This window comes from Stegostoma tigrinum, chromosome 20, assembly GCF_030684315.1.
Source record: "Stegostoma tigrinum isolate sSteTig4 chromosome 20, sSteTig4.hap1, whole genome shotgun sequence".
In the NCBI taxonomy this organism is placed as follows: domain Eukaryota; kingdom Metazoa; phylum Chordata; class Chondrichthyes; order Orectolobiformes; family Stegostomatidae; genus Stegostoma; species Stegostoma tigrinum.
The window spans coordinates 2,476,160-2,620,338 of record NC_081373.1 but is presented as its reverse complement, the minus strand read 5'-3'; the positions used below and the strand labels follow the sequence as shown (position 1 = coordinate 2,620,338).

The following is a 144,179-nucleotide window of genomic DNA, read 5'->3' as shown; positions in this document are numbered from 1 at the left end:
ATTAAGAGCCTATCTATCTAAATCTTAAACACACTGAATGACTTGTCCTCCACGGCCCAATGTGGCAATGAGTTCCACAGATTCACTTCCCTCTTACTGAGGAAATTCCTTCTTATTTCAGTTCTAAAGGGTTATCCCATCACTCCGAGGCTGTGGCCTCGGGTCCTAGCCTCTCTTACTCTTGGGAATATCTTGTCCACCTCCACTTTATCCAGGCTTCTCGGTATTCTGTAAGTTTCAATCAGATCCCCCCTCTCATCCTTCTAAATTTCATCATGTTCAGAGCCAGAGTCCTCAACTGATCCTCGTAATGACAAGCCCTTCGTCCCCAGGATCTTTCCTGTAAACCTCATCTGGACCCCCTCCAAGGCCAGCACATCTTTCCTTAGATATGAGGCCCAAACTGCACACAATATTCCAAATGCATCTGACCAGAGCCTTGTACAGCCTCAGCAGTACATTTCTGCTCTTACATTCTAGACTTATTGAAATGAATGCTAACATTGTATTAGCCTTTCAACTTCACCTGCATGTTAACTTTAAGTGAATCCTGAACTCAGACTCTCAAGTCCCTCTATGCTCCAGATTTTCAAAGCCTTTCCCCATTTAGAAAACAGTCTATGCCTCTATTCTTCCTGCCAAATCACATAACCTCACACTTTCCCACATTGTATTCCATCTACCAATTCTTTGCTCACTTTTCGAGCCAGTCCAAGTTCTTCTACAGCCTCCCAACTTCCACTACACTGCCTGTCCCTCCACCTATCTTTGTTTCATCTACAAATTTAACATTAATGCCCTCAGTTTCCTTGTCCAGATCATTAACACATGATGTGAATAGTTATAGTTCCAACACTGACCCCTTTGGAACACTATTGGACATGGGCTGCCATCCTGAAAAAGACCACTTTATCTGCAATCTCTGCCTTCTGCCAGTCAGCCAATCCTCTGTCAATGCCAGTACCTCACCCCTAACACCATGGGCTCTTACCTTATTTAACAGTCTCCTGTGTGGCACCTTGTTAAAGGCCTCCCTGAAATCCAGATGGATCACGTCCCCAGGTTCTCGTTTGTCTAACTTGCTCATTACTTCCTCAAAGGATTCTAGTAGGTTTGTCAGGTATAACCTCTCCTTGGTATAGCAGTGCTGACTCAGCTGTTACCATGCACTTCCAAGTACTCTGCAATCTTATTCTTAATAATAGACTCTAAAATCTTAGCATTGACTGAGGTCAGGCAAACCAAACTATAGTTTCCTGTATAATAAAATGTGAGGCTGGATGAACACAGCAGGCCAAGCAGCATCTCAGGAGCACAAAAGCTGACGTTTCGGGCCTAGACCTTTTCTCCCCTTTGGTCCAGGAACTCCCCACCTATGTAAAAAAGTAAAAAACAGCATCTGCAGTTCCCATTATCTCTGATATAGTTTCCTGTAGTTTGCCTCTCTCCTTTCTTAAACAGAGGTGTTACATTAGCCTTTCTCCTGTCCTCTAGGGCCTTCCCTGATTCCGAAGATTCCTCAACGATCACCACCAATGCCTCCACAATCTCCTTAGCCACTTGCCTTAGAATTCTGGGGTGTAGTCCGTCCGTCCTGGGCGACTTATCCACCTTCCCACCTTTCAGTTTCCCCAGGATCTCCTCCTTAGCAATGGCCACACCATTCACCTCTACCCTGACTATCTTCAAGTTCTGGGAATATTATTGGTATCTTCCACAATGAAAACTGATGGAAAGTTCCTTATTTGGTTCCTCCACCATTTCTTTGTTCCCCATTACTATTTCTCTAGCGATATTTTCCAGTGGTCCAAAGTCCACTCTTGCCTCTCTCTTAGATATCTAAATAAATTTTTGCTTTTTTTTTTACATTACTGGCCAATTTACCCTGAAATCTCACCTTCTCCCTCTTTATTGCTTTCCCAGTTATTCCCTGCTGGTTTTTAAAGGCTTCCTAATCCTTTGCTTCCCACTCATCTTCATCACATTGTGCACTTTTTATTTTCTGCTGTCCCAAACTTCCCTTGTCAGCCATGGTGGTCTCACCTTTCCCTTAGTATGTTTCTCCATTTGTGGGATGAATTTCTGTTGTGCCTCCCAAATTACACCTTGAAAACGCTGCAGTTGCTACTCCACTGTCTTCCCTGCCAGGCTCCCCTTCCAATCAACTCTGGCCAGCTCTTTCCTCAAGTCTTTGTAGTTACCTTTACTTAATTTTAATACTGTTACGTCTGATTTCAGCCCCGCAGAGTGAGTTCTATCATATTATGGTCACTGTCCCAGGGGTGGGGGATTGGGTGGGGGGGAGGTCCTTCTCCTTAAGCTCCCTAATCAAGTTTGCCTCATGACACATCACTAAATCCAGAATTGCCTGTTCCCTAGAAGGCTGTACCACAAACAGCTGCAAAAAAAATCTTGTAGACATTCCACAAATTCCTTTTCTTGGGATCTGATACATTCTGATTTTCCCAGTCCACCTACATATTGACGTTCCCCACGATTACTGTAATAGTGCCTTTCTTGTATGTCTTTTCTATCTCCTGATTTCTTTCCCACATCCTGACCACTGCTAGAAGCCCTGGTAAGTAACTTCCGTTAGGGTCTTTTTTCCTTTGCATTTCCTCAACTCTACCCACACAGATTCTACACCTTCTGACTCTATATCACTTTTTGCTATTGAATTAATAACAAGGTAATCGCACCCCCTCTGCCTATCACCCTGTCCTCTAGATAGGACATGTATCCTTGGATATTTAGTTCCCTGCCCTGATCCTCATGCAACCAAATTTTTTCATGACCCTCGTTATTTCAATCTGTGCTACGAGGTCATTAACCTTGTTTTGTACACTGTGTACACTTAAATACAACACCTTCACTCCTGCATTAATTGATCCCCTTCATATATTTGCCCCCTTATCTACTGTGCCTCAAGTTGGAGTCCTGTCTTTTCCACACTCTCTCTTCTATTATTTGTTCTGGAAACTTTAATAACCTCTGCTGAGCTCTCCCCTCCCTTCAAGTTTCTGCCGTAATTATCCATGCAACTGAACCCACTCCCTCATTATTTAGCCCAAAGCCCTACCACAGCCCTAATTATGTGATCACCAGAACTCTGGTGCCAGAATGTTTCAGGTGGACCCGGTCCCATTGGAACACCTCCCTCCTTCCCCAGTACTGGGGCCAATGTCCTATGAATTCAAACCCTTTCTCTCACTCCAACCTTTGAGCTATACATTTACCTCTTTACTCTCGGTATCCTGTGTCAATGTGCTCATGGCTCAAGTAGCAATTCAGAGATAATTACTTTTTTGGTTTGCTTTCTAATTTAGCGCTAACTGCTCATATTCCCTCAGAAGAACCTCTTTCCTCTTTGTCCCTATATCATTAGTATCCACATGGACCATGCCAACTGGATCTTTCCCCTCCCACTCCAAGTTCCTGTACAGCCCAGATGAGATATCCTGAACCGGGGCACCAGGCAGATAACACAACCTTCGGGACTCTCGATCCTGGCCAAGGGGAACAGTGTCTATTCTCCTGTCTATATTGTCCCAATTACAACCACATTTCTCTTTCTTCCCCCCAACTTGAATGTCTCCCTGTATCACAGTGCTATGGCCAGTTTGCTCATGCTCCCTATAGCCCCACTCTCATCCACATAGGGAGCAAGAATCTTAACCTTAGACAACGCCAAGCACTGAGGCTCCTTCGGCACTACCTCCCGGATCCCTCTATCTGCATCGCTCATAGTCACGCTCTTCTATCCCTGACCACTGACTGAATTTGAGGTAGTTAATCACAGGGGTGAGACTGCCTCCTGAAACACAGCGTCGAGGTAACTCTCCCGCTCCCCGATGTGTCACAGTGGTTGAAGCTCAGACTCCAGATCATCATCTCTGGCCTGGTGTTCCTCTAGCAACTAATGCTTGCTACAGATGTGGTCACTACGAATCACAACAGGAAACACAACCTCCCACATACTCCAGCTGCAACATATCACATGGGTAAGAATCTCTACTTTGAACTGAAATAGTAGGAACTGCAGAGAACAAGCTGTAGAGTTGGATGAACACAGCAGGCCAAGCAGTTCTTCAGAGCCTATGGTTTACCTGGGATGTAACCCTTTTAAGATGGGCCCTTGATTCAGGCCTTCAATTTATTCCATTAAAAAAACTTTACAAACTGAGCCAAAATAAAACAAGCAAGAAGCACCTCTTCCCCTCAGCACCAAAGGCAGTGACTATAGTCAGCCAGGTGGATCGCATAGAATGTGAGTTCCATGATTGGCCCAGATTAACAGTGCCAATCAGAGGGCTCTGGCTGACAGATAAAAATGGAAGTGTTAGAGTTTCTGGCACTCTGGTAGCTGACTCTGAAGAGGCAGTACTATAAGTTAAAAAGATAGCAAGAACTGCAGGTACTGGATTCAGAGATTACACAGTGTGGAGCTGGAGGAACACAGCAGGCTGGGCAGCATCAGAGGAGCAGGAGAGCTGATGTTTTGGGTTGGGACATTTCTTCAGTAATGGGGTGGGTTAGGGGCAAGGGAGCTCAGAAATAAAGAGCAAAAGGGTGAGGCTGGGGAAGGTAGGGGGGATGGTGATAGGTGTGTGTGGGTAGGGAGTGTTGGGGATTGGTCAGTGAGGTGGGAGGAGCAGATAGGTGGGAGAAAGATGGATAGCTTGTCAGGTCAAGGATGTGGGGATGAGAGGGAGGATTGGTCATGGGATGAGGCAGGGGTAGGGAGATTTTAAAACTGCTGAATTCCACATTTAGGCCATCGGGCTATAGGGTCCAAAGATGGAATATGAGGTGCTGCTCCTCCAGTTTACAGGTGGTGGCACTGTGGCCCTGGAGGAGGCCCAGGATGGACATGTCACTCAGGGAGTTGGTGGGGGGGGTGGATGAAAATGGTTGGTGACTAGAAGTTGTTGTCAGTTATTGCATACAGTGTGCAGATGCTGCACAAAATCTCCACAAGTCTATGCTTGGTCTCACTGATGTAGAGGAGGCCATATAGGGAGCAGTGGATACAGTAGACCAGGTTGGCAGATTTACAGGTGAACCCCTGTCAGATATGGAAGGTTAGTTTTGGGTCTTGAATGGAGGTGAGGGGGAAGGTGTAGGTGCAGGGGTAGCACTTCCTGTGGTTTCCGGCAAGGTGCCAAGGGTGGTGGCGTTAGTGGGGAGAGTGGAGTGGATGAAGGTGTCACAGAGAGAGTGATCCCTATGAAAGGCAGATTTGTTGGGGGCGGGGGAAGGGAAATATCTCTTTGCTTGTGGGGTTGGATTGTAGGTATGGTGGAAGTGACAGAGAATGATACGTTGGATGCAGAGGTTGGTGGGGTGATAAGTGAGGACAAGGGGATTCTATTTTTGTTTTTGTTGGGGGGGAGGGATTGTGAGGGCACAGGTGCAGGAGAGGCAAGCAATGTGTCTGATGGCATTTTTGATCAACGGAGAAATGGGAGGACATCTGGGATGTTCGGGAATGGAACGCTGCATCTAGAGGCCAGATGCAGCTGCGGAATTGGGAGTAGGGGATCATATTCTTGCAAGAAGGTGGGTGAGAGGAGGTGTGGGCCAGTAAAGGGCTGGGGGTTTGTATATAAATAAATGGTGACTTGGTGACGTGACACTGGCCTCTTTGGAGTTGTTGCAGATTGCTTTCCCCAAATGCTAAACCTTACACTTGTCGGGATTAAATTTCCTTTATCACTTTTCTGCCCAGTTTATTAAAAGTCAATCTTTGACATCAGCTCACAGTCCACACTTTTCTTCTCTCTCCCAACTGGATGAAAATGTTTATACAATCTGGATGTGAGTTTGCTCGCTGAGCTGGAAGGTTCGTTTTCAGGCGTTTCATCACCATTCTAGGTAACATCATCAGTGAGCCTCCGACGAAGCGCTGGTGTTATGTCCTGCTTTCTATTTATCTGTTCAGGTTTCCTTGGGTTGGTGATGTCATTTCCTGTGTTGGTGATGTCATTTCCTGTTCTTTTTCTCAGAGGGTGGTAGATGGGCTCCAAATCAATGTGTTTGTTGATGGAGGTAATAAAATGTGAGGCTGGATGAACACAGCAGGCCAAGCAGCATCTCAGGAGCACAAATGCTGACGTTTCGGGCCTAGACCCTTCATCAGAGACGGGGATGGGGTGAGGGTTCTGGAATAAATAGGGAGAGACGGGGAGGCGGACCGAAGATGGAGAGAAAAGAAGATAGGTGGAAAGAGTATAGGTGGGAAGGTAGGGAGGGGATAGGTCAGTCCAGGGAAGACGGACAGGTCAAGGAGGTGGGATGAGGTTAGTAGGTAGATGGGGGTGCGGCTTGGGGTGGGAGGAAGGGATGGGTGAGAGGAAGATCAGGTTAGGGAGGCAGAGACAGGTTGGACTGGTTTTGGGATGCAGTGGGTGGAGGGGAAGAGCTGGGCTGGTTGTGTGGTGCAGTGGGGGGAGGGGACGAACTGGGCTGGATTAGGGATGCGGTTGGGGAAGGGGAGATTTTGAAACTGGTGAAGTCCACATTGATGCCATTAGGCTGCAGGGCTCCCAGGCAGAATATGAGTTGCTGTTCCTGCAACCTTCGGGTGGCATCATTGTGGCACTGCAGGAGGCCCATGATGGACATGTCATCTAAAGAATGGGAGGGGGAGTGGAAATGGTTTGCGACTGGGAGGTGCAGTTGTTTGTTGCGAACTGAGCGGAGGTGTTCTGCAAAGCGATCCCCAAGCCTCCGATTGGTTTCCCCAATGTAGAGGAAGCCACACCGGGTACAGTGGATGCAGTATACCACATTGGCAGATGTGCAGGTGAACTTCTGCTTAATGTGGAATGTCATCTTGGGGCCTGGGATAGGGGTGAGGGAGGAGGTGTGGGGGCAAGTGTAGCATTTTCTGCGGTTGCAGGGGAAGGTGCCAGGTGTGGTGGGGTTGGAGGGCAGTATGGAGCGAACAAGGGAGTCACGGAGAGAGTGGTCTCTCCGGAAAGCAGACAGGGGTGGGGATGGAAAAATGTCTTGGGTGGTGGGGTCGGATTGTAGATGGCAGAAGTGTCGGAGGATGATGCGTTGTATCCGGAGGTTGGCGGGGTGGTGTGTGAGAACGAGGGGGATCCTCTTTGGGCGGTTGTGGCGGGGGCGGGGTGTGAGGGATGTGTTGCGGGAAATACGGGAGACGCGGTCAAGGGCGTTCTCGATCACTGTGGGGGGAAAATTGCGGTCCTTGAAGAACTGGGACGTCTCGGATGTGCGGGTTGGAATGTCTTGTCGTGGGAGCAGATGCGGCAGAGGCGGAGGAATTGGAAATAGGGGATGGAATTTTTGCAGGAGGGTGGGTGGGAGGAGGTGTATTCTAGGTAGCTGTGGGAGTCGGTGGGCTTGAAATGGACAGCAGTTACAAACTGGTTGCCTGAGATGGAGACTGAGAGGTCCAGGAAGGTGAGGGATGTGCTGGAGATGGCCCAGGTGAACTGAAGGTAGGGGTGGAAGGTGTTGGTGAAGTGGATGAACTGTTCGAGCTCCTCTGGGGAGCAAGAGGCGGCGCCGATACAGTCATCAAAGTAACGGAGGAAGAGGTGGGGTTTGGGGCCTGTGTAGGTGCGGAAGAGGGACTGTTCCACGTAACCTACAAAGAGGCAGGCATAGCTGGGGCCCATGCACGTGCCCATGGCCACCCCCTTAGTCTGTAGGAAGTGGGAGGAGTCAAAAGAGAAGTTGTTGAGGGTGAACCCAGTTCGTCCCCTCCCCCCACTGCACCACACAACCAGCCCAGCTCTTCCCCTCCACCCACTGCATCCCAAAACCAGTCCAACCTGTCTCTGCCTCCCTAACCTGTTCTTCCTCTCACCCATCCCTTCCACCCACCCCAAGCCGCACCCCCATCTACCTACTAACCTCATCCCACCTCCTTGACCTGTCCGTCTTCCCTGGACTGACCTATCCCCTCCCTACCACCCCATCTATACTCTCTCCACCTATCTTCTTTTCTCTCCATCTTCGGTCCGCCTCCCCCTCTCTCCCTATTTATTCCAGAACCCTCACCCCATCCCCCTCTCTGATGAAGGGTCTAGGCCCGAAACGTCAGCTTTTGTGCTCCTGAGATGCTGCTTGACCTGCTGTGTCCATCCAGCCTCACATTTTATTATCTTGGATTCTCCAGCATCTGCAGTTCCCATTATCTCTGTTTGTTGATGGAGTTCCGGTTGGAATGCCATGCTTCTAGGAATTCTCGTGCGTGTCTCTGTTTGGCTTGTCCTAGGATGGATGTGTTGTCCCAATCAAAGTGGTGTCCTTCCTTATCTGTATGTAAGGATACGAGTGATAGTGGGTCATGTCGTTTTGTGGCTAGTTGATGTTCATGTATTCTGGTGGCTAGCTTTCTGCCTGTTTATCCAATGTAGTGTTTGTCACAGTTCTTGCAACAGATAAATAGAAAGCAGGACATAACACCTGCGCTTCATCGGAGGCTCACTGATGACGTTACCTAGAATGGTGACAAATTGTCTGAAAATGAACCTTCCAGCTCAGTGAACCAGCTTACATCCGGAACAAAATAAAGACCCACTCTCTTGTGGACCGAGAGGAGGAGAGTGCAGTCTTGGAGGTGAAAGGAGGACGTCGGGTTGGCTGTGCACCCTTGCAACCAGTGGATCTTAATGCTGCCTTCGGCCTAACGCTGGTTCAGGGGAGCAGCCAACCTGCAATGATGGCTGCGGCAAGTGCTCATGCCCCAGGTCAGGGGGTCCGGAACACCATCCGTGTTTCCGTGAAGAAGGTGGATGAAGGTGCACCTGTGGACCGCGCCTTCTTCGTGAAGAGGGTCCTGTTGGACTGTTGTGGGTTCGCTGCTGCGGACATTTACTGCCTGCAGGATTTCCCTGGAGGAGGTTTTTATGATGTGACCTTCAGGAGTGCCAAGCTTTGCGAGCGCTTCCTGGAGGTTTTCAAGAAGAAAGGAGGTGAGGGCCCCCTCTCCGTACTGACCGCTGTCCTGCTGTTCATGATGCCGGTGCAGAGGAGCCGTATGGTGACTGTACACATGTACAACCCACATGTGCCAGCAGCTGATCTCCTGACCTTCCTCGGAAGGTACATGATGTTGAAAGGGGACCTAACCAACATCATGGACCCCTTCGGGATCTGGACCAGTAAGAGGCAGGTCAGGGTGACGCTGAGGGCGTCTGCGGACGGGAACATTGTACACCCACCATCCAGCTTCGTGATCGGCGGGAGCAAGGGCTACCTGACCTATGCTGGGCAACCTAAAGTATGCCATGCCTATGGTAGGTCAGGTCACGTGGCGGCCGACTGCAAAGCCACCATCTGCAGGAACTGCCGGGAGGAGGGACACCTTGCGAAGGATTGCCCACGAGAGAAAAGCTGCAACCTTTGTGGGGATGCGGGCCACCGCGAGAGGGCATGGCCGCAGCGGGGCACCACCTACGCCCAGGTCGCCGGCAGGGGCGATGCGGGGCAAACCCCGCCGGAGGAGAAGAAGGCACCAGGGCCCTGCAAGGACCCCCCTAATGTGCAGGAGGGCCAGGTGGTGCAGGAGGGCCCAGCCCAGCAGAATGGACCCAAGGCCAGCAAAGCGCCCCTGCAGGTTCCGCTCCCCCCGCCCCCCCGCCCCCGACAACCCGGAGTCGATGGAAGAGGCGACAGGTGACCCAGGGGAGTGGGCGACAGTCCGGAAGGTGAGGAGGAAGGCGTGCCGGCGGGCCCCGGCACCGCAACCATCAGGCGGGAAGAGGCAGCTACAGGGGGTCTATACGAGCTCTTCTGATGAGGGGGATTCGGAGGAGGCCCAAAGCAGAAGCTAAAAATCTCCAGGGAGAAGGAAAGCAAAATCCCGATTCCAGGTGACGGGAGTCGTCCTGAGGATCCCTCCGACACCCAGCCATGTGCCGCTGGGGCCCTGGAGGGCGTCCCGGAACCTTCAGGCAGGAAGCAGGAAACAGTGTGTCCCCAGCCTGACCCAGAGCCGGATTCTCCTGCCTCCTTACCCCTGCTGGGGGGATGCCACCCGGAAGGCAGCACGGATGGTTTCCTGAGCCCGGAGATCATCCAGCAGTTAGCCTGGGCAATGGGCATGAAGGGACAGATGGAGGGGCTGGATCTTGGACTTGGGGAGGGTACTGCGGTCACTGCCCACAATGGGGGTACGTGTTGCGAGCATTAATGTGCGCAGCGTCAACTCAACCGCGAGATGTGTGTCCACGTTGGCCTACCTGACCACCGTCAAGGCGGACCTCCTGTTTCTGCAGGAGTGCGGGATACCACACCTCAGCAGGTACGGGAAATGGTCCGGCGCCTGGACCTGTGGGCCTTCGATCTGGTCGGGGGGTAACGACTGTCGCTCCTCGGGCCTGGCTATTCTGCTGCGGGGGCGCAACTTCACCATCTCTCAAGTTCAGGAGGTGGTGGGGGGGGCCCCTCCTAGTGGCTGACATCACCTACAGGAATGCTCCCCTGAGGCTGATCAACGTGTACGCCCCAGCGGTACGGAGTGAGCGGTTGGCCGTCCTGCAGCGGCTTCCACCCCTGCTGGCTACGTCCAGGCCGGTCATCCTAGGCGGAGACTTCAACTGCATCATTGATGAAGATGGAAGATCCGGCGTGGGGACAGCGGGTGGGGGGAGTCAACTGGACGTCACGTCCAGATTCCTGATGGGCACGGTGAAGGACAACAAGCTGCTCGACATCTTCAGCACCCCTGCAGACGGAGTGCAGCGGAGATACACCTGGTCGCGGCCAGACGGGTCTATCCGCTCAAGGATAGACTTCCCGTTTGTGTCACGGGCGTTCTCGGTCAGGTTCACCGGCGTCGAGCCGGTGTTCTTCTCTGACCACTGCCTCCTGCTGGCCGACTGTCACTTACAGGACGACCGGCCGGCCGGCAAGGGGACGTGGAAGCTCAACACAACTCTGTTGACCCCAGAGAATGCAGAGGAGCTTAAGAGGGAGTACGCCGGTTGGAGAACCGTAAAGCCCCTCTTTGAGTCTCCGGGCGACTGTGGGGGACGGTGAAGGGGAAGAGGTTCTTTGTCCTCAAGGGTGTTCGGAAGGCGCGAGAGAGGCGGGGAAAGCTGTTGCGACTCCAGAAAATGGTGCAGAACCTGCTCCTTCTGCAGTTGATGGGGGTCGATGTCACGGAGGACCTCCGCGAGGTGAGGGGCCAGCAAGCCTCGCTCTTTGCCGCGCAGGCCTCCAGGATAATCTTCCGGTCCAGGGTCCGCTCCGTGGAGCAGGACGAGACGTGCTCGCGTTTCTTCTTTCAGAAGGTGCACAAAGAGAGCTCTGTGCTTAGCCGGCTGAAGGAGGACGACGGCTCGGTGACGTCGTCTCGGCCCGACATTTTGAGGATCAGCAGATCCTTCTATGCCGGACTGTATGACACGAAGCCCCCGGACAGCACGGCCTCCGAGTCGTTCCTGTCGTCTATCACGGAGGTCTTAGACAACGGCACGAGGGAGTGGCTGTACCGGCCGATATCCATGGACGAGCTGGCCAGAGCCCTCAAGTCCTTGCAGACGAATAGGACTACCGGAAGCGACGGCTTACCGGTCGAGCTGAATTACGCTCTGTGGGACCTGGTCGGCCAGGACCTGCTGGAGGTGTACGATAGTGCGCTTCAGGCCGGGGAAATGTGCAAGTCCATGAGGAAGGGCATCATCACCCTCGTTTACAAGAGGAAGGGGGAGAGGGAAGAAATGAAGAATTGGCGTCCCATTTCACTATTGAACGTGGACTACAAAATCCTGGCCAAGGTCATAGCCAACCGGGTCAGGTCTGTCCTGGAGTCAGTGATTCACCCTGACCAAACCTGTGCTGTGCCGGGCAGGAAGATTGCTGAGAGCCTCGCGCTCATCAGGGATACGATCGCCTACGTGCAGGACAGGCGGGGGGACACCTGCCTCGTCTGCCTGGACCAGGAGAAGGCCTTCGACAGGGTCTCTCATGCTTACATGAGGGACGTCCTCTCCAAATTGGTGTTCGGGGAGGGCATCCGCAATTAGATCCGGCTGCTCTACGCCAACATCGTTAGCGCAGTCTCGATCAATGGGTGGGAATCGGACAGTTTTCCCGTCAGATCTGGAGTCAGGCAGGGCTACCCGCTCTCTCCTGCCTTGTTCGTGTGCTGTGTGGAGCCCTTCGCCGCATCCATCAGGAAGGACGTGAGCCTGAAGGGCGTGACTATCCCAGGCAGCGGAGACCTTCAGGTCAAGACCTCCCTGTACATGGACGACGTCGCCGTCTTCTGCACTGATCGTCGGTCGGGGTGAGTAGGCTGTTGGACATCTGCGGCCAGTTTGAACTGGCCTCGGGTGCCAAAGTCAATAGGGGTAAGAGCGAGGTCATGTTCTTCGGGAACTGGGACGACCGCTCCTTCATCCCCTTCACCGTCAGGACAGACTACCTGAAGGTGCTGGGTGTTTGGTTCAGTGGAGCTGGGGCGTGCACTAAGACTTGGGAGGAGTGTATCACCAAACTGAAGCAGAAGCTGGGCAGGTGGATGCTCCGTCACCTCTCTATCGCGGATAAGAACCTGGTTGTCAGGTGCGAGGGGCTTTCAGTACTGTTGTATGTGGCGCAGGCCTGGCCTATTCTCTGGACCTGCGCCGCTGTGGTCACCCGAGCCATCTTCCACTTCATTTGGAGGTCGAAGATGGACCGGGTCTGCAGAGACACCATGTACAAAGATCTGGAAAATGGGGGAAAGGACGTACCGAACGCCACCCTCGCCCTGACGGCTACCTTTGTGTGCGGCTGCATCAAGCTGTGCGTAGATCCTCAGTACGCAAACACCAAGTGTCACTACTTACTGAGGTTCTACCTGTCCCCGGTGTTGCGAAGGATGGGCCTGGCCTCGTTGCCGCAGAACGCTCCGAGTAGTTGGACCGTCCCGTACCACCTGTCCTTCATGGAGAAATTTTTGAAGGGAAACACCTTTGACCACAAGGCCGTCAGCCAGTGGTCAGCACATAGTATCCTCGGGACCCTTCGGGAAAAGAAGAGGGTGGATCCCGTTGTGTGGTTCCCCACACAGACTGCCAAAGTCGTTTGGCAGAATGCCTCATCGCCAGAACTTTCAAACAAGCACAAGGACATTGCTTGGCTGGCGGTGAGAGGGGCTCTGCCAGTGAGATCCTTTATGCATGCCCGGAATCTCTGCACCACCACACGCTGCCCTCGAGGCGGCTGCGGGGGGACGAGACTGTCGATCACCTCCTTCTGGAGTGTGCCTATGCGCAGGAGGTCTGGAGGGGGATGCAGTGGTATTTGTCGAGGTTCGTCCCGAGCAGCTCCATGAAGCGGGACTCCGTGCTCTATGGGCTGTTTCCCAGGACGCACACCGAGACCAACATCAACTGCGCCTGGAGGACCATCAATGTGGTGAAAGACGCTCTTTGGTCTGCCCGCAACTTGCTGGTCTGCCAGCTGAAAGAACTGACCCCGACCGAATGTTGCAGACTGGCGCACTCCAAGGTCCAGGACTACGTGCTGAGGGATGCGCTAAAGCTTGGGGCAGCCGCCGCCAAGGCGCGGTGGGGAAAGACCACCGTATGAAACCCCTCGTCCAGAATGGAAAAAAGGGCCCTATCTGGTAACTGGGCCCAGCTGGTGCCTTCCCCAACTGGTCAGGGGGCCAACGGGGACTGTGCTGGGTGACGACTGCCGGGTATTTTCTTTGCTTTGTTTTTTTCTTCTTTGTTTTTTTTTCCTTCAGTTGGTGTACGTACCCAATGGGTAACCCGGAGCGGCTTGCATGACTGGGTAGGTGTATAAATATGTTTTATTTTTTGTACATCTTATGAATAAAGTATATTTTTTCAAATAAATAAAAAATAAATGATGAAACGTCTGAAAACTAACCTTCCAGTCAGCGAGCAAACTCACATCCAGAATCTCATCCTGAGCTACAAATCTTCTCAAAACTCGTTTGTACAATCTACAAATTTCTTAATTATTAGAGAGGCGGGGGGATGACCTTATAAAAGTTTATAAAATCATGAGGGGCATAGATAAGGTGAATGGCAAAGGTCTTGTCCCTAGGATGGGAAATTTTAAAACCAGAGGGCGTATTTTTAAGGTGAGAGGGGAAAGATTTAAAAGGGACCTGAGAGGCAACTTTTTCACACAGAGGGTGATTCATATGTGGAATGAACTGCCAGAGGAAGTTGTAGATGCAGGTAGAGTTATAACATTTAAAAGACATTTGGTTAGTTATATGAATAGGAAAGGTTTAGAGGGATATGGACCAAATACAGGCAGGTGAGGATAGCTTAGTTTGGAAACTTGATCAGCATGGGCGAGTTGGGCCAAAGGGTCTCTGTGCTGGATAACAAAGTGTGAAGCTGGGTGAGCACAGCAGTCCAAGCAGCATCTTTGGAGCACAAAAGCTGACGTTTCAGGCCTGGACCCTTCATCAGAGAGAGAGTTCCGTAGGCAGGTGCTGAGGAAGGTGATGCGGCTGTGGTACCTGCTTTGGTTCAGGATGTGGTCGAGCAGTTTCAAGGCAGGAGAGATTACAAGAGAGTTTCAGTGGGAGAGAGATTCCCTGAGGTTTGTCCGGAGTGAGGAGGATAACTACTTGAGGTTAGGCATCCCTGGAAGAGGCTTTGCAGTGAGGTTAAAATTGTGATCAGAGATCATGGGAACTGCAGATGCTGGAGAATCCAAGATAACAAAGGGTCCCTCTCTGATGAAGGGTCTAGGCCCGAATCGTCAGCTTTTGTGCTCCTAAGATGCTGCTTGGCCTGCTGCGTTCATCCAGCTTCACACTTTGTTATCTTGGAATCTCCAGCATCTGCAGTTCCCATTATCTCTATTTGTGCTGTATGACTTTATGACTCTGTGACACTACATATAAGTAGAAACCAACGAAATTTATCAAGAAACTCACGGAATCCTGTACTGCAGAGATCCAGAAACACTTTTTCAGTCACAATTGTAGGTATGAATATATTACCATTGCTGCACTTTCCCAATTTCCTTCCTAACATCACCCCTGCATTTTCTCTACTCCTCCAGGCGTGCTGCAGTATTGAACTCACAGTTTCATACCATACCTATATGCTGCTCTTTGACAGTCATGTAAATTCAACCTGGGTATCCCACTCTCTTTGGCATTGTTGGTTTGCTTCCTTGATATCAATTCCTTTTCTACTCAAACTCAAACCTTTGGACTATCACAAAGAGTCTGAAAACAACAAATGCTGAGATCACAGCAGGTCAGGAAGCACCCATGGACAGACAGAGAGCAAGGTAAGTATGGAGGGGGCAGCATTATGCAATATGGGGGGACGGTGGTTGAAGTGCTGGGGAGAATGAATGTTGACAGTTCAGATTAAGTGATCAGAATGTGAGAATGGCAGAACAATGGTGTGTCTAACTGCCAGGCTGGGAAGAAGAGACAGCCCACTAGGGTGGGGGTACGGGAGAGAGGGTGACAGAGAATGTTACAAGCAAAGCTAAAAGGGAAGGAGATCGTAAGGACTGCTGATGCTGGTGTCAGAGATAACAGTGTGGAGCTGGAGGAACACAGCAGGCCTGGCAGCATCAGAGGAGCAGGAAAGTTGACATTTCAGGTCGGGACCCTTCTTCAGGGTCTGATGCTGCCTGGCCTGCTGTGTTCCTCCAGCTCCACACTGTTACTTCTAAAAGGGAAGGAATTGGTTCACAACTTGATGGTGTTGAAATCAGTACTGAGTCAAGAAGTTTGCAAACTCTCTAGTTTGAAGAAGAGATGTTGCTCCTCCAGTTTGTGCTATGATTCGCTGGATCACTGCAGTATGCCGGGGACAGACGTGTGGGCATGCGATTAAGATGCTGTGTTAACATGACTGGCTACAGGAAGGTCAGGATCATGCTTGCACATGGGCCAGAGGTGTTCTGCAAAGCAGTCATTCAGTCTACGGTTAGTTTCTCTCTATCCTAACCCTAAACAAATCCTGAGCTTGAAGGGGAAGGAAGGTTAGAATTGATGACAATGTAGGACAAGTGCCTTCCATGTATACAGAGAAAACATGATATCTCTCTGAACTCTGTATAAATTGTCTTTAATACACTTATCATTTACTTGAGTTCAGTAAACTGCACGATAAAAACACTATTGTGAGCAAGGAGGAGGACAAAAACTGTCTTCGAGAGTTTGGATCTGATTTAGCGTCAAAACAAACAATATTTAACAAGGTTATTCCTTAATGAAATTTATGAAGGCTGATTAATATTGAAGGAAAGCAGATTGGTACAACTCCTGTTCAACTAAGTTATAGTTATCTTTAGCAAATGTTTTTTTTAGAAGGTAATTAAAATGGATTTTGCAAATATTTATTGTCTTCTCAATCAAATGTCACAAACTGAAAGTTGCCAGAAAAGCACATGCAAGATAGATTTTACTGATATTACAACACAACTAAATCTGTCACATTCTGCTGAGGAATCAGGCACTCTTCTCTAGACAAGGCTGTGTCATATAATTGTACAACAATAAATTGGAGCTTGCATGGTTCACTGTGACACATGTGAGCAGAAAATGTACCTGTCAAATTAATTCCATTTGAGCTACAAATTGGAGGGAAACAAAATAAATTTGAATTTTCAAGAAACATTCTACAAATGGCAGAGAAACGACTAATAATTAAAATTAAGAATCATAGGATTTGGGAGGATTATATTAACATAGTCAGATGACACACAACACCAGGTTGTAGTGCAAAAGGTTTATTTGAAATCACAAGCTTTTGGAGCACTGATTGTTCATCAGGCAGAGTCACTTCACCTGACAAAGGAGCAGTGCTACAAAAGCTTGTGATTTCAAATAAACCTGTTGGACCACAACCTAGTGTTAGTGATAATGGGAACTGCAGATACTGGAGAATCCAAGATAACAAAGTGTGGAGCTGGATGAACACAGCAGGCCAAGCAGCATCTCAGGAGCAAAAAAGCTGACGTTTTGGGCCTAGACCCTTCATCAGACAGGGGGATGGGGAGAGTGAACTGGAATAAATAGGGAGAGAGGGGGAGGCGGACCGAAGATGGAGAGAAAACAAGATAGGTAGAGAGGAGAGTATAGGTGGGGAGGTAGGGAATAGGTCAGTCCAGGGAAGATGGGCAGGTCACGGAGGTGGGATGAGGTGGTAGGTAGGAAATGGAGGTGCGACTTGAGGTGGGCGGAAGGGATGGGTGAGAGGAAGAACAGGTTAGCGAAGCAGAGACAGCCTGGGCTGGTTTTGGGATGCAGTTGGGGGAGGGGACGAACTGGGCTGGTTTAGGGATACAGTGGGGGAAGGGGAGATTTTGAAGCTTGTGAAGTCCACATTGATACCATTGAGCTGCAGAGTTCCCAAGCGGAATATGAGTTGCTGTTCCTGCAACCTTCGGGTGGCATCATTGTGGCACTGCAGGAGGCCTATGATGGACATGTCGTCTGAGGAATGGGAGGAGGTGTGGAAATGGTTTGCGACTGGGAGGTGCAGTTATTTGTTGCGAGCCGAGCAGAGGTGTTCTGCAAAGCGATCCCCAAGCCTCCGCTTGGTTTCCCCAATGTAGAGGAAGCCACACCGGGTGCAATGGATACAATATACCACATTGGCAGATGTGCAGGTGAACATCTGCTTGATGTGGAATGTCAACTTGGGGCCTGGGATAGGGGTGAGGGAGGAGGTGTGGGGACAGGTGTAGCACTTCCTGCGGTTGCAGGCGAAGGTGCTGGGTGTGGTGGGGTTGGAGGGGAGTGTGGAGCGGACACGGGAGTCACGGAGAGAGTGGTCTCTCCGGAAGGTAGACAAGGGTGGGGAGGGAAAAATGGCTTGTTTGTGACTTTTGATTTTGTCCACCCCAGTACCTCCACATTATATATATTAACATAGATGGAGAATTAGTTAATGGCCTGGAAACAGATAAATGGGACATTTTCAGCTTGGAATGTTGCAACTAGTTAGGAACTTAAAGGATCAGTGCTCATGTGGAAAAATGTGAGGTAAGGCATTTTGGCAAGAAGAATAGGGAATCTGAATATTATTCGAATGGAGAAAGACTGAAGAAAACTACAGCACAATGAGATTTGGGAGTCTTCATCCACAAATAATAAAAGGCTAGCATCCAGTGGGTAATAGAGAAGGCAAATGGCCTTTATTTCAGAAAGAATGGAATATAAAAGTAGGGAAGTTTTGCTAAAGATATACAAGATACTAATCAGACTCCAATTGGAATACTGTGGACAATCACAGGCACCTTATCTAAGCAAAGAAATATTGACATTGGAGATAGTCGGGAGAACATTTACTAGTTAGATCCCAGGTGTAGAGAGACTGTCTTATGAGGACAGATTCATTAGATTGGGTCTGAACTCATTGGAGTTTAGAAAAATGAGAGGTGATATTATTGAAACATATAAGATTTCTAGAAGGCTTGGCAGGATAGATGTGGAATGATTGTTTCCCTTGTAGGAGAGTCTAGGATCATTCTCAGAGTAGTGGTTTAATCATTTAAGACAGAAATGAGGAGGAATTCTTCTCTGAGAGGGGAGTGAATCTATGGAATTCCTTGCCACAGACGTTGTCGAGGCTGGGTTGTTAAATATATTCAAGACTGAGATGGACAGATTTGTAACCAGAAAGAGAATGAGGGTTATCAGATTTACCATGATCTCATCAAACAATGAGGTAGACTTGATGGGCCAAATGGCCAGTTCTGCTCATAAGGCTTATGGACTGACAATCTTGGGCCTCAGTTATTCATAATCTCTATCAATGATTTAGTTGATGGGATTGAGTGTAATGTATCCAAATTTGCTCTTGATAGACAATTAGGCAGAAAAAGAATCGATGAGGAGCAATCAGAAAAGCTGCAGAGGAATATAAATTAGGCAAGCACTTGGGCAAGAACAAGGCAATCTAATTCAATGTGACAAAGTATGAAATTATCCACTTTAAATATTAAAACAGTCTGGGAAATGTTTGCACATGAATCACAACAAGTTGACCCGCAGGCATTAGATTAACAAATGATCAGTTATCTTTACTTTAAAAATCAACTGGCGCATAGCAGTAAAAAAGATTTAATTATACACGCTATCAGTGAGGCGAAACCTGGACCATTCCATAAAGTTTTGGTCTCTTTCCCAATGGAAAGACATACTTTTCCAACGGAGTGCAACAAAGGTCCACTAAGTCAGTTCCTGTGGTGAGGGCATTGTCCAAGAAGTAGAGATTGAGTAGGCAAGGCCTATACTCCCTCTCAAAGGGTCGGGAATTTGTGGAATTCACTCCCCCCAAGAGCACGGTGGATTCTGAGACATTGAGTAAATTTAAGGAGGAGATAGACAGAGTTTTAGTTAGTAATGGGTTGTAGGGCTGTGGAGAGTGGACACAAAAGTGGAGTTGAAGCTGCAATGATCGTATTAAATGGCAGAGCAGACTTGAAGGGCTGACTGGCCGACTCCTGCTCCAAGTTCTTATGAGTTTAGAAGGAGAGATGAATTAATTGAAAGACTTTAAATGTTTAAGGGGCTTGATAATTGGTCATTAAGAAAACATTTCCCCGCAAGGGAATTTAGAATGCAGCATCAATGTTGAAACAATCGATTAGTAATTTAGGACTGAGATAAGGAGAGATTTCTTCTGTCACGGGTCTGGTGAAACTTCAAATTCTCTACCCTACAAAGATGTAGATGTTCAGCATTTGATAAATTGAAGTGTAATGTCAATAGATCTTTGGGGACTGAGGGATTTAAAAGATAATGTACGTGTAAGGTAGAATTGGCGTAGAATATCAGTCACAATAATGTTGAATAGCAGAGGAGGCCTGATTGACCAATTAGTCTATTCCAGGCTCCTCTTTCATACGTTTCATTAATGCAGGATGTGAAACACAGATTCCATGGCAAAGCTTACACGCTCAGAGTTAAAACCAGGCAAGGCTGAAAAGTCAAGGCTTGTATATCGGACGTATAGATCGAGTAGACAGCCAGAGACTTTAACCTAGTGTGGATGTGGCTATTACGAAGGGGCATAGTTTTAAAGTGAGTGGAGGTAGATATAGGGGAGTTGTCAGAGGTAGATTCTTTACTCAGAGAGTGGTGGGGACGTGGAATGCATTGCCGGAGAGGGTAGTGGATTCAGCCCCATTAGGGACATTTCAGTGGCTATTAGGTAGGCATATGGATGATAGTATAAGGTATGGGTGGAGGTTAGATAGACATTAGGTTTCGGGTAAAAGTTCGGCACAACATCGCCTGTACTGTGCTGTACTGTTCTATGTTGTATTCCTGTGACACAGAAAATGCGAGGGAAGCCTAATTGCCCACAATCACTGGATTTCCATTCCACTGACACCTGTATCTCTACTTTCTTTGTTCCACCGGGTTGCTCAGAAACTATGACTCCCCAAAATAGCTCTGTCTCAACCTTCAGCTCTTTCTCATTCTTTAAAGCTCCCCTTAAAACTCACTTCTTGATGAAGTTTTGACCTCTTTCCAACTGCTTAAGGTATTTAAATTTCACATTATATATCGCTGGGTAAGTGATTCTGTACTTAGGAAGTCTGGGTGTAAAGTTTGCTATCCAGCCACAGGAAGTGCTGAGATGAGCTTACACAATTTTCCAATAGGAAGGGAGGTACGGTTACAGAAAGTTAATTTTGTACATTTCCTTTGGATGTTTCCTATGAGAACATCTTGTCTGATAGATGATCCTCTTTGACGATATTCCCAATCTTTCTCCATGTCTCTCGTTGTCATCCTTCAAGAACAAGAGATACTTGCCCTACTTAAAATCCAAATACACTGCATGATCATGCTCCTCTCTGCATCTCACTATATTTACTAAGGTTCATCATATTATTGTTTGATTCTCCTTAACTTTCCTAGTTTTTCCTTCCTTCCCACAGTTTATAGACTTTTAAAACCTCAACCTTGATTGTATTTAATTATTAAAGGTTGATTTATCCAGTCTCCTGTTCTATTCTGCAGTTGTAGCTCTGTGGTAATCCTGTCACCTGAATCAGAATGTTTAGATTTCAAATTCCAATTCAGAGAATAGAGTGTAAAATTTATTCTGATGTTTCAGTGTGCATTGTTGGAGGTGTCTTCACTCAGAAATGTCAAACCACACCCCCATTTGCTCTCTCAGATGCACAAAGAATCCCATGACATTAATTTTAAGAACAGCATGAATACGTTCTCTGATATCCTCGTCAACCTTTATACGTTAATTGACTTTGTAAATTGTTTTAGTTCCTAATTTATAGCATCTGCAGTTCTTTCGGTTTTTATCTGTTAATTGTGCGTTCTTCAGCTATTCACTTTCCCTTATTCTTTATTTCATGCATTCAGCCCCTGGAGGTGAGATTCACAGGCTGGGTCAGCATTTGTTGCCCATCACTGACCACCCTGGAGAAAGTCACGGTGAGCCACTTTCCCGAATCTCTAATATACTGAAGGTGCTCCAATAGTGCTGCTAGATGGGGTTCAAAGATTTTTATCCAACAATGAAGAAGAAAGGGTGATACATTTCCAAATTAGGATGACCTGTGACTTAGAGGAAAATTTGGTTATGGTTGTGCTCTCATGTGGTCCCTGACCTTGTCTTTTATATGTCTTAGTGTTTGGAAGGTTCTGCTGAAGATAATTTGGTGAGTTGTTAGAATTGACGAAGTTTTCCAAATTTTGTTGAAGGACTATAGCAACCACTGAGCAGATGTAATTATGAGAGATAATTTGGACACATATTAAGGATATTTTAAAATTCTGAGCAATGCCTCCTGCCATTAGCAAAACAATCATTCACTAGATCAAGGTATTTACTACTAAAGGCTTTTAACTTAGTTTCATCTGAACATCTTGTGACTGCTGTTTTCTTTTGGCATTTATGCACGCTTGTAATCCACTCCTGAGCTCTGTGAGACATTATCCACACATTGATGCGAATTTCCACAAACTGTCAATGTCATATATTTCCAAATTTCCAATGCAGGAATGCCTCACTTTTCTTGGTATATGGGGGTCACAGAAACACAATTAGTCATCACTGAGTCCCAACCTGAAACGTCAAATCTGATGCTCCCTGGCCTACTGTGCTCCTCCAGCTCCGCACTGTTATCTCTAGCCATCACAGGTACTTGTTCTGTCAAATTCCAATCAGCTTATTACAGGACTTAAACATGCCATTGAGCATGCACAGCACAGGAGAACGTTTGTCCCTGATATTTGTATCAGCTGTAGCCACCATCTAACTATCACAGGATCTCAGTTGCACAGAATTGGAAAAAATCTGCTAGAAAGAGAGACATGCTGTCAAAGTCTTTTCCCTTGCAATCATCAGGACAGAATCTCAAAAATATTAAATTTTGCAGGGAATTTCTCAAGACGGTATACATTGTTATTTCTCTTGAAATTTCATAGTATCCTGACTGTATGGAAACAGGCCATTCAACCTGTCAAGTCTACACTGACCCCCTGAAGCGTATCCCACACAGACCTGCCCCCACTCTTTCCCTGTAACTCTGCATTTCCCATGGCTAATTCACCTAGCCTATGCCCCCAGAACACTATGGACAATTTAGCACGGCCAATCCGTCTGTTTTGAATCTTTTTCTTTCGTTCTGTTCTCTGGATAGCCAAAGTAACAGTTTGAACTGGGAGGCAAGGTAGAGGGGCCCACAATCACACTTAAAAGCAGTCCTCAGCAACTGGGAGGACAGAACGCTCATGTCTGGGGCTGGGTGTAGAAGGGCAGTGGGAATGGTTGGCAAATGTGCAAGGGGAGAGATAGCGGCAATAAGTATGGAGACAGACAGTTGGGTCAGTGAGTGGGAGGGGAAGGCAGCTGCTCCATTTGGGAACTGGTGGCTGTAGGTTTCATTAAGAGCCATGAATGTATGAATGCCATGAATGTTCTCCTCTTGATGCATGAGATGTATAGAATGAAGTATCACTGTAGAGCCACCTCCTTTTCACTGTTAGCTTTCCTGGCTACTGAGAAACTGGCATGGTTGCAGCAAATATTAAAGCAAGTGGTATAGTGGTAATGTCACCAGGTTGGTAATCCAGAACCCCAGCCTAATGCTTGGGAGATGTAGGCTCAAATCCCACCATGGTGTAATTTGAAATTGATAAATCTAGAACACAAAGGTGGCACAGTGATCATGACAACTATCATTCAAAACCTTTAGAGAAGAGAATGAAAATCTGCCAGCTTTCCCTGGCATGACCTACATGTCACTATAAATCTACAATAACGTGGTTGACTTGTAACTGCCCTTTAAATACACACCTCACTCAGTTCAAGGACGATTAAAAACAAGCATCAAAAGCTAGCCTTTTGGGCAGTGCTTACATCCCAAGGAGGAATAAGAAAAGCATAGTAGGAGGACAACTTAAATACATTAAATATGTAGGAATAGACTCAATGCCTTGATATACAGGTGTATGTGAAACACCCATTCCCCATGTTAAAGTCTTCAAAGCTCAACCTCGATGTACAGAGGTAAAAAAGTACATAATCTCTGCTCCCTGAGGATGCCAGGCTGCTTAAGGGTTCTTGTACCTGGGATGTTCAAAGTTACAAATTCAATTGTGTTGCCATAAAGGTGGAGGGATAGATAGTTGTCAGTGGCTGTTAATAAAACATATCATAATCTAGTCTTTGTTACTAAGGAAAGGAGTGAAAGATCCAGCAGAAATGGAAGAATTCTCCAGATTACTTGGAGAGAGTGGCAGATGAATGTCAAGATTTTGAAATACAGTCATAGAGTTATATAGCATGGAATTAGATCCTATGGTCCAACTTGGTCACCAGATATCCTGAATTAATCTAGTCCCATTTACCAGCATCTGGCAATAAGCTGAAAGACTCAGACAGCCAGGACAGACATGATGAGCCAAATCATTGCCTTCTGCACCATAACACTTCGATATTTCGACATTTCTAGTGTTGTTAAAAACCACAGAGAAAGATTTTCAATGTTTGTAGTCAGATTTGTGGAAAGAAATTTGCAAGTTCTTGAATCAACATAACTACCAAGTTATTTCATAGAATCCCTACAGTGTGACAGCAGGCTAATAGGCTAATTGAGTCCACACCAACCCTCCAAACAGCATTCCACCCAGACCTCCCCCATCCTTGTAACCTTGTATTTCCTTGGGACAATCTTTGATTTGATTTATTATCATTTGTACCTAAGTCCAGTGAAAAGCTTTGTTTATGAGCAGCACAGGCAGGTCACAGTAAGCACAGGACATACAGATCACAGGGTGAAAATAAAACTTGGACAGAGGTAAGACAAAAAAATGTGAGGCTGAATGAACACAGCAGGCCAAGCAGCATCTCAGGAGCACAAAAGCTGACGTTTCGGGCCTAGACCCTTCATCAGAGCTTTTTTTTTGAAGGGTCTAGGCCCGAAACGTCAGCTTTTGTGCTCCTGAGATGCTGCTTGGCCTGCTGTGTTCATCCAGCCTCACATTTCGTTGTCTTGGATTCTCCAGCATCTGCAGTTCCCATTATCTCTTGGACTGAGGTATGCAGGTTACATCACACAGGACAGGCACTAGGCGAGATCAACATTAGCAAGATCAGCATTATTTAGTATTAGAGAGTGCATTTATCAGTCTAGTAACAGTAGGGAAGCTGTTCTTGAATCTGCTGGTGCATGTGTTCAAGTTTCCGTATCTTCTGCCTGATAGAACATAGACATAGAACAATACAGTGCAGAAAAGGCCCTTCGGCCCTCAATGTTGTGCCGACCTGTGAACTAATCTAAGCCCCTCCCCCTACACTATCCCATCATCATCCATATGCTTATCCAAGGACTGTTTAAATGCCCCTAATGTGGCTGAGTTAACTACATTGGCAGGGAGGGCATTCCGTGCCCTTACCACTCTCTGAGTAAAGAACCTGCCTCTGACATCTGTCTTAAATATATCATCCCTCAATTTGTAGCTATGCCCCCTTGTACAAGCTGAAGTCATCATCCTCGGAAAAAGATTCTCACTGTCCACCCTATCTAATCCTCAGAAGAGGTTGCAGGGGAGAATTACCAGGGTAATGAGCTGCGTAAATGGAGTCCATGAATGGAATGTTGTCTTCCATGAGGGTCTGTGCATTCAACCTTCATTAGTTTCTTATAGTCTTGAGTAGAAGAGTTACCATACTAGGTCATTATGCTTTCAATGGTACAACTGCGTGTTATGGAGGGTCCTTGTGGGCTTGCCAAATTTCCTGAGCCGCTTGAGGAAGAAGAGGCATTGTTGTGCCTTCTTGACCATCCCAAATACGTGGGAAGTCCAGGAAAGGTCATTGGTTATCGTCACTCCTAGCCAATCCACTTAGCCTGCACTTTAGGGGCAATTTAGCATGGCCAATCCACCTAGCCTGCATGTCTTTGGACTGAGGGAGGAAAGCGGAGCACCCGGAGAAACCCACAGAGACATGGTGAGAATGTGTAAACTCCACACAGACACCCAAGGGTGGAATTGAACCCAGGTTCCTATCTTAGGGGCCTCTTGTAGCTTCTCTACCTCTGAGCCAGGAGGACCAGGTTTAAGTGGCAGGTACATGTATCATAATGTGAACAGGTTGATGATGGCAAATATCTGTACCAGTTAGAACGGGTCTTGCAGTGCAATGGTAATGACACCACCTCTGACCCAGAAGTTTGAGGTACGTGTGTAATAACATATCTGTACAGGTTGGCTGAAACAGATACGAAAGCTCATTGTGAAATAAAAGCCCGCCGGCAAAAAAGGCTGGGCTGTGTTTAAAGAGCCCGATCTGCATGCCCCTTTAAGTGGAAGCCCCGCTCCAGGCGCCAGAACGTTCCATTGGCGCCAAATGTTTGACCGCTCCTGGACCATACCAACATCAAATAGGGGGTACAGACTGTGTGCAGTGCGTTGAAACATTCTTCTGTTCCAGAATTCGAGGGAAATTTCAAAAACAAACATTAATATAAATTATCACTAAATGATAATGGATGGGTCGATCAGTTGAATGCTTCTATCCCATGCATTTCCCTTGTTGCCTTTCTTACTACCCCATGGTCACTGCTTTGGTACAGGGTGAGGGGAGCCGCCATTTTGTCGGAGTTTTGCCGCTTTCGGGTTATTTTTGTTTGTTTTTTTTATTGTCGTTGCCCCCGGTTCTCGGCGGCGGAGGAGGTTATTTTTATTAATTTAATAACGACGGTCGGAAGGCGGTGGGGAGGATAGCCTCCAGTGCCGCTGAGGGACGCGAGATATGTACATTAAACAGGTAAAGGCCCCGCTCGGCGAGGCTGGGAGCGAACGGCCGGGCCTCGCCGGCCCCGTTGGGGGGCGAACGGCCGGGTCCCGCGGCGGGGGGGAGGAATGGCCGGGATGGTTATTCTTCCTATTGGAAGAAAATACCGCATCAAGTGTCCGATAAGGAGCGTTTATTTGCTCACATCCACTTGATCGAACATTTTAGGATCTATATGATCATAAACTGACAACAGTTTACTAAATATGTGGATATTTTTAACGCATGACAGTGCAACTAAGAAGTAAAATTAGAATTCACCTGTAAAATTGTGAAGTGACAGGCCCCAACTTCAAAAGGCCGATATTCATCCCCCCGGCTTCTGACCGTCTTCCTTGTCATTTGCGTAGGCAGAGGGCCCATAAGCTCTATTTTATTATTTTATCAGAAGGGGATAATGCAGCCAGGTAGTTCGTTGGATTGACACAGGGCCGTCCGGAATAAATGTCTTTTAAAGTACAGGCGGGATTTATGGAACTGGATGCTGTCTGCCCAAGAGGCTCCAAGTTGTTGATTGTGATTTTCTTTTATGGGGAAAGAGAATGGATACCTAACGTGCATGGAGATAGCACTTTTAACATACACAGGAACCCTTCTCAACGTATTCCTTCATCTGTTCAACGAATTATGCCTGGGGAGATAGTGGTGATATCACTGGACCAGCAGTTCAGAACCCCAGGCCAGTGTGTTCTGGGGACGTGGGTTTAAACCATAAGAAATAAGAACAACAGTTGGCCATTAAGCTCCTCAAGCCTGCCCTGCTATTCAATAGAATCATGACTGGTCAGACATTCATCACATCCACTTTTCTGCCTTTTCCCATAATCCTTGATTCTCCTACTAATGAAGAACCTATTTGTCTCTGCCTAAAATAAACACAGGTATAGCGGTTATCACTGCTGTCTCGTAACACTGGGGATCCAGGTTTAATCTCAGCTTTGGTTACTATCTATGGATTTTGTATGTTCTCCCTTTGTTTGGCCAGTCAGGTGCTCAAATTTCCTCCGACAGTTCATATTAGGTGGATTGGCTGTGCTTAATTGCTCTGGTGATCAGGACTGTGCCGGCTAGGTGGGTTAGCCATGGTAAATGTGAGGTTATGGGGATTGGGTGAGATGCTGTTTGTTGGGTCAATGCAGACTTGTTAGGGAGAGTGGCCTCATTTTGTACTGTAGGGATGCTGTGATTCTACTCTGACTCCGTTCCTAAAGCGGTCTGGCAAGGAGATGCAAAGACTCAACCCTCAGAGAGAGAGAGAAAATAAAAACTCTTCCTCATCTCAGTCTTAAACAGGCACCTGTTTATTCTGAAACTATGCCCTCTTCTCTTAGACTCACTCTGCCATGAGGGAAAGCATCTTTCAACATTTATCCTGTCAAGTCCCTTAACAATCCTATATGTTTCAATGCAGTCATCTGTCATTCCTCTAAACTCCAGTGGGTACAGTCCCAACTGGTTTAACTTTTGCACATATGACAATCCCTCCATACCAGGGGTCATCCTAGTATATGTTTTCACAACTGCTTTCAATGGAATTATCTCTCCATAACTGTGGAGACTCAGACTGCTTACAGTACTCCAGACACTATCTCCCTTGCACAGTTGCAGTAAGATTTCCTACTCTTGTACTCTACTGTAGTGTTAGTATCCAATCACGAGTTCAATAAAAAATGGCAATCATGTAACCAACAGTCAGTTGTCAGAAAAACCTATCTGCTTCACTAATACCCTTAGCAAAGGAATGTGCCATCCATTCCCGGTGTGCCCTACACTGGATCCACTGCAATGTGCAGAAGAATTTTTCAGCTGCAGGTTTGTGTTTTAAAAAACAGTCTGTCACACCTTTGCCACAAGTGTATCTCGTTAAATATTTGTGTGGTGGTGTAAGCGATAATTCTCAGACTGCAGTTAGTAGCACCCTTTCACTTCTGAGTGAGAACATTGTGATTCAAGTGCCACTCCAAAGACTTGAGTGCAAAAATCTTAAATGAAATACCGGTGTAATACTGCAGGAGTACTGCCTTGTCAGAGGACCCATACTTTGGAAGAGTGGTTCAACTAAGGCCCCATCTGTCTCCTCAGGTGGTAGTGAAATATCATGGCACAATTTGGCAGAGCACAGTGGCTATCCTGTGCTCTGATGAAGGGCCTAGGCCCGAAACGTCAGCTTTTGTGCTGTTGGCCTGCTGTGCTCATTCAGCTCCACACTTTGTTATCTTGGATTCTCTGGCATCTGCGGTTCCCATTATCTCTGATACAGTGGCTATCCAGATTGGCCATCCTGGCCAGTTATTACTTAAAAACAAAATGTGGGGTCTTTGAATGGTTACAGTATGGATGAAGTCAATTAGCCTTTTGTGGCTGGTCAAAAGCTTGACTTATCTTCTCCCTGCAGTAGAAGAAGATTTTGTGGTTGTTATGATATTGCTGTTTGTGGGAACTTGTGTGTAAATTGGCTGTTGAGTTTCTTATTGGCTATACTTCAAAATTAAATCTACCTCTTCCCACCCACCTTCCTGCAAAAATCCATCCCCTATTCCCTGGATGAGGCATTCCACTCCCATACATCTCAGATGACCTTGTTTTTCAAGGATCCCCCCTCCCCCCTCCCCCCGCCCCACCCCACCCCACTGTGGTTGAGAACGCCCTCGACCGTGTCTCCCGCATTTCCTGCAACTCATCCCTCACCCCCTCCCTGCAATAACAACCAAAACAAAATCCCCTTCGTCTTCACATACCACCCCATCAACCTCCGGATCCAACACATCAACCTCCGACAGGTCTGCCATCTGCAATCCGACCCCATCAAGAAAGATATTTTTCCCTCCCCACCTTTATCTGCTTTCCGGAGGAACCGCTTGCTCTGTGATTCCCTTGTCCGCTCCATTCTCCCCTCCAGCCCCACCACATCCAGAACTTTTCCCTGCAACTACAGGAAGTGCTATACCTGTCCCTACACCCCCCACCCCCAACAACCCCATCCCAGGCCCCAAGAAGACTTTCCACATCAAACAGATGTTCACCTGCACATGTGCTAATGTGGTATACTGCATCCACTGTTCACGTTGTGGCCTCCTCTACATCGGGGAAACTAAGTGGAGGCTTGGCGCCCGCTTTGCAGAACACCTATGCTCGGTTTGCACTAAACAGCTGCACCTCCCCAGTTGCAGACAATTTCAACTCCCCCCTCCCATTCCTCAGAAGACATGTCCATCCTGGCCCTCCTGCAGTGCCACAACGATGCCAACCGAAGGTTACAGGAACAGCACCTCATATTCCGCTTGGGAACCCTGCAGCCCAATGGCATCAATGTGGACTTCACAAGCTTAAATCTCCTCTCCACCTACCACATCCCAAAACCAGCCCAGCGCATCCCTGCCTCCCTAACCTGACTTTCCTCCCACCTATCCCCTCCTCCCACCTCAAGCCCCACTCCCATTTCCTAACTACTAACCTCATCCCGTCCGCTTGACCTGTCTGTCCTCCCTGGACTGACCTACCTCCACCCTAACTCCCCACCTACATTCACCTTCACTGGTTCCATCCCCGCCTCTTTGACCTGTCTGTCTCCTCTCTGCCTATCCTCTCCTCGATCCATCTGTCCGTCTCCCCCTCTCCCTATTTATTTCAGAACCCCCTTCCCCTCCCTCATTTCTGAACAATGGTCTAGTCCCGAAACGTCAGCCTTTCTTGCTTCTATGATGCTGCTTGGCCGCTGTGTTCATCCAGCTCTACACCTTGTTATCTCAGATTCTCCACCATCTGCAGTTCCTACTATCTCACAAATACTTCAAAATTACTTCATTGGCTGTAAAGTGCTTTGCTATGCCCTAACATCATGAAAGTTATTACAGAATTATATTTCTGTATCAGATGATTATTTAGATAGAAATAGTGTGCAGAGATATGGGCAAAAGGCTGGAGATTAACACAAGTTGTAGGACTCGTACAACAAGATGGGCCGAATTCTGTCCAATGCTGTAATTATGATGTTAAGACTGAAACGAATCAAGTAAACCAGTTCCCAGAGAGATTCCTGGGATGGCAGGACTGATGCCTGAGGAGAGACTGGATTGGTTAAAACTATGCTCACTGAAGTTTAGAAGAATGAGGAGTGATCTCATAGAAACTTATGCAATTCTATCAGGACAAGACATGGTAAACATAGCGAATGTACCTGATGACTGAGGAGTTCAGAACCAGGAGTCACAGAGTAAGGATACAGGCTATTTCATTTAGGACTGAGATGCAGAGAAATGTCTTCATTCTGAGAGTGGTGAGCCTGCGGAATTCTCTGCTGCAGAGAGTGGTTGAGGCCAAACGTTGAATGTTTTCAAGCAGGAGTTAGATATACGTCTGAAGGCTGAATGATTGCAAGGTATGGGGGAAAACAGGAAGAGTTGCTGAGTTGGATGGTCAGTAGTAATTATATTGTATGGCAGAGCAAGCTTGAAGGGCCAGTTGGCCTCCTACTACTCCTATTTTCTGCAATCCTGTAAAGGCAAATCTTCCCTTTCTTCACTGCATTCATTGCCTTCCTGGCTGAGGAAGGGAAGAATTGTCTCCCTGTCTTTATTCAAACCCTTGCCCTCAATTGGTCACATCAAGTTAGATTTGGAAAAAGTTCCCTTCCCTCTTGGATTTTTTTTCGGAAGGAACCAATTTATCCAGGGTTTAGTTTATTAACCAATAAAGTACGAGGTAGTGAAATACGAAAAGAAGAAACAACTGCAACACAGGTCTCAGGATGCTAGCTTATGGTTTAACTTGCACTGTGCTAAAGTGTGCTGTGAAGGGGACACTGCTGAGAGCTTCCGTTCAGCACACTACATGTGCATGCATCAGGCCCCATGCTCAGATGAGGAGGAATGTGACGGACGCCCTCATAAGAATGGGATATAATGCTCAACTTATTGATCATCAGTTCTGATGTGCCACAGTGAAAAATTGCAGTGACCTCCTCAGAGGACAGGCACGGGATCTGACCTAGTATTTATCCAGTACTTCCCTGGAGGGGAGAGACTACACCATGTCCTTCACAGCCTTCAACATGTCATTGATGAGCATCTCGCCAAGATCCTTCCTACGCAACCAATCACCTTCAAACAACTGCCAAGCTTAAACAGACCATCATTTACGGCAAGCTACCCAGCCTTCAGGACAGCATTAACCACAACACCACACAGCCTTGCCATGGCAACCTCTGCAAGACGTCAGATCATGGATTTGGACGCTACAATCACACATGGGGACACAGCCCACTGTGCACACGGAAGATACTCATGTGACTGGGCCATATCTGTGCAGATACTATGATAACGGATGAATGGACATTGTGTAACAATTGCCAGACAGGAATGTTCCCTCCCAGTTGGGGAACCCCTTCAGTGGTCAGGGACATTCAGCTTCTTATCTTTGCATGAGCGACTTCCAAGGCAGCCTTCGAGATGTGCAACAATGCAGAATTACCAAGCAGAAACTGGTAGTCAATTACCATACTCATGAAAATGGCCTCAGCCGTGATCTTGGGTTTAGGTCGCGCTACATATGATCCCACCCCACTGTTGTGTTTCTGTAAAATCTTCCGTACTGTCCTGTTTTGACTCCATCACCTTGATAAATTGTTATTAATTGCTCTATCTTAATTAGTTTGTACAGTTTTGAATTACTTATTAGTTTGGCTAGACCCTCGGCATGCAACTCTTGAACCTATCATGTTATTCCAGTCAGAGATAATGGGAACTGCAGATGCTGGAGATTCCAAGATAATAAAATGTGAGGCTGGATGAACACAGCAGGCCAAGCAGCATCTCAGGAGCACAAAAGCTGACGTTTCGGGCCTAGACCCTTCATCTCTGATGAAGGGTCTAGGCCCGAAACGTCAGCTTTTGTGCTCCTGAGATGCTGCTTGGCCTGCTGTGTTCATCCAGCCTCACATTTTATTATGTTATTCCAGTCATTAGGTTTGTCTCCAGCAGCATCGTATTTTTAATTTTTTGTAATTATCTCTCTGCTTAATTGGACTATGGGTCATCCCCTTTTTAGTCAGTTGTTGACATTTTACTCACACTGTCTAACACTTTTGATCATGTGCAGAGACTTATTATTCAGAGCCCTACTCACACCATTTGGATGATCTTTTGATCTCTCTGCCAATACGTTCTGTGTTCTCTGTGCCTCCCTCTGACTTCGCCTGACGAAGGGACTATGCTCCAAAAGCTTGTGATTTCAAATAAACCGGTTGGACTATGGACTATAACTTGGTGCCATGTGACTTCTGGTTTTGTCCACCTTAGTCCGATACTGGCACCGGCACCTCCACCTCTTGTAATCTGCTTGATTGCATTGAAGTGGTAAATTCCAGTGCATTCAAAAATGTGAAACTTATTTTGTGGAGTTCCTTTGATATAAAAACTGCATTTGTGCTGCCCATCTTCTCTGGATGCAGTTTTTTTTAAAGTTAGTTATAATATGTAAAAGCAGCATATGATCACTAATCTCCTTCGGGGAAGAGAATCTGCCATCCTCACCTAGTCTGGTCTACCTGGGACCCACTGCAGTGTGGTAAACCATACAGTTGTATCAATCACTATAAAGTCTCAGCTTCAACCTAGACATGGGAAAAGACAATGGCAGAAATGGCCCTGTTGACTCTGCAATGTTACTGTTAAGAATATGTGGGGTAGTGTGCCACAATTGGGAAAGTATAGTAGCTTGACCTGGCCATATTCATCGAAGCATACTTTAAATTGTCCCAGACACCACCACCACCATCTCTCTGGATATGTTTTATCCAATTGGCAGACAGACCAAGCAGTGGTGGCAGATGGGAGGGAGTTCCTGTGGGAATGCTCAGCGTTGACTCTGGACCTCATGAAATCTCGTGGCATCAGGTTAAACTTGGGCAAGGAAGACTCCTTCTTGTTACCATGTACAGTCCTCCGTCAGCTGATGAATCAGTACTCCTCCATGTTGGACAATACTTGAAGCAAGCACTGAGTAAGGGTGCGAAATGTACTCTGGGTAGGGTATTTCAGTGCACACCGCCAAAAGTGGCTTGGCAAGCAGCATGACTGATCGAGCTGGTCAGGTCCTAAAGGACATAGCCGCTAGACTGGCAGGTGGTGACGGAACCAAGAAGAGCATATTTGACCTCCGCCTTACCCAGACTGCTGTCTACTGATGCATCTGTCCATGACAGTATTGGCAAGAGCAGCCATCACACAGTCCTTGTGGAGGCAAAGTCCTGCCTTCACATTGAGAATATTCTCCATTTTTTTGTGTGGCATTATCACCATGCTAAATGGAACAGACTTTGAACAGATCTAGCAGCTCAAGACTGGGCATCCATGAGGCGCTATGGGTCATCAACAGCAGCAAGAATGTGCTGGCGTACAAATCATGGCTTGGCATATTCTCTCTCTACCATTACCATTAAGCTAGGGGATCAAACCTGGTTCAATGGAGAATTCAGCAGCGCATTCCAGGAGCAGCACCATGCTTAAAAATGAGGTGCCACCCTGGTGAAATTACCAAACAGGGCTACTTGCAGTGACAAACAGCAAGTGATAGAAATAATTCTGTGATTCCCACAACCAGTGAATCAGATATAAGCTCTGCAGACCTGCCACGTCCACGTGGTGAGGTCCAGCAAGGACTCATAGTGATGAGGGCATCAATGAATGGTGAAGGACAATTAAATAACTCAATGGAAGGGGGGCTCCACAAATATCCCCATCCTTAACGATTGGAGAGCCCAACACATCTGTGCAAAGGTAAGGCTGAAGCATTTACAGCAATCTTCAGCCAGAATTGCCAAGTGGATGATCCATCTTGACCTCCTGTGGTCCCCAGCATCGTGAATAACAGTCTTCATCCAATTGATATCACATGGAGTGAATGAAAGAAACAGATTTGGAGGCACTGGGTTCTGCAAAAGCTATGGGCCCTTACAACATTCCAGATTTTGCTTGTGATTTATGCTCCAAAATTTGCCTCTTTCTGAGCCAAGCGTCTCCAATTCAGTTACAACCCAACAATGAAAAATTGCCCAAGTATGTCCTGTACACAGAAAAGGACAAATCCCACCTGGTCAATTACTGCCCCATCAGTCTACTCTTGATCATCAGTAAAGTGATGGAAGGTGTCATCAGCAGTGCTATCAAGCAGCACCTGCTCAGTGATGTCCTGTTTGGCTTCTCCCCGACCTCGCTACATACAACCTTGGTTCAAACATCGACCAAAGGAACTAACTTCCAGGGTGAGGTGAGAGTGACAGCCCTTGATATCAAAGCTGCATTTGGCTGCGTGTGTATTCATGGACCTCTAGAAAAACTGGGATCGGGGGCAAACTCTCAGCTGGTTGGCGTCCTACCTGCACATAGGAAGTTGGTTGTGGAGATGAGTCATCTCAGCTCCAGGCCGACTCTCCAGGATTTCCTCAAGATAGAGTTCTCGGCCCAACCAACTTCAGCTGCTTCATCGATGACCCTCCCACCATCAGGACATCAGAAGTGGGGATGTTCGCTGATGATTGTGTAATGTTCAATATCATTTGTGACTGCTCAGATACTGAAGCTGTTCATGTTTAAATGCAGAATTAATGGGAACTGCAGATGCTGGAGAATTCCAAGATAATAAAATGTGAGGCTGGATGAACACAACAGGCCAAGCAGCATCTCAGGAGCACAAAAGCTGACGTTTCGGGCCTAGACCCTTCATCGGAGAGGGAACTGGAATTAAAAGGGAGAGGGGGGGGAGGCGGACCGAAGATGGAGAGTAAAGAAGATGGGTGGAGAAAGTATAGGTGGGGAGGTAGGGAGGGGATAGGTCAGTCCAGGGAAGACGGACAGGTCAAGGAGGTGGGATGAGGTTAGTAGGTAGATGGGGGTGCGGCTTGGGGTGGGAGGAAGGGATGGGTGAGAGGAAGAACCGGTTAGGGAGGCAGAGACAGGTTGGACTGGTTTTGGGATGCAGTGGGTGGGGGGGAAGAGCTGGGCTGGTTGTGTGGTGCAGTAGGGGAAGGGGAGATTTTGAAACTGGTGAAGTCCACATTGACACCATATGGCTGCAGGGTTCCCAGGCGGAATATGAGTTGCTGTCCTGCAACCTTCGGGTGGCATCATTGTGGCAGTGCAGGAGGCCCATGATGGACATGTCGTCTAGAGAATGGGAGGGGGAGTGGAAATGGTTTGCGACTGGGAGGTGCAGTTGTTTGTTGCAAACTGAGCGGAGGTGTTCTGCAAAGCGGTCTCCAAGCCTCTGCTTGGTTTCCCTAATGTAGAGGAAGCCGCACCGGGTACAATGGATACAGTATACCACATTGGCAGATGTGCAGGTGAACCTCTGCTTAATGTGGAATGTCATCTTGGGGCCTGGGATAGGGGTGAGGGAGGAGGTGTGGGGGCAAGTGTAGCATTTCCTGCGGTTGAAGGGGAAGGTGCCGGGTGTGGTGGGGTTGGAGGGCAGTGTGGAGCGAACAAGGGAGTCACGGGGAGAGTGGTCTCTCCGGAAAGCAATGTTCCCCAACCCCGCACGGCCCGTTTCTATCTCCTTCCCAAAATCCACAAACCCGCCTGCCCTGGTCGACCCATCATCTCAGCCTGCTCCTGCCCCACCGAACTCATCTCCACCTATCTGGACTCCATTTTCTCCCCTTTGGTCCAGGAACTCCCCACCTACGTCCGTGACACCACCCACGCCCTCCACCTCCTCCAGGACTTCCAATTCCCTGGCCCCCAACACCTCATATTCACCATGGACGTCCAGTCCCTATACACCTGCATTCAGCATGCAGATGGCCTCAAGGCCCTCCGCTTCTTCCTGTCCCGCAGGCCTGACCAGTCCCCCTCCACCGACACTCTCATCTGCCTAGCTGAACTCGTCCTCACCCTCAACAACTTCTCTTTTGACTCCTCCCACTTCCTACAGACTAAGTGGGTGGCCATGGGCACACGCATGGGCCCCAGCTATGCCTGCCTCTTTTTAGGTTACGTGGAACAGTCCCTCTTCCGCACCTACACAGGCCCCAAACCCCACCTCTTCCTCCGGTACATTGATGACTGTATCAGCGCCGCCTCTCGCTCCCCAGAGGAGCTCGAACAGTTCATCCACTTCACCAACACCTTCCACCCCAACCTTCAGTTCACCTGGGCCATCTCCAGCACATCCCTCACCTTCCTGGACCTCTCAGTCTCCATCTCAGGCAACCAGCTTGTAACTGATGTCCATTTCAAGCCCACCGACTCCCACAGCTACCTAGAATACACCTCCTCCCACCCACCCTCCTGCAAAAATTCCATCCCCTATTCCCAATTCCTCCGCCTCCGCCGCATCTGCTCCCACGATAAGACATTCCACTCCCACACATCCCAGATGTCCAAGTTCTTTAAGGACCGCAACTTTCCCCCCACGGTGATCGAGAACGCCCTTGACCGCGTCTCCCGTATTTCCCGCAACACATCCCTCACACCCCGCCCCCGCCACAACCGCCCAAAGCGGATCCCCCTCGTTCTCACACACCACCCCACCAACCTCCGGATACAATGCATCATCCTCCGACACTTTCTCCATTTACAATCCGACCCCACCACCCAAGACATTTTTCCATCCCCACCCCTGTCTGCTTTCCGGAGAGACCACTCTCTCCGTGACTCCCTTGTTCGCTCCACACTGCCCTCCAACCCCATCACACCCGGCACCTTCCCCTGCAACCGCAGGAAATGCTACACTTGCCCCCACACCTCCTCCCTCACCCCTATCCCAGGCCCCAAGATGACATTCCACATTAAGCAGATGTTCACCTGCACATCTGCCAATGTGGTATACTGCATCCATTGTACCCGGTGCGGCTTCCTCTACATTGGGGAAACCGAGCGGAGGTTTGGAGACCGCTTTGCAGAACACGTCCGCTCAGTTCACAACAAACAACTGCACCTCCCAGTCGCAAACCATTTCCACTCCCCCTCCCATTCTCTAGATGACATGTCCATCATGGGCCTCCTGCACTGCCACAATGATGCCACCCGAAGGTTGCAGGAACAGCAACTCATATTCCGCCTGGGAACCCTGCAGCCTAATGGTATCAAAGTGGACTTCACCAGTTTCAAAATCTCCCCTTCCCCTCCTGCATCCCTAAACCAGCCCAGTTCGTCCCCTCCCCCCACTGCATCCCAAAACCAGTCCAACCTGTCTCTGCCTCCCTAACCGGTTCTTCCTCTCACCCATCCCTTCCTCCCACCCCAAGCCGCACCCCCATCTACCTACTAACCTCATCCCACCTCCTTGACCTGTCCGTCTTCCCTGGACTGACCTATCCCCTCCCTACCTCCCCACCTATACTCTCTCCACCTATCTTCTTTACTCTCCATCTTCAGTCCGCCTCCCCCCCCCCCCACTCCCTATTTATTCCAGTTCCCTCTCCCCATCTCCCTCTCTGATGAAGGTTCTAGGTCCGAAACGTCAGCTTTTGTGCTCCTGAGATGCTGCTTGGCCTGCTGTGTTCATCCAGCCTCACATGTTTAAATGCAACAGGGTTTGGACAATTTGCCGGTTTGGGCTGACAAGAAATTCCAGACAATAACCCTACCTAATAAGAAACAATCTAACCACTCCACCCTTGAAATTCAATGGTGTCACCATCACTAGATCGCCCAATGTCAAAATTCCAGGGGTGTTACCATGATCTGAAACTCCACTGGACTTGCCGTACAAAGCAGTGATACAAAAACAGGTCAGAGGCTAAGGATACTGTGGTGAGTAGCTCACCACCTGACTCCCCAAAGCCTGGCTGTCCTCTACAGGGTACAAGTCAGGAGTGTGGTGGAATACTCCCCAGTCACCTGGCTGGGTGCAACTCCAACAATGTTGAAGAAGCTTGATGCCATCCAGTACAAAGCAGTCTTTGATTGACACCACATCCACAAACATCCATGCTGTTCACCACTGAAACTCAATAGCAGAGGTGTGTACTGTATACAAGGTGCACTGCTCAAATTCACCAAAGATCCTTAGCACCTTCTAAATCCACGAACACTTGCATCTTGAAGGACAAAGCTTCTGGTAAGAAGGTGGCGGAGATGGGCTTTTGAGCCTTGTGCTTATCCGTTCCATCCGCTTTTTGTTTCTTTACTATTTTCAGTTCTCTTTCTTATTGTTTTTATTTTTACTTAGCTCTTGGTGAAGAGATCAGTTGCGGTGTTTGCATTGACGGCGAATGGGCCAGACAATGCGAATTCTTGATGGTGCCAGAGAGAATTTGAGTTCCCGGCAGCTTCTGCATCGAGGCAGTCCTAGTGCCAAGTAATGCCTGCTGTTGAGGAGGCACGTTTAGGTTCCTGGCGATGCCCAGTACGAGACTCAGCAGGATCTGCAACGTTGAGGTGTACCTGAAGCGGACTAATGGCGGAGCCAGGTTTGGGCTAGTACGGTACCTGGCGGCATTGTGGCTCTGCATTGGTGAGGTATGACTGAAGTGGATTCCAGCGATGGCGGAGACATGTTTGGGCTGGTGCAGTACCCAGCAGCATCGAAGCTTTTGAATGGTGAGGTCCAGCAAGGCCTGATAGTGATGAGGTATCAGTGAAAGTGACTTTCATTCCAGCTGTGGTGATGCGGCGGAGGGGACTTGTAGGCTTAACAAGAAGAACTGTAAAGATGTTTTGTTCTGTTAGGGTGCTGGAGAGTGGCAACACTATGTAACACTTCTCACTGTATTTTGGGACAAGATATAAGTGACAATAAATAAAACAAATCGAATCGGCAGATATATGGGAGCATTACCACCTGCAAGCTTCCTTCCAAGCCAGTCACCATTCTGACTTGGAAATATGTCACCATTCCTTCACTGTTACAGGGTCAAAATTCTGGGAGTAGCTCCCATGATGGCATTGCATACCAGCCTACACCACATGGATTGCAGCGGTTGAAGAAGGCAGCTCACCACCTTCTCAAGGGCACGAAACACTGGCCATCCTGCGATGTCCAAGCCCCCTGAATGAATGGGGAAAAAAAAGGTAGCTGGCCCAGATGTGAAGTTTTTCCATCTTGGACATTAGGCATCAGATTTTAGAGATTATGGGAACTGCTGATGCTGGAGAATCCGAGATAACAAAGTGTGGAGCTGTGTGGAACACAGCAGGCCAAGCAGCATCTTAGGAGCACAAAAGCTGACGATTCGGGCCTGGACCCTTCATCAGAAAAGAGGGATGGGGAGAGGATTCTGAAATAAATAGAGAGAGAGGGGGAGGCGGACTGAAGATGGATAGAGGAGAAGATAGGTGGAGAGGAGAGTTGAGAGTTGCAGTGGGAGAGAGATCCCCTGAAGTTAGTCCGGAGGGAGGAGGGTAACTTCTTCAGGTTAGGCATCCTGGAAGAGGCTTTGCAGTGAGGTTAAAATTGTGATCAGAGATAATGGGAACTGCAGATGCTGGAGAATCCGATTTCAGAATCCTCTCCCCATCCACCTTTTCTGATGAAGGGTCTAGGCCGGAAACGTCAGCTTTTGTGCTCCTAAAGATGCTGCTTGGCCTGCTGTGTCCATCCACCTCCACACTTTGTTATCTAGGCATCAGATTTAGGTATTTATTTTAGGTTTTACATGGTAAGGTTGGTGATGTTTTTTGCGCAACAAAAACAGCACAGTTTAGTTGTCCAGATGGGAATATTTTTGGCTAAATGCCAAAAATACCTTGATTATGTGGACCTATTTTAGTTGCAGCATCCTTGCTTTACCATCCTATACTTTGGTCACATCAGCAGTACATGCACATAAACAGCGTTTGTAAACAATACAATATAAAATGCATTAAATTTACAAAATAATAGCCTAGCTCAGGAGCCAACAGGACATTACTTTGTTGTGGCTAAAATGTCTGAACTCCTTGTTTTGAGGCTCAGTCCTTTTTATTAGTATTTTATGGTGTAGGTTTGGTATATTGTTCAAAGTAAAGGTTATTGAAGCAGACGTTTACCGGAACACTTTCAAATTTCAAAGGGTTTTGAAAATGCTTGAAACAAACCAGAATGCAAAACACCACTTCCATTTTTCAGTGAAGCCCCAAGATAAGTTTATATGTAGACTGCAATTGACTAATAAAGTATTCAAGACTGAATTGATTTTTGTGTATGCACTACAGCAGTGCCAATAGAATTGCAAGGAACGTGGGATTAGGCCATCCTTCCATGCAGCTCTATTCTCGTGCTCTGTTGATAATTGCCAGTCTATGTTTTGACTCCCAGCCTGCTGCCTTGCTTCTGTAACCCATAATACAATTTGCAAGCCAAAAATAGTCAATCTCAGTGTTGGAAGTATTCAGTTGACCTAATGTGAATAAAATTTAAAGGAAACTGTTCTAGATTTGCATGCATTTTTCTGTAAAGGCATGCTTACTGGTTTCAATAACTGCCCTAAATTCAGTCCGCTTTATTATGGTATGATACTGTCAACTATCACTTCAGATCAGTTCTGTTCGCCACAGATGTGCCGTTAGCAGTATTTTCAGTGAGTGTTCAAGCTTAAAGTACTCTCCCCAGACACAATCTGTAATTTTGTTGCTGTGTGTTTTTCACTGATCTAAGGGCACGGTATGAACAAAAAGGTACGCTTCACTTGCAGTTTCTGAAAAAAATTCCGTTGAAAAAAATTAGAAGCACATGCTGATGAGAAATGAAATCATGTGGGAGGAAACTTACAGCACATTAACGCCAACACTAATCATTGTCCTGTAAATTCTGTGTAACATTATATCTTACATGTTACGTTTTCATTTTTATACCTTAGTTTTATGAGGCATTGGCACATTTATGAATCGTCATACAGGAGATTTGTGAAAAATAAAAACATTTGCAGCTTATTTTTTAATGATCAGTTAGGATGTTGTATGCTTAGAATACAAATCTTTATTTGATAACACAGAACTTGACTGCTGAAAATAGGTGCACTTTGTTAAAGCTCTTCATCTTGTACTGAGGAGGATAATTTGCAAAAAATTCCAAAGTAAAAAGAAAGCAACTTTTATGTCATGTCATATGAAAGGAGTATGTTGATTGGTTGGCAAATGGACAGTGATGGTAGAGGTGTTCCCATGGAGAGTGCACCAGTTTATGATAACTGACAATTAACTTAGCAAATTTTATTAAACACGAAAATCAGGCAGATTGACTCTGACTCTGGTTTCAACATATTGCTCTGAAAAATGAACCAGAAGGTGACTATTTTCTGAAGAAGGGTCTCAACCCGATATGTCAATTTTCTTGCTCCTCTGATGCTGCCTGGCCTGCTGTGTTCATCGAGCTTCACACCGTGTTATCACAGTGGCTATCTTCTATTTTGTTGTGTTGGAAAGGTGCACTGTCTGTACAGGGCATTGTGTATTATTTGTAGTTTCCAGTACATGCAAGTGCACTATACTGCGCACTGACAGAGCATAATTCTTTGAACTTGGGGCGGAGGGACAAATATCGTCCAAGTGCAGAATCGCATCTAGTAACGTATACCGTTTCGGGAGTACTGCAGTACATACTGGTTATGGACATGATGTCTGTGAACAACCAAAGGGATTTATTGTGATTCAGATTTGCATTGTGCCGCTTGGAGGTGATGGGACATTTGGAATGTAGCCGATGTAAAGTTCACTGTGGTTATTGCAGCTAATGGCTCTATCTAATCTGCAAGGTCCAATCTTAGAGTCATATCTCCTGTTTGTGGAAGGCTGGGCTCATGGGAACAACAACAATTGTTTATTGAAAGGAAGAATAATACTTGGAAAGCAGAAGTTATATCCTGACCCCTCAGAAGCAGAATTTCTATCTGGAGATAACAAAGGGTACCTTTTTGTCGATGTTTTAGGTTTTGAAGACACTTTGTCCCAAAGTTGTCTTGTTTGCTACGTAATGACATCCCAACAACATTTTGGTCCTAATAGGTTGCAGCTGTAAAACTGAAGTTTATCATGGCATTAAACATTCATGATAGTAAAACATTCAGTCATATTAAAGGGTGATGTTTCACATAATACACATTTCTGTAAAGCCTGCGGCAGGTGTAGTCTTTGCAATGGATGCCCAATTATGTCAGGCATGGCTTAGTAGTGAGCAGTCTTGCCTCTTGAGTTAAGAGGTTGTAGGTTTAATTTCCACTTTAATGTTTGAGAGCAAAAGTGTTGGGCTCGTGTTGAACTGATGGAATGTTATACTTTAGGAGGTGTTATCTTTTTGAAAGTGACGTTAATGTGAGGCTGATATTTATCCTCCAATATCTCAGAGACAAATTATCTGGTTATTATTACTTATGACTGTTGTGTTATATTTCAGAAGCACTTAACTAACTGCAAAGTGCTTTAGGATGTGGAGAAAAAGGTACCTACTAAACAAAACAGCTGTTTTCTTTGTAACAAGGACCTTCTGAACACTAGATATTAATATGTTTGTTAATGGTTGGTCATTAGATCAAAATCATGAATCATAGAATCTGTAAGGATTCTATCAGGTGGCACAGTGGCTCAGTGGTTAGCACTGCTGCCTCACCGCGCCAGGGACCCAGGTTCGATTTGACCCTCGGGTAACTGTCTGTGTGGAGTTTGCACGTTCTCCCTGTGTCTGCATGGGTTTCCTCCAGGTGCTCTGGTTTCCTCCCTCAGTCCAAAGTTTTGCAGGCTAAGTAGATTGGCCATGTCAAATTTCCCATAGTTTTCAGGGATGTGTAAATTAAGTGGGTTACAGGGGGATAGGTCTAGGTGGGATGGTCTGAGGGTCACTGTGGACTTGTTGGGCTGAAGGGCCTGTTTCCATGAAAATGACTTCAGTGAACATATTGTGTGCGTAGTCACTGTCCTGTGATATTTGGCCACATAGCTCTAACAATGCATCATCGAGGCTGTCATCCGGGAATCTGGCACACCATTTTCATTCATTGGCAGTTAAGGTGTTTGCATTACTTTATAGATCTGGACCCTGAAGACCTGAATGAGACTTGAGCCTGTAACATGTTTTACATTTAAAAGGAACCGGACTGCGGGTTTCAAGATATCCACAAAGTATTGTAATTAATCCATGTAATTTATTTTTAACCACATTTCCTGTTTAGATTGGATAGTATTTTTTTGTTTTCCGCTGTAGGATGGGGATTATGGTAGGATTTTGATGTGAAAAAGTTTTCTTCATTGGTTAAGAGGTGTTGACGTAAAGGTGTAAGTGTGGGGGTTAGTTTTATAAAACTGAAAGCTTAAGTTGTTTGCACTTCTTGTCTTCTAGGTGATTATCCAGGGTTTCCGCAGTTACAGGGATCAAACCATAGTTGATCCTTTCAGCTCTAAGCATAATGTTATAGGTAAGTTTCTGAGGATGCTTGTTCAAAAAGGATTTTTCAGAATGCTTGCTTGACTATGAGAAATTTTCTAGTTAACTGCATGAAAATAATTTAATTACTTTGTGTTTCTGTAGTAAACTCCGATGTAAAATGAACCAATTTTCAACTTTGTTGCATAGACAAAATTTGTAGTTATAATAGTTATGAATAAGGTTACTTTAGAATATTAATTTTGAGATTAAACTCATTTACGTTCTGACTTTAAGTTTTCCCAAAGGTGTTAAGCTAAAATTCAGACAGGACAGGAGAGGACTTTCTTGTGCGTGTTAACAAAAACATTGTCAGTCTGATTCTTGATTGTATTCTTACTGTTTGGTTGTATTCTTTATCGGCACTTGGATGCATAATCTAAGTTGCAATTTCTTTGGTTTAAGTATGAAAAGAAAGCCTTGTTTATGTTTAATCTTCCAGTTCTAAAGTATGAATGGTCTGAAGGTGGATAAATCACCAGGACCAGATGGACTGTACCCCTGAGTTCTTAAGTAGATAGCTGAAGAGATAGTGGAGGTGTTAGTGGTGATCTTTCAGGGATCGCTAGAGTCAGGGCAAATTCCAGACATCTGAAAAATGGCTAAAATAACACCCCTGTTTAAAAAGGGAGCAAGGCAAATGATGGAAAATTACAGATTAATTAGCCTAACCTTGGTTGTGGGTAAAATTTTTGAGTTGATTGTGAAGAATGAGATTTCTGAATACTTGGAAGTACATGGTAAAATAGGGCAAAGTTAGCATGACTTCATCAAGGAGAGGTCATGCCTGACAAATGTGTTGGAATCCTTTTGAGGAGGTAATGAGCAGGTTAGACCAAGGACAGCCAATGGATGTTATCTACCTGGATTTCAAGAAGCCCTTTGATAAGGTGCTGCACAGGAGGCTGCTGAGTAAGATAAAGGCCCATGGTGTTAGAGGCAATGAACTAGCATGGATAGAAGATTGGCTGTCTGGCAGAATGCAGAAACTGGGGTTTTAAAAAGGTCTTTCTCAGGATGGCAACTAGTGACAAGTGGTGTTCAACAAGAATTACTGTTGGGACCACAGCTTTTCACTTTGTACACTAATGATCTAGACGAAGGAACTGAGGGGATTCTGACTAAGTTTGAAAATTATACAACGGTAGGTAGAGGGACAGGTAGTATTGAGGAGGTGGGGAGGCTGCAGACAATTTGGACACGTTAGGTGAGTGGGCAAAGAAGTGGCAGATGGATACGACATGGGAAAGTATTAGGTCACGCACTTTGCTAAGAAGAATAAAAGCATGGACTATGTTCTAAATCGAGAGAAAGCTCAGAAGTCTGAAGTGCAAAAAGGTTTGGGAATTCTCGTCCGGGATGTTCTCGAGTAAACTTGCAGGTTGAATCAGTCGTTAGGAAGGCAAATGCAACTTTGGCATTTATTTTGAGCGGACTTGAATATAAAAGCAGGCATGTACTTCTAAGGTAATAAAATGTGAGGCTGGATGAACACAGCAGGCCAAGCAGCATCTCAGGAGCACAAAAGCTGACGTTTCGGGCCTAGACCCTTCATCAGAGAGGGGGATGGGGTGAGGGTTCTGGAATAAATAGGGAGAGAGGGGGAGGCGGACCGAAGATGGAGAGTAAAGAAGATAGGTGGAGAGAGTATAGGTGGGGAGGTAGGGAGGGGATAGGTCAGTCCAGGGAAGACGGACAGGTCAAGGAGGTGGGATGAGGTTAGTAGGTAGATGGGGGTGCGGCTTGGGGTGGGAGGAAGGGATGGGTGAGAGGAAGAACAGGTTAGGGAGGCAGAGACAGGTTGGACTGGTTTTGGGATGGTGGGGGGGAAGAGCTGAGCTGGTTGTGTGGTGCAGTGGGGGGAGGGGACGAACTGGGCTGGTTTAGGAGACTGAGAGATCCAGGAAGGTGAGGGATGTGCTGGAGATGGCCCAGGTGAACTGAAGGTAGGGGTGGAAGGTGTTGGTGAAGTGGATGAACTGTTCGAACTCCTCTGGGGAGCAAGAGGCGGCACCGATACAGTCATCAATGTACCGGAAGAAGAGGTGGGGTTTGGGGCCTGTGTAGGTGCGGAAGAGGGACTGTTCCACGTAACCTACAAAGAGGCAGGCGTAGCTGGGGCCCATGCGGGTGCCCATGGCCACCCCCTTAGTCTGTAAGAAGTGGGAGGAGTCAAAAGAGAAATTATTGAGGGTGAGGACGAGTTCAGCTAGGCGGATGAGGGTGTCGGTGGAGGGGGACTGGTCGGGCCTGCGGGACAGGAAGAAGCGGAGGGCCTTGAGGCCATCTGCATGCGGAATGCAGGTGTACAGGGACTGGACGTCCATGGTGAAGATGTGGTGTTGGGGGCCAGGGAATTGGAAGTCCTGGAGGAGGTGGAGGGTGTGGGTGGTGTCACGGACGTAGGTGGGGATTTCCTGGACCAAAGGGGAGAAAATGGAGTCCAGATAGGTGGAGATGAGTTCGGTGGGGCAGGAGCAGGCTGAGACGATGGGTCGACCAGGGCAGGCAGGTTTGTGGATTTTGGGAAGAAGATAGAAACGGGCCGTGGGGGGTTGGGGAACAATGAGGTTGGAGGCTGTGGTTGGGAGGCCCCCTGAGGTGATGAGGTCATGAATGGTGTTGGAGATGATGATTTGGTGCTCGGGTGTGGGGTCATGATCGAGGAGGCGGTAGGAGGTGGTGTCGGAGAGTTGGCGTCTGCCCTCGGCGATGTAGAGGTCAGTGCGCCATACTACCACTGCGCCACCCTTATCTGCGGGTTTGATGGTGAGGTTGGGGTTGGAGCGGAGGGCTGCCCGTTCTGCAGGGGAGAGGTTGGAGTGGGTGAGAGGGGTGGAGAGGTTGAGGCGGTTAATGTCTCGACGGCAGTTGGAGATGAAGAGGTCGAGGGAGGGTAGGAGGCCTGGGGGTGGTGTCCAGGAGGAGGACTTGTGTTGGAAGCGGGTGAAGGGGTCAGTGGAGGGAGGGTTAGGCTCCCGGTTGAAGAAGTTGGCATGGAGGCGAAGACGGCGGAAAAACTGCTCTATGTCCAATCGTGACTGGTATTCGTTGATGTGTGGTTGTAGGGGGACAAAGGTGAGCCCCTTACTAAGGACTGACCTTTCGTCCTCAGTTAGTGGGAGGTCTGGGGGGATGGTGAAGATGCGGCAGGGTTCAGTGTGACTGTCTTCTCTGGGGTTGCTGGCTGTGGACGTCGTGGGCGGAGCGATGAGGTCGTCGGCCGTGGGCGGGGTTCCGTCGGCGGTTGGAGTATCGGGGTGGGCGGCAGCGGCTGCGGTGAGGGTGGTGTGTGAGGTGTTGTACCTGGAAGTGGAGGTGGTGACTGCAGCAGCGGTTCCGGAAGTGGTGTGGCCGGCGGAGGCGGATGTGTCGTCATCGGTGGGGTCTCCGTCCGTGTCGTCATGGTCAATGGTGGCGGGTGCATGGTGGGGGAGGGGCAGGGACAGACTCGGGATTTGGGAGGCGCAGGAATCCTCTTGTGGGAGGCAGGGGCCGGTGAGTTGGTAGTACTTACGATTTTTGGTGTCCAGTAAAGCTGAGTGAAACTGGGTATTCAGTCTGTGGATCCTGCAGAGGATAAAAAACAGCAGGGGTCCTTTGCAGGTCTGGGAGAGGGAGGCTCTGAGCTGGGGCAGGTTGGATTGCAGTGCCTGGAGGCGCCAGCGCATGGCTGCGAGTGTCTGTTTCAGGACTCGCAGGGAGAAATTCAGCCTCATGTACTTCTAAGGCTCTGGTCAAGGCCACTTTTGGAGTATTGTGCACAGTTTTGGGCCCCATATCTCATTAAAGATGTACTGGCCCTGGAGTGGGTGCAGAGCATGTTCATAATCGTCCCAGGAGTGGAAAGCTTAACATACGAGGAGTGTTTGAGGACTCTGGGTCTGTGCTCTCAGTTAAGAAAGCTGAATGGGGATCTAATTGAAACTCAGAGTAGTGACTGGCCTGGATAGAGCAGATCTTGGGAGAGGTTTCCATTGGTCGGCGAGACCAGGACCCGAGGACACAGCCTTAGAGTAAAGGGAAGACCTTTTTAGATCAGAGATAAGGAGAGACTTCTTCAGCCAGAGAGCAGTGAATCTATGGAATTCACTGCCACAGAAGGCTGTGGAGACCAGGGCATTGAATACAGTTAGGATAGAGGTAGATAGGGGATCAAGGGTTATGGGGAGAAAGCAGGAGAATGGTGTTGAGAAGCTTATCAGCCATTATTGAATGGCAGCGCAGACTTGATGGGCTAAATGGCCTAATTTCTGCTCCTATGTCTTCTGGTCTGAAGTGGGTAGTACTTGAACCCAAGCCTTCTGGCTCTGATAGGGACACTAGCAATGCCCCAAAACATTATCGTGGGCTTCTTGGCTACGAGGCCAGTGACATTGTCACTGTCACTATTGTGGTTATTCTGGTCCTGGAGATTCAATAATAATACTTGAAAGAGAGCAACAATTTCTTCAATAAGTATGCTAACAAGAAAGTTTACTGATTATTCAATTCATTTCTATTTGTGAAGATGTTGATGATACAGAGTGGTTGCGTGTTCAACTATTCTCCCAAAAGAAGAAAGTGGTACAGGGAAAGAATTATGTTTTGGGCCTAAAGAGTAGGTGTGGAATTAAAGCTGGAGTGACAAGGACTTGACTTTGAGCCCTGTTTCCAAACTGAGGCCTTGAGCTCTTTAAGTGTCATGAAAGCTGAATATTTAAGAGGTAATGATCCTGGAAAATAAGATGCTAATTTAAAGTAAAGGGATTAAAATTTTTACAGAATAAAGCTGTGTGGTTATTGTTTTAAGTTTGTGTTTTCTGAGACATTGCAGTTAATGCACACTGCTGTGGTGTAATAAAGGATCTGTTTCTCTATATGTTAACCAATGATATATATCCATATGTGCCTGATGAAAGTTAGGGGATGAGCCTGTACTCCTGCACCTCCACTGCTTTGGAAGGATTGTTTAGATAATCATCTAGCATTTTTCATAAATATTAATGCTTATCAAGCCTTTCAACTTGGAATATAAACTTTTCTGACTCCTATTGTTTTGCTTGATGGCGTAAAATGAAATATTTTTTCCATTTCGTGCATTAAACCGTCATAACTTTTTTAAGAGTGTGCTGTCACTTGTTTATGTGTTGAATTTCAGTTTTTAGTGGTTCTATCATTGTGGGACCTAAATTTACACCATCTACGAGCCTTGGGAAGGAGTGATAAGCCTGTCATGTTGGTGAAGTGAGCTTTCCCTCGTTCTGAACAGGATTTAACTGTGACTTGTGTGAATGAGGAATGTAAAAATGCTTCATGAAATTAGAACACAAGCCTCGATTTCTAATTAGAGAGTGAATTAGTACAGTGGATGCACAATGTAATTGCATTTCTCAGTCCGCCTGAAGTAGATATTGTTAAAGAAAACTCTGACTCGTGGTAGCAGTTACTCTTGAGCTTGAGAACTTCCCTGCTTTGGAATGAGAGAACTTGGGTCCCTAATGATGCTTACAATTTGATAAATGAGTGGCAGCTGAGAGATTTACTGATTTGAGCACATGCTAATGAATAGTACCAAGTGCACTGAGAAAACTGAGATGTGAGAGATGGAGCAAAAGATTAGAAAATTATATTTGCTTTTTAATTTGTGGGTAGGAATTTTGAGAAAAATCTGATATTAGAGGGAGCAGTTTCCCCTCAGTTAAAAACATTAAAACAATTTTTAAAAAGCGCACAATGTCTATTGATGCATGATGCAGTCAGAGCATGTATTTATCTGTTCCTGATGGTAGACTTTGCTGGACGTGTTTGCAGAAGCTGCAGCTTCAGAGCTGCCACTCTACATCAAGTAAACCACTAAAACAAAATCACTCGGGATGTGAGCTTCGCTGGCTGGACTAGTTTACGTATATTCCTTATGCTTAATTGCTCTTGAGAAGATGGTGGTGAGCTGTCTCCTTGAACTTCTGCGGGTTCATAAAGCCACTCAGTATAGCAGCAACCTATCAGGTCTATACTGCCAAAACTATCCTACTACCTACACTAGCCCCACCCTCCTGCATGTTTCTCTCACTAGACACATAGTCTGTAATTTTATGGCACTTCAAGTGTTCATCGAAGTATTTTGTGAAGGATTAAATTCCATCTGCCACTGATCTGCCCAATGCACTTATATCTCCTGTAACCAAACACCTTCCTTCTCACTGTCAACCACTTGGTCAATCCTTGAGCCACCTGCAGAATTGCTTATTGTTTCCCCCCTCCCCCCACATTCCCATCTATGTCATTTATGAATATTATAAACAGTAAGAGACCCAGCACTGATCCCTGTGGTATGCCATTGCACACTGGGCTCCAGTCACACAAACAGTCTTCTCCCACTACCGTCTTTATCTTGTCACTAAATCAGTTTTGGATCCAACTTTCTAACTTGATGAAGTTATAGCCACAGTGCTGTTATGAGGAGGGAGTGTCAGGATTTTGACCTAGTGTCAGTAAAGGAACATCTGCAACTTTCGAAGTCAGGATGGTGTGTGGCTTGGAGGTGGTGATATCCACTGCTCTTGTGCTGTGGAGTTGAGTTTGGAAGGTGCTGTTCAGGCAACATTGGTGAATTTCTGCAGTCCACCAGTTGCAGCATGTATTTACTATGTTCTGGTGTTGGACGGAGTGGATATTTGTGAAGTTGGTGCCAGTCAAGCAGGCTTCTTTGTCCGCCATATTTCTTGAGTTTTATTGGAGCTGCAGTCATTCAAGCAAGCCCATCAAATTGCTTTTTTAAGTTCTCTTACGGGATGCAAGCTTCCCTGGCTGGGCTAACATTTATTGCCCACCCCTTATTTTCTTGAAGGTGGTTGTGAGCAGCTTTCCTGACCACTGCAGTCCCTGAGGAGATCTTTGACTTAGTGTCAAAGAATGGCTGTATAATTGCAAGTCAGGATGGTGAGTGGCTTGGAGAAGAACTTGCAAATGATGGGGGTGGTATTCCCATGTATTGCTGCCCTTGTCCTTCTTGAAGGTAGTGGTCATGGATTTGGAAGGTGCTATCATAAAGAGCCTTGATGAATTTCCGCAATGCACCTAGTAGATACTCCAGGCTGTCTCTTTTGCTTGCCTGTTGTAGATGGTAGACAGGCTTTGGAGAGCCATGAAGTGAGTTATTCTCTGTGTGATCCCTAGCTTCTGCTCTGCTTTTGTAGCTACTGTAGAACATAGAACAATACAGCAAAGTACAGGCCCTTTGGCCCACAATGTTGTGCTGAACGTTTACCCTAGACCTCAGGTCTATCTAACCTCCATCCCTACATTATACTGTCATCCATATGCCTATCTAATAGCCACTTAAATGCCCCTAATAAGGCCGACTCCACTACCCTCTACGGCAATGCATTCCACGCCCCTATCCCTCTCCATGTAAAGAAGCTACCTCTGACGTCTTCCCTCTCTACCTCCGCTCACTTTAAAACTATGGCCCCTTGTAATAGCTACCTCTACCCAGGAAAAAGTCTCTGGCTGTCCACTCTATCTATACCTCTGATCATTTTGTACACCTCTATCAAGTCACCTCTCATCCTTCGTTGTTCTAAAGAGAAGAACCCTAGCGCTCAACTTTTCCTCGTAAGACCTCCCCTCCATTCCAGGCAACATCCTGGTAAATCTTCTTTGCACCTTTTCCAACACTGCCACATCTTTCCTGTAATGAGGTGACCACAACTAGACACAATACTCCTGATGTGGCCAAACCAGGTTTTTGTATAGCTGGAACATAACTTCACGGCTCTTGAACTCAACCCCTCCATTAATGAAAGCTAACACACCATACGTCTTCTTAACAACTCCTCTATCCACTTGGGTGGCAGCTTTCAGGGAACTGTGGATATGGACACCAACATTCCTTTGCTCCTCCACACTGCCAAGAATCTTTCCGTTAACCCTGTATTCTGATTTCAAGTTTGTCCTTCCAAAATGAATCACCTCACAAGTATTTATGTGGCTAATCCAACTCAGTTTCTGGCCACTGGTAACTCCCAGGATATTGAAGATGGATAGTTGTGTGATGGTAATGCCATTGATTTGGAGGGAATAGATTCTCTTACAGATAGTTAATGCCTGGCAGTTGAGTGACATTGTGAACTAAACTGCTTCATTATCCAAGAGGCAGTGAATTATGATAAATATTATGTCACTGAATGTTCCCACTTCTACCATTTGTTGAAAGAAAGCTCATTGACGAAACAGCAGCATTTGGCTAGAAACGGTTTAGAAGGATATGGACCAAATGTGGGCAATTTGAACTTGCTGAGTGGGCGCCATGGTCAGCCTGGACCAGTTTGGGCTGATGGACCTGTTTCCATTCTGTATGACTCAGTGAATAACTCTGAGGCAGATTTGGAGTCATTAACATTTGTTTTTGTTTACAAATCTGAATTGACTTTATTTAAATACAATATATGGCAATAATTGTGAACAATTCACTGACAACACTTAACAGGCCAAAAGCATTATTCTGGAATGTAATCAGTGGAGTAGCGTTTAAGTACTATTTTGTCTGACTTTAGAAAAATAGTGGAAGACTGGCAGAGCTTATCACTTGTGTGTGTAAACTGGAGAATGTAATTGCATTATTTCAAATTTTTTCCTTGTTCTGGAATTTGTTTATTTGTTTTTCATTTTTATTTTCGCTCAGATTTTGCCTGGTCTTGTGCTTTTGGGATGATGGTTTTGAATAGTGAAAATTATGGAGAAATGCAATAGTTTTAACAACATCCAATCATATTTCTTTCTCTTCAGTTGGCCGAAATGGATCTGGGAAAAGTAACTTTTTCTATGGTAAGATCTGACTTTTTTTTAAATTTCAAGGATACTTATTTTAAAATTTCAAAATCATTGAGGCGTTCATGGCAGCAAGTAGATTGAAATTGTACACCCTCAAAATGCACTCACTCCTCTACAGTTGGAAAATGTGTGATATTAATTAAATGTAAAATACTGTATTTAACTGGAATTTTGTATTATTGACAGTAATCTTGAGAGGAAGATGCTTGGTCATATACTAAAGACGGAACTCTTGAATGCTAACTATGGAATATACTAGGGCCATAACTGAATACATGCTGTGTTCGATCACAGCATACTGCTTTGGAAATTCTCATTGAAAGTGAAGTTGAGAGAGAGAACCTTAGAAAAGTAGTAGTTGCTTTTTTGCATGTGCTTGTGTGAAGGCTATAGAATGGTATTAGTTAGGGTCTGTAATGAAACTCTTGGCTGTTTCTTCAGTCTAGTGAGATTTCTGGAGAGGTGAAAGAGTGAAATTCGAGTTTAAAACAAGCGATAAACAAGATGCCTTCTGTTTTTCAGGCTGTCCCAAAGTTTTTCAAATGGCAAATACTATAAATTGCTATATGGAAGAACATGTAGATGGCTAGTTGGTTAGTGCTAAATTTTATGAACTTCTTTCAGAATTGAAGACATTCCATATTTCTATCCTTGGATCCAGTTTAGATAATTTATTTACAATAAAAGCTGCAGCAATTTGAGAGTGAATTTTAGGCTTTACAAAATGAGATTAGGATTACAAACTTTCAGCGTTCTGTTTAGAATCAAGTGAGTGGCTACAAAATATGACTTTTCAACATTCTAATTTTACTTCTAAAAACCGAAAGAACTGCAGATGGTGTAAATCAAGAACAAAATGAAGAAGGGTCCCGACCCAAAACGTCAACTTTCCTGCTCCTCTGATGCTGCTTGGCCCACTGTGTTCATCCAGCTTCACACAGAGTTATTTCACAGAAACAGAAGTTATTGGAAAATCTCAGCAGGTCTGGCAGCATCTGTGAAGGAAAAAAAAGTTAACGTTTTAGGTTGGGTGACCCTTTCTCAGAACTGATGGTAGCTGGGAAAATTTGGGTTTATATGCAGGGGATGGGGAGTAAATGATAGGATAAAGGATAGAGCCTGAAAAAGAGAGAAAAGCAGTTGGATAGGCAAAGGAGCAGATAACACTCTGGCTAGGAGGGTGAAAAGCAGTTAATGGGGACTGAGAGTGACTGACAATCCGTGTGTAATAGCTTCCTAAGTGATAACAGGGCCTGGTATTGATTTTGGTGGCAAGGACATGGGAGAATTTAGGCCATAAAATTATTGAATTGGATATTGAGTCCAGAGGACTGCAGGGTCCCCAAGCAGGAAATGAGGTCTTGTTTTTCCAGCTTGTTTTGAGCCTCACTGGAACACTGCAGCAAGCTTAAGACAGAGATGTTGGCCAAGGAACCGAGGTGGTGTGTTGAAGTAGCAGGCAACTGGAAGCTCATGGTCTTTTTTGCGAGCAGAATGTAGATGTTTTGTGAAATGGTCACCCAATCTGCACTTCACCCCTCCAGTGTAGAGGAGATCATATTGTGAGCAGTGAATGCAGTAGACTAGATTTTGGGAAGTGCAGGTGAAATGTTGCTTCGCCTGGAAAGTATGTTTGGGCCCTTGGATACTGGTGAGGGAGGTGGTAACTGGGAAGGTGTTGGGAGTGAAGGAAGAGTGGACCAGGGTATCCTGGAGGGAATGGTCCCTGTGGAAGGCTGACAAGGGGAAGGGAGGGGAATATGTGTCTGGTGGTGGCATCTTTCTGGAGGTGGCAGAAATGGCATCTGATGGTCTTCTGGATGTGGAGACTGGTGGGATGGCAGGTTAGGACAAGGCGAACCCTATCGGTGTTGTGGGAAGGAAGAGAAGGGGTGAGAGCGGGAGATGGGTCGGACCTGGTTGAGGGCCCTGTTGACAACGGTGCTGGGGAATCATCGGTTGAAGAAGCAGATATATGATTTTGAGGCTCCCTTTATTGAAGTTGGCCTCGTCTGAACATATGTGATGGTGACTGAAGAACTGAGAGAATGGGATAGAATCTTTACAGGAAGCAGGATGTGAGGATGTATACTCCAGGTATCTGTGGGAGTCAGTTAGTTGGTTAATAGTGGATATTAGTGGCCAGTTTGTCCCCAGAAATGGAAACAGATGTTGAGGAACGGAAGGGAGGAGTCAGAGATAGACCAGGTGAAAGTGAAGGCAGGCTGGAAATTGGAAGTGAAATTAATGAACTTTTCCAATTCCAGAGGAGAGGGGGAAGCAGCACCAATGATATCATTGATTATATTGGAGAAAGAGTTGTGAGTGGGGTCCAGAACAGGACTGGAACAAGGAATGTTCCACGTACCCCATGACGAGTCAGGCATGACCAGAGCCCATGTGAATGAATGTGTAAAGGAATTGCATGTCCATGGTAAAGAGGAGGCAGCTGGACCATGCAAACTGGAAGTTTTGAAACCAGCATAAAACATCAGGGGAATCATGGATATACGTGGGCAGGGATTGGACCGGGGAGTTTAGATTGAGTCAAGGTAGGAAGAGATGAGTTCTGTGGGGCAGGAGCAGGCTGAAACAATGGGTCTGCCCAGACAGTCCTATTTGTGGATTTTTGGGAGGAAGTAGAAGCAAGCTGTGTGGGGCTGGTGGACTGTCAGCTTGTAGACAGTGTGGGTGAGGTCACCAGATGAAATGATATCAGTTACAGTGGTTGATACAACGGCCTGATTGTGTCATGGTGGGGTCATGGTCTGGGGCAAGATAAGAGAAGGTATGTGAAAGCTGGCGCTGAGCCTCTGCGATATCGACTTCAGTACGCCAGACCATAATAGCACCACACTTATCAGTAGGCTTAATAACAAAGTCACGGAGTGCAGTTAGTTCAGAGGGAGATAGGTTGGGTGGGGTGGGGTGCAGAGGAATTGAGGTGACCAAGATGAAGTGGAACTACGAGTGCTGCAGCCCTGTGCCAGTGTGTTGCGATACAGTTGGAGAGAAAGGTTGAGAGTGTGCAAGTGATGCTGCATGGCACTGAGTGTGGATCTCAGGATGTGGTGACATCAGCTGTCTGTGGAACGTTGAACGCCACGGTAATATCTGTGGTCCTGCAAGGATTCAAACCATGAGGGATGAAACTTGAGTTAGAATCATGTGGTTTGAGTCTGAGCTGGAGGCAGTCACTGAGCAATGTGTTAAGGCTGTAGAAATGAGTTTTAGCAAATACTTGGTCAAATATCAGGAGTGACAGTGAAATCAATGTTGGTGGACATGAAGAAAGATGGGAATGGAAATCCTGTCAGAGAAGAGCAAAATTTCTTCAAGGTGGGCATACCTAGAGGAGATGGGGCAGTGAGTTAAACAATAAATAAAAACCAAAAGAACTGCGGATACTGTAAATCAGGAACAAAAACAGAAGTTGCTGGAACAGCTCAGCAGGTCTGGCAGCATCTATGAAGAAAAAAATTCAGATTTAATGTTTTGGGTCCAGTGACCTTTTCTCTGAACTATGGGGGCTGGGAAAACGTTGGTTTATATGTGGAAAATAGGGAGGGGAATGGGGTAGGGAGTAAATCTAATTTCACTTGTATGATTAATCCTGTAGCACGTCTTGTAGAGAAGGATGTTATGACATTTGATTTGCAGATGCATATTCGATGCCAGCCTGAAACTTTTTGAAATCTGTTGTGCTATAGTAATGAATCGGCTCCTTTGCCATTCTTTGAATAGTAGTGCATTAATTTTGCATAACATTTTTCTGTCTCTTCTCCTACCTTCCATTTTGTCCTGACCATTTTTCCTTTCATTTGCAGCAATTCAGTTTGTGCTTAGTGATGAGTTCAGCCACCTTCGCCCAGAGCAGAGACTTGCTCTACTACATGTAAGTACTCCTGCTGAAATATTAAAATGTCAGTGAAATCAAATGTCTTGTGTTATAGCTTGCATTATTTTATTTTGTAAAAATTGATCTTTCAGTGTTTGTTATCTTTTAGCATTTCTGAATTATTGTGGAATGCTTGATGGTTTATGTTGAACCAAAGACACCAGTTACCCAAGAGTATAATACCTAGGCTGAATTTTTTACCACCAAAGAAGTTAGAAGTACATGGAACAATTTGCTAAAATAAAACAAAGAACTACAGATGCTGGAGATCTGAAACAAATGAAGAATTCTGATGAGTCTCTGAACTCAAAGTTAACTCTGCTTTCTTCCTACAGATGCTGCTAGAGTTGCTGAATTTCACCAGCAAATTGTTTTGCACTGATTTTTGCTCAACTGATTTAACTTGTAAAGTGTTCTTTCAAACAGTTGAGAAATCTTATGGGGAAAACTGTTGGGCTATATTGCTTAACTTTTCCCAGAAAAGAACAATGTTTTGTGACATTTGCTACTGCAGTGAGGGGCAGCTAAAAGAAAGCACGGGTAGTTAACTGTTTTAAAATGATAGAGCTTGACCCCATATACACTCCATTGCTAAGGAAAACCGGAAGGGAGGTAATCCAGCTCAATGGACTCCAGAATTCAAATAACAGGTGGGAAAACACAACAGCGCTTCATTGGAGGCTGCACTGATGCACATCCCTCATGGCTTGAATCCAGCAGGGTAATGAAACATCTGCGGGAAAAATATAATGAACCAGCTCAGTAAGCCAACCAACCACAACATCCGTAACTCTAGCTACAAATCAACTTCAAAACCTTAAAAAACTCTGCTGCCCAAGTACCAACTTGCATCAAATGCTACTCATTTATCATACCTGTGCTTACTGACTTAAGTTAGCTCCTAATGAGCATTGTCTTGATTTTAACGTTCTCATCCTTGTTTCCAGGTCCTTCCATGACCTTGCCCTCCCTATCGCTAATCTCCTCCAGCTCTGAACTTACTTGAGATACGTATACAGAATCTGGACCTTGACAAGTGCCAATTTTTTTTCTTGCTTCTTCATTAGTGGCTGTGCCTTCACCTACCTGGACCTGAACTCTAAAATTCTGTCCCTAAACTACACTACTTTGCTGTCTTCTTCAAAGAACAAAGAAAATTGCAGCACAGGAACAGTCCTTCAGCCCTCCAAGCCTGCGCCAGTTCAGATCCCCTATCTAAACCTGTCACCTGTTTTCCAAGGATCTGTATCCCTCTGCTCATTCTTGTATCTGTCCAGATACATCTTAAATGATGCTATCGTGCCCACCTCTACCACGTCCGCTGGCAACGCGTTCCAGGCACCCACCACCCTCTGCGTAAAGAACTTGCCACGCATATCTCCCTTAAACTTGTCCCTTCTCACCTTTAAATCGTGATCCCTAGCAATTGAGTCCCCCACTCTGGCGGTGGGGGGGGGGGGGGGTGGAGGAGGGGGGGGGGTGGAGGAGGAGGGAGGAGAGGAGAGGAGAGAGAATGCTCTTGCTATCTACCTTGTCTATATCTCTCATGATTTTGTAGATCTCAATCAGGTCCCCCTGCAACCTCCGGCTTTCTAATGTAAGTAATCCTAATCTACTCAACCTCTCTTCGTAGCTAGCGCCCTCCATACCAGGCAACATCATGGTGAATCTCCTCTGCACCCTCTCCAAAGCACCCACATCCTTTGGATAATGTGGCAACCGGAACTGTATGGTGTTGGAAATGTGGTCGAACCAAAGTTCTATACAGCTGTAACATGACCTGCCAACTCTTGTACTCAGTACTTCGTCTGATGAATGAAAGCATACCATTTGCTTCTTGACTACTCTGTTGACCTGTGTTGCCACCTTCAGGGTACAATGGACCTGAACATCCAGATCTCTCTGTGCATCAATTTTCCCCAGGGCTTTTCCATTTACCACATAGTTTACTCTTGAATTGGATCTTCCAAAATGCATCACCTTGCATCTGCCATTTCTCCGCCAAACTCTCCAATCTATCTATATTCTGCTTCATTCTCTGACAGTCCCCTTCATTGTCTGCTACTCCACCAATCTTCGTGTCATCTGCAAATTTGCTAATCAGACCGTCTGTACCTTCCTCCAGATCATTTATGTATATCACAAACAATAGTGGTCCCAACATGGATCCCTGTGGAACACCACTGGCCACAGTTCTCCATTTTGAGAAAGTCTGTTCCACTATAAATCTCTGTCTCCTGTTGCCCAGCCAGTTCTCTATCCATCTGGCTAGTACACCCTGGACGCAATGCGACTTCACTTTCTCCATCAGCCTACCATGGGGAACCTTATCTACAGCCCTTCCCTTGTCTATCAACTTTGTCACTTCCTCAAAGAATTCTATCAAGTTGGTAAAACATTACCTTGCCTGCACAAAACCATGCTGCCTATCACTAATAAGCCCATTTTCTTCCAAATGTAAATAGATCCTATCCCTCAGTATCTTCTCTAACAGCTTCCCCACCACTGATGTCAGGCTCACCGGTCTAAAATTACTTGGATTATTCTTGCTACCCTTCTTAAACAAGGGGACAACTTTAGCAATTCTTCAGTCGTCCGGGACCTCACCCATGCTCAAGGATGCTGCAAAGATATCTGTTAAGGCCCCAGTTATTTCCTCTCGATTTTCTCAGTAACGTGGGATAGATCACATCCGGACCTGGGAACTTGACTGCTGTAATGCCTTTTTGTGTCTTCCTTTAAAACACTCCTTAAAACCTAATTCTTTGACCATACTTCTGCTTTTCTACCTTAATACTTTCTTATATGGCTTCTTCTCAATTTTTTGATAACCCTGTGAGGTGCAGTTTTTCAAATGTTGAAAGTGCTATATAAATGCAAGCTGTATATATCATTTGAACTCTTTTCTTGTGGACCTGGCTGTTTCAAAATGATATTTTAGCTTCAACTTCTAGGCATTGTTAACTTTAAATTTTGTCTATTTCTAGGAAGGAACTGGACCTCGTGTCATTTCTGCATTTGTTGAAATTATATTTGACAATTCAGACAATAGGTTACCTGTAAGTATTGTAACCGTTGAGTTAAAGGAATAATTAGTTTACATTAATTTTCATTGTGTGTTTTGCCTGATGATGTAACCTTGCTTCAATCAAGAAAGAGCCATGATCTGAAAACTGGAGTTTGTTAGTCTGAAAGCATGTGAATGTACTGTGCTTGACAAGTGTACATAATTCCGTTACAGTCAACTTTGACTTTCCTGCCTTTTTCCTGTATCCTTAACAATTATTTGAGAAGAATCCATCATGTAGTGCGATCTTGAATATTCCATTTGAACCCTCTTTGACCACACTTCCAGGTAGAACACTCCAGACTCACCTGGTATGTAAAAGTTTCCACTCACATCACATTTGCTATTTTTGTAAACCACTTCAAATCTGTGCCCTCTCATTCTCAATTGTTTCATGAGCAGGAACATTTTCCCACTATCTGACCTATTCACACCTCTCGTGATTTTGAAAACTTCTATCAGATCTCCTGTTAGCCTTCTCCAAACCCCTCCAATCTAACCTCCACTAAAGTTTCTCATTTTTGTGAATCTCCTCCGCAAAAAAAAACTCCCTCCAAAGGGTTCACATCCTGCTTAGAGCGGAGCCCAGAACTGTATGCCTTTCCAGCTCACCTCTAACAAGTGTCTTACGTATATTCAGCATCATCTAGCTCTTGTACTCTATAACCATTTTAATAAGGCAGACGGCTCTTTCCACCTGTCCTGCCACCTCAGTGATCTATGCACACATACAACAAGATCTGTGTGCTCCTCCACGTCCTTAAGAATTGCAACCCAAGCTTGAACAAGCTTCTTCCTTTTGTGATGCATGATGTCCGATTATTCTATACATATGTTTGTGTGTGTAAATTGAATATGTATCCTGTACACATACATTTATTGGATCTCAGAATAGTGGCATATGAGGGTGTTATTTTTCTTAAGGGATTGAAAAGAATAACTAAATCGGACAGTTCTCCTATAACAGAGTTCTGAGGAATGGTCACCAGACCCGAAATGTTAATTGTTTTTTCCTTCACAGATATTGCCAGACCTGCTGAGCTTTTCCAGCAACTCTGTTTTTGCACCTGTAACAGAGACCTACTCTTAGATTGTCAGAAAACAGGGAGCCCCTGGAGTTAATAGAAAATTGTATTAACTGGAGGTTTATGACTGACTCTTAACTGCCTTCTGAAATGACCTAACAAGCTATTTAGCTGTATCAAAAGTGCTGCAGAAAAGTTGAACCGGGCACTCCAAACCCTGTATACTATCAACCATCTACAAGGCAGAATTTAGGAGTGTGATGGAATAACGTTCACCTGCCCGGATGAGTGTAACTCAAACAGTACTCAAGAGCCTCGATATCATTAGGATAAAACCATTAATCCACTACCTGAAGTATTGACTGTATCCATCATTAGCGACAGTGGCAGCAATGAGAATAGTCTACAAGAACTCTGCAGCAACTCCCCAAACTTACTTTGATAGCATCTTTCACACTCAAAACGTTGATCACTTAAGAGAAGGCAGCAGGTACAAAGGAATACCAGAACCTGCAAGTTTCTCTCCAAGCCATATATCTTGGACCTGTATTGCTGATCTTTCACTATCGCTGTGCCAAACATATGGAACTCTTCCGAACACTACTCAGGCTTTATTTACACATTAGCTGTAGTGATTTAATGGTGATATTCATTTCATGCACAAGGAAGGGGTAAAAATGGTAGTTATAGACCTAGTTGTTATGTTTATTGACTTTGTGTTTGAAAAGCTTGGATTATAACAGTTTTTACTTTATTCCCACAGATTGACAAAGAAGAGGTTTCTCTCCGTCGTGTCATTGGGGCAAAGAAGGATCAGTATTTTTTAGACAAGAAAATGGTGACGTAAGTTAGTTAATTTATTTTTGCTTGCATGCTTTATTTGTTTTTGCCATTTCACAAAATTCTACTGTTACCTGCACAATAGATATAGGGTATGATTCTACTGTTATATTACTTGATTGGTAATTCAGGGGTTTGATCTATAACCAGAGAATTTGAGTTTAAATCTCATCATGGAAATTTTATGCTTCAATTTCAGTTTTAAGTAAGCTGTTCTCATTAAAGGTGACCATGAAGCAGTCAGATTATTGAGGGAGAAACTAATCAGCTGATTCTGTCCTTTAGAGTAGGAGATGTACTGTGTTATTCTGTGTGTCCTGTATGTAACACCAGCTGCACTCCAATATGGTTGACTCTCAACTGCCATGTAAAATAACCTAACATTTCCACTCGGTTGTTTTTGGTGTTCAAGAGGCAGTCCAACAGTACCCCTTCCACGAAGCTAAAGGTTGACAGTTTATAGTCAGTCAAGTATACTTCCTTGAATGGGAATGTTGAGTGTGAATCCAGAATGGTAGACTTGTTGATAACCTTGCAACTTAAGAGCTCAAGATGCCTTTTAAATGTTGTAATCGTACCGACCTCCGCCACTTCCTCTGGCAGCTCATTCATTTGTGCACCACCCTGTGCATGAAAGAGTTGCCCCTTAAGTCCCTTTATATCAATCCCCTCTGACTTTGAGCCCATGTCCTCTGGTTTTGAACTCTTCTCTGCGGCACACACACCACCCCCCCCCAAATTCCCAGGGAAAAGACTTTGCCTGTTTACCTTGTCTGTGCCACTTCTGATTTTTTTAAACCTCAATTAGGTTACGCCTCAGCCTTCGGCTTGCTGGGGAAAATAGCCTCACTGCATTCAGTCTCTCCCTATGGCTCAAACTGTCCAACCCTAGCAACATCCTTCTAAATCTTTTCTGCATCCTTTCTTGTTTCACAACATCATTCCTGTAGGAGGGACCCCAGAATTGTACCAATGCTCCAAAAGTGGCCGAACCAATATCCTGTACAGCCGCAACATGACCTCCCAACTCCTATATTCAATGCACAGGCTAGCAACGGAAAGCATACCAAATGCTGCCTTCATTATCCTATCAACCTGCATTCCAAGGTTTCCTTGTTCACCAACACTTCTCAGGATCTTACCATTAAATGTATAAGTTCTGCCCTGATTTGCCTTTCCAAAATGCAACACCTCACATTTCAAATTAAACTCCATCTGCTACTCCTCAGCCCATCTGATCTGAGTTGTATTCTGAATTGTTATGATGGATTCCTTCTGTAATTAGCTATGCCCTAACAAGTTATACATGAGAAGTATTATTTTATGTTAATTATGTAATAATACAACTTGCTTATAAAATGTGAAGCTAGTGACAGAAGTACCAAGGGTTGGAAATTTTCACAAGAAGATTAACAGGAAAGTTGCCAGAGACTGATACTGGACATGTTGCATTGAGTCAACACAGGGAGCAAGTGAGACTTCAGCAAGTCTGGCAGTATCTGCGGAAAGAGAAATGGTTAACATTTTGAGTCTGGTATAACTTATCTTAAGAACTGAAATGTGTTTGAAAGTAAGATAATGCGATGTGAAGCTGGATGAACAGCAGGCCAAGCAGCAGCAGAGAAGCAGGAAAGTTTGATGTTTCGGGCCTAGACCCTTGTTCAGAAATGGGGGAGGGGAAGGGGGTTCTGAAATAAATAGGGAGAGAGGGGGAGACGGATAGAAGATGGATCGAGGAGAGGATAGGCAGAGAGGAGACATACAGGTCAAACAGGCGGGGATGGAGCCAGTGAAGGTGAATGTAGGTGGGGAGTTAGGGAGGAGGTAGGTCAGTCTGGGGAGGACGGACAGGTCAAGCAGACGGGATGAGGTTAGTAGGTAGGAAATGGGAGTGGGGCTTGAGGTGGGAGGAGGGGATAGGTGGGAGGAAGGACAGTTTAGGGAGGCAGGGATGAGCTGGGCTGGTTTTGGGATGCGGTAGGTGGAGAGGAGATTTTGAAGCTTGTGAAGTCCACATTGATGCCATTGGGCTGTGGAGTTCCCAAGCGGAATATGAGTTGATGTTCCAGTAACCTTCGGGTGGCATCATTGTGGCACTGCAGGAGGACCAGGATGGACATGTCATCTGAGGAATGGGAGGGGGAGTTGAAATTGTTTGCAACTGGGAGGTGCAGTTGTTTAGTGCGAACCGAGCGGAGGTGCTTTGCATAATACTGTGTTGCCTGTGTCCTTCCCCACTGGAACAAGAAGCTTACTTAAAATGAAGTATAGCGTATATATAGGAGTTCCATAAAAGGAAATTTAAAATTAAAAGGCTGAAAGTTGTTGCATTGAGAACTAAATATTCTTACAAGTGTAAGGATTTAATAAATTTCTAAATCAAAATCAATTTAAAGTATGGATAAGTAGTCAGTGCCTTTGAGTGACCAGGTATTTTTGCATACCTTCTGTAGATTCTCAAATAGTTTGTGATATATCAATCCTGTCTTTGTTCAATAGGAAAAATGATGTCATGAATCTTTTGGAAAGTGCTGGGTTTTCTAGAAGCAACCCTTACTACATTGTCAAGCAAGGAAAGGTAATTGAATCTAGAAATGCATATGGTTTTCCCTAAAATAAAATAAAATTCTATTGAATTTCCAGCTCTACATTAAAGCTTTTATTTTAAAGCCTGCTGTTAATTTGAATTGCTTTCAGATAACAATGGTGAAGTAGATAGAGATCTGAGGTTGTTAATAGGTTTGATGCTTATGAAGTTTGGTCAGTGAGAACTGTAGCAGTTAAATAAACCTGTTTTCTAGCTCATTTTGATGACTCAACCTACCTACACATTTTGACTCCATTTGTGAACCATGTGAGCAATCTGAGTTTTGTATGGCTTGCTGTCAATAATGCGAGGGTGAGCATAAGTCACATTAACAAAAACAGACAAAATTGAGAAATTCATCTGTAACTGTGATTCATACAGCAAAGATTATAGCAACTCACCAAGGTTAAAAGGGTGATTGCAAGTGATTGTTGCGTGTTGCTTTTTCTTGGGCTGTCAACGGGTGAATAAAACACAATGAAATGCTCCTAGTATTGCGTAGTATTTACAATTCAGAAACACGCCATTCAGCCCAGTTGTCACATGCTGGTATTTAAGCTCCACACAAATTCCCTTGTACCTTTCATCTAACCCCAAAACAGCCTATCATTATTCCAATCATCCTCATGTACTTACGTAGTTTACATTTACATACATCTATTTCACTCACCTACACAGTTCCTTAAGGTAGGGAATTTATCTTAAATCTTAGTAATAGCCATAATAAGATATATTCTTCAGTACAAAGTCCGTGGATTCAAAAGAAAGATCAAGTGACCATCACTTCCCTTTGCCTAAATGCTCGGCCACACCATTGAAACACTGTGATTCTCCAGCAGCATCCTTCGATGAAAAGAAGTGTACCTGCATAGAGTTTTGCTGATTTGCCATACTTTAATGATTTGTACTTACAGGATTTTTCAAATTATGGATATGGAGAGAAAATTGAAATTGGTTGATACAGTTTTGAATAATGGTGGTAACAAACAAAGAAGAAAGTAGCTATTTAAAAACAAAATTCATGGAATGTGGGTGTCCCAGTCTAGACAAGCTTTTATTGATCACCTCTAATTGATCTTGAAAGTGTTGATGAGCCAACTTCTTAAACTAGTGTGGCCCACGATGAGTAAATGCACCATGAACATGGGAGGGAATATTGGGATTTTGACTATCAATGAAGGAATGGTCATAGAGTTCCAAGTCAGGCTGATAAGTGGCTTTGAAGAGGACTTGCAGGCAGTGGTGTTTACATGCATTTGCTGCAATTGTCTTTCTAGATTGTGAGATTGGAAGTTGTTTTTGAAGGATCCTTGATCAGTTGCTGGAATGCACCTGGTAGAAAGGAGACCCAGCTGGCCTACTGCTGTGTGGTACTGGTAAATGGATTAGAAGACCATAAGACATAGAAGTGGAAATAAGGCCATTCGGCCCATCGATTCCACTCTGCCATTTAATCATGGCTGATGGGCATTTCAACTCCACTTCCCTGCACTCTCCCCGTAGCCCTTGTATCCTTGTGAGATCAAGAATTTATCAATCTCTGCCTTGAAGACATTTAACGTCCTGGCCTCCAATGTGCTCCGTGGCAGTGAATTCCACAGGCAGTTATTCTAGTGTGCTGCTTTTATTCATTGGAAAGGAAACTGAAAATTGATAGGCTTGATTTTTAAGATATAGACATTTGGTTCCTATCAGTGAGTGTTTTTTTAAAAGAAGACTGTCTATTCTTTAATTGGCAGTTATCTATTTTAGGTTCCCTTTCAGGGTAGATACAACCTGTGGGTCATGAGGCGCTCTCTAGCTGTTTAGTTTTTCAGTGAGACTTTGTACTTGCAGCTCCATTATCCAGCTTACCCTTCTGTAGCCATGAGTGTCCCTTACAGGTGTAAAATTGACTATTTTGGGGGAAATCTTATGCAAAAACTTTGCTCATTACTTATGCAATGAACTGAAGGTTTGGTTGGAAAGGAGATTAATTTTGTTTATCTGTAATTCTAGGATAGCTATCTGTACCTGCTTCAGTTGTACATTGCACATCAATTATTTATTCCACTTGCCTTTGTAAGGTGCATCTTGTGCTGACATTGTCATTGTATGAATCATATTTACTTTGTCTTGTTCGCTATGATTAAATCAATATGAATCATTCCCTTTAGAGCTATAGAAAATACTGCATCATTTCATTTCCACGCAAATTGTTGCAGAATTTTCCTGAGGAAAGAATGATCTGTGTATTGGCAATTCCTAAATAAAAACCAAAAGATCGGTATAATGAAAGTGCTTGTGTAAAGTTATTTAGTTCTGTTTTAAAGAAGATATTGGATATGATTAGGCTTTAAACGAATACCATGGAAAAACATTTGACGGAGATTTTTATCAATTTGAAAATAACCTTTGATGATTTATGTTGGCTACGTATCCCCTCCATGCCAGTTGCTCATATTGCAACCTTCTTACCTCACTGCCCTAGCCCAATCTTGACATCTTTCCAGTTTGAATTAAATTCGAACCTGGTTACCTGTTTGATAGTGCCTTATGGTGTCATGGTTGTTGTTGCCGTGATGTGTTACCCACAAGCTGCAATTTACTGGATGGGTTAGATTGCAATACTGTGCTCTGCTTTAATCCTCAATGTAGAATTCAGATGAGTAAATTTCTGAAATCTTGGACTGGGATAAACAGTTTTTATAACTCTTTTTTGAAATATTAATTTTAAAATGGACCCTGGAGGTTTCTTTGGACTTATTTTTTGTTTTGAATAATGTGGCATCGGTAATTTTTAGTTTTCAAGGAGTTTATGATTTTACATATGGTGCAGGTGTGTGTGTTTTAATTTCTTGACTGTCTTTGAGTCAATGTATCGAAATAACTTTGGTTTCTGCATTACATTTGAATTAGATTAATCAAATGGCAACAGCGCCAGACTCTCAGCGACTGAAACTTTTGCGAGAAGTTGCTGGTACCAGAGTTTATGATGAGCGAAAAGAGGAAAGCATCAATTTAATGAAAGAAACTGGTAAGAATACTGACTCTTGCTTTCACCTCAGTGTTTTGTCCCTTATCTAAGGAAAGATATAGTGGCGTTGGAAGCATTAATGTTCACTAAGTTGATTCTGAGTATGGAAGCACCTTCTTATAAAGAGAGGTTGTGTGAGTTGGGACTGTTCTCATTTGAGTTTAGGAGAATGAGAGGCAATCTGATTGACGCATACAAGACTTTTACTGCACTTGATAGGCAATATTTCCTGTGAGCTTCAAATGAGGCGGGGGCAGACGTGAGTGTAGTGGCCATCACTAAGGAGAAGATGCTGGGGAAACTAAAGGCTCTGAAGGTGGATAAATCACACTGGATGGGCTATACCTCAGGTTTCTGAACGAGATGACTGAGGTGGTTGTGGAGGTATTGGTGGTGATCTTTTAGGACGACTGGAGTCAGGGAGGGTCTCAGAGGACTGGAAAATGGATAATGTAACACCCTTGTTTGAGAAGGGAGGGAGGCAGAAGATGCAAATTATATGCTGGTTAACCTGACCTTGATTATTAAGATTTGGAGTCCATTATTAAGGATGAGATTGTCGAGTACAGGGAAGTGCACAGTGAAATAGGGCTGGATCAGCACAGCTTCGCCAAGGGGTGGTCATGCCTGACAAGTCTGTTTTGGGTGGGGTAACCAGCAAGTTAGACAAAGGAGACCGAGTAGACGTGATCTGTTTGGATTTCCTGAAGACTACTTTCGTAAACGTGTCACACAAAAGACTGCTAATTAAGATAAAAGCCGATAGTATCACAAGATGCTATCCTGAAAATTATCGTTTTAATCCCCATTCACTGCCTTGTGCCAGTCAGCCAGTCCTCTATCCATGCCAGTACTTGCCTTGAGCAACATGAGCTGTTATCTATCTTAGTGGCATGTTGTCTTCAAGAAAAGTTTGCATTATGTCTGACAACAGTGACCACAGCTGATGTGGACCCCAAAAGGCAATACTGATGTTTCTTTACGTTCAAGGAATGTGGGTTCTGTTGGCTTAGCCAGTGTTTATTGTCCATCCTAATTGTCCTTGAGAAGGTGATGGTGACATGCCTTTGCCTGTTGTAATCCATGGTGCGTAAGTACACCCACAGTGCAGGCAGGAAGGAGGTCGAGGATTTTCATCGTCTTGATCATGAATTTTAGATCCAGTGTTTCGCATTACTTTATAAATATCTTGTTTATCTAATGCCATTTTCTGTGTATTTTGCAGAGGGAAAGAGGGAAAAGATTAACGAATTGTTGAAATACATTGAGGAACGTCTACATACTCTGGAAGATGAGAAGGAAGAATTGGCACAGTATCAGAAATGGGATAAGATGAGAAGAGCACTTGAGTATACGATCTATAATCAGGAACTGAATGAAACTCGTGCCAAACTTGATGAGGTGAGAACAAAGTGTGATTTTAAGTTTCTGTACTTCCACTTGGGGCTATATTGTCCCTTATTCACATGTGCTGAGGAGCATAAGTTACTTTGCAGAATTCTTTGGTTGGATAATCTTATGGGGAATCCACAGTTATGTCTAGAGGTTGGTTGGCTCGCTGAGCTGGTTTCTTTCGCAGACGTTTTGTTTCAACACCCACAACCTGAGCTACAAATTTACTCCAAAACCTTAAGAGTTATGCCTTTCCGAGAGAGATTCCTTTTTTTCCAGTGGCTTTATGTTGTTTTGGCTTCTCTGACATTATTGACTGAAGCTAAATCTGTTGGATGTAACGAAAACAGAAGTTGCTGGACAAGCTCAGCAGGTCTGGTAGCATCTGTAAAGCGAAATCGGTTAATGTTTGCGGTCTGGTGAATATGAAGTGCTTTTGGAACTTCAATTTCTGATGCAGGTACAGTTACAACATTTAAAAGACGTTTCGACAGGTACATAAGTAGGAATGGTTTAGAGGGTTATGGGCCCAATGCAGGCAAATGGGACTAGTTTGGTAAACCTGGTAAGCATGGATGAGTTGGACTGAATGGTCTCTTTCATACTGTATGCCTCTGACTGCGCTGTGGTATTACGAACAAATTTATACTTGATTCAATTTATTTTCAAACTTCTTTGAGTATTGAATTGGTTGATGTAAGTGCTGAGGATTTGCTTAGAAGGGAAATGCCACCGTTTGATTTGATTGATAACTCATTCTTCCGTAGTTCATAACTTCTAGTTAGTTCATTGCAATGTGACTTTTTATTGGCAGCTTTCCGCAAAACGGGAAACCAGTGGAGAGAAGTCAAGGCAACTGCGTGATGCACAGCAGGAAGCCAGAGATAAAATGGAGGTAATGGTTTTCTCCTCCATAAATGAATTTTTGGGTTCTAATTTCAGTGCATGCTCCAAAATTAATTGTGAATGAATAGATTTAGATTAAAATCATCGCTGTGTGCAGATGAAACATTTCTTTTATTTTGGGCTGGTGTGAATGCAAAATACGTTAAACAATAATATAACTTTATTGCAGTGCTTTTTCTGAATTTTTATAGTTTGTTTTAACTGTGCCTATTTTTAACATTTTGTTTCTCGTTTTCATCTATTTGTATTTAGATGCAGCAATTAATGTAGGATATCTTGAGAATGAAAAGATTATCAAACAGAAGGTTGTGGCCCTAGCTGAGGCTCCATTTTTAATTAGTTTAAAAGATATACTTCTGCAGTAAATTATAGCATGCTTTTGAGTTCTCCACTTCATCACTTTTTGTAATTGGATGAACCATCAAATGTGTTACGTAGCTCATCTTGCTAGTTGTGTTAGGAACTAATTCAAAAATGTATTCACTTTTTTTTCAAAATCAAGGATATAGAACGGCTGGCACGTGAACTGAAGGCAAAAATATTATCAATGAAGGAAGAGAAAGAGCAACTAACTGCTGAACGACAAGAGCAGATCAAACAAAGGACTAAACTTGAGTTAAAAGCAAAGGATCTACAGGATGAAATGGCTGGAAATAGTGAACAAAGAGTAAGGAAATGGAAATTGTCAGTTGGGAGGTTTTGAATCGGTGGGGTGTGGTGGGAATGAAAAAAAAACCCTGTACTATGGGGCAGATGAACAGCTGCTGGAGTAGGAGTCCCACAACTGTGGCTTAGGACCTGGACCTAACCCTGAAACCTAAACTTATCCTTGTCACCAAAATTCAGTGCCTCCGTTCCACTGTTTTAGCTGCTCCATCTTGGAGGGAATGTTGAGCAGAAACTTATTTCCTTATTGGTATAAAAGGGTCGAATAATTTCAAAAGCGATGCAGGAATAGATCACACCAGTCAAATATTTTCTAATTTCCTCAGTGTGTATTTATAAATTGAAAGACATAAAGCAAAAGGGACTGCCAGCCACCGGTACTTAATTTATTAGAATCTATTGTACCTTTATTTTTTCCCCAGTGTTTTTTATACCAGCTGAGTTCCCATAGCATTTGCTTTTTCTGACCTTTTTATGTAATGAATTGTACAAAACAGTTTCTCTACATTAATCATTACGTTTTGAAAATAATTCATTGTATGAAACACTTTGATATGGCGAGGTGCTGTATAAATGCAAGTATTGTAGTAATTAAATATCAGTAGCTGAAAGGGTTTAGTTGAATGTTCTGAGGCATCAAATTGCCATTTTTAAAAAAAGTTTTCTTTCAGTATCTTGTTCAATTATGTAGTGACATCATGCTGAACAAGCTGCAGTTTATTTACAATCGTACAAGGTTATAATCTGTGCATGTCGATCATCTAACTAAGACCAGAAGTGTTTGTTTATTTATCTGCTTATCATGAGACTGGCATCTGCAGGCAAAATTTGAACAACCAGATAAAGTATGTTCACTGTTGGTAGTTTACTGTTAGCAGCTGATTCATTCATGACTATATTATAGATTTAAAATATTGATATACAGTAAATTTAAATTATTATTTTTAACAAATGGAATTAACTTTATGCTAAACAAATAGTGTATGTGAAAAGACTTGCAGTAAGGCCCACAATGATGTACTTGTTTATTGAAAAGCAGCATTTCAGATTCCTTTAAACTAAAGGGTGTTAAAAATACAAACACCAAATTAAAAGGAAATACGGACTCTAGTTTTTTTTCATTCAACACACTAACCTTGTAGAGTAAAATAATGTCTTGCATGTTTCATTTGAGGATTTTGTAAAAGTTTCTATTTGTCTCAGATAAATGGGGTCTCTTCCCTTTGTAGGGCACACTGGTGGCATTACTATCAGAAGTATCCCAGAGCATCTTCACGTATCTATTGGAAATGGACTTGCCCGAGTGCTGTACCCAGTCCTAGGAAACCATGAACTTAGCTAGATTTTTCACATTCCCGACTGGTTTTATTTACCTAAATGTGGAAATAATACTTCTTCCATATGATAAAGATTATTTGTGAAGCCATTTGTTTTAAAACTACTTTTTATTTTATCTAGATGAAATATCAATTGAAAGAGTGAACCAAAAACTTCTGTTTATATTTGATTTCTTTTCATGTTTTCCTCTGTAGAAACGCCTTCTGAAGGAAAGGCAGAAGTTGTTAGAAAAAATAGAAGAGAAGCAAAAAGAACTTGCAGAAACAGAACCAAAGTTCAGTGCTGTAAAAGAAAAGGAAGAAAATGGGATTGCAAGGTCAGTAACTATTGCTTTGGAGCAACTACAATGAAGCAGCGGGTGTTTGAATGGGGAAACTCTTTAATGTATGCATCTTTGTTACCTTTTTAAAACTTTTTTTTTGTCCAAGTATTGAATCACAGTGGAGTATAGTTCTGTCAGTCCAATACCACCCCTGCATGTTGCAGTTTTTGAAGTGCAAGCTGAAACAGTGGGCGTAGACAGGTTTACTTGACTATGAAGGAAATTGCAGCTTAAACTATTCGTATTTATGTGCAGTGTAATTGTGCACTTTCGGCAGGGGTAATTGCATAACAAGCAGAATTGGAAACCTTAGCTGTTTTTAGATGTTTATGACAGCTGTTGCAATGTTTATAGTAGCATGCTCCATACATTACTAGATGGTTTCATTGCTTTATGGCCTATTTGTTCATGGTATAAAAATAGAATTTGTTGGTATCCAAGATTGCGCAAATAATCCATATGATTTAATTTTTTTAAGATTTTTCACAAGTTCTACTTGTATGGACAGCTATTTATTGCAGCAATACTACCCTGAGCTGACCTATAAGGCAAGCAGTTACTTTCACAACAAATGTCCAAACGCAAAAATCCCTTGAATTCATGTGCCAGGAGTGAAGGGGAATCAGAACAGAAATCTTTTGAAAAGGTTTTTTTCCCTCTCTATTTGTTTACTTTTTTCTGTAATTCCAATTCGTAGTTCTCTTTTTAATGATTTCAAGGTCTGTCCACTTGTTCTTTATTTCTCACCATTGACTCATTTTGTCTCCCTTCTATGTCTGTGTTATACTGATGTGGAATGTTTTCTGAATTTTTTGTTTGCTCCAAGAGAAGGTGTGGCTAGACCATTGTACCGTGGGTTTCAGACTGAACTGCTAGTTTCTTCTGAAGAATTTATGTAGTATTAAAACTTGCTTTCATGACAAACTGATCTATGGCCTGTAGAAGACCAGTCAGTTTTTTTTTATTAATTCATTCTGGGAATATGGGAGGCCTCCCTATTGGAGGGAGTGGTGAGCTGGCTTAGATGACTACAATTCATTTAACTGAGGCACACCAGAATTGGGTAGGAAATTTCAGCTGTGGTAAAGCAATAACGATATATTCCTAAGTCAGAACGCTGTGTGGCTTGTTTCAACATTAACCTGTTTCTAAAAGCTGACCACACCATGGTTGTCTAGCTAGTCGTGAAATAATATGGGTAGCTCTCCTATGAGAGAACAAACTGAACTGATTGCTTGATAACAAAGTGTGAAGCTGGATGAACACAGCAGGCCAAGCAGCATCTCGGGAGCACAAAAGCTGACGTTTTGGGCCTGATGAAGGGTCTAGGCCCGAAATGTCAGCTTTTGTGCTCCTGAGATGCTCCTTGGCCTGCTGCATTCATCCAACCTCACACTTTGTTATCTTGGATTCTCCAGCATCTGCAGTTCCCATTACCTCTGAACTGATTGCTTGCTTTTTGCCATAACTATCAAGGTGAAAGCCGGCCAGATGGAAATATTAAAGAGTATAATTTCATGTTTTCAGCTGTCTCTCCACACAGCTATGAGACCATATCTACTGCGTATCATATATGGAACCATATCTACTACGATCATTTACAGAGCAGAAGATGACAATTTTGCACATCGCATTTCCATTGATTCTCATGTTGAGCAACCTTGTGCAATTGAGATGTATAAAATTATGAGGGGTATAGGCAGGGTAGACATGAAAAGAAACTTTTCCTCCCAGATGCAGGGATCAAAGGCTGGGGTTGTAGATTTAAGGTGAAGGGCAGGAGGTTTAGAGGGGATGAGGTAAAAGAGTTTTCACCCAGAGGGTGGTGGGAATCTGGAACTCAATGCCTTATAGAGGTAATGTATAAGACTTTGGTTCGGCCACATTTAGAGTACTGTGTACAGTTCTGGTCGCCACATTACCAAAAGGATGTGGCTGCTTTGGAGAGGATGCAGAGGAGGTTCACCAGGATGTTGCCTGATATGGAGGGTGCTAGCTATGAAGAGAGGTTGAGTGGATTTGGATTATTTTCATTAGAAAGACGGACATTGAGGGGGGACCTGATGCCTACAAAATCAACAGGGTGGATAGCAAGAAGCTTTTTCCCAGAGTGGGGGACTCAATTACTAGGGGTCAAGAGTTCAAAGTGAGAGAAGGAAAGTTTAAGGGAGATATGCATGGAAAGTTCTTTACGCAGAGGGTAGTCGGTGCCTGGAACGCGTTGCCAGCAGAGGTGGTAGACGCAGACACATTAGCATGTTTTAAGATATATCTGGACAGGTACATGGATGGGCAAGGAGCAAATGGACACAGACCCTTAGAAAATAGATGACAGGTTAGACAGAGGATCTCAATCGGCGCAGGCTTGGAGAGCTGCAGGCCCTGTTCCTGTGCTGTAATTTTCTTTGCTCTTTGTAATAGAAACAGAAACCCTCATAACTTCTAAGAAGTGTACTTTAGGTGTACAGCTGCGATGCCAACACATACAAACCTATGGGCCAAGTGCTGAAAAATTGGATTACGGTACTTACATGTGATAATGGGAACTGCAGATGCTGGAGAATCCAAGATAGCAAAGTGTGGAGCTGGATGAACACAGCAGGCCAAGCAGCATCTCAGGAGCACAAAAGCTGACGTTTCGGGCCCGAAACTTGCATAGAGAAATGTATTATCATTAAAGTTCACACTAGGAGTAGATCTGAATATAATGTAAAACTATTTTACATGCTGCAGGTGAAATGTAAAGCTAACATGCAAGTTGGCCTCAAGCCTTAGCCCTGACTCAGCAGTTTTAAGGGATATTTTGCACTACTGGACCGAACATACGCATTTAGATTCTGCTGTTGCTATTGCTTTCAAATCAACCATGTAAAGAAGAGGTGGAAGATGTCCAAATGCAAAGCTGTTTGCTTTTGAAATGTTTGCACAGTATAAATTGGCCAAACATTGACCCACCAACACTTGCTGTGGAATCAAGGAAAAATAAATCCAAAGGATGATTTGGCCACTGGGAGTTGGACCTTGTTTTTGTGACAGGCCATTAAAAAAAGCCTATTTGTATACAATAGAGACTTAAAAAGCATAGTCACTACTTGCTGTCTCAATAGCCTGAGGTGGCATATTGCGAGCCAGATCATAGTGGTCCTCATAATCTTTTGGTATTTATTCAGTTTTATTTAATTCTACTTAGATTGGCACAGGCCACTCAAGAAAGGACAGATTTATATGCTAAACAAGGTCGAGGCAGTCAGTTTACGTCAAAAGAGGAAAGAGATAAATGGATCAAGAAAGAGCTGAAATCACTTGATCAAGCTATTAATGATAAAAAACGACAAATTGCTGCAATTACCAAGGACCTTGAGGACACAGAAGCCAATAAAGAGAGAAACCTGGAACAATACACCGTAAGTAATTACTGCCACCAATGGATTATTTGAGATGTTTGTCTATCTTTTGTGTATCACATGATGTATGTGCATTTCTTTATTATTTGATGAGAAGTTTGACAAAAAGGAATTCGTGTAAAGATTATTTCCTCTCTCTGAGAAATTTTGATGGGAATTTTAAGTAAAGTATCTGGAAAGGGATTTGCATCAGTGTATAAAAGGATGCACTTACACAGGTCGTAAAATACCCAGAATCAGAAAAGAGATTGAAGAAAACTCAGGAAAACACAGCTTGTTAGTTTTGGCTAACACCCTGTAAGCCAGGGTTGTATTTCCCAGAAGCCTATGACAAAAACAGGAGCACATAAGCTTGTCTGACATTCCAAGTGTAGTGTTAACAGTGTATTGCACAGCTAGAGGCATCATTTTTCAGATGAGAATAAAACAGAAGCCCTGTCCACACTCTGAATTGAATGTAAAAGATCGCAAGGCGCAATTATGAACAAGAATACTGGCGTTCTCCAAAGACCTGGGCATGTTTACTCTCTAACCAAAATTACTAAAACTGATCATTTATTTCATTGCTCTTAAGGGATAGCTGCTAATACTATTCTTTGCTGTGATACTTTGTGAGTTAGAACAGTGATGCAAAATTCACGCTGATGACTGGGAAGCATTTCATTGCACTTTTTAAAGAGGCAATACATCTGCAAACCTGATGCTGTTACAAAGACAGAGTTACTTTTTGTTTTTATTATACAAATTAAAAGTTGGCATAGTCCCAGAGGTCATTAGCGCTGCTCTGTCGTAAGAGAGCGATGACTAGTGGTGGTTTAACTTGAGGGTCACTTTGAGTTTTACTTTGTAGAAAAATGGTGTGCAAGTGGAACAGAAGGGAAGGTTAGAGAAGGCTTAGAGTGTGAGAATCAAAGAACCATGAAGTACGGAAGTGGACCCTTTGGCCTAAATCATCATGCTGACCAGGTTTCCTAAACTGAACTAGTCCCACTTGCCTGCATTTGGCCCACATCTCCCTCAATATTTCCTATTCATGTCCTTGTCCAACTGTCTTTTAAATGTTGTAATTGTACCCACCTCTACCATTGCCTCTGACTCATTCACAATGCCCTGGTTTGTCTTACCAAATGCAACCCCTCACACTTAGCTAAATTAAACTCCATCTGCCACGCCTCAGCCCACTGAATCTTGGGACTTAGACAGATTAGAGATCTGAAATGTCACGAAATAAAAGGCAAAGGCTTGGGACAAAAGGCAGGTGAAACAAAATGGAAAATGGCGTTTGTGATCTGAAATTGCTGAAATCATGTTTAGGCCAGAAGGCTGTAAAGTGCCTAAAAGGGAAGTGAGGTGTTCTTCCAGTTTGTGGTGGCTTCACCGTAGGAAGGTGACTGAATTAGCAAGTGACCATATATTGACAGCTTTCTTGCAGACTGAATCTCCCCCATGTAGAGGAGCAAATGCACCAGACCAGAACAAAAAACTTGCGAGAAATTTACTGTTTCACCTGGAAACAAAATTTAAAACAAAAGAAAATTTAAAATTATTCTCCAGCATCTGCAGTTCCTACTATTTCTTAAAATTGCCAAACAGGTCTCTGTAGCTTAGAGCTATTAAATTATGTAAACTGTTCTATTAAATAAGCAGCTAATTGTACTGTTCGTATATTGGAGAAAAATCAATGTCATAAACTGATGTGACTGGTCTGGTGTTCTTTTTATAATTCTTCTAAAATTGCAAAGTAGCAGAGTTGTTGTCACATTATTTATACCTGCTCATTTGTATCCTTCCTGCATACAGAATATTAAACATTCTCATTCTAATGCATCAGCTTTCAATGATTTTTACAATTATGATCCACATTCCATGCTTTTTTAAAATTTTATTCCAATTTATTTTTGGATATTTCTGTCTATTTTTGTTTTTTAGTTTGACACCTGTAGTCCAGGTATGTAGCTGACTTCTGACTTCACATAATCAGCCTTTGGAAGTGCCTATTCTATTCTGGCGCAAGCTGCTGCAGCTTTCCTGTAGTTCAAGTGATTGGACAGCCATGTTTATTTGGCATCAGGAATCCTGATACGACACATAGTGTAGGCAAGAAACCATGCTGGAAGTAAGAAATTTAAGCCACTTCCTTTAACACCTGTTATCTGTAAGACCATAAGTAATAGGGTCAGGAGCAGGCCATTTGGCTCCTTGAGCTAGTTTCCACCCACCGTGTTATATGTGTAAATGTTCAACATCATGGCAACCTCCTAGCCATTGGCAGTAAAGTCCATGCATTTCTGAGGTTGTAGTCAGTGGCAGATTTTCATTGAGTTCATCTTAACCAAAGCACGCGCACAACAGAAAATAGGAGCCAGAGTATATTGTTTGGCACTCCGAGCCCGCTCTGCCATTCATTATAATTGCGGCTGTTCTCCAACTCAATGGCCTGCTCCCACTTTAACCCCATATCCTTTGATCCCTTTAGCCTTAAGTGCTGAACCAACTCCTTGAAATCATGCAATGTTTTGACCTTGACTGATTTTTGTGGCAGAGAATTCCACAGGCTGTCCACACTCTGGGTGAAGAAATCTCTCTGATCAGCCGCGAATGGTTTACCCAATGTCCTTAGGCTGTGCTCACTGGTTCTATACTCTCTGCCGTCATGAACATCCTGCCTGGCTTGCTAATTCCTGATAAGGTCTGTATAATTCCAGTGGGTGTTCATTGTGTGCATGATGGCACCCTCAAAAATACATCATCATCCAACACAGTTTGGTTATGTGTGTGTGAGAGACAGATTCTGTGAGCCCTTAGCAGTATTCACAACTTTGCCAGTGTGAGCCAGAGTTCAGACTTTTCCTTAGGAATGGCCAGGCGTAAACTAATAGGAACGGTAACCATGCTCTCAATGTGTAGCTTATGGTGCAGCTGTTATGGAGCTGGCACCATTTTCTGAGACTTATGGACACTTGTGGCATCCAAAAATCAGGCAGCCACAAGTCCAGCTCCTTCCTTGTTCGGTGTAAATTTGATGCAAATTGCAGGAATTTTCAAGTTTTGTGCATATCATGATTATACTTGGGTAGCCATGGAATCAGAAACTTGTTTTATAATTTCCCGTAATATCACTGAACTTATTTTTTCGTTGTTTATAGAAACTTGATCAAGATCTGGCCGAAGTAAAAGCACGAGTGGAGGATCTTGATAAAAAATACTATGAGGTAAAAAACAGGAAAGATGAGCTGCAAAGTGAGAGGAAGTAAGTTCAAAAACGACCAGTTGGAACGTTATTTGATTCATGAAAGTTCGTGTTCGTATGATCTCTAAAAATCTTTATATAAAACTGGTATAACAATAGACCAAATAAACATTGTAATACCATCTTCAATGTGTTCTCTTTATAAATATGACATAAAGTATGAATTGGGATTGCAGTAAATATGCAGATTTGGAAAAACTCATTAAAGTATATTGACAAAAGAGTATAGCATTTGGGTCTTGTGGTGCAGTGGTAGTATCCCATTCTCTGGCTCAGAAAGCTTGGGTTTAAGTTCTGCTTGTACCAGAGGTTCATCATAGCAAGCAACAACAGGTTGATTAGAAAGTATCAAGAATATAGCATTATTTTTTGAATAGCTCAGACTCTTAGTGGTCAGTTAATTACAATATACTAATTGCTTTGATACAGAAACCCGAGTCCAAGGCCAAATTGACAAATCTTTATCAAATAAGCTTTAAAGTGGTGTACCTTTCCCTGTGCCAGTAATTGGTAATAAAACTCATGGGCTTAATTTTCATGCAAAAATTAAGGAATCTTAAACCTACCCACTTCAGGGTTTTATAGAGCTAGGGTGAGATGTAGCCATGCTTTTAACTCCCAGGAGGCAGGTTGACAATATAAAAATGGCTTCACCCATATAGGTTTCTCCATTGATACCATTGGGCTGCAGAGTTCCCAAGTGGGATATGAGTTGCTGTTCCTGCAACCTTCGGTTGGCATCGTTGTGGCACTGCAGGCGACCCAGGATGGACATATCATCTGAGGAATGGGAGGGGGAGTTGAAATGCTTTGTGACTGGGAGGTGCAGTTGTTCAGTGCGAACCAAGCGTAGCTGTTCTGCAAAGCAGTCCCCAAGCCTCCGCTTGGTTTCTCCGATGTAGAGGAGGTCAATGGTATCAATGTGGACTTCACAAGTTTCAAAATCTCCCCTCCCCCACTGCATCCCAAAACCAGCCCAGCTTGTCTCCGCCTCCCGAACCTGTCCTTCCTCCCACCTTGAGCCCCATCCACATCTCCTATTTACTAACTTCATTCCGCCCCCTTGACCTGTCCATCTTCCCTGGACTGACCTATCTCTTCCCTAACTCCCCACCTACACTTTCACCTCTACAGGCTCCGTCCCTGCCTCTGACCTGTCTGTCTCCTCTCCAGCTATCTTCTCCTTTATCCATTTTCTATCTGCCTCCTCCTCTCTCCCTATTTATTTCAGAATCCCCTTCCCCTCCCCCATTTCTGGGGAAGGGTCTAGGCCCGAAACGTCAGCCTTCCTACTCCTCTGATGCTGCTTGGCCTGCTGTGTTCATCCAGCCTTGTTATCTTAGGTAATTTGGCCCTTTGAGCCTGTTCTGTCATTCAAGATAATCATTGCTGATCTGGTTGTGGACTCAACCTGACGAGCATTCCAAGCACTGATGACCCACAGAGGGAAAATACTCACCTCGTCATCACCTTAAAATATCTATTTGATTCATTTCAGGAAGGAAACCTGCCGTCCTGACCTTTATGGAATTTCAGCCCACTCCAAGTTAGACAAGTTTCAACTACCTTCTAAAATGTCAAGGAAGCCATTCAGTTTCAACCGTTTGAGCCTGCTCATCATTCAATGTGATCATGGCTGATCATTCAGTTCATTCTCCCGATATCCTTTGACCCCTTCAGTCCTAAGAACTCTTATCAAACACCTTCTTGAAAAAGTACAACGTTTTGGACTAAACCATTTTTTTAGCAAAGCATTCCATAGGTTCACCACTCTGGATGAAGAGATTTCTCCTCTTCTCAGTCCTTAATGGCCCACCCCATATCATTAAAATGTGACCCCAAAATTAATTGAGTCCAAAGCATCCAAAATTACCAACTTTTTTTGTTGGTTCAAAAATTGCTGTCAACTCTGTTTGTTGAGAGTTAGGGTCATATCAAGTTGACAATCTCTAATCACTCGATTTTAAAAACAACCTTGACCTGTCTGTCCTCCCTGGACTGACCTATCTCCTTCCTAACTCCCCACCTATACACACCTCTACTGGCTCCATGCCCACCTCTTTGACCTGTCTGTTTCCTCTCCACCTATCTTCTCCTCTATCCATTTTCTATCTGCCGCCTCCTCTCTCCCTATTTATTTCAGAACCCCCTTCCCCTCCCCGATTTCTGAAGAAGGGCCTGGGCCCAAAACATCAGCCTTCCTCCTTCTCTGATGCTGCTTGGCCTGCTGTGTTCGTCCAACTCTACACCTTATTATCTCAGATTCTCTCGCATCTGCAGTTCCTACTGTCTCTACCAAATTACCTACTTCTGTTATGTTCCACTTGGTTCATGTGTTTTTTCTTAAGCTGATACCAGCCTTTTATCTCTTTTCTTTAAACTGAAGACAAGTTTTCACACTGCTAATGGTGAAGTTTTAACTTGCATTTTCTGAATACTAGAATAACAACAAAAAGCACATTACTGCGTTACTTTGCACAGATGGAGTAGACTGGATGGCCCCACAAGTCTGAGCCTAGCATTCAACAGAAACAAAGTGCATGTTCGACCTTAATTGCACTTTGCCTGCCACTCCCTGTAGATCCTTGATTCTCTGAGAAATCAAAAATATTTATTCCACCTTCAATATATTCAATAATGGAGCATACACCACCCTACTGGTGTAATCATGAGTCTTAGCCTGCCAGTTTGAAATATTCCTTTTGTTCCTACACTCTGCTTTTGCTCTGTTTATCTCACATGCTCCTTATAACCCCGATTCTCTGAATCCTTATCTTTTGTATAAACCTTTTGGCATGCCTTTGGAAATACAAGAGTACAATATCTACTGGTTTGCTATTATCTGTTGTACATGTAATTTTAAGTATATTTATCAAATGCTGTTTTCATAAAACCACGACTGTCTAATCACACTATGTTCAGCGTATCCAAACACTAACTACGAATGAATTTCAGTTTTAAAATGCATTTTATATCGAATGGAATGGTGCTAGAGTTGAAGACTTTTTATTCTTTAGTTACCTATGGCGGGAAGAAAACGCTGAACAGCAAGCGTTGGCAGCAAAACGAGAAGAACTGGAAAAGAAACAGCAGCTTCTTCGAGGTGCAACAGGAAAGGCAAGTCTTGTTGTTCATCTGGAGTAAAGTAAACTGTGCAGGAACCTAAAAGGTAGCATGATGACAAAGGAGCAGAATTGAGGAATATGGATTGTAATTTGTAATTTTGTTTTGGGTTCAGTTTCTCTCTCTAGCTTGTGATAAGCCTGCATTAATTTGCATTGGCACAGTGGAGAGTGTTGTTTCTATTACATCTAGGCCTCCCGAAGGATAAGTGATATCCCAACAGCAATTTGTTAATGTGCTGCAGCGCGCTTGCAATGTTTTGTAAGAGAGGTTGAGTGAGGCCTTTCACCTAATTTGAGGGTCACAATATTTTAAACATAAATTATAACTGAATATTGATTCATATACAAGGCAGTGATGAGACCACATCTGAAGTACTCTGTACGATGTTGGTTGCCGCCTTGAGCGAAGAATAATAATTGTGTTGAAAATAGTTCAGACAGGTTGACCAATCTAGTGAAAATAATGTCTTATGAAGAAAAATTGGGCAAACTTGGCTTGTGTCTACTGGAATTTAGAAGAGTAGGAGGTGACATGATTCAAATATTTAACATTCCTGAGGAACAGGGATATAAGGGATCCTCCATTTAAAATAGATGCAGCAAAAATGCTAGCTAACAAAGTGTGAAGCTGAATGAACACAGCAGGCCAAGGCGCACTTCAGGAGCACAAAAGCTGACGTTTCGGGCCTAGACCCTTCATCAGAGAGGGGGATGGGGAGAGGGTTCTGAGATAAATACGGAGAGAGTGGGAGGTGGACTGAAGATGGATAGAGGAGAAGATAGGTGGAGAGGAGAGTATAGGTGGGGAGGGGATAGGTCAGTCTGGGGAAGACGGACAGGTCAAGGAGGTGGGATGAGGTTAGTAGGTGGGAAATGGAGATGTGGCTTGAGATGGGAGGAGGGGATAGGTGAGAGGAAGAACAGGTTAGGGAGGTGGGGACGAGCTGGGAAGGTTTTGGGATGCAGTGGGGGGAGGGGATGAGCTGGGCTGGTTTTGAGATGCAGTGGGGGAGGGGGAGATTTTGAAGCTTGTGAAGTCCACATTGATACCATTGGGCTGCTGGGTTCCCAAGCGGAAAATGAGTTGCTGTTCCTGCAACCTTCAGGCGGCATCATTCTGGCACTGCAGGAGGCCCATGATGGACATGTCGTCTAAGGAATGGGAGGGGGAGTTAAAATGGTTCGCGACTGGGAGGCGCAGTTGTTTATTGCGAATTGAGTGGCGGTGTTCTGCAAAGCGGACCCCAAGCCTCCGCTTGGTCTCCCAAATGTAGAGGAGGCCACACCGGGTACGGTGGATACAGTATACTACATTGGCAGATGTGCAGGTTAACATCTGCTTAATATGGAAAGTCATCTTGGGGCCTGGGATGGGGGTGAGAGAGGAGGTGTGGAGGCAAGTGTAGCACTTCCTGCGGTTGCAGCGGAAGGTGCCGGGTGTGGTGGGGTTGGAGGGGAATGTGGAGCAGACAAGGGAGTCACAGAGAGAGTGGTCTCTCTGGAACGCAGACAAGAGTGGAGATGGAAAAATGTCTTTGGTGGTGGGGTCGGATTGTAGATGGCGGAAGTGTCGGAGGATGATGCGTTGTATCTGGAGGTTGGTGGGGTGGTATGTGAGGACGAGGGGGATTCTCTTAAGGCGGGTATTGCGGGGGTGGGGTGTGAGGGATGTGTTGTGGGAAATGCGGGAGACACGGTTAAGGGCGTTCTTGACCACTGCGGGGGTGGGGGGAAGTTGCGGTCTTTGAAGAACATGGCCATCTGGGATGTGCGGGCGCGGAATGCCTCATCCTGAGAGCAGATGTCGCGGAGGTGAAGGAATTGGGAATAGGGGATGGAATAGCTCCACACTTTGTTATCTTGGATTCTCCAGCATCTGCAGTTCCCATTATCTCTGCAGCAAAAATGCTTTCTCACAAAGGATCGTGGCCCCTTGGAATTCTTCTTGAAAAAGTGGTAGAAACAGAGTCCTTGAATATTCTTAAGTAAGAGGTAGATAGATTCTTGGTGAGTATGGGGTTAGAGGTTATCAGGAGTGGATGGGAATTTGAGGTTACAATCAGATCGGCGGAGGCCATCGCCTCATGGTACTACTGCTGGACTGTTATTTCAGAGACCCAGGTAATATTCTGGGGACCTGGGTTCGAATCCCAATGATGGCATTTGAATTCAGTAAATATCAGGAATTTAGAATCTAACGATGATCATGAAACCAATGTCAATTGTCAGGAAAAACCCATCTGATTCACTAATGTCTTTAGGGAAGGAAAGTGCCATCCTTACCTGGCCTGGTCTACATGTGATTCCAGACCCATGGCAATGTGTTTGACTTTAAACTGCCCTCTGGGCAATTAGGGATGGGCAATAAATGCTGCCTAGTCAGCGATGTCTTCATCCTATGAATGAATAAAGGAAAAGAAACTATATTGTAATTAAATAACAGTGCTGGCTTGAGGGCTGATAAGCTTGTGCTTGCTCCTTGCTCATCTGTCCACAAAGAGGTTTTTCTGCTTTATTTTGCATAAGTTTGAAAATTTGGAAGAAATATCTGCAAACTGTCTTCCTCCCCAAGCTGTGTGTTGTTTCCCCCATTTGACAGGCCAGTGAAATAACCTGTTCCCAGGTTGTCAACATTTTCAAAAGGAGCGCAGCAACATATCTTACTATCGGTATTTGTTTTACTGTTTCTAACTGTAGAAATAAAGCCTTCCCTTGGTGGAAAAGGATTGTTAGAAGGATGGGCAAACTGACCACTGCACTCTGATACAGGAGCCATTCAAGTGGGCAAAGCCAAAAGTCATAGGGGATTCAGTAATTAAGAGTGCAGACAGCATCCTTTGTAAACAGAATTGACAGTTCCCCATGGTGTGTTGGCTGTGTGGTGCCAAGGTTAAAGAACGTCTTATACTGACTTGAAAAGATATTGGAATGGGAGGGGACTGATCCAGTTGATGTGGTCCATGTTAGGACCAACATTATAGGCAAGAGTAAACAAGAGGTCTTGTTTGTGGAATGTCAGGAATTAGGAACAAAATTAAACAATCGGAACTCAAAGGTTAGGCAAATGAGAGCCAGTGGGTGTATTCTGTTTGGATTTCCAGAGTCCTTTGACAAGGTGCTGCACTGGAGGCTGCTAAATAAGACAAGACCCATGCTGTTAGCATCAAGGCCCACTGGCATGGATAGAAGAATGGCTGACTGACAGAAGGCAGAGAGTGAAGATAAAGGGATCTTTTTTCAGGATAGCAGTCAATGACTAGAGGAGTGCCACAAATGTTAGTGTTAGGACTACAATGTTATGCATTAATCATCTGGACAAAAGAACTAGGACATCATTGCAGATAAGACAGAGATAGATGAAGAGAGATAGGTAGTACTGAGGAGGCGGGGTTCCTGCAAATGGACTTGGTAATGCATGGAGAGTGGGTAAAGAAGTGGCAGGTGAAAAACATGGGAAAGTGTGCAGTTGTGTACTTTGGGAAGAACAGAAGTAGAGACTGTTATATAAACGGGGAACGGCTTGAGAAATCTAAAGCACGGAGGGGCTTGGGAATTCAAGTTCTGGATTCTGTTATGGTTAACATGCACGGTTCATTTGGCAGTGAGGAAGGCAAGTGCAGTGTTAGCATTCATTGCAGAAGGGCTAAAGTACAAAAATCAGGCAGTACTGCTGAGGCTGTATCAGGCTTTGTTCAATATTCCTACTTTTGGAATATTGTGTACAGCTTTGGGCTCAGTATCTAGGGAAAGATGTGCTGGCCTTGGAGGGGTCCAGAAGAGGTTTACCAGAATGATCCTGGGAATGAAGGGCTTGTCATATGAGGAGCAGTCAAGGACTCTGGGTCTGTACTTGGAGTTTAGATGGAGGGAGAAGGATCTGTTTGAAACTTACAGAATACTGAGAGACCTGAATGCAGTGGACATAGAGATGATATTTCTATTAGGAGAGAGTTGTGCCCAAAGGCACGGCCTCAGAATGAAGAGATGACGAATTTCTTTAGCCGCAAAGTGATGAATCTATGGAACTCATTGCTATAGACGGATGTAGAGGGCAAGTCATTCAGTATCTTCCAAGACAGAGATAGATATAGGTTCTTGATTACCAAGGGATCAAAGGTTGCAGGGCGAAGGCAGGAGAATGGTGCTGAGAAGCAGTTTAGTCATAAGGGCGAAATGGTAGCTCAGTGATTTGCACCGCAGCCCCTCAGCGCCAGGGATCTGGGTTCGATTGCAACCTCGGGTGACTGTCTGCGTTGAGTTTATATGTTCTACTTGTGTCTATGTGTCTTTCCACCAAGTGCTCCAGTTTCCTTCCACTCTCTAAAAATGTGTAGGTTAGGTGGATTGGCCATGCTAATTTGCCTGTAGTGTCCAATGATGTGCAAGATAGGTGGATTAGCAGGGTTACAGGTATAGGGCAGGAGGTTGGGACTGGATGACATGCCCTTCGGAGGGTTGGTGTGGTCTCTATGGTCAGAATGGCCTGCTTCCATGCTAAGGATTCTGCGATCAAATGGCAGAGTAGACTCGAAGGATTGAATGGCTTAATTCTGTTCCTCTTTCTTACGGTCTGTGGTCTGCCTCTAATTGCAAGGTTGATTGTGGAAAGTCCATGCATAGGTATTTAAAGTTGGAAATCCCCACATTTTATGGCATATCCTTCAGAATAATTTTCACGATTCCCTTAGTTGGTTTAAACATGAGCTATTGCTGCGTTGTAATATTTGCTAATGCCTGCTCCACTATTTGCTTTACTAAAAGCAGGTTTTTTTCCCTCTGCAGGCCATTTTGAATGGTATTGATAGCATAAACAAAGTATTGGAACACTTCGGTCGTAAAGGCATCAACACACATGTAATAAATGGATATCATGGAATTGTAATGAATAACTTTGAATGTGATCCAGCCTTTTACACTTGCGTTGAAGTCACTGCTGGAAACCGGTAGGCAGCTTTTTTGCAGAAAGGATTAAACTGATTTTGTTTTTATTGGAGAATGAAATACTGATTGTATGATAAAAATACACAATGTTTTATGAATCAGTGCTTACAAGTATGTCATAGTTTAATAATTCTTCAGCTTTGAAATGGTTGTAACTTCTTCATTTGCTGCTGACATGACTTGTGCCAACAAGGACCCATGATGTTTTGGTATCAATCGTTGTTGTTCTATATTCCTCATGCTAGCCAGTGATGCCAATTAATGGATCCTAGTCTATAACAATAATTTTGAAGAGTGTATAGCACTGGATAACAGGACCTACTGTGGCTTACCTGGTGGGTGCTGAAAATATTGTTTATATCTTAAAAATATTGTTCTGCATTCCTGTATATATCCTTAATTTTCTTCTGCATTGAAGCATTTCAGCACCTTGCAATATACTGCTCAACACGATACCTGTACTGTCCTCTCTACCTATCTTCTCCTCTATCCATCTTCGGTCTGCCTCCCCCTCTCTCCCTATTTATTTCAGAACCCTCTCCCCATCCCCCTCTCTGATGAAGGGTCTCTGCCCAAAATGTCAGTTTTTGTGCTCCTGAGATGCTGCTTGGCCCGCTGTGTTCATCCAGCTACACACTTTGTTACCTCACGATATTTGTTGGGACAGGTAATTAAAAATTTCTATGTACGTTTTGTCTTTAGACTCTTCTATCATATCGTGGAATCTGATGAAGTTAGTACAAAGATTTTGATGGAATTTAATAAGCAAAACTTTCCTGGCGAAGTCACTTTCCTTCCACTCAACAAATTGGATGTGCGAGACACAGCTTATCCTGAAACCAATGTATGTGAACTTTTCTACCTTCTTAAATATTCAGTCCATTCCACAATCAACATCGTTGATCTGAGTGAAGCATTCCTATAATACGTTTCACTCATTCACATATTAAGTAAGAACTGTATACACTTAACAAGCAATTCATCCAAAAATTCTCTCGACCATCTTTTTATCATGAATTGCACTCCAATCCTTAATTGATTAATATAATCTTTGTAATTGATAAGCAAACTTCTTGTGACGTTTTTATATTTTCTTCGTTTTGTTTTCACTTTAATAGTAATTATCTGTAAATTTCACTTTTCAGGATGCTATTCCTATGATAAGTAAACTTAGGTATATACAGAGATTTGATAAAGCTTATAAACATGTGTTTGGAAAAACATTAATCTGTCGAAGTATGGAGGTATCCACTCAGCTAGCCAGAGCATTTAATATGGATTGCATAACTTTGGAAGGTATGTATAAAATAACTCCCAATAGCGTATTTTGTGCAGTATATTTTCAGAGTTTGTTTTTAATTGTTTAACTACAGTTATCAAACTTTTGTCATTAATATGGTTTCAAAAGCTTTTTGTTATAATACTTCATTGATTCAAATTTGTAGCTTAATTTTGAAAGTGTAATTTCTGATGGTAATCACATTGCAGCTCCAGCTTTGAGCTAGAATTGTTAAAGTTGAGCCATTATATTTTAGAAATGGCTTAAAGGTCAGGATGAAATGAATAAGTGTCTGAGGGGATTGGGGGTTGTGTGTGATGGGGTTGAAGGTGAAGAGAAGATATTGACTGCAGGTCAATAATAAGGGTTAATTGGTTAATTGCTGTGTCTGCATTTTTAGATTATGGTTTAAACATTCAATTGGCTCTTTAATCTAAAATCGTATAACTTGACATTTTTCTAATCACCCTGTTCAGAGATGTTATTGCATACTTATGCAGCAGGTGGGGTTTGAACCTGAGCCCCTAGACTCCAAGGTAGCAGCACTAACAGTAATAAGAGCCCTTAGTATTTTTTTTTAAATTTCTATCATAGTTTATTATACCTGTTTAGTTATGCAACGTCATTCTTATAGCAGAAGTTGCTTCATATGGTTTTGGTATAGAGTTGATTGTCTTCAGTTGTGTGACATTTTGTTATTGCTAACAAGTTTGTCTAAATGGATTGTTGTCTCTAAAATGTTTGTTAAAGATTGATGTCAAATAGAACATGTCTTTTGTGAAAACGAGTAGGCAATAAAAGTGTGAAAAGACTGAGTAGCTTAGCTTGCAAGTGCTGCACAAGAGCTTCATAGTATTGTGATTTAACTACAAAAATCTTTGTTATTAGCTGTTTGAGGTCATTATTGTTTAATAGCCTTCTCATCAAAAAAGTTAATAATGTACCAAGATGATCTGTTGCTGTTCAGTCATATTTGCATTTGAATTGATGGTTATTTAGGTTAATAGAATTTACCAGATTTCTTGTTAAGTCTGCACTCAGTTAATCCATGTGAACAATTTTTTTTGGATTACTTTGCTAGCATTTGTTTTACCGCTTCTTGATTTCATAAATTGTAATTTGTTTATAATTCTGTAGCCAAACTTTAATTTTCTTCCACTTGACTGCATGTATTAACTATTCATGATGAATTAACGACCTAGTATAAAAACCAAAAGAACTGTGGATGCTGTGAATCAGGAACAAAAACAGAAGTTGCTAGAAAAGCTCAGCAGGCCTGGCAGCATCTGTGAAGAGAAAATCAGAGTTAACGTTTCGGGTCCAGTGATCCTTCCCCAGAACTAGTATCCGCACTACATTACTATTGTAGGAAATTAGTACAACTTTTGAGAAATAAATAATTTTTAGAAGCCCATGCTCTGATAGTACTTGCTTATTATATAAATTTTAGGACTGTTTGCAGAATCTTGGTGAACATCTTTGACAATTTGAAAATCTGGGTGTTATGGTCTTTAGTTTTATTGAAAATCTTAACATATGATACGTTAATCCTATTGTAGTGATTCATCTGAATTGGCCCATTAAGTCAAACAGTGCTGAGGAGGTTCTTCACCCCATTGAGTTTTCACTATTTAAAAAAAATTCTAAATATGCAATAGTTCCACTTTCCACCTGTTAGGCATGGCCTCAGACTGTGCGTGCTAGATTCCTGACACACTGGCTGAAGAAAAAATTACATCAAACCCTCTGTAGCCCTCTGCTTTTCACCCTTAAAATTACGCTCCTTGTTATTCACCTGTCAACAAAGGAGAGCAGCTACATTCTATCCACTATGTCCATGTCCCTTATAATCTTATATACCTCAATCAAGTCCCTTGAGCAACCTGAGCTTATGCATTTATCTTCATAGCTGAACTGCTCCATCCCAGGCAGCATCCTGGTTAAGTTCCTGTATACTCCATCCAATGCAGTCAAACCATTTGATACTTGTTCCAAAGTGCATCACCATATACTTATTAGTGCTAAATTCTGTCCGTCATTGTTCGGTTTGTAAATCTGGACCCTCGCCGGGGTCTCTCTCGATTCTGCGTTCGGTCAATGAATACTCGCAGTCTGTCTGGCTCCTCGAAACTTTCTTCCTTATTTCTTCAATCGGCCGGGTACAGATCATCCAGAATCACAGAAGTTGAGCACTTGCGTACTTCTTGAAGGAGCTGCACAGCTTAGGTTAATACAAAGACATTTTATACTTGTCTTAAAGCAGAGTACGTGGCATGATCGCATAGTGCTTTCAATCAATTTCCAATCAATACATGATGTTGCCTCATTGACAGTTACCTAATCCAATAGTATTAACTGGTAAACAGCTTATGTCACAACGTGTAGGTTACTGAATTGTCTCACCATATAACGCCATAACATTTGCTACTGAAGGTCAGCTAGAATGGGTTAGTACTGCATTATCTTATCATTACAACATTATTTATGCTGCAGCCCCAGCAGAATGTGAAGTTCCCAGGCTAAAAGAGCAGATCTAGCAGAATTCACAGTTCCCAGGCTGGAAGTCATTTTGTTGACAACTTGCGCAGCAACCATCTTGTGCCTGCACCCAAATTACAGACTCACAGGTTCATGTGACTAACCTGGCTATGTTTTCCGATAACTTGGGTAGTTATTTCACTTGATCTTTGCAAGGGTCACAGAATGTTCTGGCAGCAGATATTAGAAAATAGGACAAAAATATAGAAAACTCACTGTGCAGATTTTTTCTGTGTACTTTTGGACATTTCAAGTAAAAGTGTAGAGCAGTTCTGCAACTTCACAAAATTTAGATCTAAATGTCCATAATCCCTACACAGCCTAATGTGTTGTTTACTCTTTACCCTAAAAAGCACCCAAACTGGTCTTAAGCTGAAGTAACACATTGAGTTTTGAAATCTGCCATGAGCGATTTGCTATTACATCATCTAAAGTGTACAGTCTTACTATTGTGTCATTGTTAGTTCCTTTGTCATAATTTCTCTGTCAATAATTTGTACAATGCTTGGATTCTTAAGTTGTAAAAGCATATTTATTTTTAAAACTCAATAACTCAGGAGCTAATGGGTACTAAATGCCATGGCATTGCCATTTTATTGTGTCCACAGGCAAAATACATTGCAATATCCACACTGCTGTTCTTTATTTATTTATTTATTCACAGGGTGGGCCAGTTGGATTTATTGTCCGTCTCTCATTGCCTTTGAGAAGGTGTTAGTGAGCTGCCGCCTTGAATTACTGCAGTCCCTGTGGGGTAGCTACACCCACAGTGCTGTTAGGGACAGTGCTCCAGGATTCTGATCCAGTGAAAGTACAGGAATAGCAGTGAAGATTGAAACCAGGATTGTGTTTGGTTTGCAACAGAACTAAAATGTGGTAATAACCATAGGTTTGAAAGATGTTGACTTAGGAGCATTGGTAAGTTGTTGTATTCCATATTGTAGATGGTACACACTCAGCCACTGTGATGGGCGGAATGAATGTTTGAGGATGCCAGGTTGGGTGTCAGTCAAGTGAGTTGCTTTCCCCTGAATGGTGTTGAACCTCTGGAGTATCATTGGATCTGCGCTCATTCAAGTAAATAGGGAATATTCCATCACATTTGTGACATCTGCCTTGTAAATTGTGGACTGGGTTTGGGGAATTGGGAGATGAATTACTTTTCACAGAGCTCCCTGCTCTGGTACCCACAGTATTTATATGGCTGTTCTAGTTTCTGATCAGCAGTAACACAGATACCCGAAATTAGCTATTGAATGTTGAGATGTGATTGATAGACTCTGTCTTGTTCAAGGTGGTCATTGCCTGGTAATTGTGCAGCATAAATGTTACTTCCTACGTCAACCCAAGCCTGAATATTGTCCAGACATTGCTACATTTGAACATAACTCCTTGGATACTAAAGGGAGTCTGTGAGTGGTGCTGAACATCGTGAAATCATTGGACATCCCTACCTCCTGACCTTATGATGAAGGGAACGTCAGCGATGAAGCAACTGAAGATTGTTCGGCCCAGAATGCTACTCCTGAGGATGCCGTGCAGAGCTGTCCTGGGGTTGAGATGATTCATCTCCAGTAACCACCTTCCTTTGTAATAGGAACGACTTCAACTAACGGAGAATCCGTCTCCTCCTCCATTCCCCTTGTCTCCAGTTTTCTAGAGCTGCTTGATCCCACATTTTGTCACGTGCTGCCTCGATATTGAAGTAGTCATCCTGACTTGGTTGGAAGTCACATGACACCAGGTTACAGCCCAGCAGGTTTGTTTAAAATCACAAGCTTTCAGAGCACTGCTCCTTCATCAGGTGGAATGAAGAGAAGCGCATAGCCACATAATTTTATAGATAGAGTGATTGAAAGATCATTCAAATGTTGTGAGTGGAGTGTTGACAGACTGAGTAATAAATCTCTGCAGGTGATCAGAAGTATCAGACAGTGTGCGTAAAGTGCCAGCAGCTGAATAGCAAGTGAAGGGATGACCTATAATCAGATTAATTGCAGCAGAGAGATAATTACAAAAAATCAAAAATAAGGTGGCGCTGGAAACAATCAAATGGCCGGAATGACATGATGGATATGAGTCACAACCAAGGGTCTAACCAAAATAACAAGTAATCCAAAACTATACCACTACTAAGTGTAGAGAGATCATAACAAGTTATCAAGGTGATGGTGTCAAAACAGGACAGTAAGGAAGATTTTACAGATGTAGAACAGTGTGGTGGGGTTACATGTAGCATGACATGAGCCCAAGACCACGATTAAGGCCATCTTTTCTGCACATTCTCAAGTTTATTAACATCCTTCCTAGAGAAGCCTATTTTGACCTTTAGATATAATATTGTCTTAAATTGTACAATTCAAAGTGCATAATGTTAATACGAATGATGTCTGTTAATAGAAGTAACCCCAAATCCTATAATTTTAAGGTATATGACACATTCGTTTTTCAAATTAATTTATCCACCTGTTTCAGAATTTAAACCCAAGCACCCACTTCAAAAATTGACAGTAGAGAATTAGAGAAATGAATTCTGAATAATACCAGAGATAATGGGAACTGCAGATGCTGGAGAAACCAAGATAACAAAGTGTGAACGTGGATGAACACAGCAGGCTAAGCAGCGTCTCAGGAGCACAAAAGCTGACGTTTCGGGCCTAGACCCTTCTTCAGAGAGGGGGATGGGGAGAGGGTCATTCCAGGGAGGACGGACAAGTCAAGGAGGCGCGATGAGGTTAGTAGGTGGGAAATGGAGGTGCGGCTTGAGGGGATAGGTGAGAGGAAGAACAGGTTAGGGAGGCGGGGACGAGCTGGGCTGGTTTCGGGATGCAGTGGGGGGAGGGGACGAGCTGAGCTGGTGTTGGGATGCAGGAGGCCCAGGATGGACATGTCGTCTAAGGAATGGGAGGGGGAGTTAAAATGGTTCATGACTGGGAGGTGCAGTTGTTTATTGGGAATCGAGCTGAGGTGTTCTGCAAAGCAGTCCCCAAGCCTCCGCTTGGTATCCCCAATGTAGAGGAGGCCACAACGGGTACATTGGATACAGTGTACCACATTGGCAGATGTGCAGGTGAACATCTGCTTGATGTGTAAAGTCATCTTGGGGCCTGGGATAGGTGTGAGGGAGGAGGTGTCGGGGGCAAGTGTAGCAGTTGCAGGGGAAGGTCTTGGGTGTGATGGGGTTGGAGGGGAGTGTGGAGCGGACAAGGGAATCCCGGAGAGAGTGGTCTCTCTGGAAGGCAGACAAGGGTGGGGATGGAAAAATGTCTTTGGTGGTGGGGTCGGATTGTAGATGGTGGAAGTGTTGGAGAATGATGCGTTGTATCTGGAGGTTGGTGGGTTGGTATGTGAGGACGAGGGAGATTCTCTTTGGGTGGTTATTGTTTTTGGGCAACAAAGAGAATCCCCCTAGTCCTCACATACCACCCCACCAACCTCCGGATACAACGCATCGTCCTCCAACACTTCCACCATCTACAATCCGACCCCACCACCCAAGACATTTTTCCATCCCCACCCTTGTCTGCCTTCCAGTGAGACCACTCTCTCTGGGACTCCCGTGTCCGCTCCACACTCCCCTCCAATCTCACCACACCCGGCACCTTCCCCTGCAACCGCAGGAAATGCTACACTTGCCCCCACACCTCCTCCCTCACCCCCATCCCAGGCCCCAAGATGACTTTCCACATCAAGCAGATGTTCACCTGCACATCTGCCAATGTGGTACACTGTATCCACTGTACCTGTTGTGGGTTCCTCTACATTGGGGAAACCGAGCGGAGGCTTGGGGGCCGCTTTGCAGAACACCTCCGCTCGATTCGCAATAAACAACTGCTCCTCCCAGTCGTGAACCATTTTAACTCCCCCTCCCATTCCTTAGACGACATGTCCATCCTGGGCCTCCTGCAGTGCCACAATGATGCTACCCGAAGGTTGCAGGAACAGCAGCTCATACTCTGCTTGGGAATCCTGCAGCCCAATGGTATCAATGTGGACTTTGCAAGCTTCAAAATCTCCCTTTCCCCCACTTTCCCGGACTGCCCTATCCCCTCCCTACCTCCCCATCTGCACACTCCTCTCCACCTATTTCTCCTCTGTCCTACTTATTTCAGAACCCTCTCCCCATTCCCCTCTCTGATGAAGGGTCTAGGCCCGAAACGTCAGCTTTTGTGCTCCTAAGATGCTGCTCGGCCTGCTGTGTTCATCCAGTTTCACGTTTTGTTATCTGAATAATACCAGCTCATATTCTTTTATTGATTTTAATGCATACTTCAAACATCTGATTTTGCATGTAATGCAGAAGTAACACTTTGAGAACAACTTTGCGTCCTCTTGGTAGGTTAGTCAGCTTTGAAACCAATAGTGCAGTTTCTGTTAGTGGTTGCACTCAATACATGGGTCAGTTCTGACTCAGTGATGTTTAAACGTGTAGGTTTGGATAGCTGGAGTGAAATCAGTACTTTGTGAAGTTTTTCTTTATGTGATGTTCACACACTGGATTTTTGCAGTTTCAATTATTGTACAATATAAAGTGTGATGACACCATAGTTATGGGAATACCTGGATATACAATTCCCTTGGCCACAGATATGAGTGTGAAATTGTACCTCTGTACCTGACGTAAGAGCTTAGTTGTTCAATGTGTGGAAAAAGCAGGCTGACTCATCCACAGTTAAGATGAAGGGCTTTATGTGAATTTTCTATCTGGCTCTGAAGACATAATTTTCTTCCAGATCAAATTGATGCTTTCAGATGATAACCTGTTTATCATTGTCAAAATGTGCTAGTTTTTTTGAATTTTTTAAAAACGTCGTAATTAGAAGTATAAAATGGTGTAAAATTATCATCTTTTCCCAAAATTCACTTGGTTCATCAAATCTGTTCGACCAAAATTGAAAAATGATGCTGTGTATGGACTTCGAATTTTCAGCTACAATACTGATTTAGTTTACATTGCGTATGCGCTATATTTTAGTATGAATTTGTTTCTTGCTCTCCTCTTACATTTTTCTGATATAATTACTTTTCAGCGATTAAAATAACAGAGTTTGGTATTTTAACAGCTGAAACCATTAATTCTTGCAGACAAAGAGCTGGAGGCTTTGAATCATGATTTGATATAAAAGTTATGTATCTGTTATAAAATTTCATATTGTAATTTTATTCATGGTAACCATCCTAATGGTATTGGTGTCTTAACATCTGACCTGGTTCTGAGAGTTGGGCATATATACTTATATCTCTTGCCCATGAGAGGAAAAGATAAAGGAAGAATTTTCTGCAAATAAATGTTAGATGTTCTTAAATCATCTGGTTTTATACTAACACTGCTTCCTCATAGATAAATTTTCAGCTCTTCGTTAGAACGTCAAACTAGTGCTGCAAACTGGTTGTTATAGAAAACCTCTAATCTGAATGGAAATTACAACTGAAACTTATGTAACTGATAATCTGTTCAAAATCAAATTTATCTTAAATTAAAATAATTTATTTCACTACCCCAGCTGTCTATTCATTCATATCAATACAGTTGCAATTTGCTTCATCTTCACTCTCCTCAACTCACTCATTTGGTTTCTTGAGCTAGATTTTCTTGTATATTCGTTGCAAATGGCCTGATGTTTTAACTTCCCATTTCTCTTTCTCCAGTTGTTTCACCCTGAAGTGTAGCTGTCTGCTCCATCATTACTTGAAGTGCTAGAAAGCTTGTTTCTTTTGAGGGTCCCCAGAGATGAAAACACCTCTGCAGCATGACCACCTGAATAGTAATGTGCCTGAGTTTATTGGTAGCATTTGGAAAGTTGCTTTGCCATTATTCGAAATCCTGGTGTAGCTGTGCTGCAGGCATGCTTATGACTGGATGGGGTATCTGTGATGAGGGAATATGCCTTGGATATTGCTCACCTACAATGGAGAATATGAGATACCCCTTTGGTGTTTCAGCAGTGATGGCCTCCTGGTCTTTTGGCTATCTCTGTCGATATCACGTGTAAGTCTTGGGTGCTGAGTTGACGATGACACCTGAAACTATACTTAAAGGCAACATTTATATTGGCAACTCAAATCTAATTTCTCACTTTCTATATTCTTGCTCTCATTTTTTTCTGTGATGAAAGCCAATTTTTTTTTGACTCCTGCCTGTTTAGATTTATCATCTTGTTAATTCTTACTGCAGTTTCTGACACAAAGAATAGATTGTTTGTGTTTATGATGCAGGTAGCCTTCACATCATTTCACCTCTCCCAAATTGATCTGTTACTATTGCCTTTGAACATTTTAGTGAATTTTGAATTTTTGCTCGTACTCTGATTTTTGGCATCCTTGTTGATGTAGAAAATTCATGTCAATGTAGACTATGCTGCTTCATTTCTACCTGTCACATTGCACCTAAAGTGAAGTCCTAAACTATCAGCTCATCTGTATCCTAATCACCATGGCAGTTCAGCTAATTTATTAGAACTTGAGTTTTGCTGAAGAAGACACTATTTTGTTGAATCTTTTCATCTTGAACCACGGCATATTGCAAGAATGTCCATTCAACAGGCAAATAAACATTTATGTTGCACGTGAGGACAGTGCTGATTGCTTGCGAAGTGAACCGTGGTAACCCCAACAAAAATCACCTCTTAAATGTAGATTTGTTATCTATACAATTTGTATTTTGTTTGCAGTGTTGTCTGCCATTGTTCCCTTCTGATTAACTAAGTCACCTCTCTTCAGTATTAATTCTATGCACACGATTTGGTTAAAAACACCTTTGGAATGTAATATAATGGTCTTATTACAATTCATCAGGATTCTGTCTTTGAGGCCGACTTGCCTTGCGACTCACTGAAAAAGCAACATTTTATGTGGCACTGGGGTTACCACCATCACCCTTGGTGAAAATGTTAATGGTAAGCCATTCTGATGGATTGGCCTGTGACCAATTAGCCCTTAATGAGGGCACTAGTTGTCTTCAGCGAGTCAGGCACCCTTAGCTGGTATACCAGTCACACCGTTGACACTGTCACACTCAATCAAATGGCTAGCTGCACCAGGAGTGGAGGCTGCTGCTGGGACTGCATCTAGGCTCCAGTGGAAATTATAACCAGACTTTGAGGGCTGGCATGGTTTCAATTATCCAGGGACACAAGGGCAGGAAGTTGTACAGATGAATGAGGTGGGAAAGCATATAGATGCAGGAACCTCTACTGGGTTGTAGCAGGGGCTGTAAAGGAGATATCCCTTCCCTCACCTATCAGTAAATGGATGGGTGAGACCTGACTGGTTTCCAGTGTCTCTCTGGCCTCCACTTATGATGACCTTGTGATGGGGCAGTTAGAAGCTCTTGTCATTAATTGGTCACTTAAAAGTCTCAGTTGACCAGAGGCTGGGTGGACTGCCTGGTGCTTCTCTTACCTTGTGTAAAATTGCCATAAAGTGGCAGCTGGCAGATACACAGCAGGAAAGGTTGCCATGACATGCTGTCAGCTGCCTGCCAACCTGCTTCAAGGATTGCAAAACTCTGCCTTCTATGTTGTATAATCTTTCCGCTCTCTGTTTATTTAAAGATTTTTGCAGTTCCTGTCCTATGTTCTGTTGTAAGAATCGTAACCTACTGTTGATGTTTTTCAGTGGACACAAATGTTGTTCTGTTTCTCCTAGGTGACCAGGTTAGTCATCGAGGTGCGTTAACTGGTGGCTATTATGACACTAGAAAATCAAGACTCGAGCTTCAGAAGGATGCACGAAAAGCAGAGGAAGAATTAACTGAATTAGAAGCAAAGCTGAATGAAAATCTCCGTCGAAACATTGAGAATATCCTTCAAATTTCTATATTTTGTTTAACATTTAAGGAATGTGCTAGATGTAGACACTTTTATCTATAAGTATTCTGTGGTTTTACACATTGAATTGTCATCCTGAAAATACTGCCTGTGCTGGTGGTGGAAATAGATTCAGTAGCAACTTTGAAGAAGGAATTGGATAAATATTTGAAGGTAAAATATTCGCAGGGTTGTGTGGGAAGAATAGGGAAAAAGCCAAATGGCCTCTTGTGCTCTATCATCTAAAGTTCGATGTATAAATTTGTGGTGTTGATGCATAAATGAAGGACGTCTATTTTTGTTTTAGGTTATTGTACATATAGAGTTGTTTGCGTAGATTTAGTTCTGAAAAGAATCATTTTTGCACTCTGTGCATGTGTGTGTCTAAAACACCCAAATATTCAGATATTTCAGTATAGTGACCTTATTACTACTGTTTACAATTTTCTTCTTCTCCGAGGCACGAGTTGATCCTTTTGAAACGAATTTATTTTAGATAGAAAATTAATTTAAAATAATCTCTTTAATCCTTTTAAGTATTTAATTTGAGTTGTAACTAGGTGTCTGGATGAAGGTAGAAATATGTGCCTTTATTCTATAGCAGATGATTTGTTTTTGCCAATTTTGTTTTTACAGGGTAGCCTTTTGGACAGGGTGAGCGTGGGAAGGAAAACAAAGATATTTATTCACTTTAGCTTTCAGTGACATTTCACTGCTGGTGTTCTTGAAAGTATGCAGTTTTATTTTAATCATTCATCAAAACTGGACTCCCCTAATAGGAGTGAGTTAGTGTGTTATAAATTATTATGGCCTTTGCTTTACTGCTGATAGTAATGAGTACATGGCTGAATACAAGACTTTTCAGATCAGCATGATTTATTTTAAATTAATGCCTTCAACTTAGGACAGAGTGTAGATATGACACGATACGCTGCAAAGCACAATATGATTTCTGAAAGTAATAATAATTGGTTTTGTGGATGTTTGAGTTAATGAGAAATACAGTTCAGAAAATGATCCTTTAAATCAAGCATGTAAATGCAAGTGATTATTTTAATTCTGCGCAAGTTTACGTGCATTTAAAAAAAAGGACGTTGCTTATGTTACATTACTTAACCATGCTGGAAACCATACCAATATGTGTAATTTTTAAAAAAATTAAGGGATTATCCATTTGAGCATTCTCGTTCTGATAACCATACTATATTAATCATGGGAATTAGTTACTTTGGAACCCACATACTACTTTCAGAGTTCTCATAAAGCTGAAACTCATGTCAGGCCCATTTTTTCATACCTTGTGGTGCTCTGCATCTATCTCTCTACTTGAGTCTGTGTCCTTTATACTTAGCAGCCCTAAATCTTGATGCTATTTATGACTTCTGATCTGCTGAGAATGATATTTTGGCCTTGCCCCTGTACTAATTAAAGGTGAATGTCTTAAAACAAGAAAGAGGACCATAAAATATTAGGGAGTTGCTTGAACTACGTATTGGCTGTACTTTGCAGAAATATTAAAAGTTATAAAAAGACCATTAAACTTTTAGAATATTAAGTCTTTGTAATGTTTTTAAGTGTTTGTGGGAGGGTTGGAGTGTCCAGTCCTTCCTTGTTCATATTTACATATTAAGAATCTTGTATAAAAGACAGATGCATTTCATGGATCAAAGTGTTTACATTTTTTTTATATAACTAAAAATCAGTTGATAGTATGCGCAAGATTTTCTTCTGAAATTGGCAAAAATATTGTTACTTAGCACAATGTACAGATTAATAATGAGATTGACCAATTAATGAACCAAATGCAGCAGATTGAAACGCAACAGAGAAAGTTTAAAGCATCACGAGACAGCATTCTATCAGAAATGAAGATGTTGAAAGAGAAGAGGCAGCAGTCTGAGAAAACCTTCATGCCTAAGGTAACAGCTTAACTTATGCTTTGCAAAACTGATAACATCAAAATCAACATTGTTTTCAACTGAGCCAAGACCACCACCTGATTTGCAAGCCCCACGTAGCTGGCTGCAGCCAGAAATTACAACTACTGGGATTCAGTAAGGCTGGCTGCTGATAAGCCCCAGCTTCATTAGATTGCAGCTATTAATTTGTGAAAATTCTAGTCCGGCCCACGGTGATAGAAATTGTAGATTTGTACGGTATTTTTTGAAGGCACCTTGCTGATTGGTTGCATTGCACCTTTTATATATAATTGTAGCTCAGCAGTACTGAAATGATTTTCTAGTCGAGAATGACAGAATTTTCCCTTCTCTGCTTTGATATAAGCTATGTTGACAAAGTGCGGTCATTCTGAAAAAAATCAATCTCTGTGTCATGAAAAAGTTCTTACATTCCTTACCCAAATCTTAAATGATAACTTCAGAATCTTGCCATTGAGCATCGGCTACCTTATTTCCATGCATTTACATGTCATTCAGGCTCCAACTCTCAGCATTTGTTTGCCACTTCCAACTCTGCTCTCCTTCCCTGGAAAACTAGATGGGACAAATTCCTGATATAAATTAGAGCAGGTACCAAACAACTGCAGCTTGTCAAATGCTTGGCCTAATCTTCTGAACAGCATTATACCTGTGTGTTCAATGGCCACCATCCTTCATGATCCTTTGTCACTGCAAGTTGGCATTGGCAAGCTGTGAGCCTCACCATTTCATTATGCCTGCTGCCAGCCCAACTCAGCCACCACTTCAGCCCTTTGGAGTTTAGGGGCACCTTTGACTTGCATACTTATGGCAGGTTACTTTGTCCATCGGGGCGTACACATAGTCATGATACACCTGGTAGCTGTTGGCTGGCTTTCTTGGTGCTCACTTACTTTACACTTATTTGGAACTGCCAGCTATTGCACATTGTTTTCTCAACACCTACTCAGTAACTTCACCACTGACGTGTGATCTGCATGCGTCATGATGTTTTCTTAGCTCGTAGGGTCCTTTGTGCTCTTGCACTGCTTTTTAGTGCAAAGGGTCAGACATGCAACATGTGACAGTGGGTAGTGTGAACAGTAATGTAACTAGATATGGGGATCTCTCCCACTGCAATCCATCTTCGGTCCACCTCCCCCTCTCTCCCTATTTATTTCAGAATCCTCTTCCCCATCCCCCTTTTCTGATGAAGGATCTAGGCCCGAAACATCAGCTTTTGTGCTCCTAAGATGCTGCTTGGCCAGTGTGTTCATCCAGCCCCCCCACTTTGTTATCAAGGAACTAGATATGTTGTGTCAGTCAAATGAAAGTAGTCCTTAATGGGTTGAAGATGGACTGTTGTTAATCATGGAAGACTGCCACAATCAGTCGAGAAGTCTGTCTGATTATACTTGAAGGGTTTTGCAATGGTCAGTCAGGGATCTGTATTCTCATAATTCAGGGATTGGGTCATGTCAGTCCTGCAGATCAGTGAAAACAGTCTGGACCTGTTTGTTTTTAGGGTACTGTTAAAACCTCAGTTTGGAAGGTTTACCAATTTGTAGCGTATTGAGACAGTGAGGGATTGATCATGACGGAAGATCAATTAGGGGTGACGCTTGAACAGGAGACATTATGGAGTAGGTGCTCCCAGTAAGTAAGAGAAACAGCAGGAACGGTTGGCAGTTTGAGAAGGTGAGGTGACTGAGAACCATTGAATTGAACATGATGGATGCAATAGTGAGAGTCTATCAACTTTGGTGAGAGGTGTGTGTTGAGGCAGTTACAGCAAATGGTTACCCCAAGAGTGAGGTATCAGAGAGGAGATGGTGGCACTTACCCTTGCAGAGCTTCCTGCACAACTGGGAATCCTGCTCGACTTGGGGCACAGCGCTGATATCACTGAAGGCCTGCATGACCTCCTGTATGGTCAGCTGGAAAAATGACTGCACTTTATCAACCACCCCCTCCATCAAGACCTCCAGGTATCTGTCCATGAAATGAAGAGCAAGTTTTCAATTCCTCTGGATAATGTCCTGAACATAAAAGTTCAAGCACCACAATATGAACAGTTATTCCAGATTTGCAGCATCTGAAGTGATGTGCAGCTAGACTTTAAATGTGGTGCCATTACGAGTGTGAAAACCGGGTTCTGGCCTTGGTGAATTGTTCTGACAATCCAATCATGATTTCCCTGAGAAAGGCATCCAAGTGCCCAGTTGCATAATTAGTGTGGTGGAGAGAGGAGGATTAAATGAGAAAATTTACTGTGCTATGTGGCGGACCAGGGTTCATTTGATTTGATTTCTTATTGTCGCATGTACCTAAATACAGTGAAAAGTTTTGTTTTGTGCGTAGGTAGAGGCACATCATGATGTACAAAGATCATAGGGTGATTGAGCAGAGCAAGGAATACAAAGTTATGTCTGCAAAGAAGATGCACAAAAGCAAGATCCACATTAGATTCTCACTCAACAAAACACTTGAGCTAAAAAGAGGAAAATTCTGCCCAGTGGGTCAATTCTAGTACAAGATTTCCAAATCATGAAATTTTTTTATGGTGATTTCTGTATCAGTATTTTAGTCTGGAACATTGTGAAACACAAGTGTTTAGTTCATTTAGCAGCAGCTAAAATAATGGAATTGAATGAAGCAAGATGCTTCATATATTCAAATAATTTACAAAGAAATTGATAGTCTCGTTCTGAAGTAGGATCACCAGAGTCAAAACATAAACTTTGATTTCTCTTCACAGATGCTGCCAGACCTGCTGAGCTTTGCAGCAACTTCTGTTTTTGGTTTTGATAGCCTTGGCTATCATTTTCAGTACCATTTTAAATCGAGTGTGATATGCAAGTTCCTCTTGTTGAAAGTTTGAACTGTCATTCAGAAATTGTGGTTATGACTAGGTGATATCTGTAATGCCAACTTTCTGTTTTGTTTATACAGCAACGGAGTTTGCAGAGTTTAGAGGCCAGTTTGCATGCAATGGAGTCAACACGGGAATCCCTAAAAGCTGAGCTTGGTACAGACCTGCTCTCTCAGCTTAGCTTGGATGATCAAAAAAGAGTTGATGCACTCAACGATGAGATCCGACAGCTCCAGCAGGTATGATTTTTGGAGATGTGAGATCCCAATTTCTTCAGACTGCTTGCAAATTTCAGCAATTTAAAAAAAACTAAAACTAAGGTGAAAGGGAATTTGCTGTGGTTTGAAAGGGAAAGTGAAAGCATTTTCTGAGAGCTCATTGCTACTTGAATTCATATCGGCAGAAGTACTTCTAAAAGATCCATCTTGAAATTAATTGCTGTGTTTAGAGAAAAGCTTTCATCTGTAATGAACAAAATGCCAGAGGCCATTCTCTGAATATTATAAATGAACATTCAAACAGTTTTGGTATCAGACGGACTGGCCAGAATGGCTTGGAAGTAATTGGTGATCCCTTTCAAATCTGAAAATCTTCAGACCATTAAAAAGAAGTGCGGCAGTGGTGGTTTGAGACAGTAAAAGTTTTAATGTAGTATGTGTCAGGTCATGCAAATATGGATAAATAAATAGTATTGGTCTAGTGATTTTATGATCTAGTACCTTTGGATGACAACTTGAAAGATTTCTCTTGCTTCAAGGTGGAAAAGAGAGGATTTTTAGTCAACATTATTCATACACCTAATCTTGGCCAGATTTCACCCACTTCAAAAAGATTTGTTTGTCTCTCTAGGATAACCGTCAGCTATTAAATGAACGAATTAAGTTGGAAGGTATAATGACCAGATTGGAGACTTATCTCAGTGAAAATTTAAGAAAGCGCTTGGACCAGGTTGAGCAGGTAAAGCAACTCTTTTGGTTAATTGTTAATACGTGCTTGAGATTTGTACTGTTACAAATGCTGTAATTACATAATATTTCATATAGTTTGGGAAAAGTTTAATCCAGACTAAAGATTTTTAAGTTTCAATCATTCTGACGTACCTCCAAAGTACTGTGCACAGATTAATGGATCTGATCTCTATTTTCAGCATGCCAGCTGCCCATCTTTCAATGTTTGAAGTTGACATTTATCTAAAATAATGATTCCTGATCAGATTTAATTGTCAGTCAGTGTAAAAGAAACTTTGACTTTTGAATAAAACCATATATAGAGTAAGTACTAGTACCAAAACACATCACTGAATTCCAGTTTTGCTGAGCCTTGAACATGACTAACAGTAAAAATCAAAAGTGAACATGATGTAAGTAAAGTATATCAAATTTGATGACTTGGTGATTGCTTTAATTTTAATGCATTCGTTTGGATTGTACTGATAACAATGCGATTAAAGATCTCTTACAAATGATTGCAAGAGTTCTAAGTGAAATGATTTTGGTAGCTTTCAGTGGACTTAAAGTCAATGATGCAATATTCTATAATTTGCCACTAATTAGTAGTCATGTTTAAGAGGATCAGAAATTTTTGCTGTAGTAACTTAGATTAACTCTTTAATTTTAGAGGTAAGTGGATAGTTTTACAGTAAGATATGAAAGTTTTATTACACTTCCCATGAAAATGCTTGATCCATGTTTTGGTTTGTTTTATTATAATAAGAGCAGCAGTGCAGTATGAGAATTTACCGTGCCTTTTTCCAGTATACATCAAACAGGAAGGCTATTGCACTCAAATTTAACTGGTTGCATGCTTCCTTTACTTAGGAGTTAAATGACCTGCGCGAAACTGAGGGCAATACTGTTCTAAATGCCACAACATCTGAACTAGAGAACATTAATAAACGTGTGAGAGAGACTACAGCACGTGCAGAAGGTTAGAACTATTGCAATTTATGTTTTCTGATTTGCTTTCATCAGTCCTTAAAGTGCGACTTTCGCACCCAGTAGGTTTTTTGATTGAGGCAGAATCCTAACTTGCTTTCTAAAAATAAAGTTGAATGTTGCAGCAGAGTAGATTTTAGGAATTCAACTGAATTCAACTTTGACTTATATGGCATTTTGTACAATGTCAGAATGTCCCTTGGGATTCATAATTAATGAAGCACTTTTGAAGTGTGATAGAGAAAATGCAATAGCTGCTTGATTGCGGCAAGGCCCCAAAAATGCAGTGTTCATGATCAGCTAATCCGTTTTGGTGAAACAAATACTGATAAAGCTGGAGAAACTCGGCAGGTCTGGCAACATCTGTGGAAAGAGAAACAGAGTTAACCTTACGAGTCCAATATAAGTTGCCTTCATTGTTTTGAACTTGAAACATTAACTCTAAATTCTCTCTCAGCAGATCCAGTCTGATCTGCTGAATTTCTACAGCTTTTTCCTTGTTTCAGATTTCCAGCATCTGTAGTATTTTGCTTTTATCTGTTTTAGAGATGTCGTTCAGAGATAAATTTTGGCAGGGCACCAGGAGGATCTCTTGAGGCTGTTTTGACATTTTCAATTGATCTAACCTTGACAGGTAGACTTCCAGATTTGCACTGCCATTTTGTGAAGAATTTCTTTCTGACATTAATATTGAAGTAATTAGTATTTAAGGAATGTTTTATCATTATTTTATAGCATCTTCTGTGCATATTCGATAAGGTGCACGAGTATAAGTGTAGTCAGTGGAATGCCTGTGGTCATCAACAGTAAAACTGCTTCTGACTTCTTCAGGTTGTGCATTAGTTATGTCGCATGAATAATTTACACATGACTGGAAAATTATTTGTGATTAATTATCTGAAAAAATTTTTGAGAAGATTTGTAGTTGTGGATGAGATTGTAGACTCGCTTACCGAGCCAGTGTTGGATTGTCTGCAGCAAATTATATTGGTAATTTTTCCACTGGAGCGACATAATCTAATGCAGTTCTTCTCTCACCTGACTTCCAGCAGGTGTCTGTTATATAAGATCAGGAGGCGAATGTTAAACAAATATTGTATGTCCCTGCATATTTGAAGGTGCGAGAAAAATCTGCGACTGCAGAGAATGCGAGACTTCAAAATGAAATATTGGCGAAATTTGAGGTTGAAAGCTGACAAGTGCCCCTAATAGACATAACGATCAACATCTGACAATTTTAAAATAATCGATGCATTGATTGTGATTTTCCAAAATTCCCTGAGCACCTGAACATTTCTGTTGGATTGGATGGTAGCAATTGTACAGCTTCTGCTTAGGAAAGGAGGGAGACTGAAAACCAGGAGCAACAGGCCATTTAGCCCAGCATCAGTCTATGGCAGAATCCATTATTAAGGAAGCAATAACAGCAACTAATGAACTGCTATATGATTAACTAGAGTCAGCAAACTACTATGAAAGAAAATTATCTTTAATAAAGGAACACATTAGGCCAGGCAGCATCAGAGGAACAGGAATTGTTCCTGTTTCTGTTCCTCTGATGCTGCCTGGCCTGCTATGTTCCTCTAGCTCCACACTCTGTTATCTCAGACTCCAGCATCGGCAGTTCTTACTGTCTCTTATCGTTAATAAATGAGGTTTTTGTTTGAGGATGCAAACAGCAAGCTAGTAATATATTTACATTTCTGCAAGGTGTTTGAGAAGGTGCCACATTGAAAGTTGTTGCTTGAGGTAAGGGCTTGTGGCTTGGGTTTGTTTTTTTCATGTGGATTGTAATACAGTTTGAAATTGGCAGTTATGATGTTGTGGGCATCTCTGAAATGTAGTTGCAAGGGAATCCATACCAAGGGTGTGCACCCTGTCAAAAGGATAAGTAGATGCGCAGAGGGAGTGGAGTTCCCTCTTTGGTTAAAAAATGAATTTGAATCAACAGCAAGAAGTGAAATAGGGTCAGAAGATGTAGAATCTGTTTGGGTAAAATGGAGGAATCGGAAATGAAGAAAGACCCTGTTGGGAGTTATGTACGACCCTTCTAGCAAAGTCAAGATGTGGGGTAGACAAGGCACATAACAAAGGCACTATTACAGTAATTGTAGGGGACTTCAATATGTAGGTAGACTGGGAAATTCAGGTTGATAGCGGATCCCCCAGAAAAGGGATTTGTAGAAGGTTTACAAGATTTTTTGGAGCAGCTTCTGGTAGATCCCACTAGGGAGCAGGGATTTCAGGATTTGGTGATTGTGTAATGAGGCAGACCTGATTAGGAAGCTTAAGGTGAAGAATAGCATTCACCCTGCAGTTTGAGAGGGAGAAGTTGGAATCAAATTCAACAATATTACAGTTGAGTAATGGAAACTACAAAGAGGAGCTGACCAGAGTTGACTGGAAGGGGGCACTCGTGGGGAAGAAGGTAGAGCAGCGATGGCTTGAATTTCTGGGAGTAATTTGGGAGGCACAACTGAAGTTCATCCTAAGGAAGAAGAACCATAAAAAGTCGGGGGAATGAGGCAGCTGTGGCTGACAGGAAAATTCAAGGACAGTATAAAAGCAAAAGAAAAGACTTACATTGTGGTGAAGATTATTGGGAAGCCAGAGGATTGAGAAATCTGGAAACACCAGCAGAGGATAACTAAAACACCAATGAATGGGAGAGGATGAAATATGAGGGTAAGCTAGCAAGCAATATGAAAGAAATACAGACGTAAGAGAAGGCAAGAGAACAAGGTTGAAAGACATTATCAGCCATGATTGAATAGAGGAGGAGACTTGAATGTGGTGAATGGCCCAATTCTGCTGCTATGTCTTACAGTCTTTCAGATAAAGGATTTGTTACAGAGCATGAAATTTGAGTAAGAATTAATTGGCCATGTTCATATTGATGGACTGTTAACGAGATCCTGCAAGTATCACTGCTAGGCATCAATTATATTACTGATTTCAAGAAGGGATCATGAATAATGTATCCAAGCTTATTGACAGCCAACTTCGTACTGAGAAAGTAATCTGTGAAGAGAGCATGTAGTGACATAGGCAGTTAGGTGTATGAAGAAAAGTGTGTCATAATGTGCGGAAAATGAGGTAATTCACTTTAATAGAAGGACCGATTCTTTTAAATGTTAAGATTAAATATTGGTATTTAGATAGGTTTGGGGGTCCTTGTACAGAAGTAGAAAATAAACATCCAGATACAAGAAGCAGTTAGCAGTTAGGAAGTTATATGGTATGTTGGCTTTGATTGCAAGGGGATTGGATTCAAAAGCTTTGAGGGTTTTCTGTGGTTGTGGAGGACTTCGGTGAGACCGCATCTGCAAAGTTGTGCTCAGTTTGCTGTCCATACGTAAAGAATCATATACGTACTTGTAAATGAGGACCAATGAAGATTCACTAAATTATTTTCATTCTGGAAGTCATTGTCTTACAGTGGTAGATTGGGTGAAATAGACTTATGATTTCTAGAGCTTGTAGGAGTGCCTAGAATGGAATGTACAAATTTCTGAGATTATTTGATGGGGAAGATGCTGAGATGCTTTCTCCTTCGTTGCAGAATCTGAAACAAGGAGATGTGTTCAGACTAAGGGAGCAGTCATTTAGGATTTGGTTGCATTTCTTCAGTTGATTGTGAATTGTTGGAATTCTCTACCCTGGAGTACTGTGGACACTCAAGCCTGATCAATATATTCTTGGGCTTCTGAGGAAATTGAGGGATCTAGGAATTGAGCAAAAAACTATGGTGAAATTCACTCGTAATCTTATTGAATGATTGAGACACTGTATGAACTTTTCATATGTAGCGATTGTATTTTGGGGGTGGCTCAGGAATTACAGCTCCCTTGTGTTGCTGTCTGAGACCATCAAAATTGGCAAGCCAGAGATTATTTTTAAAGTAAAATTGAATGATCTTGAGTGCGCAGATAAGTTATACACAAAATACAATTTGTGATGTTTCATTGCCTAAATTTAATATTAGTTATCGAGTCATATAGTATCACAGCACGGAAAGAGCCCTTCGTCTTATTGTCGATGTCTTGATTATCAAGCACCTATCTACACTTCTAATTCCCAGCATTGGGCTTGTAGCCTTGTATGATGTGAGTTTTCACATATTCATCTAAATACTTCTTAAATGTGATGGCTCCTGCCTCGACTCACCTTTAGGCAGTGATTTTCATGGATAGAAACATTTTTCTTTAAATCCCCTCTACACCTTCTGCCCCTTGTCTTAAATCTATAACTCTGATTATTAACCCCTTCTGTTGAAGAAAAGTTGTTTCCTCTCTCTCCTATCCGTGCCCCTCACCATTTTGTAGACCTCAATTAGTTGGATGAACACTTGGTTTGCAATACAGAGTGATGTTCAGTTCCCGCACTGGCTGAGGTTACCGTGAAGGACTATCCTTTTCAACGTTTTCCCCTTGCCTGAGAATGTTGACCCTTGAATTAAATCACCAACAGGTGACTCTGTAATGAGAGAGCAGCTTCAAATTCAGTAGGATTGTGTAAACTTTACCTTTAACCGCTCAGATATTGCATTAGGATAATTGAATGCTTGAAGAATTCACTTAAGTAAAAAGTGTATGTTTGTATTTTCAAAAATTAATTCTTCACTAAAGTAAAAGATATATGTTGCAGAACTGGACAGTTTGATAGACAAAATAGAAGCGGAAACCAAAGATCGACAGAAAAGCATGGATCGGTGGAAAACAATGGAGAAAGATCACATGGAGGCCATCAACCATGATACCAAGGAGCTGGAGAAGATGACAAACCGGCAGGGTATGCTGCTGAAGAAAAAAGAGGAATGCATGAAGAAAATCAGAGAATTGGGCTCATTGCCGCAAGAGGCTTTTGAAAAATACCAAACGCTGAGTCTTAAACAGGTATTACACTTGGATAGTTGATCCTTTCCCTTAAAGGTGCTCAATTAGAAGTGGCTTGATATTTTTTTAAATTTCTGTCTTGCTGAAAATGAGGGAATTTGCTGAACTTGAATGGTTTTGCATGTAAATTATACATGCGACAGTATGCGGCTTTAGTGCTCTGACGTGACTGATTGCATAAGTTAAACTTTGAAGTAAGAGAGTGATTCATATCTTGAAAGTAAGTAGGATGTAGGGAGCACCCATTGCAGGTTAACTGAGGCAGCAGGTACTTTGTGTTACACACTTGTAGCACAGAAGCTGCCCTTCAGCCTAATAGATCAATGTCAGTGTTTATGCTGCACATGTTCCTCTCCTCCACCTTCTTCTAACCTTGTCAGGATTCCCTATCTTTCCCATGTGCACATCCAGCTTCCATTTGAATGTTTCTTTGAAGTGGGCAAGCACTTGAAGAACAAAAGGTAATACTGGGCAAACATAGTGAATGGGACTAGCTTACTAGGTCTTGCAGTGTGTTGACATGGACGCAATGTGCAAAACATACCATTATTATTCTTGCAGTTGAGCTCAACAATTTCCTGAGGTGGCGAGGTTCACATTCCAACCACACTCTGGGTTTTAAAAAAAAGTTCTCCATTACTTTCACTAAAGGCTATATCTTATATTTATGAGACCTATTACCAGTCTTCCCTGCAAGTAGGAATATCTTCTTTACATCACCCTTTTTACATTCTTTTAGATTTTTTCAGTTTTTTTTTAGAGCAAGGAACTCAGTCTATTCAATCTTTGCTGATCTGTCTAACTTATATTGAAGTGCCATTTTCGTAAATGTTTTTCATATCTTCTGCAATGTGCAACCTGGAGACCCAAACTTTTATATTTGGTGAAAACTGCAGTTTCTTAAATGATTGTTAGGGTGAGAGTATGATTTGATTTCATTTTTCTCTGAACTTCCAGGCAGAATATTGGAACAAGAAATACTGTGTGTCAATTATGCTGCTGCTGGATCAGTAAAAAGGGGAGCTTCACTGACACTAACATTCTTGGGAAGATGCTGCAGTGGTGTTGCATGGGCAGGGTTGGAGGGTTACAGCTTTTTAAATCGTAGTCAGGAGTTTGTTTTTTGTGTCACCACCCTTACCCCTTTCTTTAAGAAACATCAGTTCTGATGAAGCTGATCAGCTAGTTTGTTGTCTGTGCTGATGTGGGAAGAGCAAGTTTTGGAAACCGGATGTTATTAGTCTCAAGCACTGGCAGTTATACTTTCTGTGTGCCAAGGCAAGACGTGCCATAATGGAGCTGTACTTGTGTTGTTGCTAGGATATGTGCCCAGTTGAACTATGCCTTCCCTAACTACAATAGTAAATGCTTTCTGCACCCTAAAATTACACTTGCACTGAAAACCGGTCCATGGCAATTTCAATCAGCCCGTTTTCCTCCTTTTTTTCAATGTAGAAGAATAGTTACAAAATGTATAATTGAACCTGACTTGCTTATGCAGTGACGTGCTGTGCTTCTTAGAAATGTGCCAGATTATTTCACAGTGAGTAACTTAGAAGCAAAGTGACGTATGTAGATTAGTTTTTTTTCCTGCATTTTAAAAAATTTTCTTTTGCAGTGTGGGCTGATGATTTCATTGAGAGGAACAAGTTTGCAGAAGCTGCTGAGGGAGCTGAGATAATGTCTAATTGAGATGACCTTATCACTGAAGCAATGACTGTATCGCTGCTGATGCCAGTTTGGTTCCCTTGTGCATATACTTGGCGAGTTTTCCTGATGATGCTATAAGCACTGCTCAGTCTCAATCTCAATATTCAAATTAATCAATTGCCAGAAAGTAAAAGGTCTGATTCTAGGAAATTAGTTAATTTAAATTGGGAACAAGGACAAATTGCTGGAAAAGCTCATCAGGTCTGGCAACATCTGTGAAGAAAAATCAGAGTTAACGTTTTGGGTCTGGTGACCCTTCAGAATTGGTTTTAAACTAGATTCTTCTACATTTTTCTTTAAATTATTTATTTTGCAGTTGTAATTTCGTTTTGGAATTCCACCATAAAGACTAAAAAATCCTCTATTTCTATTTATTAAACATTGAGGCTGATGCATTGAGACAGGAATTTCATCAAGGCATCCCATCCTGTTCTGATACCTACAATTTTGATAATTTGTCTATTGAAAGCAAAATTTCAGAGACATTATGACAATATAAAATTCAGAGCAACTGTGTTGATGCATAGATTTGTTAAAACAACATGATCGTATTCTATATTTTTGTGATCCTTGCAATTCCAAAGAGAACTACTGGATATTCTAGGAATTTTTGGTTGGGGTGAGGTAGAAATCATAACGGTTATTTGTGTAAAAGAAATTTAGATTGTTTTTGAAACCTGGTTTTATTTCTTTAAGCATGATATTCAAAACAGAGTTTCTTTATATGTAAAATCTGACAGATCTCTCTTTTGCTGTCACTTCATTTTAAAGTGGTTTGAAAATAGTTGTGATTTTTACTAATAAGATGTAAAGTGTCTAGTTCTGGTGCAGCATCTACTATTTATTACACATCTGTAATCTGTAGTGACGTAATGCATAATAATATTGGATTTAAATGAGATCACCTACTTCCAGCGTAGAGATAACTAAGCTGTTTTATATAATGCACATGAGCAACCAAAGTTCACAATAACAAATTGCTGATTTACATACTTTTCAGTTAATATCCATTCCATGTGCACCTTATTCAATTATCAGATATTCCTATATATGTTTCTGCCAAAATACTTCTCCACATATCATTCTACATATGTCAGTAGGCATCCAGATAATTGCTTTAGGAAGTAATGGTTAGGTAATGCTTAACAGAATCCATTCTGTTCAAACGTTCATACTATCTTAAACTGCAGTTTTATATCTAATTTCTGGAAATAGTTTTGAATATAACTGAGCTTAATCTAATTTTTTTTTTCTGGTTACACGTTGTCGGCCATGTGGCTGTCACTGAGACTGTAGACTTTCAGTTTGACAGCACTTGTAACCCATTGTTGATCTTGAATCGATGAAACTTCTTTTGCTGGTCTGCCTTTTCTAAGAAAATTTCTACTGTTTTTGATTTCCATTTGCTTTCTACAGCTTTTCCGAAAGTTGGAACAATGTAATCAGGAGTTGAAGAAGTACAGCCATGTCAACAAGAAAGCCTTGGACCAGTTTGTGAATTTCTCTGAACAGAAGGAGAAACTTATGAAACGTCAAGAAGAGCTTGATCGTGGCCACAAATCTATTATGGAACTTATGAACGTACTGGAGTTGAGAAAGTATGAAGCCATACAGCTTACCTTTAAACAGGTAAAATGTGGTGTAAAATTTAACTAGTTTATTGAAATGTGTGAAAACTAAACTGCAGTGATCACTTTAAAGATTAAAAATTTGTTTTTAATGTTCAGATATATTAGACTAAAGAACTTCATAACACCATAAGAAATAGGAACAAGAGTAGGCCATTTGTCTCCTCAAGCCTGCTCTGCCATTCATTAGGATCATGACTGATCCAACATTCTTCGTGTGCACTTTCCTATCAATTCCCCTGTGGATCAAAAATCTAGCAATCTTGGCCATAAATATACATCAGGATTCTGCCTCCCACAGCTGTCTGAACAAGAAGTTTTAAAGACTCTCAACCCTCAGGAAAACGTTCCTCCTCATCTCGCTCTTAAGTTGGTGACCGTTTATTCTGAGATAATGCCGTCTGGCCCTGGAATCTCCCATTAAGTAATCTATATGTTTCAATTAGATCACCTCTAATTCTTATAAACCACAGCGAGTAGAGCCCCATCTTGTTTAGTCATTGCTCATAAGATAATCCTAATACCAGGGATCATCCTAATGAGCCTTCTCTGAACTGCCTCCAATGAAATGATATATTTCCTTAAATAAGAAGACTACACCAGCTCACAGTACTCCAGATGTGGTCTCTCCAGCACCTTGTACAGCATTTCCGTGCTTATTCTCCAACCCCTTGAAATAAAAGCCAATATTACATTTGCTTTCCTGATTACCGACTGCACCTATATGATAGCTTTCTTGTGTTTTGTATACACGTACCCCAACTTCCTTTGTGTTGCAGCTTTCTACAGTTTCTTTTTTCTATTCAAATAATATTCTACTCTTGTTCGTCCTTCCAAAATGAACAGCTTAGCATTCTCCCATTTTATACTTCATTTGCCAACTTTTTGCCCATTTACTTAACTCACGACAGTGGTTAATCATTTTGTTGACCTTCTGGATTACATATTCGTGAAATGTACTCAAGTTGTTTTACTTGTAAATGACGTTTATGCGTGCACCTTTTGTAAAGTGTTTGAGGAGAATTCTATATCTTACTCCGGTGTAAAGATAACTGAAAACAAACTAACCTTAAGATCATTGATTGGGGAGGAGGAGGGGAAGTTGTATCCTGGCATCATCTCAACTTTACATTTGCTGTATTGTTGCCAGAATTATACTGCCAGAGTGTAAAGCTCGCTGTAAATGTATTAACTTTTAAACTAATAAAATTCCAATGCCTCGGAATTTGTTCAGTGAATGGCTTAGCCAGTGAGATCCTATGTTCAACCAGTGATCTCTGCAGTATTAGCTGACCTCAGCTGACGTATTAGATGTGCTAAAATTGGCTGTAGTATCCTGCATTAGGAAAGGAAAATTGGCCGAAATTCATTCTGTCCAATACCAACCAATGATTAAACACTGGATGTGCAGTCTGGTGGTATATTGGTAATGTTTCTGGGCCTGTATTTTAGTGGCCTGTGAATCCGGAAAGAGAGAGCTGCTACATGTAAAATAATAACAAACATGCTGGATTGTCATAAAACTGTTTTTTGTTCACTGTCCTTTCGTGAAAGTAGCTTTATTTTTAAATTGGGTCTGACTGACCTAGTTGTAGCTCTAGACCCCACAGCTGAATTTGTTGACTCTTAACTGCCTTCTGAAGTGGCCTAACAAGCCCTGAAATTGCATCTAACTACCTGAAATAATCAGACAGAAGGACCTCCACCTTCTAAGGTACAAGAAGATAGACAACAAATATAGGCCTTCTGATATCCATAGAGTGCAAATGAATAAAAAAAATTATATGTAATGAGATTGGGCTCAGCTGTATTTGCCCATGCATGAATAACCTATTTATGCTTATTGTTTTTGCTCAGTCATAAATAAAGGCCTCTTAGTGAAAATACCAGTTTGCACCTAATGGAAAAAGAATGATTCCTATTCCTTTGGGAGTGGGAGCTGGAATGTGTTTTTTTTAATCAGAAGATTACCAATCTTTATAGTCAGGCACTTTTATAGTTACTTTCACTGCCCTTTATTTGAAAACAAGCTTGAACTACTGCATTATATTGATAGATAAAAAAGAGATGCTAAAAAAGCTGTCAGCACACCAGGTAGAGAAGTCACCAGGCCTGGATGGGGGCCATTCTAGATTGCTGGGAGAGGTAAGGGAGCAAATTGCACAGCCATTGATAGAAATTTTTCAGGCCTGTCTGAGCTCATCATTAGTCCTGTGGGATTGCAAATGTGACAAAGTTGCTTAAGCAAGCGGCAAAGGATAACCCTGGAAACTAGACCTGTCAGCTTGTGGGAAAACTAATGGAGACTATAATATGGGATAAGATAAATGTACAGTTAAAGGAAGCTAATTTAATACGAGATAGTCAACATGGCTTTTGTCAAGGGCAGGTCATGCCTGACAAGTTTAATTGAGTTCTTTGACAAAGTTACACAGTCAGTGGACGAGAGTAGAGTTGTGGATATTGAATGTTTAAACTTCCGGAAAGCGTTTGAAATAGTGCCGCATGGCAGGTTGGTTAGCGAGTTATAAATGTTTGAGATTGATGGGTCCTTGGCAGCATGGATTAGAGGTTGGCTAAAGGATAGGAGATAGAGGGTAGGTGTAGATGTGCATTCCTCAGATTGGAAATGAGTTGAGTGTGGTTTTGGGATCAGTGTTGGGACTTGCGCTTTTTCTGATTTATGTAAACAATTTGGAGATGGCTGTTGAGGGCACATGTCTGAACTTGCAGAAGATACTAAGCTTGGTAGAATAGTGAATTGTGAGGGTGATGCTGAGCAACTGCAGAAGGACGTTGACAAGTTGGACATTGGACAGACACTTGGCAGATGAATTTCAATGCAGAGAAATGTGAGGTAATTCAATTTTTTAGAACAAACACAGAGACAGTATTGGATCGATGGGATAGCAAGAACTTCAGATGCTGGAATCAGAGATAAGTGTGTGGACCTGGAGGGACACAGGAGGCCAGGCAGCATCAGAGGAACAGGAAAGCTGAAGTTTTAAACGTCAGCATTCCTGTTCCTCTGATGCTGCCTGGCCTGCTGTGTTCCTCCAGCTCCACATTTTGTTATCACTGGATGAATGGTACAACTTTAAGGGGAGTACAGGAGCGGAGGCACCTCACAGTTCAAGTGCATAAAAGGTGGCCAGGCAAGTTGAAACTGTTGTTAAGAAGGTTTGTAGGATCCTTGGGCTTATAAATAGAGGCATAGAGTGTAAAAGCCAGGAAGTGATGCTACACCTTTAGAAATCACTGGTCAGGCCACATCGGAGTACTTTCAGTCCTGGGAACCTTATTGAAGCATGTTAAAACCCTGGAGAGAGTTTAAATGAGATATTTCTAACTGGAGTATTGTGTGTAGTTTTGGCCACCTTGTTCTAGCTATGGAGGGAGTGCAGAAAACTTCTACCAGACTGATTGGATTGATTCCTGCATTGGAAGGACTGACGTGAAGCGAGATTGTGGATTGGTTAGGACTGTGTTCACTGGAGTTTATGAACGAGGGGGATCTCATAGAAACCTATAAAATTCTGGCAGATTAGACAGAGTGAATGCAGGATGGATATTCCCAAATATTTGTTTGAGGGGTGGGGTGGGGGGTGCGGTGGTAGGGACAGTGGTTGGGTTCTGGAACCGGGGATCCCAGTCTAAGTATATGCGCTAACCATTTAGGTTGCAGATGACAACTTTCTTCACCCACAGAATAACAAACCTTTGGTACTCCATTGCCAGAGAAAGCAGTAGAGGCCAAAAGATTGAATGCTTTCAAGAAAGAGTTCAGTATATCCCTTAAAGCTAAAGGCATCAAAGGGTAGGAGGTGAAACCCAGGACAGGGAGTTGGATGATCAGATTGCACGGAGAGTAGGCTTGAAAGGATAAATGAACTATTCCTTTTTTTCTATGGTTTTAGTTTATGTTGGGAAATTTTCTGTGCAGCAATCTTTATATTGATGCTGCAAAGTATTTGGGTTTGAAGGCCACGTTTCACCAAATTTCATTGTATTTAATTTCCCATGTTTATTTCCCCTGGGAATTATTCCTGTGTAGAGAGTTAATGTTGCTGCACACTGCAATTTTTAATGCATTTACTTCATCTGTCCATAAATTTGAAAAATCAAAGTGTATGATTTGCATCTTACTTCATTTCCTGCCACTGAAATATTCTTACATATTAAATTATGATGTTGCTGTGATCAGGTATCTAAGAATTTCAGTGAAGTATTCACAAAGTTAGTTCCTGGTGGTAAGGCATCACTGGTTATGAAGAAAGGTGATGTGGAAGGAAGCCAGTCTCAGGACGAAGGTGAAGGTAGTGCATCTCAGAGTAGTGTCCCATCTGTTGACCAGTTCACAGGAGTTGGAATTCGGGTAAGTAATGGACTTTATTGTGTTCTGTAGTTTAATCCTTTTCCGTATTTGCAGTTGTTTATTTATGGTTAAGTGTCTGCTGTTTTCTAAATTCAGTTACTAGGCTAGGTCAGTATTTAACACATTTCTGTTTACTGTATTGGCAATTGAACTAATAATTCCGTTTTATAAATTAAAAACGAATCATTTATTTATGTACATGGAGATATTAACATAACAGAAATTTAAAGTTTTCGAGAAGAATTGTAGCTCAGATTGTGGCTAAGGTTATAGACATGCCCGCCAGGTTGGGGGGTTTGTTTGCAAACGTTTTGTCACCCTGCTAGGTAACATCATCAGTGTGCCTCTGGTGAAGAGTTGGTGGTCCGTCCTGCTTGTTGTTTATATGCCTGAGTTTGCTGGGATGGTTGTTATTACTTCTGGTTTGTTTCTCAGTGGTTTGTACACAGGGTCTAATTCAATGGGTTGTATACTGGGGAGCATATTTAGGTCCAATATGTACATGTCAGTTTTGTGATTATCAAACGCACAAAACTAGAAGAAACCCACCGACACACAAGCAACATCCTTACTGGGATAAAATTCACAAAAGAAAAGAACTATAATCAACTACCCTTCCTGGACATAGTGGTAGAATGCAAAAACAACAGAGATCTCCAGACTAGGATATATAGAAAAACCATACATACAGACCCGATACTCAATTACACTAGCAGCCACCCCAGAGCCTACAAACAGAGCTGCATCAGGACATTATTTACATGAGCCGTAACACATTGCAGCAACCCAGAACTGCACAAAGCAGAACAGGAACACCTTATATGGAGTCTTCAAAAGAAGTGGATACCCATAAAGCACAATCCACCATTACTTCCAAGACAGACCTCACAGGAAGACACAACACAACCAGACTCTCTGATCACCCTACTGTACATCAGAGACATTCCATAGATGACCACAAGACTGCTCGGACCCCTAGGTATCAGGGTAGTCCAAAACCAATAATAACCCTACAACAACTACTGACGAACATGAAGGATCCCATACTCAAAACCAGCAAAACTGGGATAATATGCAAAATACCATGCAAGGACTGTGAGAAACACTACGTAGGCCAAACCAGAAGAAAATTAACTGCATGGATACATGAACACCAACTAATCACTAAGACACATGACCAATTCTCACCTATCGCCCTACGCATGGGCAATAAGGACACGAATTTGACTGGGACAACACATTGATAATTGCACAAACCAAACAGAGACATGCCAGGAATTCCTGGACGCTCTGGTATTCCAACTGGACCTCCATCAACAGACATATTGAATCAGACCCACCATACAAACCACTGAGAAACAGAACTGGAAGTAATATCAACCACCCCAGCAAACCAAGGCATGTAAATAACAAGCAGGGCAGAACACCAACTCTTCACCAGAGGTGCACTAACAATGATAACAGGGTGACGGAATGAAACCCACCAGCTCAGTGAGGATATCTACAATGTCACTGCCAGAAATATGGCCATTGTTTTTGTAAACCAGATTAGATTAACCCAAGGCTCACTTGTGTTTGGAATGGAAATATCCATCAGCTTATCGTTAAATGTTAGATTCAAGACTTTAAGATTATCTGCTGGGATTCTTGAACCCCAAAAATTGAGATTTCTTATTGACTATAAGGCAGAACTCATTTTCTGAACATCTGATAGTTGGCTAATCTTTCCAGATTCTTCACTGCCAGAATTGTATTTTGCTGACGACCTATAGAAATATCCCCAGAATTAACTCCTTTGGTTTAATTTTGGTGATGGCAACTTCACATACAACATTAACTTAGTGCACCCCTTGACTTGTTCATTATTTAACTTCTTATTTAACTCCTTGACAATTATGATTAGGTTGTCCAAAATATAACTGCTTGTAAATGCTTTGCATATCTGTATGGTGCTTGGCAGATTTTGCAATCCCCTCAAATGCATGTTGCTCTCTATCTTAATTCTCTTTGTTTTGTTTGGCAGGTGTCTTTTACAGGGAAACAAGGTGAAATGAGAGAAATGCAGCAGCTTTCTGGGGGTCAGAAATCCCTCGTGGCACTTGCTTTAATATTTGCAATTCAAAAATGTGACCCAGCTCCCTTTTATCTCTTCGATGAAATTGACCAGGCCCTGGATGCTCAGCACAGAAAAGCTGTTTCTGGTAAATGTTTCTGAAGAAAAGCATTTTGTGATTTTTGTTTTTAAATTTAAGAATGAAGCTTTTTTGAGAATGTAGCTAATAGAATTGATCAGGGATAACCAGTGGGATGTGTTATGTTTAGATTTTCAGAAGGCTTTAGATAAGGCCTCATAAGAGGTTAATGTGCACGTCTGAAGCTCATGAGATAGGAGGCAATATATTGATTCAGCTTGAGAATTGATTGACAGAACGCAGAGTGGGAATAAATAAATCTTTTACCTTGTGGCTAGTGAGGTACCACTAGGATTGGTGTGCAATGCTTGGTGCCAGTGTTTCCCCTAAGCTGTGTAACTAGAAGTCTAGAGAGGAAGACTGGAAAAGGTGGGAATGGTACAATGAGAGGAAGGATGGCTCCAAAAGAGAGTGAACAATGTTATACTTTTCAAGAAAGGAGAAATTGGTTGTTTGCAGCCAGGCAAACTGGAAATCATCTTCCCAGTCTTCCAAGAGCAACAAATGGGAGTGTAATGTTCCTGCTATTGTATTGAACCCTCTGATAGTTCTTAAAACTTAAGCCCACTCACACTGAAAATGGTAGCTGCTGAAATCTTCTAGCCTTGTGATCTTGCTAGTCTGCAGAAGTTGTATTTGGGGTGAATTTTTTTTGTGTGTAGACATACGTTAGCTAGTTTGAAAATAAACTTTTTTGTTGCTGACTTATGCATGTTGTCTTGTGCCAGTTAAAGTATTGTGAAGCCTTAAGGCATTAACTTAAAACACCCAGACATAATGAACGCATTAATGGAAAATTTATCATTATTCAGAATATTGATGTATTACAGTTCTTATAGTTTTGGGAGAGTCCAAATACCTTGTGTTGCTACTGTGTGACTGCATCACTGAATGAGTTAGTGAGAACTAAAAAGTGGCTCCATAAAATCAAAAAAGAGCCTGCAAGAACAAGACCTGTTGATGGTGGAGAATTTTTTTAAATTCTGTACCTCACTAGCTGGGCCAGCATTTATTTCCCATCCCTATTTGCCTAGAGGGCAGTTAAGAGTCAACCACATTGTTGTGGATCTGGAGGCATATGAAGGCCCAACTTGCCATACACACTATGGCAACTATACCTACACGATGCATTACAGCAACTTGCTGAGTCTCCTTCGATAGCACCTTCCAAACCTCCAACTTTTACTATATTGGAGAAGAAGAACAGCAAATGTATAGGAATACCACCAGTTACAAGTTCCCTTCCATGTCAAACTCTACCTTAACTGGATAATAAAATGTGGGGCTGGATGAACACAGCAGGCCAAGCAGCATCTCAGGAGCACAAAAGCTGACGTTTCGGGCCTAGACCCTTCATCAGAGAGGGGGATGGAGAGTAAAGAAGACTCTCATAAAAGCTCATTTGGTTCAAAAACGTCCTTTAAGGGAGGAAACTGCCATTCTGAAATTACAAGAGCTGTCTCAGATTAGTCCAGCAACAGCCTGACTTAGTCATTCTCATGGAATTATATCTTACACACATCCCAGACAACACTGTCACCATCCCTGGATCTGTCCTGTCCCACCAGCAGGACAGACCCAGCAGAGTTGGTAGCACAGTGGTGCTCAGTCAGGAGGAATTTGCCCTTAGAGTCTTCAACATTGATGCCAGACCTCGTGAAACCTCATGACATTGGGTTGAACATGGACAAGGAAACCTGCTGATTACCAGTACTCTCACCCCAGTGCTTGGTTGATGAATCCTTTTGATCCATGTTGAGTAGCTCTTGCAGGAAGCATTATATCTATTTCAAAGAAATAGTGGAGAGGCTTGAGAACAATTAAAAAGTAATGCTATTTAAATTTTTTTAAAAAACTAAATGAAATTTGCGCCAGATTGGTCAATGATTTTTGGTTATGTGTGACCACTGATGGATAAAGAGGCCAGACTTTACTGTGCATTTGTTGCTACACATATTGTTTTGAAAGTCAGTGGAATGATGTGTTGCCTTGCTTTTCAGGTGTTTGATCGCAAGGTCTTGCAAACTTGCAAAATCAAACTGATCCAGCACGTGCACGGTCATTTATAGTCTTATCAGCGGCCATGCCTTGTTGATAAATACCTGAATGTGAACTGAAAAGATTCTGTTTGTACATTAGGTCTGCTCTGTAAAGGGTTTATTTATTTTACAGTCTGCAGCTTGTTTTTTTTTAACTTAAGTGTAATCATGTTTGTAATGCTCTACTTTTTTCTTATTTTACTCCATAGACATGATTTCTGAACTCTCAGCTCATGCCCAGTTCATTACCACTACATTCAGGCCAGAATTGCTTGAATCGGCAGACAAGTTTTACGGAGTGAAGTTCAGGAACAAGGTAATTTCACATTTCATGTTTGAATTGGGTGACATAACTTAATTATTGTTACATGCACAAGTTATTGGAAAATTTATTTGATCAATTAAAATTTCAAAATAGGAGGCAGGCGCTTCCTGAGTCGTAACAGTGTGTACCAGAAAGTGCAGAATGAAAAAAATTTCCTTTCGGGGGAGCATAAAAAAGTGCTTGCAAGTTAGTAGCCATTATCTTGAATAGCTAAATATAAGAGTATGAAATCTTTGTCTTTAATGGTCAATCCACAGGTGTATTTCAGTCAAGAAGTAATGTCAAACCTTAATTATTTACCTGAGAATGACCAATTCGATCCAACTTCTCTGTTCCATTATATGCCATATCTTGCTTCATCTGGAATATCAGTCTTTGTAGGATGGTAGTTTTTGAGCAGAAGTTTAGAGTATGTTTAAAAAAAACTATACCTCAACCTGGCTGCTGAGTAATACATTGTGTTGGTGTTCAAAGCACTTCAGAAAATGCTTGTAGCATTCCTTGTCATCCAGCATAAGATCCACCTTTTTCAGGAAGGGATTAATTCAGGGTAGCATCACATCTCTTGTATTTCTTTGCCATCCCACCAATCAGTCTCAACACCATTCTGATTTTCACGTTTGTTATGTCAAATTCATCAGTCTTGTGTATATAGAGTACCTTTGTATTAATTATTTCAGTACCTGCAGCAAACAGAAATCTTTGTTGTTCTTGGCAATATGCAAGAAATTATTTAAGTGGAGCATGGAAAAATGAATGTGTTGTCATTTACTTGTTAGTTATTTTGGATAATTTATTTAGAATTTGATTTTGTTTCCTGAAATATTAGAGGGCTAGTCATTTGATTTATGCCACTTGGGCATTTATGTATATTAAATGAGTTTCTAAAATGGCAAATTTTGATTGAGATTTTCCAGCTTCTGACATTTTAAGGGCTTGATGTTGTTTGTTTAAAAAGTCTTTTAAATTGTGTGTTGCTGGAGAATCTCACATCCTTTTTGGGAGTAAATGAAAACTGTGATGAAGTAGCCATGTCCTGGTCTTTTTAAAAAAGAAACTCCTTGTCAGCTCCAAATCATGTTAACTTTTATTGTATGCCAAACAGACTTGAAATGATGGTTCATAGCTAATCTTGTCACTATGTTTTCTATTTCCCTATCAAACCTTCATGATCCTTTTGAAATCTTGTGTAACTGCAAAAATAATGTCAATTCATGGTATAATTGGCTGTTAGAAATTGTTGTGGAATGTAGTCTGATGAATGACTGCATTTCATTTAGAAGTGACGGGCTTCGCTTTGTCATAGTGAAACCCACACTCTCTCTGGCATCTGTAGAAATTGAAGTCCTGGTGATGAATGCTTAAGCTAAGTTTCTGAAGCTTAGGACCATGTAAAGGCTATGTTGCCAATATTAAAATTTCCATGATTTTAAATTATTTCCACAAAATGTGTCATATTCAGAGCGTTCTATTTTGGGGAAAAAGAAACTGAACGGCCAAGTGACTTGATTTTAAGAGAGTGTCTATTTGTTAAGCAGTACTCGATACTTAGACTAGTATAAGTTGAACCTGAAGCAACTTGTCAAATTTGGAATCAATAAGTTACCACCACAGACCTTGCCATTGGGTGGGTAATGCAAATGATAAAGAATCTCTCTTCCATTATTAAATTTGGGCAGTATCAAAAACCTTGTTTGAAGAAACTTTGAAGGTGCTTAAAGTAACAAATAAAGTCTTCTCTTATTATTGCATGTTAAATCTTGCAGGAGTAAGATTGAGGTGCTGCATATTTTTGTCTGTAACTCATTTGGATACCTGAGGGACTTTCTTCAAGCTGATTTGGTTTGATTTATTGCAGTTGCATGTGCCTAAGTACTACGAAAAGCTTTATATTGTGAGCAGTACAGGCAGATCATAGCAAACAAGGACATTCACATCATAGGGCCCTTAGAGCGAGACATACAAGCTCACAATTGCACAAGAGATGTGCAAAGCAAGATCAATATTATTTGAAGTTAGAGAGACCCATTCAAACTATTATTTTGTCTTTTCTAAAATATTTTTTCAGTCACAATCTTCCTATTTCTGCAAATGCTATGTTTAAATTTATTATACAGTTTGTACTTCGTACTGTTAACTTTGAGAAAAAGTAATGCTGTTTAGATAAAATAACTACTTGTTTTACAGGTCAGTCACATTGATGTGATCACAGCCGAACAAGCAAAAGATTTTGTGGAAGATGATACTACGCATGGATAAAAATGGGAGACCCTGATTTCCAGTTGATTGATCTTAAGTTGTATACTTTCTATCTGCAGGTGTGAATTGTACAAGTAGTCCGCATATTCATCACCCTAAAACTCTAGGTGGTGACTGGATTTTAACATGGTCAACTTTGGAGCTATTCTTAATCCTATCTCTGAGAATAAGCTGAGAATTTAGTTCCAGAATCCTTGGCATTTAGGAAGTGACCAATGTAGATATTTTTCTCCCAGTATATTGTGCTTCTGTTATATCTTTACTGGAATGCATTTTTTTTTTTGAAAAATTCTGCTTCAGATATCTTTCTCACATAATTGAACTTTGCTCATGGTTTTGTAAAGTTTCTAGTTGCAGTTTTTATGCTCTTTGAAATTACCATTGCAATAAATGGACTTTCTTTATATAATTTAATTATTTCCCCTGTTACATTTCATTCTTTTAAAGAGTTGCAATAAAATGTTAGGGCAATATTTTAAGTGTCTTCACTTTTGTGTTTGGAGTGCCCCTGTTGTATTACATTATGTTGGTAGGATTTGTGAAGTTACACATAGATCAACTTTTACATGTACCAATGTCGAAGCTTAGACTGAAGCATTCAATAATGGGCCACATGTTTCAGTCAGTAATGAGTAAATCCTTCATTATACCTAATGTTGTACACAAACAATTTACGGAATATCCGTGTTCTTCTCTCCACCACCCCCACCCCCCCCCCCCAGTCCGCAACTAATATCATGGAAAAATTCTAGGACAAGTATGAAATGAGCAAAGAACAGTATATCATCATCTTCAGTCATATTTAAGAATTCTTAATGAGGCACACAGAATCTGAACTAGGAAGTATTGGTTGGAATATTGAATCCCATGACAAATCTGGTCCAGAAAGCAAAATAAAATGGAAAACAAATGCAGAGAAGAGGGAAGATCCTTTAGAACCAAGACAGTGAGAAACTTCTTCAGCCAGAGAGCAGTGAATCTATGGAATTCGTTGCCACAGTATGCTGTGGAGGCCAGGTCATTGCGTATTTTTAAGACATAGATAGATAGATTCTTCATTATCAAGATGATCATTGATTGTCAGGGGAATCAAAGGTTATGGGTAGAAAGCCAGAGAATGAGGTTGAAAAATTAGTCAGCCATGACAGAATGCTGGAGCAGACTCAATGAGCCAAATGGCCAAATTTCTGCTGCTATGTCTTATGCCTTATACGATTCAGCATATATTTTTAAAAAATATATGTTTTTTTAAAATCTGCTACAATTAAAAGCTGATGGATTGAGACTTTACATTTGTAAAACTCATTTTCCGTCCTGGAGAGGCTTGATGGAAATAAAGACTTATTATATTTTAAAAGTTTTTAGTTACATTGGTATGGACAAACACTACTTTATAAACAGTTTGCTGCACTTCAGGGGAAAAAAAAGTCTGTCCTGGATTAAGTCCATGTCCTGCCTATGAAAACAATTTGTCCCTATTAAAACTTATGAATTTTGAAAATAAAAGCACAGACTGCTGATGCTGGAAATTTGAAAAACAAAGTGCTGGAGAAACTCGGCACGTCTGACAGTATTTGTGGACAGAGAGACCATGTTACGCCTCAGAGGTAAAACACTGGAAATTCAGTCCTGCTATTCCTGTAGTCATGACAAAAAGGGTAAAAATTTAAAATAAATAAACAAATACCCCACTTTTACTGCTCTCCAGACCCTGGTTGATAGAAAGCACAGATCTGTTTTCTGTACTAAACAGGAGATGTAATTTATTGCAAGTATATAGACTCCAGCTGCACATAAAAATTTATAAAAATTTATAAACAGTTGACATTTAATACTACAAATTAAAGCTCCAATCCCTTTTTCTGCTCCCTTTTTTACACACACCTACAGAAAAATGGGCTGTGGGTGAAGGAAAGCTGGAAGCCAGTTCAGTGAATCCTATTCATGTGTTACCGAGATGATCCTTACCATTTTTACTCTGGTCAGAATGTTACTTTTCAGTTTTTAATTTGCTTCCATTGGAATATTAGAAGACACAAGGTGGCTGGTTCAGCTATGAAAGAGTTATCTGTTAAAAGCCACAGTTTACAATAACCGTTGATGGAGACGTGAACTGGATTTCTCCAGGTTTAAAATGAATTTTGACTGTAGAGAACAGAGACTGCAGTTGACTGCAGTAACTGGTCACTAGTTCTTGTGCACTGAGCCCCTCAGCTCAGGTTCATCTGTAACCACTTCAGTTACTGCTTCCACAAACAGCTGTTCACACAATGTGTGCCATGACTTTCGAGTGACTTGCTTTCAATATATGTCACAATCCTTTCAAACATTTTCAGAAGTAACTGTTTACAAACCAATCCCAGCTTCTCCACTGTCTCCATATAACTGAATATGTTCGTAGAATATGCTGATAAAACTCTCCCTACTCAGGATCTTGACATCCTTGTTGTCAAAAGTTGAATGCTATGCCATTGTTTAAGCCTAATCTATGGTCTGCTAGCGATGTGCTGTTTGTTGTTGAGGCCACTGCTGGAATAATGTGTACAATTCTGGTTTCCCTGCTACAGGAAGAATGTTGTTAAACTTGAGCGGGTGCAGAAAAGAAATTCAATGACATTGCTGGGAATGGAAGGTTTGAGCTATAGGGAGAGGCTGGATAGGCTGGTGCTATTTTCCCTGGAGCTTCACGGGATTCCATTGGGAGTTGTTCCATTGTAACATCAGAACACTCAAATGGTCACAATGGTGGAAATGGGTGTTTAATAAGTTGTAAATGCATGGTAATCCTTGCATGATAATGCCATTTTTATATGATTTTAAATTGTAGTGGTGAGTATCAGCACAGGTTTTGGTACTGCTGTTCACAACGTGCTGTCCTGTGCACTGGGAGACAAAATGCAGACTGGGCAACTGCTTTGCAAAGCACCTATGCTGTCCACAGAAATGACCCTGACCTTCCGGTCTTCTGCCACTTCAATACCCCAGCATGTTCCCATGGCAACATTTCTGCTGTAATGTTTCACCAAACCTTAGCACAAGCTCAGAATATAGCATCTCATTTCCCTCTTGGGGACCCTGCAGCCTCTAGGACTCAATATCAAGTTCAGTAACTTTAGAAACAAAAACAGTAATTATGGGAAAAGCTCAGCAGGTCTGGCAGCATCTATGAAGAAAAATCAGAGTTAATGTTTCAGGTTGAGTGACCCCCTCCTCACAACTGGCCTTCCTCAATAACTTTAGAGCCTGATTCCATCTTCCGTTTTTTTTTTTACCCACCTTTACGTTGGTCCTGTTAAGACATGCAATTCAGTACACAGTCACACATTCACACCCATTCCTGGGCTTGTTATCAAATTACATGGTCTCATTTGGCACAGCTAACCCATTTTCTTACTCAGAGTCCTACAGCATAGAGATGGGCTCTTTGACCCAAACTGGTCTGTGCTGACCAAAATGTCTGTCCATGTTAACCCCATTTCTCTGCAGTTGGCCCTTATCCTCCTAAACGTTTTGTATCCATGTATTCGTCCAAAGCCTTTTAAATGTTGTTAATACACCCTTCTCAACCACTTCCACTAGGAGAGTATTCCATAAGCATACCCACCCTCTGTTTTTTAAAAAAAAACTTTCCCTGCAGGTTCCCTCTTTAACTGATGCCTTCTAGTCCTTGATTTCCCAACTCTGGGGGGGGGAAAAAGACTGAGTGCATTCACCCTTTCCTTGCTTCTCATGGTCTTACACACGTCGAGAAGATTCCTCCCTCAGTCTCCTGCACGCTAAAGAACAAAGTCCTAGCTTGTCCAACTTCTCCCTATACCTCAGTCCCTTGAATTCTGGCAACATTCTTGTAAGTTTCTTCTGCACTCTTTCTAGTTTAATAGCATCCTTCCTGTAGCAAGGTGAGCAAAACTAACACAATACTCCAAGTGCGGCCTCACCAATGTCCTGTACAACTGCAACATAACTTCCCAACTTCTGTACTCAATGGCCTGACTGATGAAGGCCAGTGTGCCAAAAGTTGTCTTCGTTGCCCTGTCTACCTGTGACGCCACTTTCAGAGAACTGTGCACCTGAACTCCAAGGTCCCTCTGTTCCACTATACTCTGTAAGGCCGTACCATTCACCATGAAGCTCCTACCTTGATTTGACTTGCTAAAATGCAACACTTCACACATCTATATTAAACTCCATTTGCCATTTCTCACCCCACATCCCCAGCTGATCAAGGTCCTGCTACAATTTCTGATAACCTTCCTCACTGTCCATGGTACTGCCTACTTCAGTGTCATCCACAAACTTACTACTCGTAAGTAGTACATTCTCATCTAGATCATTGATATAGTTAACAAACCGCAATGGAGCCAGCACTGACCCCTGAGTACACCACTAGTTCCAAGTCTCCAGTCTGACAATCGTCCTTCCACTATTACTCTGTTTCCTACCACCAAGCCAATTGTGTATCCAATTTACCAACTCTCCCTGGATTACATGCGATCTAACCTTCCAGAGCAGTCTACCATGTGGGACCTTATCAAAGGTCTTATTGCAATCCATATGGACTATGTCTACTGCCCTGCCCTCATCAACCTTCCTGGTCACTTCCTCAAAGAACTCTAACAAATTTGTGAGGAATGATTTCCCACGCACAAAGCCATGCTGATTACTTCTAATCAAACCCTATCTTTCTAAATGCATGTATAGCTTATCCCTCAGAAACATACATTGAGGGCCTCACCGATCTTCCGTAGTTCCACACATACAAGTCAGCTTTGATCCTTCAGGGTTCCTATTCTGTCTCTAGTTGTTTTTCTCTCTCTAATATGTTTTAAGAATCTCTGGATTCACCTTAATCTTCTCAGCCAAAGCTATCTCATGCCCACTTTTTTGCCCTCCTGATTTCCTTCTTCGGTAACTCCTCTTGTATCCCCTGCATACTTCGAGGGATTCCCTTGATCCCAACTGCCTTCTCCTGTGCTATTTTTTCTAGTTAAAGCATCAATATCTTTTGTCATCCAGGGTTTCCTGCTCCTGCCAACCTTTGCCCTTCACCTTCACAGGAACATATAGACCTTAAGGTCTAGCTATTTTAAAGGCCTCCCACTTGCCAGAAGACCCTTTGGCTGCAAACAAGCTACTCCAATCAACCCCTGCAAGCCCCTGTCTAATCCTACCAAAATTCACCTTGCCCCAAATTAGAACTTGAACCAATGGCCCAGTTTTAAAATTAATAGAACTATGGTCACTAGTCCCAAAGTGCTCCCCCATTGACACCTCAGAAACCTGTCCTGCCCTGTTTCCCAAGAGTAGGTCGGGTTTTTTTTCTCCTTCCTGAGTAGGACCCCCTACACTGCTTGAGGAAGCTTTCCTGAACACATTTACAAATTCAACTCCATCTAAGCCCTTAACACTATGGCAGTCCCAGACTATGTTAGGAAAATTAAAATCCCCCACTGGGACAACCCAATTTCTCCTGCAAGTCTTTGCAATCTCCCTACATATTTGTTCCTCTAATTCCTACTGACTACTTGGGGGCTTATATTATAACCCCAATAACGTCACCATCCTGTTCTTATTTCTTAGCTCTACCCAGAAATCCTCACTGGATGATGCCTGACTTATTTTATCTCTGATTACTGCTGTGATACTCCTCTTCATCAAATCTGCAATTCCCCCTCTCCTCTTTCCTTCACCTCTGTCCTGCCTAAAGCACCTTTACCCTGGCACATTAAGCTGTCGGTCCTGTCCCTCCCTTTGCCATGTTTCTGTAATGGCTTTAATATCCCAGTTCCATGTATCTATTCTCTGAGTTCATCGGCCTTATCTGTCAGCCCTCTTGCATTGAAAGATACAATTTAATCCAACTGGCATTCCTCACTCCCTGTCTTGTTCCAGCCTGACCTGACTCTTCAACTTGCTATTTCTGATTACTACATCTACTTGCAGCCTCTCACTTGCCTGCCTGCTGTTGAGGATCCCACCTTAGCTCTTAGTTCTTTTCTCTTCTGTCCAGGCCTACTATCCATAATCTCCTAGTTTACCTACCACTTTCATATCTCTCTCTGTCTGGGCTCTGTCTCCACCTACCTGCTCACCTCTCCCCTTCCCTCCTCCCTCCCGCACTCCAGTCGCAACTTCAGCGGAAGGATGAATGCCACTTTTTCCCAGCTACTATCAGCCCTGAAGATGAGTCACCAAACTGAAAACATTTGTCCAGATTTCTCTCCATGGATGCTGCAAGACCTGCTGAGTTTCTCCAGCAATTTCTTTTTTTCTTTTTTTTTAAACTGGGCGGTTGCTGGCGATTTTATAGGCCACTTGTTCAGCTACTTGTGCTTTTTAACTGGAGTTACAAAACACAATGAGTTAATTTTATCATAAGCCAGAGCATGTTTTGTGAAGTGGAAATGAGTATTTCTGGTTGACAGTAATGACCTCTTCTTATTTACCAATGGATTCAGCTGAAAAGGAAGGCCTACAGATTTTGGAACTATATCTACCCGGTACTGCAATGAACATTTCAGTTTCAATTTAGATATGAGTGTTTGGTTGAGCATCCAGCATTTTTTTATAGAAAAGCTTTCAAAGTTGGTCTGGGCCTCGATAACCAGAGAGCTACGCGCACACACACGCACATAGCTGTTGTTATTGAGGGAACTCTACTGATTTTATCAAGGGAACTGAAAGTGTATCTTGTCTCCTAAATGTGGATGGACTTTTGTGGTCGCCATGTGCCCCACAATTAGATTCTAGTTATTTTTAAAACATTAGCAATGTTCTGAGGAAAAATGTTTTCACCCAGAGGGTGGCATAGATACGTGCTGCCTGAGAGGCTGGTGGGGGCAGGTCCTGTGACATCATTGAAGAAGCATCTGGATGAGAACTTAAAATACCAGGGCTCTGGACCAAGTGCAGATAAATGGGATTAGTGTGGTTTGGTGTTTGTTGGTCAGCATAGACATGATGGGCCAAAGGGCCTGTTCCTGTTCTGTATAACTCTCAGCACCAAGAACAATCTTGTATGTGTCTAGCCCACATGGTACTGAATCAGTTCCACTTTGTAACCTTGAAATCCTTCGTGATTCAGTGCACAGTTCATGAATATAAAGTAAACCTCCTATTTTGGTGTTTATGTTTTTAAGAGCTTTTTTGAAGTTCCTTTTGGCACACTAGTTGTAAATGGGAATGCTACAGCTAGTTTTCACCAAAGAATTTGTTCTCTTTTCAAGAACAATACAGCATAGGAACATGTGCTTTGACCCACCAAGCCTGCTCCAATTCGTAATCGTTATTTAGACCCACTACTTATTGCCCATACACAGATTCTATCCCCTCTCTTTGCCTCCAGTTCATGTGTCTATTAAGATATGCCTTAAACACTGCTAATGTGCCTGCTTCCACACCTCCACTGCCAGTGTTCCACGCACCCACCATCCTCTGTGTGAAAAATATTCCCAGCACTCCTCCCATAAATTCAGGGCACCCAGCGCTTTGAGCTAAATCTGGGTGTTAGCTACTTCACTTGTCTGTTTGTCTTTCTGCAGTTTTCTACTTTATTTCCACTAATTTAATAGAAACCCACTTCAGACTCATTGATTTTAGAATAAGTTCCGCCTCACCTAATCTCACAGAGAAAAAAAAATTCATTGAAGCAACGTTAACAGTCCAGAAACTGAAGTCAATTGGTGTTGGTTGCCTTATGTGCACTGCGTAGATGCAAGGTTGTGCTGACATGCTGAGGAATCAGGGAGGATGAAACAGCTCATGGAAAAGGCATTGGATCAGCAATGAAACTCACCCAAAATAAGACAGCCCGAAATATGATCAGAGATAATGGGAACTGCAGATTCTGGAGAATCCGAGATAACAAAGTGTGAGGCTGGATGAACACAACAGGCCAAGCAGCATCAGAGGAGCACAAAGATGCTGCTTGGCCCGCTGTGTTCATCCAGCTCCACACTTTGTTAGCCCAAAATGTGACCCTGTTAATCCACCAGAGCAGAAGCTAAGTACAAGAATCCCTGAGATTCTGCAAAGGCAAGAAGTTTTATGTTTCATTGTATATTCTTCTGTTCTAGACCACACCAGACCCCCTCAAAATATATTAAGAAGATAGCCTAGATCCTAATTTTTTCTTATTTTTAAAGGTAAGTATAAGGCATTGCGTTATAGATGCAATTCAAATGGTCAAACCACCAGGCTTGAAGCAAAATACACCTTTTTCTTACTCTATAGTTAAAATACAAACAAAAAAAAGAATTAGAATAACAACTCAATTGGAAAAATTAACTATAATAAACCGTTTTAACTACTAAACACAACTGTTCCAATAAAGTAACATTCCATTAACACACCTCTGCCAAAAGCAAATTCAATAAAATAGATTGTCTCTCATTCAATTCTCCAGTCCAGGAGGAAATAACATCAAGAGAAAACTAGCTTTTTAAAAAAAAGTACAAAGCTAGCTAGCTCACAGCAGACAGCTCCACTCTAAGATTGTAACACTTGCTACCAAAAGTCAGAAAGGTCAGAACAAATCCTTCTTAAGGGCAAATTTCATAACAATGAAAACTTTCACATTGTAACCTATAATCTTGGAAGCTGTAACTTGTTATTTGATTGATTAAAGGCAGTGCTTCAGCGTTGGAGTTGCAATCTTTTGGATGAAACATTAAATGGATCTCTGGGTCTCCCTGCGAATGGTTCCATTTGACTATTCAGGGGAAAGCTGAGTTTAAACATCTCATTGAGCATAAAATAACTTCTTGTAAATGTGTAAAATCTTAAAACATTGTTCAATGTTAACAGCTTTGGAATTTTAAAGGAGATCCAATAAGGCATTTTATGTTTCAACTTCTTTTCCAATGCCAACCTTGTTCAAGGTAACTCTTTGCTGTGATTTACTGAGGATGGTCAGACTGTACTTTGACCTACAGATCATCAACATTTCTGGATCTTTGTAAATAAAATTAAATCTGTAATCTAATTGTAAAATCTGATGATCAGAATTAATCACTTCAATTTGACAAGTTACATATTTAAGAGGATTTAATTATTCACAAAAGAAAGCTTCCATACAATCTCCGTGGAAAGCAGATGTGCAACATTTTACAGCCCATGGACATTAACAGCAGAGGGTGCTAAAGCATCTTGGTTGCGCTCGATGTGTTTTCTCAGATGACATTAGGATTGGGACGATGAGGCTGGAACATGAACAGGCACCGTGTGAGGAAGTGAATGGACTGGCAGGTTGTTTCTTTGTAAGTGTTTCAATCATTCAATGGCAAAAGGAAGATCAATGACTCGGTCAAGATTTTGTTAGAAATACTAAAATATTCAAAGAAGCAAGGAAGACTGGCCCTTCACTTTTTCTGAGCAGACTTTGCAACAGTGACCCGCTCTCACGCTCTCTAAAATTCTCCTTTTGTGAGGCTAGGCCTGGCTCCCAGCTCTTCAGACCTGAGTTTGGAGGGTGGTGTTCCTCCCCCCACCCCCGTCAGTAGGTGCGGGTGCTAGTGCGGAAATGGAAAACCAAAGCTACAAAGCCCACCCCTCTGTCTGCCATCACTCAGGTGCCCTGGGTTCCCACTGGGATGCCAAAGCCTCCACTGCCAGGTGCCCAGGCCCACCCATGCCCAGCTGGAACTGTGGTGCTATCTTATCTCTGCCAATGTCATCACTGTCATGACTCTGCACTAGGCTGATCTCATCAATGCAGCAGCTGCTGACCCTGCCAGGTACCACGGGACCTCCCAGGCTGAAGCAGCTGGTGCCTCGTTCAAGGTTAAGTTGCTCTCACTGCTGCCCCTGAGTCTGCCATTTCAGCAAAGGAACCTGCCACTACTGACCTCCTGGCAAGGAACTGCTCCTGCCACTGCTCGCATTGCACAAGGGAACTGTTCCCAGTGTAAAACAAAAAAAATAGAAAAAAATGAAAGAAAGAGAAGAAGAGAAGAAAGGCAGGTGGAAGTGGACAAGCCCCAGGCTCAGGACTCAGGCACAAAAGCTGCCACCCTGCTGCTGCCATCTCGGAATTAGGCTGACAACTCAAACTTAGAGTTTATATCTTCAGGCAGGACAGTGGAGGTGGTGTCGCATTATTAGTCAAACAGACAGTTCCTGCAGTAAAAGAGGAATGATATCTTGGAAGAGTCTTCAAATTTGTGGGTAGAGCTTAAGAGTTAAAAAAAATACAGTCATGCTGCTGGGTGTGTATTATAGACTCCCAGATAGTCAGAGGACAATTCACCAACACAGTCAATAATAATATAATAAAATGGTAATGATGTTAGAGGATTTCAAGCTCCCCAGCATCAATTGGAATAATCAATGTGTAAAGGGTTTAGAGGGAGCAGACTTCTTGAAATGTATATAAATGTTGCCTGGAACAGAAACTATCAGTTATGAGCAGAGACTGTATAGGTTGGGCTGGTTTCCTTGGAAGAGAGGAGACTGAGGATCATCTGACTGAGAGATACAAAATTATGAGAGGCAACGATAGAATAGATAGTGAGAATCTTCTCAAAACTCGCTAGTGAGAATCTTGCCGATATGATTAAGACATAGAACAATACAGTACAGGAACTTTGGCCTAAGTTGTAATGTTGAACATGTTGCCAAATTAAGCAATTCCCTTCTGTCTGCCCTTGGTACATACCCCTGTATTCTTTGCATATTTATGTGTCAATTTAAAAGTCCCTTAAACACCCCTATTTTATCTCCCTCCACTGCTACCTCTGGTAGCACATTCCACACTCCCACCACTCTGTAATAAATTTCCCCCTCACATCTCCTTTGAATTTTCTCCCTCTCACCCTAAATGCATGCCCCCTAGTATTAGACATATCAACTCTGGGAAAAAAGATTCTGACTGTCAACCCTATCTGTGCATTTGCTAATTTTATAGACTTCTATCAAGTCTCCTGTCAGTCTCTGCCGCTCTAGAGAAGACAGCCTGAGTTTTTCCAGCCTCTCCTTATATCTCATACCTGGTAAACATCCTGGTAACCCTCTTCTGGACCCTCTCTAAAAGCTCCTACATCCTTCCTGTAAAGTGGTGACCAGAAGGCCAGAGGGTACAAGTTTAAGGTGAGGAGCAAATGGTTTAGAGGGAATTGGGGAGACAATTCTTTCATTCACGGGGTGGTATAGATATGAAAGGTGCTGCCTGAGATGGAGGTGGAGGCAACATTTATGAAACATCTGGATGAGTATTTAAAATACGAGTAGGCTATGGACCAGGTGCAGGTAAATGGGATTAATGTAGTTTGGAAAAATCTGAAAGAACTGCAGATGCTGTAAATCAGGACCAAAATGAGAAGTTGCTAGAAAAGCTCAACTGGCCTGGCAGTATCTGTGAAGACAATATCAGAGTTAACTTTTAGGGCCCAGTGAATGGTCACCAGACCTGAAATGTCAACTTGGATTTTTTCTTCACAGATGCTCCCAGGCCTGCTGAGCTTTTCCAGCAACTTCTGTTAATGTAGTTTGGTGTTTGTTGGTCAGCATTGACATAAAGGGCCGAAGGCCCTGTTTATTTTGTACAGGAGAGCTTTTTATATCAACATGTATTTGCCCTACAAAGAATGGTGCTCTGTTGGACCTAATTCTGGGGAATGAAGCCAAACGGGGTGTTTGAGTTGACAACGGAGGGAGGGCTTACTCATACCCACAGCAACATGGTAATGTTTTAAGTTTGCTGTAAAAAAAGAGAAAAATGGCCTGCAAGAGAGGGTTTTGGATTGGGGGAAAGCAGTTTTTATTAAAATAAGGCAGGACCTGGCTAAAGTTGACTGGGAATAGCTACGTAAGGATATATCTGCAACAGAGAAGTGGGAGATGTTCAGAAAGAGACAGGGGGATTAAAATATGTTCCCTTGAGGGTAAAATGTAGGAGCAACAAGCCCTGAGAATCTTCAGGACTGGATTAAAAAGAAAAAGGGAAACATATAGCAGGGACAAAGGGATCTTAAGAAAACAATTAGGGGAACAAAAAGGGGACATGGAAAACCACTTGTGGGCACAGTCAAGGGGAATCCCCAAGATATTCTGCAAGTTCATCAAGGGGGAGGGAATACCCAGGGACGGACGAAGGTTTGGTCTGAGGAAGGGCCACTGGATCCAAAACGTTAACTCTGTTTTCTCTCCACAGATGCTGCCAGACCTGCTGAGTTTTTCCAGCAATTTTTGTTTTTGTTTCTGATTTCCAGCATCTGCAGTTCTTGGTTTTAAAAGATTTCAACCTATTATGGACAGAGGGGGCAATCTGTGAGCAAAGCCAGAGGATACTGTTAGAGTGTTAATGAGAACGTCCCATCTGCCTTTACTCAGGAGCAGGAGAATGCAAGTACAGAGTGTGAGAAGGTAGATTGTGAAGTTCTTAAGCAGATTGATGTACGAAGTGAAGCGATGTTAGAGGCTTTGGTTTTGCACAGGCTCCCAGTCAGGACAAGTGGTATCCCAGGTTGCTATGGGAGATGAGGGCGGAAATAAAAAGGGCCCTGACTCAAATATTTGAATCACGTCTGTCCTGGGGAGGTGCCAGAGGACTGGAGGACAGCTAATGTGCTCCCCCTTTAGAAAGAAGTTGGCAAAGTTAGGGAACTATAGACCAGACGGCCTCACATCAGTGACAGGGAAACTATTGGATAAAATAGTGAAGGAGAAAATGAATCTCCATTTAGAGAGGCAGGTTTGATCAGAGGTAGTCAGCACAGCTTTGTCAGAGGAAGGCCGTGCCTAATAAATCTGGTGGAATGTTCGGAGGAGGTGACCCAGTGTTTGGATGAGGGTAGGGCAGTTGATGTAGTTTATATGGATTTCAGCAAGGCCCAAATACAGCCCCACTTGGGAACATGATAAAGAATGTAAATGTTCGTGGGATCCATAATAACTTGGCAAGATGGAACCAAAATTAACTCAGTGACAGGAAAGAGAGGATGGTGGGAAAATGCTGCTTGTGTGACCGGACCCTGGTGTGCAGTGGTGTACCACAGGGATCAGTGCTGGGTCCCTTACTGTTTGTGATATTCATAAATGATGTAGATGGGAATGTGAGGGGATGATAAGTAAGTTTGAGGATAACACAAAGTCTCTCTGTTCTAAAACACCGTCCTTGTGACCCAATGGAATAGCAGCATTCTGCATTTATCTTCCAGCAGGTAGCATTATTTCTGAAATGTAATATCAAGAGATGAGGCAGGAACATGGCCATGAAGCTCAGCTTTGTTCCTATCGAGTGGTGTAGCAGGTTTAACACAGCCCATGGTCCACTCCTGATCCTACTTCCTGTCCAAAGGAAATGCTTCAGGTGTATTCACAGCTGAAGGTGGATATGGTGCTTCTACAACAATTTGATTGACCTTCTGATAATTTGTGTTCCAACAGATGGTCGCTATAACTTTAAACATGGCGTGTTATTTCGATTCTGCTCCACATCCACATTGTGTTCCACATGCACTGAAAACAGCATGGTCTGTTTGCAATGGCTCAGTGTGTGATTGTGGGTCTGTGTGCAGAGACCACTGACGATCATTGCAAATTCCCCTCCCTTTATCATAAGATGTTAAACTGCCAATAATAAATAAAATGATGCCGGTGTTAAGTCAGGTGTGGCCGAGGGAGTGAGGGGGAGGCGGAGGAATGTGTTGCATGCAGTAAGTTACCACAGATCATAATGCAGGTTACAATACCATGAACTCCAGCAAAACATCTCCACATGACTTAATGACAATAAGGACTGCAGATGCTGGAAGCCAGGGTCTATAGATGTGAGTTCTCAGGAAGGGTCACTGGGCCCGAAATGTTAACTCTGTTTTTTTCCTTCACAGATACTGCCAGACCAGCATTTCCAGCAATTTCTGTTTTGTTTCCTGATTTACAGCATCCACAGTTCTTTCATTTTTTATTTCCATAAGACCATAAGATCATAAGACATAGGAGTGGAAGTAAGGCCATTCGGCCCATCAAGTCCACTCCGCCATTTAAATCATGGCTGATGGGCATTTCAACTCCACTTCCCTGCACTCTCTCTGTAGCCCTTGATTCCTTTTGAGATCAGAAATTTGTCGATCTCTGCCTTGAAGGCATCCAACGTCCTGGCCTCCACTGCACTCTGCGGCAATGAATTCCACAAGCCCACCACTCTCTGGCTGAAGAAATGTCTCCTCATTTCAGTTTTAAATTTACCCCCTCTAATTTTAAGGCTGTGCCCACGGGTCCTAGTCTCCCCGCCTAACGGAAACAACTTCCCAGCGTCCACCCCTTCTAAACCATACATTATCTTGTAAGTTTCCATTAGATCTCCCCTCAACCTTCTAAACTCTAATGAGTACAATCCCAGGATCCTTAGCCGTTCATCATACGCTAAACCAACCATTCCAGGGATCATTCGTGATCCTCACATCCATTTCCTATGGATGTGAGGCTGGAAAGGCATAGCAGGTCAGCTGACTTACTGATTCCTGCTTTTAGATGCCAATATGTGACAGTCCTAGAACAAAATGGAAATTTATGACTATAATTCCTGTTTTCTCAAACCAACCAAGGATGTTTTTGCGGGATTGGTGGCTGTTGACATCAAACTTCTCACCAAAGAGAAGGGTCACGTTATAACAGATCAAATCCTCTCATTGCAATTTAATCAATTTTAACGATTAGTTGAACAAAATTTACTGAATTCTCATCAACCTGTAAATTAGAAGGATGGTGGTAGTGAGGGTCCACAATATAATATCAGACAATGAGATCCAAGGGGCAAATTCTATTGAGATTCCCACCAATAACTGTTCTGGGGGTGGGGAGTGACCTTTGGAGGGTCCGTGTGGACTCGATGGGCTGAATGGCCTGAACCCATACTGTAGGGATTCTGTGAACTCTAAAAGAAGACAAATGATTGGCTCCAGTAAATAAAAAATGGAACAGCAAGTAGTTACCATGTTTTGGGTTGGGACTCTTCACCATCTACAGTTCTTGCTATTTATGATGACATAAAACACTACAGTGAAGCCTGAATCCTCACGTAGGGTCCCGACCCAAAAATTCAACTTTCCTGCTCCTCTGATGTTGCCTGACCTGCTGTGTTCCTCCAGCTCCACACTGCCTGCAGCATCAGCAGTTTTTACTATATCTGAATTACCGTGCTTAACAGTGCTGAGAAAGAAATATTAAACTGAAGAAAGCAACAGCTGAATGGATGCAAACATTTTACAACTGCAAGTGTTTTCAGGAGCCCCATAGAAATAACAAATGGGAAACAAGACAAAGGCCAAGTTTGAGATGCAACAGGAAAAACTGACAAAAGGAGGAGTTTTTATGGTGAATGCTGATTTAAATTCAAGAGACAAGAAGGAACATATTTGGGATTTACTCAGAAAGTTTTGGAAGAGCTTCAATTAAATCTGACAGAAAAATATAATGGCATGCTTCGGACCCCCAAAAAAGCATACAGGAAATGTTTTATTAACCAGAACCTAGGGCACCAGGAGTAAACTGTGATCAAATATTCTGGATAATCTCGAGCTCCAGCCAATCAACGTAAAACACAGTGAGTAATAGAAATTTAATGCAGGGGGTATTCACATCACTGTTATACATTATTCATAGCAAAAACCACTTCAATAACAATGCAACTTTGCTTTAAGTAAAACTTACTGACAGACAGACTTCTCACTCACGTCCTTAACGGACTACTCAGGCATCAAGGTATTTGAGGAGAAATTGACTCAAAATTGAATCAACTGTTAGTATTTCATGTGACCATTCAATTGAACAACAAATATATTTACATTGAGGTAAATGAATTAAGAAAAACCAACAATAACAGGACAGAGTAACACAGTAAACTTTGCGGTATTTGAGATATATAATTTTTGCCAGTTTTCCAAGAACACCAGTTCACGAGACACCATTTAAAACAAAATGTGCTTTATCATAGAAAGTTGTGTTTTGGTTGAATCAGGTATTTTGAAGTTTACTTATAGCTACACAGCTACAATATCACAGACATACACACAGCCTGGGTTCTGTGCTGACTGATGTTACTGTATGTTACACACACCTAGCTGACTGAATACACTGACTACATTAAGTACAGAGAGTGACTGAAGGTGAGTGAGGCATGTTTCTTTATATTGGAGTGTTACGGAGCATGATGTCTTAAAGGTACAGGCCAGTACCATTAATGGGACAGCAAAGTTGGAATTAGATAGAAGATCTTCCGAATGAAGGGCAAGCCTTTCCCTGAGTTCTCCACTGAAACAAGAGAGGGGCTTGTTTTATTGTGTACGTGAGCTGTAATTATAATTAACCTTCCAAGTAATGCTTCCTAAAGCCAAAGTGCTTTTCTGAAGACCCCTTCGTTTACAGGTTAAAGATACAGACAATCTCTTGGGAGGCTGACTGCTCTTTTGACCCTGTCCAGGTCTCCCTGCATAATCACCAGGTCACACTGATATCACCATTAAACATAACCGTTGTCATTGTATATCCTGCCGAAATCGCATTAATAAAAGTGTTTGGCATGGTTTAATGAAAGTAAAATGTTTACGCTCAAATAAAGATTGTACTTTTGTTTTGGAGAAATTTGGACAGTTCTGAACCACTGCAAAGGCCCTGACAGATTCCTGTGGCTAATGGAGACATTTCCCAGGAAATGGGACCAAACCGGGACCATACGATCTCGACTTGCTCCATTCTGTGCAGACGCACTGACACCTGTTGTTTGGCTGAAAAAACCTACAGATGCCAGGAAGGATCATTAACATTTGCAGCAAACCGAGCAAATATTTATGATTTTGGCAAAGGAACAAATTTGTCTTTGTTACATCTAGGTCAGGTGCAAAGTGCAGCTTTTTTAAAATAACTTCCTACAGATGTCCCTGTAAAGCTTTCAGTTTCTCCATCACCTTTCCTTTTGCTTCTTACTATTACACTTTGTTACATTTCTCTCCTTTTATTGAAAATAGTTCTTGCTGTGAGATTAGTGTCCATAAAACAGAGGGATCATAGTGTTTGCCCATTTTATTTGCTTTGCTTTCCTTCATTTTGATCCCTAATATAAATCTTTCTGGAGATCTTCTTTTGCAAATTTCAGTTTATGTTAGAGAAGCAGATTCCAAGATATAAATGTGAGCATACTGTACAAAAACGTGCTTAAACCAGCTACAAGTCAAAATATTACAGAATCGTGGGTGTGCTGGAAGCGAACACAACTGCTCCAAAGTAAAGGTTGAAGTGTGGGAAGAGAGCAGGGAACCAACAGGTGGATGATTTGCATTGTATGTTTTGGGCTGTACAAAGCTGACTTTGGGAATCAGGGAGTGAGGCCAGTGGAGGTGGTGTTGTTGGAAATGGTATACCAGTGAAGATATTAAACTAGAGCTGGACCCTTTAAACTCTGACATTCACTAGTCACCCAGTCTGCAGCTCAGTTTACAAACTGAGAAAAAAGCAATGGGAAAGTTGCAATTTCCATGTAACTCAAATGTGTGACAAATGTTTTTTCTCAGTAGTTTTATATTGTCTATAAACACTTAGCCCCAAATTTTCCCCAAATAAGCACAAATACTTACACCAGAGTAGTTACATTGGAAATAACAAAACTAGGTATCACAATATTCACTGTCACATTGTTCTTTTCAAATGAGATCATTACAAAAAACAAGGACAAACTCCACTTGTATAGCGCCGATAACACAAGAAACAATCCCGTGGTGTTTTGTGTGAGCAACAGCAAACAACACCTGTCAGGGGGAGAAATGACAGGGAACCACAATCTTGGTCAAACATGTGAATTTGAAGGAGGCAGGGGGTGAGACTTAGGAATGAATTTTCTGACGATAGGCCCATAACAGTGAAGGCCATCATCTCAATGATAGAACAATCAAGATGGATAATTGTTGAGAGCAAGACTTGGAGCAGTTCAGGGATCTTGTAGGCTCATTGGGTGAGAGCAGTTTAGAACAAAGTAAAGGTTACAAAAGGTGATGAAAGTGAGAAATTTGGAAGATTTGAGAATTTTAGCCTTGAGTCTTTGCTGGGCGAGAGTTTCACCAGATGGTCTTTGTAGTTGGTCTACTTACAGAGATACTCCTTTCTCCATTCTCCTTCTAACCCGTGAAGATCGATGGTTCCTAGATAGAGCATTTTCCTCAACTCCTTCTCTGTGTCCATAAACACTTCACAGACAGAACCATCACTCCGGAGCGCTAGTCTTGTACCCTCCCAGTTGTACTCCACTTCAGCATGAATAGTCAAGGAGAGATTTTCCCAGGGTTAGGGAGAGGAATTACAGGCCTTGGAACTTCTCTTATTTCTGAGCTTCTTACCTGACCCCTCATTTTAAACCTTGGCAGCATCTGCATGGTGTCCCTTTTATACATTTTGAACCCGTAATACAGAATAATGTCGCATTATGCACCGAGTCTGTACAAATCTTTCAAACAGAGACTCACTCTGTCCAAACACAACTCCTCACTCTTTCTTTATCTTTTGCTTTCCAGTATTCATTTCTGTTAATTTGAGTCTGGATCCACTGCATCATTGGGAAGCGATTCTATTCCAGATCCTAAACTCTCTCTGTATAAATGTTCATCTCTGGTTTTTTTTAGTCAATCAATTTATGAAGTTAAATCTGGGCCATCTCATTACCAGTCCTCCAGTTACTGGGAACGATTTTTTATTCATTCCGTTTAAATCCTTCACAAGTTTTATATATCTTATTCAATCCCATCAGGTCACTTGTCTTTAAAGAGAATAGCTCCAATTTCTATGCAATCCTTCAAACCTGGAACCAGCTATAAAGCTTTTACACCCTGGTGCCCAGGATTAGAAACTGTAGTTACCATGAAGTCAAACTGGTTTATTATTAATTCAGCAAAAATTCTTTTTTTTTGTACTCAATGTGTCTAATTATAAAGACCATTGAAAGTGTAGGTTTCGATGTGATATATTTCATAATAATGGCTTAGTCAGACAGTTACACACAACTCAGTTGTTCATATAAACAGCTCCTTTTCTCATCCCACACTTGAATACTTCCATGGGTGTTTATGATTTTTAGTTGATATTTTTCCATTCTCACCAACTAACTTGGTGATGCAGTCACATTATAAGTACCAGTATTTGTTTTCCCCATATAGTATATTAAATTTACGGTATATATTTGATGGCTCAGTGGTTAGCACTCGCTGCCTCACAGCACCAGGGACCCAGGTTCAATTCCATCCTCAGGCAACTGTCTGTGTGGAGTTTGCACATTCTCCCTGTGTCTGCGTGGGTTTCCTCCCACAGTCCAAAGATGTGCAGGCTAGATGGATTGGCCATGCTAAATTGCCCATAGTCTTCAGGGATGTTGCAGATTAGGGGGATGGGTCTGGGCAGGATGCTGTGAGGGTCAGTGTGGACTTGTTAAGCCAAAGGGCCTATTTCCACACAGTAGGGATTCTATGGTATCTGGAGAATTCATCAATATCATCCTTCTATTAAATATAACGCACACAGAAAGCATCCTATCACCAGACACCATGTTATTTAAATTGACACAAAACAGACAAGGTCAGCAATAAAAAGATTTTTGAAAATCATTGACAGAAACGTCTACCAAACAAAAAACCCTGGATTCACCTTCTGAAGATTTGCAAGGTCATTATTAGATGTTTTCAGTTATGTCGGAGAAAAAAAAACAACTGGAAGAATTTAACCAAGCAGCTTAACCCTTTTCTTGAACCACAGCTCAGATTTCAATCACTATATAAATTTAAAGACCCCCACACTGGGCTTTACAATAACATCTCTTATGTTTTCCCAATTTCATGCCTAATGAACAGATGCAGCTTTAAGATGCAGAATCCACCTTCATTTGCAAGGAATCCCATGCGCTCAGGCTTTCCTGACTCCCAGTTGGTTAAATATTCTTTTGTTGAAAGATTTAAAACTGTTCTTTTCCTTTTACAGCCTCCTCCTTACTCCATTAGCCCCAAAGTGCAGCCTCTTCCTATTTACCCCGGTCTAGCCCAGCCCAGCCCAGGCCTGCCAATATGCAATAATCCAGAAGCTAACCAAGGATACTCCCTGAACCTAGTTGGCCTGGAACATCCAGGGTTGAGTCTGTCAGGGCTATACTTGGCTCCTGTTGACCATCAGTGAGACCTGCTCATAGCTGACAGTGACTGCGGCCATTCATGAGCCAATCAGCAGTGAATGTGTGAGAGGAACAAC

General features: G+C 42.7%; 1 protein-coding gene across 1 annotated transcript; it reads left to right on the top strand.

Moving 5' to 3' along the window:
• Positions 1-26,054: 26,054 nt before the first annotated feature.
• smc3 (structural maintenance of chromosomes 3) lies at positions 26,055-124,438 on the top strand. The gene is made up of 29 exons (XM_059652942.1): positions 26,055-26,243; positions 43,521-43,596; positions 52,374-52,412; positions 56,246-56,313; positions 59,304-59,375; positions 61,172-61,251; positions 63,748-63,826; positions 66,734-66,851; positions 68,077-68,252; positions 69,058-69,138; positions 69,652-69,816; positions 71,348-71,469; positions 74,666-74,879; positions 78,026-78,129; positions 81,147-81,246; positions 86,037-86,197; positions 86,898-87,039; positions 87,341-87,491; positions 97,660-97,813; positions 99,589-99,739; positions 102,689-102,847; positions 103,458-103,565; positions 104,426-104,534; positions 109,190-109,437; positions 112,564-112,776; positions 116,980-117,150; positions 119,174-119,351; positions 121,591-121,697; positions 123,894-124,438. The coding sequence occupies exons 1-29, from the start codon at positions 26,229-26,231 to the stop codon at positions 123,963-123,965; spliced, it is 3,633 nt and encodes a 1,210-aa protein (XP_059508925.1). The 5' UTR covers positions 26,055-26,228; the 3' UTR covers positions 123,966-124,438.
• Positions 124,439-144,179: the final 19,741 nt, after the last annotated feature.

Bases quoted from the DNA above. Each gene is read 5' to 3' on its own strand.
- smc3 (XM_059652942.1), top strand. The intron at 71,470-74,665 runs GTCAGTAACTAT...AATTCTACTTAG, and splicing joins GAAGAAAATGGGATTGCAAG to ATTGGCACAGGCCACTCAAG. The intron at 87,492-97,659 runs GTATGTATAAAA...TGTTTCTCCTAG, and splicing joins GGATTGCATAACTTTGGAAG to GTGACCAGGTTAGTCATCGA.